General features: G+C 42.4%; 2 protein-coding genes across 6 annotated transcripts; one reads left to right on the top strand and one right to left on the bottom strand.

Annotated features, from left to right (window-relative positions):
* Window positions 1-2336: 2336 nt before the first annotated feature.
* On the bottom strand, window positions 2337-35466 carry ZC3H8 (zinc finger CCCH-type containing 8). Of its 3 annotated transcripts, none has more exons than XM_070429748.1 (11): window positions 35305-35466; window positions 30264-30345; window positions 24510-24747; window positions 23235-23368; window positions 18429-18666; window positions 15822-15955; window positions 13568-13690; window positions 12877-12988; window positions 11012-11121; window positions 8005-8056; window positions 2337-2883 (listed from the first exon to the last, which is right to left on the bottom strand). In XM_070429748.1, the coding sequence occupies exons 1-10, from the start codon at window positions 35394-35396 to the stop codon at window positions 8027-8029; spliced, it is 1293 nt and encodes a 430-aa protein (XP_070285849.1). In that variant the 5' UTR covers window positions 35397-35466; the 3' UTR covers window positions 2337-2883; window positions 8005-8026. The 3 variants fall into 3 exon arrangements, with proteins under 3 accessions (XP_070285849.1, XP_070285852.1, XP_070285851.1); XM_070429751.1 differs by having other exon boundaries at window positions 24516-24747; XM_070429750.1 differs by having other exon boundaries at window positions 18435-18666; window positions 35305-35465.
* Window positions 35467-36894: 1428 nt separating this feature from the next.
* On the top strand, window positions 36895-94135 carry ZC3H6 (zinc finger CCCH-type containing 6). 3 transcript variants are annotated; one of them, XM_070429745.1, is made up of 12 exons: window positions 36895-37010; window positions 57719-57887; window positions 61273-61395; window positions 65537-65813; window positions 69077-69210; window positions 72969-73085; window positions 73691-73804; window positions 81132-81239; window positions 81634-81887; window positions 82447-82937; window positions 83733-83966; window positions 91109-94135. In XM_070429745.1, the coding sequence occupies exons 1-12, from the start codon at window positions 36895-36897 to the stop codon at window positions 92569-92571; spliced, it is 3600 nt and encodes a 1199-aa protein (XP_070285846.1). In that variant the 3' UTR covers window positions 92572-94135. The 3 variants fall into 3 exon arrangements, with proteins under 3 accessions (XP_070285846.1, XP_070285848.1, XP_070285847.1); XM_070429747.1 differs by lacking the exon at window positions 36895-37010 and adding an exon at window positions 37017-37340; XM_070429746.1 differs by lacking the exon at window positions 36895-37010 and adding an exon at window positions 52513-52636.
* The last annotated feature ends 21785 nt before the right edge of the window (window positions 94136-115920 follow it).

Below are 115920 nucleotides of genomic sequence, written 5' to 3'. Positions count from 1 at the left end.
TCCTGAATGCAGCCACATGGCCTCCTCACAGCGACAGTGTTCTTGCAGAGACATCACCGGCACCAGCAGTGTCTTCCTGGCTGAGTATCTCCCAGGTCTCCCCATTCCTCACAGGCTCCCCGTTCCCTGTCTTGCCTTGTGGCCCCCAGATGGAGGGTCCTGCACATCCCACTTTAAAAGTCAAGGTCACTTTTCCCCCCTTTCCTTTTCCTGGTACAAATCTAGCTGTAGGATGTGTCCCAAAGAACACAGGGCCTGCAGAACTGCTGGCAGCCAGAGCCACGAGCCGGGAGGCAGGCCTCGGCCCCATCACCTCCCCAGCTCCTGAGAACACAGAACCCTTCACGGCAGCACAAGGACAGGCATTCAGCCCCCGAGACAATCAGGAATTCACTGGGACCAGGTTTGCCTTCGTCGTGGACTGAAATGGCTGTTTTATGTGTGTTTGGCTGAAATAAGGGGCGCTTCTGTTGACTCGGGCTTACCTAACTAAGTTCAGCTGCAGGGGGAAGTTTAGGTTGGCGCCCAGTCCGCAGGCACATGGAAAGCTGAAAGGAGCTGGTGTGTCAGCAGCCGTGGGGCTGAATCACAAATTTGTTCAGGAAGTCCAAGATTAAAGTCCAGTTTATATCATTATATAACAGAGATGCCCGCCAAGCAACATATCCAGGCAAATAAATTTGAAATATTTTTAAATACAGCTGGCATACAAAACTCATTTAAGACTTATGTGAGTGATAAATAAGGCCACTTCTGTGGAACCTCTTAAGAAGGTAGTTTAAAAGTTTGGAGCTGAGTGAATGTCCCCAAACCCCGGAGCGAGGAGCATCCTGCCAGGAGGATGAGCCCCGCCAGCCAGGCAGGCAGGGGGCTGAGAGAAAGGACCCCAGGATGGCAACCGGCCGTCTCCCTACCAGCCACAAGCAAATGTTTCCAAAGTGCGGATATAAATTTAGAAAAGAAGGTATTGTGGTGTCAAACAATACCTAGAGTGCGCCAGGTTTCCACTTCTGGGCCAGTGCCTGAGGATCTCTGAAAATGCACTTCACAAATCACGGGAGCACTCTGGCAAAACCGGCTACAGCCATTTTTTTAGAACTCTGGGAATTAAGTTCAAACAGATGAATTCAAAGAGAATTTACTCAAGAAAAACAGCTGAGCCGTAGTAAATGCCTGGTGGCCATGACTTGCCCCAATCTCACCCCCCTCCCCAGCTCACAACGACAGTAACTGTCAAAGCCAGCACCCAGGGGTCACCAGTGAGTGGAACAGGTTTGGAGCTCCTCAAAAGCCCCCAAACGATTGCACTTTAAAAATTCCTCACCTGAGAATATTTTTCCTTTGATTTTTTTTTGGGGGGGGGAGGGGGAGAGAGAAACATTCATGTGAGAGTGACACATCCATTCGTTGCCTTGCGCACCCGCCCCAACCAGGGCTGGGATAGAACCTGCAACCCACGTATGTGCCTTTGACCGGGAATCGAACCGCGTGAGCCACTCGGCTAGGGCCCAGTCACTTTTGATCTATGTGACAGCTCACAAGAAGCTATATTCCCAAGGCATCTTCATCTGAACAGACTGTCTCGATTAAAAACCTGCTGGGCTCCTTAGGGAAATGGCTGATTTGAAGACGGAGGTGGGAATGTACAGTGAGCCGGAGCTCCTCAGGCAAGTCCACCCAGCTAGCTGGCAGAACTCGGTAACATGAGCTTCCCAGGGCTCGCACAGCTGGGCAGCTTCCAGGCTGGCAGGCCCTCCCTCTGCTTCTCGTCTTTGATTTCAGGAGGTGCCCAGTCTCTTTTAAAGGTTCATCTGATCAGTTGAGATCCACCCAGGAACATCTCCTTTTTGTTAAACTCAAAACCAACTGACCCAAGACCTTAATTAAATCAAAGGTCTAACTGCTTCATCTTTATCTGTATCATAAACTAGTCCTGGGACTGAAATCCCTCACTCACAGAAACGCCCACTCAGAGGGTTCGAGTCACCAGGCAAGTCTTGGGAGCCATCTGAGAATTCTGCCTTCCACAGCCTGGCTGGGTGGCTCAGCTGGTTGGGGCATCATCCTGCTACCCCAAGGTTATAGGTTTGGTCCCCAGTCAGGGCACATACAAGAATCAACCAATGAATGCATAAATAAGTGGAACAACAAGTCATTGGCTCTCTCTCTCCCCCCGTTTCCTCTAGCTCTCTACAAAAAAAAAACAAACCTACCTGTCAATCAAATAATCAATCAAGAACTCTGCCTACACAAAGGGGGCAGGGGAAGGGACAGAAACCACTCTTTCATAAAAAACCTCTTTGTTTTCATAATTTATTATTCCAAAATAAATTTCATAACAAATTTTATTTCACAGTAAACTTTTGACTATATACATGTACAACTTCAGTTTACAATTACATTCAAATCTAAACATGTCACCAACCTAACAAGAGCCATTATTCATGTACTAATAAAAATAAACTAACAATTAAAATGTGACATACCAACTGAAAAAGACACTCCAACCTTAGAGATGTTAACTACAAACATGTACCTCAGAATTAGTGACATAATAACCAAAAATGTTTACTTCCCCCACATTTTTAAATGATGTAAAGGAGTGCTGCACATTTCACAGGAACCAACACCACTTTGAGGTGAGCTGGGCAGCTTGTCCCTCCCTAGTCAACATGCACATTCTCACCTCTCTGCCCTCTAAATAGGTCCTTTCCTTGCGGATGTCGTGTTTCCTCCTTTCTCACAGCGGCTTCGTACTGTGTGCTGTCAACAGGAGCCCAGGAAGTGAACGCAGCCTTCGGTGGAGAGGGGTGAGCAGAAAGGTGGACTCGGACAATGAATGTAGGTTTGATTCTTGGCTCATATTTATCACCTTGCCTTGGGCTGCAGATAACAGAGAACTCAAATCAAAATGGCTCAAACAGTAAAGAATAAAAAGAAATTGTACATATATAATTTCAAGTGGTATATGTAACATGCAGGCTGAAGGCCGGCTCTCTTCTCGCTAAGGCTGCTGAATTCCATGGCTCAGCTACCAAGGACCAGCTTCTTCCCAGGTTTCTCCTGTCAATCTCAGCTGGTTTGCTAGCTCCCCCTGAAGTCCTGAGACAGCTGCATCCGCTCTGGGTGTCATATTCAGACATGGCAACGTCTAGCCTCTTCCTGTGTATCTCAAGAGATGATCACTTTCCCAGAAGTGTACCAGAGGATCTGTATCCCTATTTCAAGCCTGAACCAACTGCTGGTGAAGAGTGGCACTTCTAATATTTGTTGAGGCCAGTGTTTTTCAACCTTGGCTGTGCTTCAGAATCACCTGGAAGCTACTGAAAATCTCATGTTCGCACCCCAGCCCTCAACCCCAAATCAGAATTTCTGGGAGTGGGCCCCAAGCACCGTATCTTTTACAAAGCTTCCTAGCTGATCCCAATGTGACGCCAAGGTGGAAATCACAACTCTAGACCCTTGTTGCTACACCCTAAGGGTTGGGGCCGGGGCCCGTCATGCACAAAGCACAGATCAGCCATGGACAAGAAGGGACACCTCAGCGAAATTGGAATTCTGTTAGGAAGGGAGGCACACATGTGTGATGTTCACAACTAAGAACAGGAGCTAGGTGGCCTTCTTACAGACACGGTTTCCTCATCTGTGAATAGCAAAGCTGGATTTCCCCCCATAATCCCTGTGATGGAGCTGTGACAGGTATTAGGGAGGACTTCATGTGTATGATCCTAGCATTTCTTCAGCAGGTGCTTACCCTGAGATACTCTGATCCCACTAAACCCCAGTGTGGTGTTGGTGCTTCTAACCGGCAGTCTGAGCACCTATTATTCAGACCAGATCACCCAATCACAGCATTTTGACCTCTACAAGCAATTTTGTAAGAAATCCATAACCATAACCCCCTAATGGTTATGCTTATCAGAAACTAGTCAGTGAACCGAGACAACTGTGCAGGAAGTGAGAGACAAGTCACTTAATATCTCTGGTCGGAATCCCATCAAGTCAAAACACCAAAAAGCTACATACTTGATTTATCTTACAAACTGACAAAAGTTGAGTTTTACTGTTGTGGCATTTAGTAAGTGACCACAAAAATTTATATGAAACCTGTCAGACAGGATCTTAGAAATTAAAATGCTGTCCATTCTCTTCAGTGAATTCCATAATGAAGACCTACATAAGAATTGTTTTTATGAAATTACAATTAGGAGAGGTTTTGCATCTACCTTTCTGATAATAAAAGATAAATAGATAAACTATTTATCCTTTTTGTTTTGGCTCTAAAAAAGAGCAGATATAAATTTAATACAGCCATGATAACCATGCTGGCCACACACGTGTAAATCCATATACAGCTTTTCCCTTTCAGCTTTCTGGTCCTCATTCTTTAACCAACTATGGTTTCATTACACATGGGCTTGTTTAGAGCTGGAGGGGTCCGTGAGATTTAGTTCCCAGGAGGAAACCAAGGGGAGCAGAGTGGAGCAAACGACAGCAAGAACTAAAGCTCAGGAGGCTGAGATGGCGAGACTACAGAGAACATAAAACCAGGCAGACAAGCAGCTCCCGACTTAGGGCACTACACAGAGGAGGCGCAGGTGAAGCAGTGCGCTGGGAAATCTGCCCTCTAAGGAAAACAAAGTGGAAATGGAGGCAGATCGGTTGGAAAGGGCTGCAATAATACAGCTATAAGAAAAGCTAAAAACTATATGATGGTCAAATGAATATTAAAAATATATGCAAGGGGAGAAACCAAGATGGTGGCATAGGTAAACACCAAAAATTGCTGCCTCCCACAACATATTCAAAAAGAAAACTAAAAGCCCTAACCGGTTTGGCTCAGCGGGTAGAGCGTCGGCCTGCGGACTCAAGGGTCCTAGGTTCGATTCCAGTCAAGGGCATGTACCTTGGTTGCAGGCACATCCCCAGTGGGGAGTGTGCAGGAGGCAGCTGATCGATGTTTCTAACTCTCTATCCCTCTCCCTTTCTCTCTGTAAAAAAATAAATAAAATATATTTTTAAAAAAACAAACAAAAATCAAAAAAAACTAAAAGACAAAACGGACATCATCCAGAACCACAGGAAGGCTGGCTGAGTGTAAATTCTACAACTAGAAGGAAAGAGAAAAGCACACTGAGACTCAGAGGAGGTGCGGAAGTGAAGTGCAGAGGTATGGAGGCGCACGTGGCAAGGGCTGGCAACGGAGGACGCGGCTGTCTTTTTGAATCGGGAGGGAGTCACAAGCCCCCGACTGCTCTGAACTCTCTGGGTGAGTCTCTGGGGACCCAGACTCATACCGGGAGAAACTGGACTGTCTAGCAGCAGGCAGAACTCAGAACTCAGGGCGGCTTTCTCTCAAAGGTGCTTGCAGCGATTACAGGGACACTGAGATGCAGGTCCCCTTAGGGCAGGGCTGAGGATCAGCCATAGCTGCTTGCTCCGCAATTCTTTTTTTTTTTAAATATATTTTATTGCTTTTTTACAGAGAGGAAGGGAGAGAGATAGAGAGTTAGAAACATCGATGAGAGAGAAACATCGATCAGCTGCCTCCTGCACATCTCCCACTGGGGATGTGCCCGCAACCCAGGTACATGCCCTTGACCGGAATCGAACCTGGGACCTTTCAGTCCGCAGGCTGACGCTCTATCCACTGAGCCAAACTGGTTTCGGCTAAACATGCAATTCTTTGTCCAAAAAATGAGCACGTTCAAAAAGCAAATGAAGAAATATTGGATATACTCAATGGAGATTTTCACACATATCTGAGTGATGATTCCATTGATTCTACAGATGATGCTGAAAAAGAAAATTTTCCCATCAAATTTCTTAATAGTATTACTCCTTTGGGAATGCCATGTCATAAATTAAAATTGAAAGTGGGTGCAATCATCATGCTATTGAGAAATCTTAATAGTAAATGGGGTCTTTGTAATGGTACCAGATTTATTGTCAAAAGATTGCAACCTAACATTATCGAAGAGGAAGTATTAACAGGATCTGCAGAGGGAGAGGTTGTTCTGATTCCAAGAATTGATTTGTCCCCATCTGACACTGGCCTCCCATTTAAATTGATTCAACCAGTTTCCCGGGATGCCAGCATTTGTGATGACTATTAATAAATCACAAGGACAAACTCTAGACTGAGTAGGCATATTCCTACCTGAACCCATTTTCGCACATGGTCAGCTATATGTTGCTTTCTCTTGAGTTCGAAGAACGTGTGACGTTAAAGTTTAAGTTCTAAATACTTCAGCACAAGGGAAATTAGTCAAGCACTCTGAAAGTGTTTTCACTCTTAATGCGATGTACAGGGAGATATTAGAATAAGTTTAATCACTTTATCAGTCATTGTTTGCATCACTGTTGTTTTATATCATGCTTTTGTTTTTATATGTTTTTGTTGTTTTCATATCATGATTTTGTCATTTTTATATCATGCCTCTGTTGTTATATCCTTTTGTTAACTGTTTATTAATAAATTTATCTATTATTTTCATATACATTTTACTAATTTCCTTTCATCTTTCACACTTCTATTATAGAGAAAGGGCAAATAGCAATATTAAAATATTTCCGCTAATTAATTCCCTTTTAATGTGCACAAATTTCATGCACCGGGCTACCAGTTAAAATATAAAGGTAAAAAGTAAAACTTAAATAAATATATTAAAGTATTTTATAGCTTCATGACTGGGAAGGATTTCTTAAATAAGATATGAAACACAAAACATACCATAAGAAAAACATTGCCAAAATAAGTAATTCTGCTCATTCAGACACCTCAAAAAAAGTGAAAAGACAGCCCACAAAATGGAAAAAAACCTGCCACACATACCTCACAAAGGATTATATGCGGAATATGTAAAACCAATTTATAGAGGACAATCAGCCCAATAAGCAAAGACATTCATGAAAATAAAGCTATGGGCCCTAGCCAGTTTAGCTCAGTGGATAGCGCTGGCCTGCACACTGAAGGGGCCAGGATTCAATTCTGGTCAAGGACACATGCCTGGGTGTCAGGCTCAATCCCCAGAAGGGAGTGTGCAGGAGACAGCCAATCAATGATTCTCTCTCATCATTGATGTTTCTATCTTTCTCTCCCTCTCTGAAATCAATAAAAATATATTAAAAATAAGTACATAAAATAAAGCTATGGACACGATTTTTCCACCTACTAAATTGGTAAAAAAAAAAAAAATTGTTGGCAAGTGGATCAAAAGCTCTTTAACACAATTGGTGAAAGTACAAACTATTACAAGCACTTTACAGAAGATTGGTATCATCTTAAATATTAAGATGCAACAATTCTATTCCTTAGTATACACCCAGGATAACTCACACACTTTTATATCAGGAGACATGAACATGATTATTTGTAGTAACAGTGTGTATTTAAAAAACTGAAAATAACCTCAGTGTTCATCAATAGAAAAACTAAATAAACTATAACACACTCAATTATTAAAATACTATGTAGGAGTAAAAGTGAATGAATGACAGCTGCATGCGTTTACATAAATCTTAGAAGGATAATGTTGAGTGAAAACAGCAAGTCACCAATAATACAGAGGATGATAGTATTTAAATAAAACCCAAACACAAGCACAACTAAATATACTATTTAGTGAACTATGTACCTTTGGTAAATTTACAAAGAAACAGAGGAGGAAAATAAAAATGTAAAAGATAGTGACAAACCCAGGGAAGGAAGCAGGTCCATGGAGACCCATAATATACAGGGTAATACTCTTTAACAGCTGATTTCTATTATATTTTGAAAATAAATGTATTTCAATAACACTGCCTTTATAATTTTTCAAAGTGTGCAAACATTTTTTGGGACACCCTATATATCTATGCATATGTACCAAATATTTTATCATTATTTTAGTGGGGGAGTAAAGAGAAAATTACTTCTATTTAAGAAAATGGAAAAAGTCCTGTTTCCATGCCAACTTCTAGAGATGTTTCAGGAAAAAAAAATGCACTAAATCTTAATTTTACCTTATTTTTATGTTTTTGGTTTTCATGATGACTTCTTTTCAGTGTTTAAAACCTAATATGAAAAAAAAATCATTTTATGCATATCACATATATCATAATACTTGTAATTTTTCTATTGATCCAATAATATTCATCCTAGTAATCATCTAATGTTGACTGTAAGAGAAACTGAAAAACAAATTTTATATGCCATTTTCTCATACATATTTCATACTAATAAACAAATAAATATTTGGTATGACTTCTAATTCTAGAGTAACCTTTCAGATTTTACAACCTAAAAATATCTAGAAACTAGAGGCCTGATGCACAAAATTTGTGCATGGGGGGGGGGGGGGGGAGAGGTCCCTCAGCCTGGCCTGCACCCTCTCCAATCCAGGATTCCTCTCACAATCTGGAAACACTGGCTCCTAACCGCTCCCCTGCCTGCCTGCCTGATGCCCCTAACTGCTCCCCTGCCAGCCTGATCTCCCTAACTGCTCTCCCCTCCTGGCCTGATCCCCCTAACTGCCTATCTGCTCTCCCCTCCTGGCCTGATTCCCCTGCCTATCTACTCTCCCTTCCTCTCCGTGCCCTTTGGATCCCCGGCACAGGAATGCTGAGAGCTCTTTGCTGCGGCCTCATCCCTGCCCCCTGTCCTGATTGGTTGTTATGTTACGGCATCTCAGCGAATTTGCATATTCCTCTATCCTATCTAATAAAAGAGAAACATGGTAATTAGCCATACAACCGCTACCCTTCCCACTGGCTAATCATTGAGATATGCAAATTAATCCCCAGCCAATATGGCGGCTAATTTGCATACGTCGGCTCCAAGCCATGGACTGAGGCTTTAGGCCTGGGCAAGGGAGGAGCTAGCCAGCGATTGTTGATGGTGGCGGAGGCGGGGAACCAGGGCGGAGCCAGCCAGTGATCGTAGATGGTGGCGGCGGGGAGCTGGGGGTGCCCCGGCCCAGGCCTAAAACCTCAGCCTGAGGCTTTAGGCCTGGATCAGGGAGGAACCAGCCAGCGATCATTGATGGCGACAGCAGCGGGAACCAGGGCGGAGCCAGCCAGCAATCGTTGAGCCAGCGATCTTTGGTGGAGGCAGCGGCGGGGAGCTGGGGGTGCCCCGGCCTGGGCCAGGGAGGAGCCAGCCAGCGATCGTTGATGACAGCGGTGGGGAGCTGGGGGTGCCCTGGCCCTGGCCTAAAGCCTTGGCCAGAAGCTTTAGGCTTGCGCCGGGGAGGAGCCAGCCAGTGATCGTTGATGGCAGCGGCAGCGGTGGCAGGGAGCTGGGGGTGCCCCAGCCCAGGCCTAAAACCTCGGCCTGAGGCTTTAGGCCTGGGTCAGGGAGGAGCCAGCCAGGGATCGTTGATGGCTGTGGTGGCGGGGAGCTGGGGGTGCCCCGGCCCAGGCCTTAACACCTCGGCCAGAGGCTTTAGGCTTGGGCCGGGGAGGAGCCAGCCAGTGATCCCTGATGGTGGTGGCGGCCAGAACCAGGGCGCAGCCTGACAGCAATCCTTGATGGCCACAGTGGCTGGGAGCTGGTGGTGCCCTGGCCCAGGGCTAATGACTCCCCAGAGGTGTTAGGCCTGGGCAGGGGCCAAACCAGCAATTGGTGTGAACTACAGAGGAAACACCTTTTCTGACTGCTGATTGGTTAAGCTCCCTGTATGCCACTGGTAATATTCTTAGTAACTTGGGTAATAAGAGTCCAAAAAGTGATCTAGGGTTTTTTTTACCACACTCCTGGAGAAAAAAGGAAGGTCTGCTGCTGGAGGATTAAGAAATGTCATATCCTGTCCTACCCGGTTTGGCTCAGTGGATAATGCCTCGGCCTGCCCAACGCAGATTCTGGGTTCAATTCTGACCAAGGGCATGTACCTAGGTTGCAGGCTCCTCCCTGGCTGGGGCCCAGGTCAGGGCTCATGCAGGAGGCAACCAATCAAAGTGTTTCTCTCACTTTGATGTTTCTCTCTGTCTTTCCCTTTCTCTTCCACATTCTCTAAAAATCAATGGAAACATATCCCCAGGTGAGGATAAAGAAAGAAAGAAATGTCATATCCTATGAAAGACACTTCTTGAAAATGCCTAAAGAAAGTTGTCATTTTTTCATGGTAAAGGGACTGGAGTCCGTGTTGATGAAAACACCTTAGTGGCTGCGGTGACTGGCAGTGGCTGCAACAGTGCAGTGATGGGGCTGGTGCCTTCCCCTGATCAGCCCGGTCGACTTCCACAAAGGGAGGCCAGACTGTGGCTTAGGCCCGCTCCCCAAGGGGAGTAGGGAGCAGGTAGTAGGACATCCCCTAGGGCTCCCAGTATGTGATAGGGGGCAAGCTGGGCTGAGGGAACCCCTCCCCAGTGCACAAATTTTTGTGTACCGGGCCCCTAGTTGTTAGTATAGATAAGCACCTTTGAGTTTCTAACATTTGCATGTGTTCAAAACAACTGTCACAATATGGTATGGCTTAGTTTTAAAATAATCTTTTATTTTCACTTATATGTCAATTTAATTTTTGAGACTTGCTCCAAATAACATATGGGAAATGACAGAATATAAATGACTATTACTTTTCAATGATCCTTTCGCACAGACTGAAAGAATATTTAAAGAAAAGGCTAGAAAGAGCTAGAATATTCTGTAATGTGACTCTAAAATATTTATCAACCAATCAATGATCCTTAATTTTCCTTCCAAGAGTGTAATAGGAATACCTTTCTCCTATTAGTTGTTCCCTTTTTTAGCTTAGCTATTAACATTTCTAACTGCATTCAAAGTTCTAAGAATACTCGAATTTATAACAGCAACAAGTGTAAATTTTCCTTCAAGCTACAAGGAAAAGTATAAAAATGAATAATAATATCCTAAGCTGAAGTAAATTCTTAGATTATCAGTCCTAATATATGCTATTTGTTAAGCTAGGAGGCATGTTCCTTCAAGAACAATAGCTTTTCAAATTCTCACCCTTAATTCAAACAAATTCTTTAAAAAATAACAATAAAAGTTGACTAAAACTGTACTTACTTTAACCAAAAGTTCCTGTGTTTCAGCAGTCAGAGGAGCATGGGAAAACTTGCAGCTCTCACCTTGATAACATTTTGCTCCTGTGTGATAAAACTTGCAAGGATATTCACGTATCCCAAATGTTAAGGAAGAGAACAATCTTAATCCAACTAAAACAAATTGTGATGACTTTGATATAAGTAAGAGGTGTGGCTCTAGCCCGTTAGCTCAACTGGTTAGGGCAGTGGTTCTCAACCTTGGCTGCACATTAGAATCACCTGGGAATCTTTTGAAAATCCTGATTTCTGGGCTTCATCCTCCAGAAATTGTTTCTTTGTTACTAATGTTGTGACCGCACCCCATAACAAAGAAACAGAATTTCTGGAAGATGAGGCCCAGAAATCAGGATTTTTAAAAAGATTCCCAGGTGATTCTAATGTGCAGCCAAGGTTGAGAACCACTGGGTTAGAGCATCATTCTGATGCTCTAGGTTACGGGTTTGATCTCCAATCAAAGCACATACAAGAATCAGCCAGTGAATGCATAAATAAATGGAACAACAAACCGATGTTTCTCTCTCTTCTCACTCTCTTCTTCCCTCTCTCTTTGAAATCCTATATAATAAAGAGGTAATATGCAAACTGACCCTCACATCCTCACAAGATGGCTGCCTACGACCAGGCCGGCAGGGGAGTTACTGAGGGATGACTAAATGACTGAACAAGCAGCCTGCATGGGGTGACCAGGCTTATTGGGGGGGGGGGGGGGGAGGAGGGAGGAGCCATGAGGGGCAACCAGGCCGGCAGGAGGGGGGCAGTTGGGAGCGACCAGGCCGGCGGGGGGGTGGGGGGGGAGTTGGGGGCAACCAGGCCAGCATGGGGGGCAGTAAGGGGTGACCAGGCCAGCAGGTAGGGGGGCAGTTACGAGCGACCAGGGCAGCAGGGAGGTGGCAGTTGGGGGCGACCTGGCTGGCAGCAGGGGCAGTTAGGGGCAAACAGGCAGGTGAGTGATTAGGAGCCAGCAGTCCAGGATTGTGAGAGGGATGTCCGACTGCCGGTTTAGGCCCGAACCTTGAGATCGGGCCTAAACCGGCAGTCGGACATTCCCTGAGGGGTCCCGGATTGGAGAGGGTGCAGGCTGGGCTGAGGGGGGACCTTCCCGCCATGCATGAATTTCACGCACTGGGCCTCAAGTCAATAAAATTTAAAAATAAAAGAGATGTGTATTTTAAATACCCTGAGAAGTGTGATTATTTTTAAAACATTCTTTTGGGATAGAGAAATTTAAGTCAATGACAATGGTATGTCTTAACAAATCTGAATCCTTCATGTATAAGAATCAATTTATACAATGTCAACATTGTTTCCCAGGAAAAGAATCTCAGGTTAGAATTTGTGATTTCCTGTTCTGAATTACTAAAAGTAACCAAAGGTGTTATTACCTTAAAATGTTCATGTTTTTTTACAACATGTCTGTACCCTATGCTCTGAAGTGAGGGTTAGCTTCAAATCTAGGAAAAGTTAACCCCTACAGAATACAAAATATACAGAAAACAAGCATTCCCAAATAATGCAGCCCTGCCTCTGTTAGATTCAATGAGTGAATGTCACAGCAGAAATTCTGACAAAGTCTTTCTGGACTTGAACAGGTCTCACAAACCTACTATACTTCATCTGAGAGACTCTCTAAGGGATCCCTCTTTTCTTACGTGAAATAAAAAATCTATATACAACTGAATCACTTCAATAGTGAGTTGGGTTTGGATAATAAAGTATGGCTTGTCTTTGCCATAGCTAAGACACTGGTTCCATTCAAAACTGTACATATTTTAAATGTTCACATAAGTGTTTATGAAGAGTAAAGTTGTATCTTGTGATAAAGGATATTATGCAAATACAGACAGTTTTCAGCTTTGGTACAATATCCTTGTACATAAAATTTACACATTTCCTTTTTCTTCTCTATCTCTGCATCATGATCAAATTTACATTCGTCTCCCTGGGCCAAAAGAAGGAACAAAGAAAAGAAATTATTTCTCACAGTTAACTCATTACAATTCCTACTAAACTTTAGATAAACAATTCCAGAAAAAAATAGTCTTAGAAGCTATATGGTCCAATTCTTAATGAGTTATCATATTTATCTACTTAAAATTTAAGGCCTAAACATCTGTAATACGAAACATTTTTTTTTTTTTTACAGAGAGGAAGGGAGAGAGATAGAGAGTCAGAAACATCGATGAGAGAGAAACATTGATCAGCTGCCTCCTGCACATCTCCTACTGGGGATGTGCCCGCAACCCAGGTACATGCCCTTGACCGGAATCGAACCTGGGACCTTTCAGTCCGCAGGCTGACGCTCTATCCACTGAGCCAAACCGGTTTCGGCAACAAAACATTTTTTAAAAATTATCTTTCTTAAACTTAAAAAAGGATTTTGGTAAAATTTTCTAAGTGAACATTTTCTAGGAGGAAACAGGTATACTTTTAGAGTGTTTAATGGAAATAGGAGTCAATCTTAGTACATTTTTGCTATGCCTTCCATTTTAGTATATTTTTGCTTACACATTTTTTGTACCTTAATACATTTCCTTTCAAGGAAATATTTACAAACTTGCTTTCCCTTTCGCTCCACTGTATGTTGGTTGATGAACCCCTGATTCATTTGCACGTGCTGCTGATTCTCTTTAGGTTTATCATCCTTTGAAAACAAAAACAAAAAACTAAATGTGAGAAACGGAAAATGAAATATTTTATTTCATTGCACAAATTATTTTAAAACACATACAAAACATTAAAAAGTGATTTTTCTAACCTGACCTTCACATATAAGATCTGGACTTTTGTACAGAGTTGAAAAGTGAATGTTTTGCCAGTTCCAACAGCATTCTATCATTGAACTTTAGTATTTATACAATTTGAATATTTTATTGTACTTTGCCCTTACTTTTTTAAATGAATAAAAAAAATAAAAGTCCTACTACTTGTGATAGAAAGCGAAATGTAAGAGCAAGGCTCTTTATTTTTATTTTTTAAAATATTTTTTATTGATTTCAGAGAGGAAGGGAGAGGGAGAAATAGAAACATCAATGATGAAAAATAATCATTGATCGGCTGCCTCCTGCACACCCCCTACTGGGGATCGAGCCCACAACCTGGGCATGTGCCCTGACCTGGAATCAAACATTGTGCTCCTGGTTCATAGGTCGATGCTCAACCACTGAGCCATACCAGCCAGGCAAGAACAAGGATCTTTAGAACAATGGAGATAAAACTGGAAATCATAAAAACTAAAAGCAGTATAATGTTTCATTTCAATGAGATACTCTCTGGGTGTGAGATAAGTATACTAACCACCTCAAATGAACAAATGTAGCCCAACCTGAGTGGATCATTTGGTTAAGTGTTGGCCTGTGCACCAAAAGGTGTTAGATAAAGGCACATACCTGGGTTGAGAGTCTGATCGCCCGTCAGGGAGCATAAGGAAGGCAACCGATCGTTTGATATTTATCTCTCTCCATTCCTCTCTAAGCATGTCCTCAGGTGAGGATAAAAAACAACAACAAAAAACAAATGTAACCAGAACTAGAACTATCCCCTCAAAGATGGTGATAAAGGTATAAAAACAAAAGGGGATCTCATAACACATTTTAGCTCTCTAGAAGCATAAACCACTGCTAGTGTGTTAACTTGTAATACAGCTTCTAGCTTCTGCACATCAAATTTCTTAATAGTTTGAGAAATACAAAGAAGGGAGCTGGCTGTATGTTTATATTTCTGCTTCATAATAATGTCTAATTTCCACCGAGCACTATCAAATAATTGTCTTATAAATACGTTAATTTAAACCTTTGGTTCTCTTATTAAATTGTAACATATATACTTAGATTTGTTTCTCATATAGAAAAGCTATCAGCTTTGGCTGAATAACCCTTTAAGTCAATATAAACCAAATGAAAGGAAATACTCATGGGGGCGGTCAAAATACAAAGTGCCAGCACTGGCCTGGCCCTGGGTGACCATGACAGTCACCTGAAACCTCAGGGCCTGATTCCTCATTTGTAAAATATGGGGGCAGAGCAAGATGGTATATAAATATACAATTTAGTATTTCTGGTAATTTAGCACATGTCCCTTTGGACAAACCTGATAAAAATGGTTACCACCAGTTTAGAAGCCCTCAGAAAGGTTGAGTCCAGAGTCATTTATTGAACCACCCTGATTACATGTACAGAACTTCTACAAGCAAAATCAAACTAAGAGGAGGGTAGAGGTGGGTGGTAAGGCCAATGCTCGGATATATTCTTTTTTTTTTCCAGAGGGAGTCTAGACCCAGTAGACCAGGGACTGCAACAGCAGAAACTTTGTAAGACTCTGTGCCCTTTGAAATATGCTCATGATTATTGTATTTTCTCCCCGTTATATGTCTGCTTCATATATGGCTGGGATTTAGCATTCTCCCTTTCAAAGTAGTCATGGCCTTTGAGAAGCCTCCTGAACTCCCAGCTCCTCCTGCAAACTCAGTGAGCATTGTACACTGAGTGGCCAAGTATTGAAGGGTATCTCACATCTGGAGTAAAGATCCATATAAAACATGTCAATCCATATACACTGACTGCACAACACTCAAAAATCAAGTCAATGTAAACCAAATGAAGGGAATACTGAGGTGCATATATGCGAGGCAACAGTGCAGCATGACGGCTTAAAGGGGGTGCTGGCAGCTCCTGTGTGAGCAAGAACGTGTAGCCCACTGCCGTCGAAGATTTCACTACTGATAAACCTCATTTTGTGCCTTGTCACTGAGGGTAAGGCAGAAATGGTCCTTTTACCTGTCCCTGTGAGCCACTGTTCCTCAGTGATGCATATGATCCCTTGTCTGCAGTGCCGGGCCATTTCCGCTTCATTTTCTTCTGTTTACCATTCTTATGGGCACCTTTAAAGTTTTTATTTTTTTGATTAACATCTGAAAACAGAAAATTAACTTTAATGATGATATAAAAGCACAATAGCAGCATTGGCTGGTGTGGCTCAGTTGTTTGGAACGCTGCCCAGTACACCAAAGAGTCTCAGGTTTGATTCCTAGTCAGGGCACATACCTACATTGCAGGTTCGGTCCCTGGCCCAGCAACAAGCCAGATCCTTCTGAAGTGTTCAGGGTATGAGGAATCTAATTAGGAACTACCATAACACTATAACAGTAAAACTTCAAATGTTTAAACTGACCGTGTAGATTACTATCAGATTTTCCATTGAAAACATTTCATACATTACCGAAACCGGTTTGGCTCAGTGGATAGAGCGTCGGCCTGCGGACGCAAGGGTCCCGGGTTCGATTCCGGTCAAGGGCATGTACCTGGGTTGCGGGCATATCCCCAGTAGGAGATGTGCAGGAGGCAGCTGATCGATGTTTCTCTCTCATCGATGTTTCTAACTCTCTATCTCTCTCCCTTCCTCTCTGTAAAAAAATCAATAAAATATATTTTTTAAAAAAAGAAAACATTTCATACAGATTAAACTCATCTATGACCCATATTAAACAGAAAAGCATTTTAAGGGGGGAGGCAGTAAATGAGGATCAAGTATTGCATTTATACAATGATACTGTAATAACTATGTATGGGGTCAGATGGGTACTGGACTTATTTATATAACTCACCTTACAGTTATATAACTGACTAATCACTAAGCTGTACACCTGAAACTAAGATATCTAAAAGAATACCTACATGAAATTAGTCTGACACACCACCATCCCCGACATCGAGTCAACTCATCTTCAGCTGATAGCAATACAAACAGGTATATCTTGTCCCTTTTACATACAGAGGCTGGGATTTAGCATTCTCCCTTTCAAAATAGTCATGGCCTTTGAGAACCCTCCTGAATGCTTAGCTCCTCCTGCAAACTCAGTGAGCATTGTATACTGAGTGGCCAGGTGTTGAAGGGTATCTCGTATCTGGAGTAAAGATCCATATAAATCATGATCTTCTCTAGATATAAAAGGCTATTATGCAAAGTGTCCCTTCAGGAGTTCGACCGGGAGTTCGATCACTCACTATGAGGTGTACTGACCACCAAGGAGTGGCATGGAACATGGCAGGTGACCAGCAGGTGGTGGTGATGGGCCGCTGAAGGAGCGAGGGTAGGAGGAGGCTGGGAGGTTGAAGGCGGGGAATCTGATTGGCCCTGATTGCCAGCCAGGCATAGGGAACCTACCCATGCACGAATTTCATGCACTGTGTCTCTAGTCCTATATAATAAAAGGGAAACATGTAAATTGACCATCCCTCTGCTACACTCACCAGCCACTCAGGAGTGAGTATGCAAATTAACCCAACAAAGATGGCAAGTTTATTTCCATACACAGGCGCCGGGCAGAGAGCAGAGCAGGAGAGCTGGCAGCCTGGGGGGATGGTGCTCCCTCTGTTCTCCGCCCAGTGGCTGGGGGGGGGGCGACTGAGTGGGAGAGCCAGCTGAGAGTACAGTGGCTTGGCAAACTTGGCTCCCAAGCTGCCAGACAAAGAGCAGAGAGGGAGAGCTGGCAGCTTGGAGGACTTGACAGAGTGGGAGGCCGTGGTACAAAGACAGAGCAGAAAGGGCAAACCAAGAGCATGGGGAGCACCAGGAATTCTGGGAATAGTAGTTCTGTTGGCAGCCCCAGGACTGGAAGAGGAAGCCCAGAGCACACGGAGCACCAGGAATGCTAGGAATCGTAGTTCTGGTGGCAGACGGATCTCCTAGACCAGTGATGGCAAACCTTCTGAGCTCGGTGTGTCAGCATTTTGAAAAACCCTAACTTAACTCTGGTGCTGTGTCACATACAGAAATTTTTAAATATTTGAAACCATAGTAAAACAAAGATTTATATTTTTGATATTTATTTTATATATTTAAATGCCATTTAACAAAGAAAAATCAACCAAAAAAATGAGTTCGCGTGTCACCTCTGACACGTGTGTCATAGGTTCGCCATCACTGTCCTAGACACTAGAGCAAAGTGAACCTGGAGCAAGTTATTGTTGCAGTGGGGGGTGGAGGGAAAGCAAAGGTGAGAGACATAAGTAAAATCAGAGTGTCTAGGAAAAAATAAAGGGAAGATATCCTAAAATTTCCAGGAAATCTCCACCAATGAAGCAAAGAAAAAAAAATGCCTCTATTATTCTGTGAGCAACAAACCAAACTGGGTTGGGGGTCTCAGACAATTCGCTCATATGATTGCAAAGACAGACAGAAACTCCTAGATTGGCGAAAGCTCCCCTGAGGGCTCCCAGATTGGAGAGGGTGCAGTTTGGGTTGAGGGACCCACTCCCAGTGCACGAATTTTCATGCACCGGGTCTCTAGTCTTATCATAAAATGCAGGAGAACCTCCACCCTCCAAGTCATGAACAAAGTGATTGCTCCTCTAGATAGACTTTAAATGATAAAATAGTTTTACCTTTACCTTCTTGTGCACACTTTGTTTCCTCTTTCTTCATGGATTCTTTATGAGACAATAAGGACTGAGCAGCTTTTGCCATTTCTCTGGCTTGTATATACTGTTGAAGCTCTTTAGCAAAATTATCTTCTGGTTCCTGATTGCAGATATTATCAGTGTATGCATCATAGTCCTTACTTCTTGATTTTCTATGTAGCAAATTCTTTGGTGATGTTGTAGAGTTTCCAAAGTGCCTAAACTAAGTAAAATTAAAATTTCAACTTAAAAAACCTAGCATGATTCAAAACTATGTGATGATAAAGAAGAAACAATGACTGACCATAAACTGATCATCCTGAGGTTAGGTGATGGATACATGGGAGATATACTATTCTTTTCATTTTGAGGTATTTGAAATTTTCCAGAATTAAAAAACAAACAAAAAACAAAACAAAAAACAAAAAGAAAAAAACCAGCATGACACAGCCATCCTTAAAGGTAATTTGAGGGAAGATTCTTAATTTGTATACTCTACGTACTTTGCTGAATTAACAGAGTAAATACCCAAATTTTAACTTTTTGATTAAAAAAAGAAATCGACCAGCTGCTGTGGCTCAGTGGTTTGAGCACTGAACCAGGAGGTCATGGTTCGATTCTCAGTCAGGGCACAGGCCTGGGTTGCAGGCTTGATCCCCAGTAGGTGGCATGCAGGAGGCAGCTGATCAATGATTCTCTTTCATCATTGATATCTCTATCTCTCTCTACCTCTTCCTCTCTGAAATCAATAATAATATACTTTTTTAAAAGAAGCAGAGAATTCTTGTATTAAAAAAATTACAGTATTATAGTTCACATTTCTCCCTTGATATTGACTATATTCCAAATGGTTTAATTCAGTAACTCATGATTTCATAAAAGTAAATTGTAATGGCCCAATTAAAAATGTACTACACTAAGATATATCATAGACACCAAAGCCTATTCTTTATCCAATTTAAAGGTTTGCCTTCCGTAAGCCTAGAAAATGAATTTACTTCTGCTTGAAGAATCCAAAGAAACTAAGAAAGTTTCCTAATCTGACAAGGGCTTCAATGCACATTTTATCTTCATTACACCAGACAAGACTACCAACCAATCCAACAATCTTCAGGCCACCAAGTTCATCTCCACATCATCTCCACATCCTCAAGAAAGAGCACCCTTTTCCAACTAACACCATACAAAAAACTTACAAACAGAACTTCTGGTCAGGAAATTGGCAAACACTGGCCTAGCCTGTTTTTGTAAATTAAGTTCTGCTGGAACACAGGCATACCCATTCATTCATCATTTATAATCTATGGCTGCTTAGTTGTGGCAGAGACAATATGGCTCACAAAGTCAAAAAGACGCACTATCTGGTCTGTTATGAAAAAGTTGGCTGACTCTTGTAATGATTGTGTTTACCTTGGTTCTGTTCTTTAATTTTTATTTAGAGAACCAAAAAATCATTCAATATGCCATAGCTCCCAAGTTTAGCTTAGTCAAACACAAAGAGATAAAATTCCATTCAGTGTATGTGAATTAATATTACAATAATCCAAATGAGTGACTAAATGCCCCCTTTGCACAAAACATACAGGCCTACAGTACTGCATACAGGCCTACACTCCGCCTGCCTGCTTGATCACCCCTAACTGCTTGTCTGCCTGCCTGATTGCCCCTAACTACCTCTGCCTGCCTGCCTAATCCTCCCTAACCACTCGCCTGCCTGACTGATTGCCCCTAACTGCTACCTTCCTGCCTGATTACTAATTAGTAATTAGTAATAACATACTTGTTTTTCTTGTATTAAAGAAAAAGATGAGATGACTTAGCAATATAAATAAAACCAGGACAATGGCAATGGCCCAATTAAAAATGCATACACTGCCCTAACCGGTTTGGCTCAGTGGATAGAGTGTCGGCCTGTGGACTGAAGGGTCCCAGGTTCGATTCTGGTCAGGGCCATGTACCTTGGTTGCCGGCACATACCCAGTAGGGGGCGTGCAGGAGGCAGCAGATCGATGTTTCTCTCTCAAGGATGTTTCTAACTCTCTATCCCTCTCCCTTCCTCTCTGTAAAAAAATCAATAAAATATATATTTTTTAAATTTTACAAAATGCACTACACTAAGATATATCATAGCTACCAAAGTCTATCCTTTTCCCCATAATTCACAGCTTTGGTGACAGAGGAGGTGGCAGTCCTAATGACAAGAAGAAAGACCCTCCTGGTTCTCTTTAATCAGGTTAACTTTACTTTGAGGAATGCTTTTCTAACTGTTGCTGGAGCTGTTCTGAAATGACAGCTGCAATCATAGGTACCCACTGTAGCAGAAGCCCAGGGCTGGCAGCTGCCCTTGGAGAGCCTGTTTTAATAATATTAGAGATGAGTATTATTAGTTGATATGATTCTTTTCAGAGGGCAATGAAATAACCGAAAATACAAATTACTGCCTTAATACTTTTCTTCACACAACTAGCTATAAACTCACTGCTTTGATGTTTGCTGTTCTCTACATAATTTAGAATGCATACAAACATGACAATAAAACTTTGTCTCCCCCCCTCCTTTTTTGTAAAGGAGTCTAAATAAAGCAGTTTTAAGTAAAAAAAATTCCTGCTTTTGATTAAGGATGGCTTACTGAACTAGTATGGCTTCCTGACATTCCACAGAAATAAAGTACAGAAGGAGGGCATGAAGCAATTGAGAGAATTCAACAGGTTCTTGGCAGATTTTTGATAAATGAAAAGCAAGTTTTAAGCTGGAGACTCAGCTTAGGTGGAGTCTGAGAAATGAGACCATAACTGAGGAGAAATTAAAATTCTACATGGAAACAAACAAAGCTATTATAACAAGTTCTCTCTGCCCACCCCTCATCAGAATACAATCAAAGAGAAGTTTACCCTGGGCAAAAGAGAGGGCTGTTCTCCGAAGAAATTGAATACAATGCCTGATAAAAGCCAGGACTCCTTAGGTGGGTAATAAGACCTCAGAGTAAGTCCTCTACATTCTGGTATTTGAGAACACCTCAGTGCACCATACATTTCAGTGACAGTTATAACTTGACTAGAGGCCCGGTTCATGCAATTAGTGTACAGGGGGAGGGTGGGGAGGGGATCCCTCAGTCCAGCCTGCACCCTCTTGCAATCCAGGACCACTGGCTCCTAACCGCTCAACTACCTGCCTGCCTGCTCGCCCCTAACCACTCTGCCTGCCTGCCTGATCGCCCTAGCCACTCCGCCTGCCTGCCTGATCACCCCTAAATGCTTGCCTGCCTGTCTGATTGCCCCTAACCGCCTCTGCCTGCCTGCCTAATCCTCCCTAACCACTCGCCTGCCTGCTTGGTCACCCCTAACTGCTTGCCTACCTGCCTGATTGCCCCTAACTGCTCATCTGCTTGCCTGATCGCCCCTAACCACTCAACTGCCTGATTGCCCCTAACCACCTCTGCCTCCCTGCCTGATTACCCCAAACCCCTCTGCCTGCCTGCCTGATCACCCCTAACCACTTCTGCCTGCCTGCTTGATTGCCCCTAAATGCTCCCCTGCCTGCGTGATCACACCTAAGGGCTTTCTCCTGCCAGCCTGATCATCCCTAACTGCTCTCCCCTGCCAACCTGAAAGCCCCTAACTGCTCTCCCCTGCCGGCCTGATCACCCTTAACCACCACTGCATCTGCCACCATGGCTTTGTCAGGAAGGATGTCCAAAAGATGTCTGGTCTAATTAGCATATCACCCTATTATTAGTATAGACCAGTGGTCAGCAAACTGTGGCTCGCGAGTCACATGCGGCTCTTTGGCCCCTTGAGTGTGGCTCTTCCACAAAATACCAACTTCTGGGCATGGGCCACAAAGTTTCAATCGCACTGTATGTGTGCCCCCACATGTGGTATTTTGTGGAAGAGCCACACTCAAGGGGCCAAAGAGCCGCATGTGGCTACAAGCCGCAGTTTGCCAACCACTGGTATAGACAATTTAGTATTCCTAGTAATTTAGCACATGTCCCTGTGGACAAACCCAATAAAAATAGTTGCCGCCAGTTCAGAAGCCCTCAGAAAGGCCAAGTCCAGAGGAGTCACTTATTGTCCCACCCTAATTACATGTACAGAACTTCTACAAGCAAAATCAAACTAAGAGGAGGGTAGGGATGGGTGGTAAGGCCAATGCTCAGATATATTCATTTTTAACTAGAGGCCTGGTGCAAGAAATTCATGCACGAATAGGGTCCCCAGGCCTGGCCAGCGATCAGGGCCAAGTGGGGTGACAGGCAGGATGATCAGAGGGCCCCCCATTGGCACCTGCCTGGGCTGGTCTGGGGGCTGCAGGCTGGGGGCAGCTCCTTCATTGAACACCTGCCCCCTGGTGGTCAGTGCATGTCATAGCGACCAGTCATTCTGTCGGTCATCACGCCATTCGGTCAACTTGCATATTAGGCTTTTATTACATAGGCTTTCCAGAGGGAGTCTAGACCCAGTAGACCAGGGACTGCAACAGTAGAAACTTTGTAAGACTTTGTGGCCTTTGAAATATGCTCATGATTATTGTATTTTCTCCCCGTTACTCGTCTGTCAATCCATATACAATGACTGCACAACACTCAAAAATCAAGTCAATGTAAACCAAATGAAGGGAATACTGAGGTGCATATATGCGAGGCAACGGTGCAGCATGACGGCTTAAAGGGGGTGCTGGCAGCTCCTGTGTGAGCAAGAACGTGTAGCCCACTGCCGTCGAAGATTTCACTACTGATAAACCTCATTTTGTGCCTTGTCACTGAGGGTAAGGCAGAAATGGTCCTTTTACCTGTCCCTGTGAGCCACTGTTCCTCAGTGATGCATATGATCCCTTGTCTGCAGTGCCGGGCCATTTCCGCTTCATTTTCTTCTGTTTACCATTCTTATGGGCACCTTTAAAGTTTTTATTTTTTTGATTAACATCTGAAAACAGAAAATTAACTTTAATGATGATATAAAAGCACAATAGCAGCATTGGCTGGTGTGGCTCAGTTGTTTGGAACGCTGCCCAGTACACCAAAGAGTCTCAGGTTTGATTCCTAGTCAGGGCACATACCTACATTGCAGGTTCGGTCCCTGGCCCAGCAACAAGCCAGATCCTTCTGAAGTGTTCAGGGTATGAGGAATCTAATTAGGAACTACCATAACACTATAACAGTAAAACTTCAAATGTTTAAACTGACCGTGTAGATTACTATCAGATTTTCCATTGAAAACATTTCATACAGATTAAACTCATCTATGACCCATATTAAACAGAAAAGCATTTTAAGGGGGGAGGCAGTAAATGAGGATCAAGTATTGCATTTATACAATGATACTGTAATAACTATGTATGGGGTCAGATGGGTACTGGACTTATTTATATAACTCACCTTACAGTTATATAACTGACTAATCACTAAGCTGTACACCTGAAACTAAGATATCTAAAAGAATACCTACATGAAATTAGTCTGACACACCACCATCCCTGACATCGAGTCAACTCATCTTCAGCTGATAGCAATACAAACAGGTATATCTTGTCCCTTTTACAGAGGCTGGGATTTAGCATTCTCCCTTTCAAAGTAGTCATGGCCTTTGAGAACCCTCCTGAATGCTTAGCTCCTCCTGCAAACTCAGTGAGCATTGTATACTGAGTGGCCAGGTGTTGAAGGGTATCTCGTATCTGGAGTAAAGATCCATATAAATCATGATCTTCTATATATATAAAAGGCTACTATGCAAAGTGCCCCTCGGGAGTTCAACCAGGAGTTCGTTCACTCGCTATGATGTGTGCTGACCACCAGGGTGTGGCACAGAACATGGCGGGTGACCAGTGGGCAGTGGTGACGGGGCGCTGAGGGAGCAAGGGAAGGAGGAGGCTGGGAGGTTGGAGGCGGTGAGGCGGGGAACCTGATTATCGCTGATGGCCGGCCAGGCATAGGGATCCTACCCATGCACGAATTTCGTGCACTGGGTCTCTAGTCTTATCATAAAATGCAGGTGAACTCCTACCCCCCAAGTCATGAACAAAGTGATTGCTCCTCTAGATAGACTTTAAATGATAAAATAGTTTTACCTTTACCTTCCTGTGTACACTTTGCTTCCTCTTTCTTCATGGATTCTTTATGAGACAATAAGGACTGAGCAGCATTTGCCATTTCTTTGGCTTTTATATGCTGTTGAAGCTCTTTAGCAAAATTATCTTCTGGTTCCTGATTGCAGATATTATCAGTGTATACATCATAGTCCTTACTTCTTGATTTTCTATGTAGCAAATTCTCTGGTGATGTTGTAGAGTTTCCAAAGTGCCTAAACTAAGTAAAATTAAAATTTCAATTTAAAAAACCTAGCACCATTCAAAACTATGTGATTATAAAGAAGAAACAATGACTGATCATAAACTGATCATTCCTGAGATTAGGTGATGGATACATGGGGGATCATATACTATTCTTTTCATTTTGAGGTATTTGAAATTTTCCAGAATTAAAAACAAACAAATACAAAACAATGTAAAAACAAAAACAAAAAACCAGCATGACACAGCCATCCTTAAAGGTAATTTGAGGGAAGATTCTTAATTTGTATACTCTATGTACTTTGCTGAATTAACAGAGTAAATACCCAAATTTTAACTTTTTGATAAAAAAAAAAAATTGCTGGGCTGCTGTGGCTCAGCAGTTGAGCATTGAACCAGGAGGTCATGGTTCGATTCTCAGTCAAGGTACAGGCCTGGGTTGCAGGCTCGATCCCCAGTAGGGGGTGTGCAGGAGGCAGCCGATCAATGATTCTCTCTCATCCTTGACATCTCTATCTCTCTCTCTCTTCCTCTCTGAAATCAATAATAATATATTTTTTAAAAGCAGAGAATTCTTTAAAAAATTACATTATAGTTTACATTTTATTTCTCCCTTGATATTGACTATATTCCAAATGGTTTAATTCAGTAACTCATGATTTCATAAAAGTAAATTGTAATGGCCCAATTAAAAATGTACTACACTAAGATATATCATAGACACCAAAGCCTATTCTTTTTCCAATTTAAAGGTTTGCCTTCCGTAAGCCTAGAAAATGAATTTGCTTCTGCTTGAAGGATCCAAACAAACTAAGAAAGTTTCCTAATCTGACAAGGGCTTCAATGCACATTTTATCTTCATTACACCAGACAAGACTACCAACCAATCCAACAGTCTTCAGGCCACCAAGTTCATCTCCACATCCTCAAGAAAGAGCACCCTTTTCCAACTAACACCATACAAAAAACTTACAAACAGAACTTCTGGTCAGGAATTGGCAAACACTGGCCTGGCCTCCTGTTTTTGCAAATTAAGTTCTGCTGGAACACAGGCACACCCATTCATTCATCATCTATAATCTATGGCTGCTTAGTTGTGGCTAAATTAGCTATCAACTATGAGGATAAATTCAAGATATTCCCAGAAAAGTTAACAAGTACTCAAAGGTTTAATCCCAAACATTCCTACATATGCTAGCCAAACAAGAAACCAATATAAGCCCTAGCTGGTTGTAGTAATTAACAGACTGAGGTCTTAAAGGACGGAATAGACAATAGACAAATAAGCCAGTGGAAGAGAATAGTCCAGAAACAGACCCATCTGAACATGAGCACTTGATTTTTGACAATGGTGACACTGCAGGCCTACAGGAGCAAAGGCAGTCCTTTCTCCTCAGCGAATGATGCCAGAACAATTGCATATGATAACAAAAATAAAAAGTAAAACAAAATTTGTTGTTCTTTGCACCTATTAGTGTTCACAAAAATCAATCCTGGTGATTATAAACTTAAGTGTGAAAGGCAGTGAGGAAGCCCTGGCCGGGTAGCTCAGTTGGTTAGAGCATCGTCCTGATACGTTAAGTGTGAAAGGCAAAACAATAAAGATACTGTAGGAAAATATTTTTACTCAGGATATTTAAATAAAGCAGTAACTATAAAGGGAAAAATTAATAAATTTGAATACATTAAAATTATAAGCTTTTCATCAACAGAGTCATTGAGTGGAAAGAAAATCAGAAAATGTGCAGATATCTGCAATACATAATCCACAATGAAGGGAAAAAAAAACCTTTATATCCAGAATAAAGAACTATAAACAATGATATAAACATTCAGACAAACCAATTTAAAAAAGGACAGAAGGACTTGAATAGGCGCGTGCGCCACACACACACACACACGCACACACACACACACACACACACAAAGGGAAATCCAAATGTACAAACATATGGAAAGATGCCCCATCTCAACAGCAATCAAGAAAATACAAAGTAAATTGCAATGAGATACCTCATCAGATGGCAAAAAATTAGGATAAAAATATCAAGTGTGGAGCAGTAGAAATACAGTCCTTCATACACTGTCTCTGCAAATAAAAGTCAGAACCCCTTTGGAATGCAGGCTGCCATTATGGTAAAGGTAAAGATGCTTGAAGACCCAGCAGTTCCATTCCTATGTACATGCAGAATAGAATTGTTCCCACTTATCCATTCCAAGACCCCCAATGGATGCCCGAAACTGCGGATAGTATCAAACTCCATATATACTGTTTTCCCTATACTAATACTAGTATATACATATACTAATACATACGTGTGATAATCCTAGAATGTGGTACCTGCCTATCTGGTGCTAAAGTTTAATTTATAAATTAGGCACAGTAAAATATGAACAACAATAACTAATAAAATAAACAACTGTACCAATATACTTGCTATACAAAACATTTTATGAATGTGATCTCTCTCTCTAAATATCTTATTGTACTGTACTCATACCTTTTCACTAAAAGGAAGCACCGCCGGCTTTTCTTTGGCACATCCGAATTGCCAGTATCACTACCCTTGCACTTTGGGGCCATTATTAAGTAAAATAAAGATCACTTGAACACAAGCACTGTGATACCACAACAATTGATCTGATAACCAAAATGGCTACCAAGTAATCAACAGGCAAGAAGTGTCTACACACAGTGGGGATAAGCTGGACAAAGAGACCCTTCACATCCTGGGCAGAATGGAGTGGGATGGCCTGAGATCTCATCGTGCTACTCAGAACAGTGTGCAATTTAAAACTTAAGAATTGTTTCTTTCTGAAATTTTCCATTTAATATTTTTGGACCATGGCTGACCATGGGTAACTGAAACCAAGGAAAGCAAAATTATAGGTAAAGGGGACCACTGAACATATGCAGCAGGATACAAGTGAAAATGTAGTAGCAACATTGCCCATAATCTCCAACAATGAGAATCAAACCAAAAGTCTGCCAACAACAGATCTAGTATGTTCAAATAATGGAACACTATGCAGCTAAGACAACAAGCAAACAAGTATACACCATAATATCTATGAATCATATAATGTTGAGAAAAAAAACATCCATGGCACTATCTTATTTCTATAAAGTACAAAAATGGGCAAGAACAAACTGTATTCTTATGGATGACAGCATTAGTGAAACTGTATAGAAGAGCAAGGAAGTGATTAGTACATAAGTTAGGACTGTACCTCTAGGAAGAAACAAGGAGGATGGCTGAGAAGGGAGGCACCAGAGGCTCTGATGGTAATGATCTTTCTTGATTTCCAATGTGCTGACCTGGGTGCTCTCTTTTTAATCAGCTGGGATACATTCACATTCTACACACTTGTGAGTAAAGAGCCTGGGCTAAAGCAAGCCTCCTTAGGAACAATCTAGGTATCCATCTTTTCAAAGTTCTATTTCCTGGAAACCACTTAAAATAATCCTAGAATGTTGTACCTGCCTATCTCCTATATAGTGTTACACATGGATTAGAGGACTTTAAATGGGCACGAAGTATTGGGCCCAAATGACTAAAATAGTAGAAAAAAATTGTAGGCAATCCAAGCTGTAATTTCTCCCTGTCAATCTTGGCCCTCATCTATAGCAAGGCAAAAGAATTCACATCCTTGGGTAGCTGAGAGTCTTCCTGAGGTGCTGAAGATGCTGTTCCTGCTGTATTTCCTGTCCTATATCCTTGTATAAACCTAAGTAAAGAGTATTGCAGGATAGTCTATTTGTGTCTGTGAAGTCTCCTTGCCAATTAAAACCCATTCTTTTGTAATGTGCTAAAATTAATAATTACAAAAAAAAACAGTTCAAAAGAGAAAAAGAGGCAAAAGAAGAGCAGATATTGGCTTTGTTACTGGTTGTGTCCTCCCAAATTCTTACGTTGAAATCCTAACACTCAGTACCTTAGAATGTGACTGTTTGGAAACAGGGCATTGTATGTATAATTAAAATCAGGTATTAGGGTGGGCTATAATCCTTTAAAACCAGTGTCCTTATGAAAAGGAGAAATTATACACAGACATGCACACACAGAGAACACCATTCGAACAGGTAGGTAAAGATCCAGGTGATGCTCTGGAAGCCAGACCAAGTAACACTAAAGATGCCAGCAAACCACCAGAAGTTATGGGAAAGGCCTGAAGAGATTCCCTTTCACAGCTGACACCTTGATCCTGTCAGACTTTTAGCCTCCAGAAGCTTGAGTCAACAAATTTCTACTTTTTAAGTTACCCAGTTTGTGGTACTTTTTAAAAATTCTCACCTGAGAATATGTTTTTCATTTATTATAGAAAGAGAGGAAGGGAGAGGGAGAGAGAGAAACATCGACAGGTTGCCTCACATACAGGCCCAGACCGGGGATTGAACCTGAACCTGAGTATGTGTACTGACTGGGATTTAAACTTGTGACCCTTCGATGCACAGGATGACGCTCTAACCATTGAGAATACCAGCCAGGTATTTTGTTATGGCAGTCCTAGCAAATGAATACAAGCTTTAAGCTTTAAATCACTAAAGTTAGTTACATTAGCAATTCAATATCCTTAAAATTTAGATCTAATATGAGAAGAAAATTTTGAAACACTTTACAACCCATTTCAGAAATAGAAAAAATAAATGCAATGCACTAAAAATAGTTCATGTTAAATGACAAAACCCTCAAAGGATAAATTTTTTAAAAAGTGTAACTGGGTTGATATAAGTAACTGTGTCTCAAATGCTAACTAAAATGAAACAAACAGGATCCCTAAAAAATTTCTCATATCCATTACAGTAAAACCCCAATATAGCAGACTAATTCAGGTGAGGGGTGTCTGTTAAAGCTGAAAGTCCGTTATATAATAAAGTATGTTTTACGAATTCGTATATTAAATAATTGACAAATTAGTTTACCTGTTTTTACTTATATAGACACATCTGTGCAATTAAAATTAAGTATGAAAAGTTAAATTTCACAGAAAAGTATTACTGTAATTTTAAATTTATTAAATGTATGCATTCACCAGTTACCATGAGCATACAAATGCACATGGCTGGGCATGGCTTAGTGCACAGGGGAACATCCCACAGCATGAGTTAATACTATTGCAGAAAGTGACACCACTCAAAAACAGAACCAATTACATGTGTGATAAGGTGTGATCACATTCTAATCATGGCCGAACATTGGCTACAAGCAGTGACTCTTCGATTTAAATATGTAAACTACAGTTGTAGATACGTAATATTTATTTATGTTGGCAAAATTACTGCAGTGTGTTTTCCAACTTATCGCCTATTTGCTAAAATTTGTTTAAAATAACAGTGAATTATTAAAAAAAAACAGTTAATTTAATTATAAGCAAATCTTGGTTAAAACATTTAAAAATTAACAGGATATTAATTCTCACATGACATATGAACCAGAAATTTTGTCCATTAAACCCAAAGACTGTTAAATCAAGGTCTGCAAAATCAAAGGTTTATTGTGCTGTTATTTCAATATGCCAACTTAATCTTACTTTTTTAGAAATATGCTCACACTCCACTTTTACTTTTATTTTCTCTTCTTGTGTTTCTTCAACTTCTGTATCATCATCGATTCTGTAGCAAAAATATGAAATAACACAAGAGGATATTTTTAAACCTGAAAAGGGTTCATCCCACAGCATTAAAACCCATGGCTTTGGCTTATCTTCAACTTGCCCTTGAAATTCCAAATTCAAATCCTACTCCACCTACCCTTCTTTCCAGAGAATTATGTACAAAATTATGAGTAGTAAATGGCAACATGTTTGAGTAAAAAATAAAGCTGGAATTTTAGATTACATAACCCCGAACATTAGCTCAAGTATTAGCAGGTTTTTAATTTATCCATTCATTCTCATTCAATTCATTCAACAAATGCTGAGTATCTACCATACTCAGCATACAGGCTCTGGGCCCTAAAGCCTAGGATACAACAATGAGTAAAACAGATCTTGTCCCTGCATTCTGAGAACTTTCTATCTGTTTGGGAGAAAGAAGGAAAGCAATTTCAATATGGTGTGGTAAGTACAGGTATATATATGAAGAACACAACCTAGATTTAGGTGCCAGAGGCTTTCTGAACCTAAAAGACATGCAAGAGTTAGCAAACAAAGAGGAATGAGTGCAAGGGGGATGTATTTCAGGTAGAATTCAGGGTGCCTTCTCAGGTCAGGAGAGCCCAAACTTATATTCAAGTGAAGATGAAAAAGAGAAGTTGTTTTCATACTCACAAGGACTGAGAAGTTGGCATGCATGCACATCATCAAGTAAAGTTATTTAAGGATATTTCAGCAAAACTAAAAGTGAACCCAAGAAAGATAAAGATAGGAAATACAAAAAACTGGTGAACAAAGAAGCCAATAAAATCTACACTAATAAAAGAGAAACATGCAAATTGGTGTCATTTTGCTACGCCCACCAGCCAATCAGGATGGTATGCAAATTAACCCAACAACGATGGCGGTTAATTTGCATATGCAGGCATGGAGCAAAGACTAAAGACTGAAGATGACTGAAGACTGAAGAGGCTTGGCTTCTCCGCTGCAGCCGAAGCAAAGGCCTGGGTCCTGGGTGCCAGAGGAAAACCGATGCCGGCAGCCAGGGGAAGGAAGGCCTATTGCACAAATCTCTTCATGCAACAGGCCTCTAGTTCATAAATAAACCTAAATAAATAATCGTTGATGGTATAGATACGGGGCATTAAATACAATTTTGTCTCAGAAAGTAGTGACTACTGAATAAAGCTTCAAATATGTGTTACATGCCAGATAAAGGCGAGGACTAAGCAAACATACATACTCAAAGCAACATCTTACAAGACTGTGAATAGTGGCTTTGTGCTTCTTTCCAAGTTACAGGAGTTCAGGCTTCACAGCTATACCCAATCCAACAGTTTACCACTGATCTCTCTCCATTCAGAGCTTCAGAGTTACACCCATCAGATAAGCTACCATGTTTTGAGCCTTTTACATAAACAAGAGCCAATAAACCAAATCCTGTGGATCTTTATTGCTCTACTTTTCAGTAATGAATCACGGGGAGCAGGAAGTAATCTATCCTTGGGCAGAATAATGATGACAACAGTAACTACAGCAGCAGCGAACACTTGCATTGATTATTCTGTGCCCGGACACTGTCCCATACACATCATCGCAACAACCCTATAACATACATACTATTGCTTAAAAAGCTATTTTACAGATGAGAGAACTGAATTACAGAAAGCTTATACAACTTGTCACAAACCTAGTAAATGGTGGAGCTGAGATTGGAATGCTGGCAGGCAGAGCCAACTAACTCCCTATTCACCATATCTACCTGGTGTCTACTAGAGATAACCTTACGGTAACATATCCAAAACTGAACTCCTGCTATCTTAAACTGCAACTCCAGCCTTCTAATGATACCTCCCAAAAACCTTGATGTTGTCCTTGACTCCTCTCATGTCCCTCATCCAAACCATGAAGACATCCAGTTTATCTTCAACATTTTATCTATATTTGACTTCTTACCACTAATACTATGATGCAAGCTCTTGCCCCCCACATTCTACTCTCAACACAAGCAGAATGACCCTACTAAACTGTCACTCTCTGCTGAAAAACCTCTTACCTTATTTAGGGTAGAAGCCAAAGTCCTTATTATGACCCCTGCAAGTCCCTACATGATCTGCTTCCCCCACCCTACCCAATACCACTCAAGCCTGACTACTCTTACTCCACTCTAATCGTCATTCTGGCCACTTTGTTCCCACCACCCAATCACACCAAGTTCCTGCACTTCAGGATCTTTATATGGAACACTCTCCAGCTCCATATCAACCTCCCTCATCTCCTTCAGGTCCCTACTCAAATATTACTCATTAATGTTAATATATAAGGCTTCCCTTAACCACCTTCTTTAAAATATCTACATCCTTTCCATCATACATTCTCCCTTCTCATCCACCTAACCCTCTTTCATTTTTCTCTATGTCATTTATCATCACCTACAATACCATCTATACCCGTAGTCAGCAAACTGCGGCTCGCGAGCCACATGCGGCTCTTTGGCCCCTTGAGTGTGGCTCTTCCACAAAATACCACGTGCGGGCACGCATACAGGGCGATTGAAACTTCGTGGCCCATGCGCAGAAGTCGGTTTTTGGCCTGGGTGAGTCTATTTTGAAGAAGTACTGTTGATATTTGGCTCTGTTGACTAATGAGTTTGCCAACCACTGATCTATACTAATAAAAGGGTAATATGCTAATTAGACCGGATATCTTCCGGACAACCTTCCAGACATCCTTCCGGACAAAGCCATGGTGGTGGGGCTGAGGCAGAGGTGGTTAGGGGTGATCAGGCCAGCAGGGGAGGACAGTTAGGGGAATCAGCCTGGCAGGGGAGAGCAGTTAGGGGGATCAGGCCGGCAGGCAGGTGAGCGGTTAGAAGCCAGTGGTCCTGGATTGCGAGACCGGATTGTAGGAATCGGGCCTAAACCGGCAGTCAGACATCTCCTAAGGGGTCCCAGATTGGAAAGGGTGCAGGCCAGGTTGAGGGAATCCCCCCCCACCCCTGCATGAATTTCGTGCACCGGGCCTCTAGTACAGTATATCCATAGGCTCTTGGAACTGCGGTGAAGCATATAATGAAATCAATTTTACCATAGGCTAACTGATATACATAGGAGTTAGGTTCCTACAGCATCTCATGGACCTTAGAATGAAACAACGTTGAATGAAGTAACATTACTTGAGGACTGTATATTTACATATTGCCTGTGCCCTAAGAATATAAATCTCATGAGTGAGAGACTTTTAAAAATATATTTTATTTATTACTATATCCCCAGGGCCTAGAATAATGTCTTGTACATAGCTGGTGCTCAATAAATGAGTAATTCCATAATAAAGTTACTAGTTAAAAAAAAAAAAACAAAAAAAACCTCCAGAAACCATAAAAGATTGATTCATTTGACTGCTTTTAAAACAGACAAAAACCTTTATGCATAGAAAATAATGTCCTAGGCAAAGTCAAAAGACAAATAACAAATTGGGGTAAAATATCTGCTCACTAGAGATCCTAAATTTTTAAAGAGAAGGATGGGCAAAGGATTTGAATGAGTAATAGTTCACAGACACTCACCATAACCATACTGCAATACCATCTTCACCTGACATTTTGGCAAAAGTCCGTGTCATAAAAGGATGACATAAAAGTAATTAAGTAAAATTTTCAAACTGATGGCTGCTATTGGATTTTTACATGTTGCTACTGTCTTTTTTTGTGATTATCTTGCTGATTTCTCTTATTTATTTTAAGTTTATTGATTGATTCCTTTTCTTTTTCTTTGCAGATGATCCTATTATCTGCAAGTAATTAGTATCTTTTTCTCCTTTCAATATTTATAGGTCTTACTTTAGCCAATTGTGTCTTAGAAACATGGGGATGAGATCATGGGTCCTAGAGGAAGACTTATCTAAGTAACTTAATCCTAGTTTTGCCTCTTACACTGTGTAATCTTGGCAAGTTATTTATCCTCTCTGTGCCTCAACTTTCTCATCTACAAAAACAAGGATATCTTAAAGGCTGTGAAGGTTAAATGACATTTTATGTAAAGCACCATAGTAAAGCTCTTGATGGTAGCCTGAATTAAACCAATACAGCAGTTCCAATTAAGTTATGTGAGACAGAGAGAAGTGAAGAGATTTTAGTGATATGGAGGTAAAGTCAACATTGATATGATTTATAGTTGACACGAGAAATAAAGGGATAAAGGCTGTGTTGTGGTTTTGGCCTAGGGAAACTGAGGCAAAGACGCAGGTTTAGAAGAAAAGTTCGGTTTTTAAAGCATTTCAAAGTCACAAGAAAAGGAGTAATTGAATATCTGGGTGTAAAAAAACTACACTAACCACGTCTCCAAGAATGAAGAGTTAGAGCCATTTGGCCAGCGATCTCATTTCCCATTTCAACATAAAGGAAATACAGTGGGGCCTTGACTTACAAGTTTAATTAGAGTTCATTAAGGAGCTCGTTAACTCAAATTACTCTATCAACTCAATGCAAAAAATAGGCCGAGAGACAGCTGGTATCTCAAAAAACTCGTTAGTCGGGACACTCGTAAGTCAAGGCCCCACTGTATATCCAAAAGGTCTTTGCTGCTTTATGATAGTCTTTCGGGTCTTTCGATGCTGATCAGTGGAATAAGAACAGACTATTCACTCATACTCCACCGCTTGGCGAACTGACGGTTTCATATTTTCTACAAAAAAAAGAGCCTAACACGTGTCGGTGAGAAATGACAGATGACCTCTGTCTTCTAGGAGCTCACACGTGCTCTAATCCCTCTGGGAGAAAGGGGGAGCTTCCCGGCGCACCCTCGCCCCGCTCCGGCCCCGCACCTCCGCCTTCCACCAGCCCGCCCGCCCCGCACCATCGCTCCACGTCCGAGCTTCCCGGGCGCTCCACGCCCCCCGCGACCTAGCGTCCAGGACGCGCGAGGGGGCGGAACCCGCTAGGACCCCGGCGCTCGGGGCAGCAAAACACGGGCGTCACCTGTCGTCGGAATCCATGACGTCGGAGTCCGTGTCCGGTTTCCTGCCTAGGGCCGGGTTGGGGGGTTTGGAGAAAAGATTCTCGAAATCCATCCTCCCGTCCAGAGTCCCGCAGCGAACGAGTGACGACCGCGAGCGGGAGCGGAGAGAGGAGAGGAAGGAGGGGCTCCCGGGGCCCCCGCAGGCCGCCTACGCATGCGCCACCCGCCCCCTCTGCGCACGCGCTCCTTGCCCCAGTGCGCAGGCGCGCTCTTAACTACCTAGCTCCGCGTAGGCACCGCCCTAAATCTATGCTTCTTTTTGCACCTGGCGACCCGTTATCTCAAATATTTGCTATAGTGTTTAGGCTCGGTCCTTAGGGTTCTTCTATGAATCGAAACCCCAGTGTTTCTAAAAAGAAACATTGATTTAATGCTCGTTTAGTATCAGGCATGTGTCACATTCAGCCCACTTAATGCTCACTGGAACCCAGGACGCGTCCATACTACAGGTGCTAGTCCACATTTTCTAGATGAGGAAACAAGTGTGGGCAGTTCACGTGCCTTGTAGAGTGCTGTCATCCAATGGGATTAACACAACTTTCAGGCAGGAAGTTCATTTAAAAGTACCAAGAACTAAGAGGATTCAGAAGAGAAGACAACCTGTGGTTGGAAAGGCTTCTTGAAAGGAGCATATTTGAGCTCGGTATTGATGTAACGTCCACAGGAAAAGATAAAGCTAGGAGTATAAATGGACTCTGGAAAAAAAGCAGTTTTCCAGTCCCTTTTATGCATTAGAATCAAAGGAGCGATTATAAGAAAGGTGTATGAAATCCATTGGTGGTAGAGTAGGGCGGTGAGGGAAAGCCCTGACCTTTCAAAGGTGGGTCACCCTCCTAGATGCATGAGAATAGGCTGAGCTCATTCAAGGCCAAGAGTGGCCAGAGTGGCGTTGCTAAGGAAGCTACCAGGCCTGGAACTTGACACCTGCCATGGCCTGCCCAGTTAGCAAGTTGTGATCAGGCCACCCTGGGTGGTTACTCTTGGTCACCCAGCCCGCCAGGACTGCAGTGGCCCCCGAGCTGGCCTGGCCTACTTGTGGACCTTTTTTGTTACCACTAAGCAATGGCAAAAGTCAGATATTTGGGAGGGTCAAGTCCCTAAGTCCATCATTTTAATAAAAAGCAAGGACCTTTCCTCTAGAACTAAGCCACGCTATTTTCCTCAAAACGTGATTCTGAGCACTAAACGTTATAAAAAGAGAGCTCGCTACAACCTTGAAGGAGGAAGCAAATTTCTCCATTATGTAAGCAACAAAGATTTTATTTTTAAAATATATACATTAAAAATAACTCCCAATATATATTTTAAAAACACACCCCACGAGTGGTCTTTATTACACAGCCCCCACCGAAGGACTGCTTCAGAAGCCACTCGTTAGGGCCCCTCCCCAACGCCCCCCAACCCCCCGGTTGGCGGCGTCCAGCGGCGCTACTGAGCCCCAGCCGCACGGGAAACTCGAGCGGAGGCCGCCTCCAGGCCCTGAGCCGCCTCCGCCGCCAGGCAAGGGCTGAAGCCCCGCCCCTGCAGGTGACTGACGGCCGCGTCCTGCAATGGCCGACGCGCGATGGGCGGGGCGAGGCGGGCGCGCGGAGGGATATTGCGCCTCGAGTCCCGCGCTGGTGAGCGACGCCATCTTGTCGAACGCCGCCCCGGGGCCGCCATGTCGGTGAGGAGCAGTCACCGCCACGGCCACTGTCCAAACCCCTGCGTCGCGGCGCGCTCGCCCGCCCGCTCCCGAGCCTCGGCCGCCGGCGGCGAGTAGAGACTAGCGTGGCGGCGCCGGCCGCGGCCGCGCCCGTGTTTGCAGAGAGCCCATCTCTCTGGCGTGGTTGTTAACAGACTGGAAAGTCTGTGTCTGTGTCGCTCACTAGTAACCGTGAGTTTTTACCGCCTCGTTACGGCGGGCGGCCGGGGTCCCGCGCCCCGCAGACCGGCCCGCAGCCCCGCCCCGCTCCTGACCAAACATGACAGACTGTGAACACGCAGGGCGCGGCAGGTCGGAACCTTGTCTGTCTGTGTGTCGGAGGAGAGGGCTGGGCGGGGGCGGGCGGGCCCTGCATGACCGAGGCAGCTCCGGGCCGCCGCGCTGGACGGCGCCCCGGGAGGCCGGCGGGCGGCCGCGGGGAGGCCGGCCCCTCCCGTCCGGTCCCGTCCAGCCCGCCGCGCGGGTCCTTCCGGCCTCCCGCCCCGCCCGCCGCACGCGCGACCCCCGCCCACGGCTGGCGCTGCGGACCTGGCCGGGCAGGGCCGGCCTCGGATTGGTAATGACTGGTGTTTGAGCGGTACCCTAGCACACTCCGAAAAATAAACATGTTTGGGTTTTTTTTGTTTTGTTTTGTTTTGTTTGTTTTTTTCTTTTATGAAATAGTTAAGCAAACCCAAAAAGGCCATGTGTCTGCAATGGCCAGTTTCAAGTTTAAAATCGTAACACAAATACTTAGGCTTGGCCACCCTTAGTGTAGCTCTTCGTGGAAACGCCATGGGTTATCCCATCTAGTCCAGTTTTTCTAAAGATGATAGATCACCGGAACATTTAGCCGAGATGTTGATTTTTTTTTTTTTTTTTTTTTTTAGTTTTGCTTTACCTTTAGATGCATACTCTCAGTTCCATTTCAAGGTTTGTGTTATTTACCGATTTTAAACAGGTTGAAGAGCATATTGAACTTTTGACTAGGTTTCTGACTTAGAGTCTAAATGGTGAAATGGCATTTGGGTCGACAATGGACCAAGTATGCCCCGGGGGTCCGGTAGGATTACTGCAGTCATTGGAGCAGAGAGATGCCTGCCGCCCGGTGCCGCGTGGCTGCTCTGCTCTAACATCTTAGCACCAGGGATTATCCCCGTGTTGATGGTGATGCCAAGTCTGGCACCTGTAATGACGGCCGCAGTGCCCCCTGTGAGGTTGGCACAGTGAGGAAACCTAACCGAGCCGGGAGGCATTCCCTTTGCGAAGCAGCACATGCCTGTGCGTTGACATCTCAATGGTTAGGAAAAAGAAGAGCTTTCCTTCTCTAAAAGTACTAGAATCCATTGAATGTGATTGCAAACCTCATTGCATCTGATTCTTCTTATGTGTGGTATATTTAAAAATCTAGAATCTGGCAGTTCTTCAGGAATAGAAGTAGTCAAAAGTACACATTTGTACATACAAATCGCTGAAGTTGTACCTATGGACTAATGTGGCCTACTTTCGCAGCATTCCAAACACTTCAACACACACACACACACACCCCAGGAGCAGACATCACAAACATCACAGAAATTTGAAAGTTTAAAATATCTGAGTATCTGGCAGTTTTGAGAGGGATAAAAATGATATTTTGATAACTTTGATACTGTAATGATAAAAGATTGCCAGAAAGCATTAAATAGTAATTTTTAGAAAGTAAACATTTAAAAGTTATCTGTATGTAAGCTTGCACTTGACATTTTTCATGATTTATTTTTACATTATCTTATTAAAATAAGAAAATTCTAGGAATGGGTTGAGACGTTTCCCACTCAATATCTGTAGACAAGCCAAAGATGAGGTTTTGCCTACGAGCCTAAAATCATTTTTGTGTGTGTGTGGAAGAAGAAAATCTGTTCTGTTTGTTCAAAATATGTAGAATTATGTATTCTATGTATTGAAGAAACCATGTCACCAAATTCAGGTGTCAAAATAATTTTGCTAGTAAGGAACTTAAAAAATAATGAAAATTTGAAACACTGAATCAGAAGTTAAAAATAATTTTAAAGAATTTTCCGTAAGATCTATTAACAGCTTAGTAGGAACCAAAGATTAAGTAGTAAGCTTATTTTCTATTAGGACTAGAAAATGTTTTCTAGTAATTTCTGAAACAAGGTTAGCTTATTAAGGGCAGCATTAATCTGAGGCAAAAAGATGTGTTTTCCACACTTTTTTTTTTTTGTCAACCTACATGAGAAAACAACTACATTAAAAAAACAAAGTGAACTAGGAGTTGGGAGAAATGGTTCTAGCTCCAGCTTTGGTACAGTTAGCTTTGTGAACTTGAGCAAGCCTCCTTTCTTAATTGATAAGAGGGTTCTGCAAGAATGGTTCAAGTTCTCCAAGATGTGGTTCTCAGTCATCCATGGAGAGCTTTTTCAAAGGTGTTGATGTCATTGCCATGTCTAAACCTCAGCCTGTGTTTAAGGTTTTTAAAAGCTCAAGTTATGCTAATACCTGGTAATTTGAGAACTACTCTACTAGATCAGTGTTTTCCAAACTTAGCTAATCATCCAGTCGCTTTGAGGAATAAAAATTTTTGTCCTGCTCAGAGCAATTGAATCAGAATTTCTGGGGAGAAATGTGGTAGTCTGTATTTTTAATAGGCTCACCCTAAGTGATTCTTAAGAAATTTGGGGGAAAATGGATATTACAGTTATTTTGTACTGTAATAAAAGTTTCTGTTAATTAGGTGGTGAAGATACATGAATTCTGGTATTTGTAGCTATTCATTGTCTCAAAGATATTCTATTTCTGACATAGTGTAGGAAAAACTTAAATCTATGATTTTTATTCACAACTACTTTGATTATAAAGTTAAAATATTATGATTATACTATATATGCAAATGAGATTCTAAACTGAAATTCACATAATGCACATTTTTTTCTCTTTAAATGTTTTTTTGCACATGTTTTATATGGTGAATATTTTGCACAAGATTTGTTTGCCAAATGAGTTAACTTTAAAAAAAAAATAGCCATTTGGTATACTTTCCTCTCAATATAAGATGGGACGAAAGTAGGTTTATTGTTCATATGGAAAATTTTATAACTAATAAATAATAATATAAGAATAAACCCTTGCATACTCACCACTGTAAACCTACTTTTGCCCCACTCTATTTTCATGCCTGGGGTGAAAACACTGGATTTTTATAAAGTGTTAACAATATAAAAATACTTATAAGTAAACATGTGGACATATAGAATATTAATTAGTAAGTAGAGGGTTTCTATCTAGGTCTTTAGAAATAAATGATAGAGGTTGGGAGAAGTCAAAGGGAGATGAAATTCTTGTTTATTTTTTCATTCATGTCTTCCTTTCAACCAGTTCTCTTATGCACAACTCCAGCCACCTAGCTTTATATTGTAGCTGAATATTGACTCAATTAAGACAATCCATAAACAACTCCAAAAGGTTAAATACTGAGTCCTTACTTTAGACATATCTGCAGTAGAGTAGGAAAGGTAAATATACATCCAAGTAACTATTGTATAATTTCCTGAAATATGCTAAAGGTCAAAAGTTTTACAGGGCCGTCACTGGGGGAAAAGTTTAACATGAGCAGTTTATATAGAGCTTATGATTCTGTCTTTCATTGATAAGGAGGTATGGTTAATCCTTTGTTTTGGGAAGGAGTTATTTGCTCGTTATGAACAACTTTCCTACAATTTTTCCTCTTCTCCCGCCTCTTCCTCATGTAAAACAAGAACAACAGAACTCCACCTAGTCCCTCACTCCCACAGAATGATGGGAACCTTGCTGAGAGACTTGGAGAATCTGGAGAAGTGAGGTTGGAGAAGATGATTACACATTCCATTTGTAATAAGGCTTTCGTTTCATTCTCACATTAATCCCAGTAGGTAGTATAGCATTATAGTGTGTCATATTTGTTTGATATCTCACAGGTAGAGCCTAGATAACCCAGGTATGCAAACTCCTACCTGAAGTATTAATGCATTACACGCTAATCTTCACTTCTTGAATTGTTTGGGATTGTAATGTGCTAGTATTGTGTGTGTGTGTGTGTGTGTGTGTGTATGCGTGTATGCATGCGCGCGCCCACTACTATTTTAAGAGAGCCCTTTCATTCTTAATAAAACCTGGGTTCTGTTCTTAGTTTTTTTTCCTCTAACTTGGTTAATGCTTTTTTCTTTTCCATGATTTTTCTTATTTCTAAAATCATCTAGTTTTAATAAGTCACTAATTTTAATTAAATTACAGATGCAACTTCGTACATCAGAGTTCACTCAATGCTCCATACAATATCTGGTTTATAAATTAGTATAAATTAGTACTGAAGTAAACGTCTCCCCTCCTTAGGCCATTAGTCAGTTAATTGTATTCTTAAGTGTACAATTCAGTGCTATTAAGTGCATTCATATTATTGTGCATCCCATCCCCAGAACTCTTCATCTTGCAAAAGTGAAACTATCATTAATTTATTTTTTATTCCTGAATCTGCTAATTCAACTATTATTTAAACTATCAGAGTGAGTTTTTCTTTAGCCAAAAAACCACAGACATCATGTACAGGTTTGATGTAGGAAAGCACTTTGACTGTTAGAAAGACATTTTTCTTTTCCTAGCCCCTTATAAACAAGTTATTGCATTTATTAAATTTTTTTATTTTTATTTATTTTACTTTGAAATATATTTTTATTGATTCAGAGAGGAAGGGAAAGGAGAAAGAGATAGAACATCAATAATGAGAGAGAATCATTGATCAGCTGCTTCCTGCATGTCCCCTACGAGGGATCCAGCCTGCAGCCCAGGCATTTGCCCTGGCCAGGAATTGAACCGTGACTGGGAATGTAACCATGACCTCCTGGCGCATAGATTGAAGCTTAACCACTGAGCCACGGCAGCTGGCCTAAATTTTTATTTACCAGAAATTTCTGTGCCAAGTATAGTGATAAGCACTGGGGAAACAATCTGAATACAACATCACTGAACTTGCTCTCCAGGATCTTACGATCCAGTAGGTGAGAAACAGATTGGTAAATACATAGTGATAGCACCGTGTATAATGGAGGTATGAACTGAATGCAGTGGAGGCACAGATGGGGCATCCGGGAGGCATCACCGAATAGCCAGGTCTGGAGGGTGAGTAAGTTTTGGCCAAGCAGAGGCAGAAGTATATGAAAAGCATGAAGAAATGAAATGGTAGATTCAGGGATGGAAAGAGTGTTAGTATGTGGAGGGTGTACAACATATTTTGGGCAATGAGGGAAAGCTTAAATGAATAAAGATCTTGTCAAAAGTTTTTTCAGCAGGAGAGTGATCAGATACACTTTTGGGTATATCTTGGGGGCTAGGAGACAGTAGACTACTGAAAGAGAGAAGACAAGTTAGGGAGCTTTCAATCACTTTCATTAAATGTTAAGCACCTAATATTTAGTATATACTGTTCTATGCTGAGGGAAGATAGCAGTGAAGAAAAGAATCCTTTACCTAATGGATCTTACATTTTCTTTGGAAACAAGAAACGTGAAAAACAAATGTGTTAGGTGATAAAGTAGGTAAAGGAAAGTAAAAGTATACTAAATTAGAACATTTAAAAACTTGAATGAAAGAGTGTTGCAGGATTTGCAAACAGGTGGGTTTCAGGCCTAAAATCTGCCCACACCCTTTGTAATACTTTTAGCGAAAAATAAAAATTAAAAAAATAATAATAATAAAATAAAATCTGCCCACAATGTGGTTTTCCCGACATGAATGCTTCAAAATATTTGTGTTTGAATGCCATCAGGCTTGACTTGTGTTCTCCAACCTCCACAGTACTGTCACTCACACTTTCTCTGCAAACTCAGCACCTGAGCAAGGTCGGCTTCACTCATTAGGTGACCTTACTGACCACTTGTTACACAGTGAAGTTTTCACCTGGACAGACTGGCAATCTAGCTACCAGAAAACCTCACAGAGATGGTGACTTTGAATTCACCAGGTCAAGCCTCCACTCTAAGGCTTCCAGCATATTCTTTTGTTCATAGGTGTCCCCTGGATTTGTACAACATAGTGGTCTTGCGTTAGTTTTTCAGATTCAGAAATTGATCAGTCTCATAGCTTATCAGACTTGGGGATGTTAATTCATCCTCAAAAATAACAACAATGACTAACATTTATTTGGTGCTAAAGTGTATGACAGGTTCTAGGTGCTTTACATGAATTATTTAATCTTCACAACAACCCAAGGAAGTAGTCTCCATCTTTGCAAATGAAGAAACAGAGACTAAGAGGTTGCTAAATTTTCCAGGGTCACAGAGTAAATCAGTGGGAACGCAAATTATCTAACTCCAGAGCTCAAACTTGTATAAGGGAGTATATTCTCTTCATGTAGAATGATATTTGAAAAACTAAATTATTAAAAGTTGCCTAATAAACAAGAGCATGGGATTAGAACAAGGCAGTTGGTTATAAATGACTGATTTTAAATGGCATTAGGCTCAGATAAAGTGATATTTCCATCTCATGTCTGCCAAATAGATTCTTTCTCCCACCTGCCTTATAGGATATCTCACTCCTAGGCAGTGCTTCCCTGGGCACTGGCCACATTTGTCTTCCCATGTTTCCTTTTCATCACTTTCTTTACTAACCAGTCCTCATTTCTGACATAAATTTCTTTTCATTGCATGTTAATACCTTACATTTTAGTTAGTCATCTTTTTACTTGGTCCTGTGTGTCTGACTTCCTAATCTCCATTCTGGTTCATCTTGTTTTGGTTTATGGTTGAACTTTCTGAGGGCATTTTAAAAAATACTTTTATTGATTTTTAGAGAAAGGGGAAGGAATGGGGAGAGGGGAACATTGATGTGAGAGCATTGATCGGCTGCCTTCTGCACAACCCCTACTGGGGATGGAGCCCACAACCCAGGTATGTGCTCTGACTGGGAATTGAATCAGCAGTCTTGAGCTGCACATTGGCCAGAGCCTTATTTCCAATCTTTTTGCAGTGTTTGTGTCCTGGAAGATATGCTTGACTGCTAATGTCCAGACAGTAGTCATATTGGATGACATTAGCAAAAGCAATTTCAGTAGATTATTATTACTCTTGCACAGAGCAACCTTACTCTGTTATAAAATTATATATGTTACTTTTCTTTGTTTATAATGTAAATTCATGGCTTAACACTTTAAATGAACTGTTTTAATACTTAAACTTTCACAAGTCATAGCCACATTCTTAAGTGGCAAATAAATGACAAAAACAAATTCCATGGAGCTTTTAAAAGGAGTCCTAAGTTAATTATCATTTAAATTATATATAAAACCATTATGGAAATCAATAATCTATTATAAAAGTGATAGAAAAATTTAAAACCTAGGTTTAGAACTCTCAATACTCAGTATTTTACATATATTGTTTATAACTCACATACTTTAATTCCTTTGGTCCATATGACAAAATAAATATTAATGTCTTCATTTTATAGTTTAGGAAACAGATTCAGAGGGTAAGTAACTTGTCCAAGTTGACTAAACAGCTGAGTGAGAAATACAGTCTGTGTCTGTGGCATTCGGTTTCAGTCCTCTCTCTTGCTTCCATTGCCTCCTAATGATAGTAAATCTGCTATCAGATGCTGGGTTGGGTTTTGGACACTTAAGTGGTTTGGGGTGTTTTTTGGGTGGTTTTTTTTTTGAGGTATTATTTGATCACAGATAATTTCATCCTGGTCATTAAAATTCATCTTATATGACAGCATTTTTCTGAATCTAAAGCATTAAAAATTGAATTTATAAAGAATATGGATTTTTCATATAATACAAGAGAATATGGAATAAATTTAACTTAAGTCTGCAAATTTTTAGCTATTAAAAACACAAGTTTCAGTCTGTTAAGGGAATTCATTGAAAATGCATAGAGATCAGAATAACTGACAATAAAATATTGTTAGCTCACTGGTACATGTGTGGGGTTGAGTTCTTTATAACCTCTATACTAGTCCATAAAGAAGGGTGTGGGTTGATTTCTACCCTTGGAGAACATAGGAGTCTGTTTAAAAATTATAGTTTGGGTAAGCAAATAAAAATGAAAATGAGCCCTAACTGGTTTGGCTCAGTGGATAAAGTGTCGGCCTGCGAACTGAAAAATGAAAATGAATAAGTAAGAAATACCTACATCTTTTGACAGTATAAATATATTGCACCAAATATACATTTTTTAAAAAATATATTTTATTAATTTTTTACAGAGAGGAACGGAGAGAGAGATAGAGAGTTAGAAACATCGATGAGAGAGAAACATCGATCAGTTGCCTCCTGCACATCTCCTACTGGGGATGTGCCCGCAACCCAGGTACATGCCCTTGACCAGAATCGAACCTGGGACCCTTCAGTCCACAGGCCGACGCTCTATCCACTGAGCCAAACCGGTTTCGGCCAAATATACATTTTTAAATGCCTAATGTCCAAGTGTGAACGCCAGTATTTGACCAAAGCTAGGGCTGAAGCTATCATCATATATTAAATTTCTGGAATATGTTAATAAACCTTAAATATTCTTTAAATTATAATTTATTATTATAAAAGTTGTGGTCTAATTTTAAAAATAGGGCATGACCATAGAGTAATAATAATTTTCAACACTGCCTATTGTTAGGTTGCTTCTGTGATTGCTGTAAGTGCACACAATAGGTCCTAAATAGATTCTTATCATTAATGTTTCTATTTCTCTCTCCCTCACCCTCTCTGAGAGCAATAAAATATATTTTTAAAAAAACTATGGCAAGTGAGTTCACAGTTTTGAGTCATGTAATTGTCTCTGCTTATGGCATAAAGGCTGTTTGAGGAATGGAATGCTTTTCCTTCATAATGTCAAATATACAAGTTTAAGGCTATATTTTAAAATTCTTAATTTTTCTTCTGGCATTGAGTAGGGGTTGGGAATTAACATTTTATCAGCAGCCAATTTTATTGTAAGTATTTTCAAAGGAACTCTTTGTAAATAAAATACTTGGTGTGCTTTCCTATCTTACTAAATAGTTACTGATTTATCATTTTCTAAGTTACTTTGGGTCATCATGAATATCTCCTGTCACCATAGCCACTCTGAACACTAGGTGCTACATTCCGTCTTGTATTTTGTTACATTAAGGAGACTGGAAATATGGGAGCTTTGACACACGCTGTAGGAAAAGCAGAAATGCCCTCATGAACAGACTTCAAACTTGGTGCACTCCAGCTTCCTTTCTGCTTTTCCTTGTTTTGGTAATTTATTCTCTGGGCAATTTCTCCTTAAAATCCATGCCTCTTGGATTTATAACTTTCCCCAATTTCAGTGAAAGTAACTGTAGTCTAGCATGCCCATTTTATTCAAATGTTCTATTTCAAGTAAATCAAAAGAGGAAAGGAAATTTTAGTTGAGGATTGTCTGCCAGGTATAGTGATAAGTGGTTTATCCTAACTATCTTTATCCTTAACTCTGCAATGGTAAATTGGTTAATCCCATTTTATAGATGAGGAACCTGAGTATTTGAGTGTGAGATAATTTGTTCAAGTTCATATAAGAACTTGTGAGATAATTTGTTCAAGTTCAAGGTAGTATAAGACTTGGGAAACAAGACTTGAACCCAGATCTTTCCAGCTCTAGAGCTTCTGTTCTACCCTACCATGAATGTCTTAAGTATTCAGTTTTAACATGCCATGAATTTAAAACATTAGTCCTTTTAAGAAATCTATTGTTGGTTATTGTTCTTGTTTAACATTCCTACTCTAATTTCCAGTTACAGGTGACTTCACTTGCCACAACCTTGAGCCCTCATTAAAAGGTTTATTTTGGGGTGGTTTTTGGTGGTGGTGGTGGTGGTGGTGATGATTGTGTATGTGTGTTATTTTTTTGGTTTGAGTCTTTAACTGCAGGTGAAAATTGCTATTCTGGCAGTCTCATTAGTATTCCATTCTTATCTGGATATTGGTGCTGAGTCTGGTTTTGTTTTAATTAAATAGCAAATCTTAGTAAAAACAGCATTTTTATTTCTTCCAGCATTCCCCTCTTTTCTTTCCCTCTTCTGACTTGGATGTGGAGGCTTTCACCTAATAGGCTGTTACCTACCCTGCACCACTCTCTGTCAACTTGTCTGAGATCTGAAATGAAGTAGGGAGACCCATTTTCCATCTCTGCATCATTTAAGTATTTTTACCTCTTTTTTAAAAATCTGTATAATAAAAATTTTGACAGTCTAACAGGCCTAGTCTGGTAGCTACTATTTCCTGACAGTCATTAAAATAACTCCTGTGGAATTGAAGTAATTCACATTTACTTTTGCATGTTAGAAATGCAGCTTTCAGATTTTTTTTTTTGCAGCTTTCAGATTTTAACAGTTCTTTGTATCATCTCTTAAAATACCACCTAAATGTTGCATCAATGAAATTTCCTTTTCCCGATATTTTATTATGAAAAATTTTAACATAAAAATGTGGAAAAAATTTTACAGTAAACAACCCCATAGTCTGCCTACCAGTTGGTGAGGTTCTTAAATCTTTATATCAGCTGAGAAGTGTTTGGGCTATTTGCAAGTTCTTCCTAAGAACAAACATGTGTGTAGCTGTTATAGCAACATGGTTAAGATGATGGGTCTGGAAATCGAGTGCCTGGGTTTTGTTTCTAGCTTTGCCATCTGCTAGCAATTAGTTCAGCTCTTTGTCTCCTTTCTGTGCCTCATTAATTGAGATAATAGTATTTCATAGATTTCACATGACGATGAAATAAACTGATCCAACATACCTGGCAGCATAGTAAGTGCTCAATAATTGTTAATTATCACACTAGTTTGGTTTTTTTACTGCAAATTTTGAATCAAGATGTAACTTTAGAATTATTTTATTATGAACACATTAGCTGGAATCAAAGATAGTGAATAGACAAAATTACTGAACATTGTTTTTAAATTATTTGTTAAAGGTATGGATCAATAATCCTCCAACAACCCAAGTTTTTTAAAGGTTCTGTTCCCAGCAATATTTGGCCTTTGTGGGGAAAACAGCAAAGTTAACTTGTCCTCTTTTAAGACAGCTAAAATGGCATCACTTACATTTCTTTTGTTCATGTCTATATTAGAGTGACCGCAGGACTATTGAGACCGACTGGTACGCAATAGTGAGTGGTGGATGGTTCTGCCTCTAAAAAATATCCTGAAGCTTTATTTACATCCACTATTTTTTTAATCTTTATTTTGTTGATTTCTGCCCTTGTATTTATTATTTTTATTCTTATTCTTTTGGTTTTGCCCATTTTCAAGGTCTTCATTTGAATGTATATATAGCTCATTCATTCTTAATCATTTTTATTTTCTGAAAATGTGTTTAAATAAAAGCATAAATCTCCCTCTGAGGACTCCTTTTCTTTGTTCAGAGGTCTTTTATGACTTCATGGTGTACTCTGTACCAAATTTATACTTGGAAGTTAGTTCATTAGGGGGTTACATTGCTTGAATTTAGATGTCTCATTAGTACATTACTGATATATTCATTACCTCCAGCAGGTGATATATATATATATGTATGTATGTGTGTATATATATATATATATATATATACACACATACATACACACACACACACACACACACACACACATACTTTGACATTTCTGAGGCTGAAATGATTGGGATTATGTACTGCTAAGATATAGAAAACAAATTCACTGTTCATTCATAGCCTATTTTTAAGGAAAATCTTGACCCTACTAAAAGGAATGGCCTCAGTAGAAATAATGAAGTAACATTTTAAAAGTATAAATTATGGGAATGTTTGAAATATTCATGGAGGATTGTCTGAATGATAATAGCCTATTGATTTCTCAGTATTAGTTGTTTTCAGCTAATTTTTTTCTGCCTCAACACTGTTGGGGAAAAAGCGTTCTCATTGACAGTGGGTGTGGCTGGCATCAGAATCTCCATGTACATTCCATTGTGGGCTCTCACTGGATTGCTGTAGTGTGTCCAAACTGCTTCCCTCCACATCTAGAGAATGAAAGCCTAATTACATCACCTTCTTTCCTGAAAACTCTTCAGTGCTTCCTCCTTTTTCTCAGGATGCTCAAAGCTCTGTGTGGTCTAGTGCCACGTGTCACTCCAGCATACTTTTGAACCAGCCTCCCCCCCTTTTCTTTATGAGCCAGGGATACTGGCCTTGTCTCAGTTCCTGTCTCAGTTCTACATAGAAATTTTGCTCATCCTATTTCCTGTTTGCCTGCAGCCCACCCTAATCTCTCAGGCTAACTTCATCTCAGTTCATTCATGACTTCCTCAGGGAGAGCCTTCCAGACTTTCCCCGACTGCTTTTTCATATACTTGTATGGTTGTTACTTTATTTTTGTGATTCTTTGATGTTTATCTGTCACCTCCACCACTAGATTAAAAACTTTATAAGAGAAAACCATGTCTCTTTCTTGTTTGCCATTGTATCCCTACTGAGAAGGTGATGAATAAATATTTTCTAAATGAATTCATGACCTTTTTTTTTCTGACAGAAAATTCTTATATACATAGTTTTTGAGAATAACTTCTCTAGATGTGGATTTCATCCCTGGATTAAATCAGAACATGGGGCACTGTGTACTTGAACAATATTTGTTTGTTTAATTAATTGCTTTTTCTCAATTGAACTGTGGCAGCATGTTCTTCACATTGGAGTATGCTGTAAGTCATAAGCTGTTAAATTGATTATATGGACACTATCGATAGTATCCATTGTGCCAGATAATAGTGTCTTCATGAGGACTCAGAACAAATATCTCTCTGATCTCACTCCCACAAAAATATGTGATTCTCTTGAATAAGCGGTCTGTTTTTTTTTGTCCTGGAAGCACTTTTGTCTTACACCTAGTCCTTGTTTCTTGAAATGCAGAGCCAAGTTTGCAGCTCACATCTAAGAATTAGTCCAAGGTTTCTAGCATGTTCCTCTGAAAACTAATCTTAATCTTAGCATCATCTTAATCTTTAGAATTTTAACTGTGATATTTACATATTTCATAGTTTGTTCAATAAAAGGCTCTATAATTAGCTTTCAAGAAAGAATGAAACTCTACCAGAGCTTGCTTTTTTTTCTTTTTTATCTGTTAGCTGAGTAAGAAATGAGTTCAGTGTGTTTCTATGTGCTGAAAGGGGAGAGAATAACATAATGAAGCGTATTACATATTGGGAGGAATTCTAGATGTTAAGTTATTACTGGTTCATTTAGGAACTAGAAATTCTTCCCTTTTTTTCTGCTTATGTCACAAAAACATAGGCTTTATAGAGATAGTTGAGGTATATGAGAGTTGTCTGTTAGGCTCAGGGATTTATAGTTAACACTTTTGTGTGCACATGCTGGGGAACTAGGCAGAGTTTTATTTTAACTGCCCTCTCCCCCACCCCTTAGTCCTACCCACACAGAGCAGCAGTTAAAGGTTCACTGCTGTGTGGGTTATGAGCTCTGTGGAAGTTCTGATCAGAGACCTTGCTTGGTATTTAGCTTGACTAAATATCAGAATCCCTTTTTTTCCTTGTGTTGCAAGATAAAATTTTGTGCCATTTGATGAAATGGCAGTTGTGCAGTAGCGGATCTGACTCTGGAGACCAGGCATTGGAGAAGTAAGAGCAGCCACAACTATTATAAGGAGAAGCTGGAAGGCATTTTAGAGTGATAACTGAAGAATCCCTCACTTTGACCAGATCTTAAGACTCCTTCAGAGTCCACTTTTGATGGCCCTTTCTCTTTTCATTTAGCTTGAGTATAGATTGGTCAGCTTTCCCTGTGGCATTCATTACTCTATGGGCAGCAGGATCTAGGGCTATGCTGTTACCTACAACTACTTGGAGCAATGACTTTAGTTCTGCTGCTAGGCTTTACAGTATTATTTACCTTTACAGTCAGTGTTAGTAACATTTTTTTGGACTACGTAAACCAGTAACATAGTCATTTATTATCATTAGCCATTTATTATCTCTATCTGTACAGAATTATATGTTCCATGCTTTTTATTTTATTTTTTAATTTTTTATTGTTGAAAGTATTACATCTGTCCCCTTTCCCCCTATTGACTTGTCCCAGCCTGTCCCCACCCCCCAGCCCAGACCTTCAATGTTAGTAACACATTTTTATAAATTTCCAAGTTATATGACTCCCATAGTTGAAAATAGAGCCCTCATGATTCTAGCATAAAGGGAATAACAGTTTTTTCTCCAGAGAAATCACTATCTTTTTAGATACTCCCAGAGAAGCATGGCTTCCTGAAGGACATGGGAAAGAAATATCTATAAATGTCTAATTATTACATGTTACATATAAGTATTATTTGTATATGCAAGTTAGATTTTGATGACGCAAGTATGAGTATGCATGTCGATTCAGGAAATGAAGACTAGAAGAGCCACATTCAGTTATAAAAACAAAAAAGAATTACTTGTACCAAGTCCCATTCCTGAAAGAGTTTGTATTTAGGTTGAGGCTTTGACAAATTCTAAGATTGGCTCAAGGAGTAAAACAAGCCAAGTAAAAATTGCCAATGCTGTAGATTGTAAAAAAGGGATAAGCGGAGTTTCAGCCAACCAGATACATTCCAGGTGTCAAAATGTGTTCGATAAATGATAAAGGCAAAAATGCTTTGGAGGCTGTAGATATCCAGATTTTACCACTGGTGGTTTGTAAAGGAAAACGTTTTCTGAAACAAATACAATAAGCCATCTAGGACATAAATGTTCAAGGGCCAGTTGAGGACAAACGTAAAATCATAAAGACATCTCAGGTAGCTCTTTCATGGCCCCAGTATGATCAGCCATTACTTGCCTTAAGGGGAAGTACCTAGTTTGGTAGAAAGTTGAGTCAGAGCTTAATCAAGAGGGTCCCATGTAAGCTATACAGGTTGAGGGAGAAGATCGGGGAAGGTACAGACAAAGCCTGGGAAACTCAAGCGAGTTTTCTTTGAAGCCTGCTGACAGGTTCAGCCAGTTCATTACTTACATAGGCATTCTCAATCAGCATCTTTAGCTCCGCATGTCCCTCAACTAGCAGAACACTGACCCCTAAGAGGCCAGATGGTCATAGGTAATACGAGGAACAGTTTCCATACTGTAGCTAAGCAGTTTTTTAGCTTGAGGGGTGGCGTAAGGAGCTGGCAAGGTGGGTGAGAACCTGCCTCACAGCAGCTTCCATGAAGCAGGGAGGAGGGTACGAGTCTTATAGAGGCACCTCCAGGACCTTCTATCTTCCATACCTGGAAGATCACAGGTGCTCTGCCAAGGCTCAGGTCACCTGTGGTTGGGCCTGTCTGTATAGCAATGTGGAGACATGAAGATTGTGGGGAGCCGGTCAAGAGCAGTTCACCTACCTATCATGTGGGAAGAGAGAGAGGACGTTGTACCAGGGCATAGTTTCAAGCATTTAGGAAATTTGTGTTCTATTGGTCTTAGATTAAGCAGTCTATTCTAATGTCTGCTCCCGGACTGTGAAGAAGTCCTGGATATCATCTCACAGTCTCTCGGGACATGCTGGAAGATGTCCTTCTTAGGATGATACAGCTTATCCCAGTGATTCCCAAAGTGGGCGCTGCAGCGATCCAGGGGGGCAGTGATGGCCACAGGTGCATTTGTTTTAACTTTTTTTGTATTACCTTTCTATTCTGAGTTCAATAAATAGTTTCATAATTTCAAACTTCAATGTTTCTAATTTACACCTTTACTATATTTTACAAAAAAGGTAGAAACATTAATACATATATCTTTCTGTTTAATTGCTATTAAAATTTTAAAAAAATTTAATTTCTAGGGGGCGCTGAGTAATATTTTTTCTGGAAAGGGGGTGGTAGGCCAAATAAGTTTGGGAACCACTGGCTTATCCCAAGAAGCTCATATTCATGAGTAGTGTCTGTGTAGTATCGCCTGTCAGGAGTACTGGTATCGCCTTTCAGTGAGAATTTTGTATTTCTTCCAAATACGCAGCTTCTGACCTGTAGTTTGTAACAGGAGCCTTTAGGCAGCATGAAGAAGCAGAAACTGCCTGTGGAGGCAACACCGAATGGTTCTAGTTCATTTATTTTACTAGCCAACAAAACCAGAGTGGAAAAAGGTAGAGTCCTCTATTGAGGCAGATCAGTTTATGAGGATTTAGTGAATAATGACCTCAAAATAGGAACATATCAGGGGCAGTAAGGACATTGACCAATTCCAGTCTTTAATTTACTAGTATACCACAGTGTGTTATGATTTTTTCCAGTTGTCTCCAATCTACATATTTAAATCAAGAGATAAAACCGTTTTTACTTTATTATAATTTGTTTAAATGACAGCTTTATTGAGACAAAAATTCACCCATTTAAAGTATGCAGTTCACTGGTTTTTACAATATTCACAGAGTTGTATAACCATTATCACTGTCTTAATTTTAGAACATTTTTATCACTCAAAAAACAAATGCAATCCTCTGAATTCTTCCCTCTAATCTACCCGGCAGCCCCTAATCTAATTTCTGTCTATGGATTTGTCTAAAAGATAAATTCTTTTAAACATAGTTTTGTGCCCAGCTGGCATGACTCAGTGGTTGAGCATCGACCTATGAGCCAGGAGATCATGGTTCGGTTCCTGGTCAGGACACATGCCCAGTTGTGGGCTCGATCCCCAGAGGGGAGTGTGCAGGAGGCAGCTGATGGATGATGTTTCTCTCTCATTGATGTTTCTATCTCTCTATCCCTCTTCCTCTCTCTCTCTAAAAAATCAATAAAAACTTTTTTTATATTTTTAAAATACATTTTTATTGATTTCAGAGAGGAAGGGAGAGAGGGAAAGAGAGAGAAACATGAATGATTAGAGAGAATCATTGATCGGCTGCCTCTTTCATCCCCCCCACTGGAGATCGAGTCTGCACCCGGGCATGTGTCCTGACTGTGAATTTAACTGTGACCTCCTGGTTCATAGGTCGATGCTCAACCACGGAGCTATGTTAGCCAGACTAAAAACATTTTTTTAAAAAGTAATTTTGTTTAATAACTGGACAGTTATTTGCATGTCTGTAAATGGAATATGACTCTTAAAAGGACATAATCACTGTTTTACATTCATAAAAGTCATCCAAATATAATTGACTTAGGAGCTCCTCTTTTTGATTTATTAAAGTTTAAAAATTATCTTGGGTTTAGTAAACAAAACAGCTTTCATGATAGTGTTGAGATAACTCAAACTAGAGAATGCTAGCACCCTTGGTTATTTTGTTATGTCTTCTATTAATTTTTTGCAGAGCTGGATTAATGTCTAGTACATCAGTAGGTGTCAATTAAGGAAGCTTTATTTTACTCTGGTGACAGAGCTAGAATTAGAATCCAGCTTCCTTCCCATTAAGTCTCCTCTTTCCGTTATGCCACACATGTTTTCCAGATGTGCCCAAAGCTGTTGGAAAACATTTGGAAGCATTCCATAGAAGTGTGGATCATTGCTCTTTATTTCCTTGTTCTATCCTATTTTTTGTTACTAAGCACAAAATCACAAGTTTAAACTTGTTATTGTTTGAATGCTGAAATGATAAGTAGGCTAAGGGAGAAGAAAGAAAAAAATTTTCCATGTTTTGCCCTGGCAGGCTGCTCAGTGGTTAGAGTGTTGGCCCACTGACTTAAGGGGCATGGGTTTGATTCTGGTCAAGAGCACATACCTCAGTTACAGGCTCAATCCGAGGCGTCAGTTGGGGTGGGTGTGGGAGGCAACCAATTGACATTTCTCTCTGTATGTCTCTCCCCCTCCCTTCCACTATCTCTAAAAATCAATGGAAAAAAATATCCTCAGGTGAGAATTAACAACAGTGAAAATTTCAGTGTTTTATGTCTAATAAGTATAAATGTCCCATATTTCACAGTAAAAGAATTTATGTAAAGCAGGAGGACTTACTAGTAAATTCTGTGCAGCATTTTCAGCTTGAATACTTTATGTATTTAAATAGTTCTAGTCAAAATGCTAAATATGAACCAGTGGTTTTATGAATATGAATCAAGTAGGAGGAGACAATGACCACCTATAAGACTTTTTGTTGTTTGTATTTTAAATGTTATGGTGTAAATACAGACGGCAAAGCTCAGGATTCTTTTAATTTTTATTTATTGATTTGGGAGAAAGGGGGAGAGAGAGAAACATGGGTTTGTTGTTCCACCCATCTGTGCATCCATTGGTTGCTTCTTATATGTGCTCTGACTGGGGATCAAACCCACAACTTTGGCATATCATTACACTGCTCTAACCAACTGAACTATCTAGGATAAGCACACGGTTCTTAAATGTACAACTTGAAGTTTTACACATGTATATGTGTATATAATATCATCACACAGATAGTATAAATAATATCTCAACACCCAGAAGGCTCCTTAAGTACCTGGTATTTGTCAGTTACAATCTTCCTCGAGGTTATCACTATTCTGACCTATAAGCATGGATTCATGATGCATGTTAATAGCATCAAATGAATCTCTTGTGTCTGGCTTCTCATAATTACAAGATTGATTCATATTGTGTATAGACGTAGTTAAATTTTTTCTTAGTAGTATTATATAAGTATGTCACAATTTATGTATGTATTCACATGTTCATGGATATTTAGGTTGTTTATATTTTTTTTTTCATTATTATGCCCGAAGCTGCTAACAGCATCCTAATACTTGTCTTTTTGTGAATATATGCACTCATTTTTCTGGGGCCATATGGTTTTAGTGTATTATAAACGTTCAGAATTTTTAAATTAAAACAGCCAAAATGTCAGGTCTTCTTCACAAGAAATTTTGAAGTTCACCTGACTGGATATATACCTCTTTGCTTCTATCATAGAAACTGTGGGCTAATACCATTGATTTCACAGTCATTTTGGGGTAATATCATGGGCCTATTCTACAATAGCAAGGGTTAGGGATGTTATATATTTGGTTATTCTGTAAATAGCATGCACCATGCTAGGAGTTAGAGATACAGCTTTGGAAGGCACTCATATACCCTGCTTCCACCAACCGGTGAACAACTCATTCAAACATAATGTGTAGAGTGCAGTGATTCAGAAATGAGAGTTATTGGGGGAATACTTAGGATGGAGCATCTCACTTAAACCTGTGTAGTCAGTGGAGACATCTTGGAGGAAGTGATATCTAAACTGGGTCCTAAAGATTGAATTGGAATTGGCCAGGTGAAGGAGTGAGGGGGTGGGTGTTGAGAGGAGCAGGGCAATGAGAGACTCTAAAGCAGTGGTTCCCAAATTTCCTAGTGCTGCGACCCTTTAATACAGTTCCTCATGTTGTGGTGACCCCCAATTTCATTGTTACAAATGGAACATAATTAAAGCATAGTGATTAATCACAAAACAGTATATAATTATATATGTGTTTCCCGATGGTCTTAGGCGACCCCCTGTGAAAGGGTCGTTCGACCCCCAAAGGGGTCGCGACGCACAGGTTGAGAACCGCTGCTCTAAAGCAATGTTTCAGGCTTGGAATAAATTGAAAGTAGCCAAGTAAGCAGAGACTCGGTGATAAAGAGCCTTTGGGCAATATCGAGTTTTGACATCCTCAGATCATTGATAACACTTTTTTATCATGGAAAACGTCAATCCTAACGTGATAATAGAAGAATGAACCCTCATATACAAATACCACTGTCCAGCAACTCCAGCTAATGGCCAATCTTGTTGAGAATCCCTCTTCTATTCCCAGTGGATTGTTTTGAAGCATTGTGAGCTATCACGTCATCACTGAGGATTTTTAGCAATACTGTGACATGATCAGTTTTGTATTTTAGAAATCACACATTTCTAGGGATTTTAAAGTATCTTTTAAATGCATACACCATGGTTTGGGTGCTTCTCATTTGCTTTCAGTAACACAAAGACATCTGTCTTTATGCACTAGCATCTACTATTGGTAGTAGTTCGCATTTTTTTTCAAACTATGGAAGCAGGATTAAATGTTAAAATTATGTATTTATCTTCCTATGTCAGTTGGTTAATTTGCACTTAAAATACTATTAATGAACATTTTGGCTTCTATAACTAGGAAAATGTCATAATCGATATAAAAGTTTGTTTCTAGGATTCAGCCTCCACAATAGCAAAGATAACTAGTATTTGGAAAGTAGAATTAGATTTATAGTATTACTCTGAATATTTTCTATAGATTCAAGTTGAGGAATTTACTATTCTGCTTTTATGGCAAAGGTTTTGTTACTTATATACCTGTTGCAATTTGCTTGTTGATTCTATGGCAAGAATTAATGTAGATTAATTCTCACTTTTATTTTAAAACTATTTTTAGCTGTCTAAGGTCCCTAAGTTAAAAACCCCTTCCTGGAGTTATTTTAGGTATTTTTGTGGATTTGGTAACTATTGTAATACTTTGGGATGGTACTGCATTTATTTTGTGAGAATAATCTTAATCTAAATCAGAGGTTGGCAAACTTTGGCTGCTGAGACTGGTTCTTACATTTTTGAAGAGTTATTAAAATACAAGGAAAAATTTGCAACAGAAACTATATGTTACCTGCAATTTTAAAATATTTACTATCTGGTCATTTACAGAAAAAGTTTGCCAACCCTGATCTAAGTTAATATAACTTAAATTCTGTTCACCTGCTTGTTTTCTTTGGGAAATGTTCCTGTAAGATTTGTTTTAGAATGGACATTTGAAAATTTTCATTGTCTTCTACAGAGAAGATGGTGAATTAGAAGACGGTGAAATTGATGATGCAGGATTTGAAGAAACACAAGAACAGGAAGAGAAGCAGAAAAATGAGAAAGCCTACAGAAAATCAAGAAAAAAACACAAGAAAGAAAGAGAAAAGAAAAAATCCAAAAGGAGAAAACGTGAGAAACATAAGGTTAGTTAGAATCTACTTTTTATTTTCAGTAAATTTTTATGAAATATAAAATACTGAAAATTAGAAAGTGTAAATCATTGCTTATTTTCTTATAAAACATGGATTATATCTTTTATTTATGTGATTAATATATTTTTAACATGAATATTATATGAATTAAAGATTTAAAAAATAAGGTAGCTTTTAATGCAAATTAAAATAAATCTTTTTAGTTGATGGAAGTTTGTAGAATGCTGAAGCTTAGGGAATGAAAGTTTCATTCTCTGCAGATACAGATTAGCCGCATTGGCATTGTCCATCCATTTATTGATTTATTTACAGGCATCACGTGCTTGCTGTGGAAGTCTCCGTGTTGTGTGCTAGGGGTTATAGTAACAAGTGAAGAGGCCTCTGTTCTCATAGAGATTACCTTGAAAAGGGAAGGAGAGAGGCAGTAAACCCATGATAAACAAATGCTATCAAGAAAACAGTAGAGTGCTGAATAGATAATGTGAGTTGGGGTGGAGTAGAAAGGAAAACTATGCTGACAGAGAACCCAGGTAGTTTTTGAAACTCTGAATTTTCCCCATAAAAACAAAGCAATTAGGGTATTGTCAAAACCAAAAAGTTACAATATCTACAAAAAATGAAGTAACAAGCTATCCCCACAAATGTCAAAAATACAAATGGATAAGACTAAACCACAAATAGTAACTGTATAATGAAGCAGAAGGAAGGTAAAAGGAACTTCCAGAAAACAGACAGGCAACAGGTGTTTTTTTCAAATGGCAGAGTCCCGAGTGAACCTGGTTGAGGGCACCAATTCTATTCCCAGTCAGGGCCGATAGAGTTTATCATCAGTGTTTCTGTCTCTCTCTCCCTCTGCCTTCCTCTCTCTTAAGTCAGTAAGAACATTTTTTTTAATTTAAGTCTTTTTTCCCAAGGTAAAAGTTTTTTACTCCAAGAAGACACTCAAAAATATAAAAGGAAAAAGAAACCACCTAAAATTAAACTAACGAGAGTAACCACTGTTAACATTTTTATATATTTCCTTCAAATCTTTTTTCTTCTGTGATTTTTCCCCTTAACATTGGAGACATACTGTTTAATTGATTTTATATTTGGTATATTTACTAAAATATTACAGATAAACATTTTTATGTTACTCTAAAATCTTCCAAAATACCATTTTAATTGATTATTATATCCTTTAGTAAATCATTCTCTTCGTATTGGACATGGAGGTCATTTGTGGTAAATCTTGAAGTATAGGTGGGAATTAGATAGTTGGCCAAAGAAATCCATAGAATACAAAAGCAAAAATTGTGAAAAGAATTGCATGTTTGGGGAAATCACTGAAGTTCCTAAATTCTTTCTGTCACTATTTGAATATTTAAGGAGGTCACCAAGTGGCTTACTGTTAATTTGTTCTTGAATTGTATGTCTTGCCCTTTTCACTCACCATGATGTGATGTGATGTTTTTTGGTAAAGAGTTCTATAAAAAACATAATAATTTAGACTTGAACTTTAGTACTTACTAATCAAGTTCAGCATATTGAAGGAAATAAACTACCAGTGTATAATAAATAAAATAACAAAAAATAAAGGAACACTTTCAAACACTTTGAACAGATACCAACAATACCCAGAAAAAGAAGAAAAAGTATAACATCCTTTTCACTTAAAATTTTAATAACTTTTAAATAGCATTTCCAGCTATTTTAATGTAGACCACTTGGTAATTCCAGGTTAAAGATTACTTCTTAGTATATATGTGAGCCCGTAAGGTTCTCCCTTAAGCAGAACTTCTATTCTCTGATAGTTCTTCCTGAAGCAGTCTTCATTTGAGCTACTTCTTTCTTAAGCAAGTTATCTTGTTTAAGTGAAAAGTTTTCCTTTGAGCTGGAGCTGACTTCTGTTAGCGACTGAACAAATTTGGCTTTTAAATGGACAATATTTATTTCAAACCCTTACCAACAAAGATTAGGTAGTTAAGCATGAAGCATTTCATAGCATAATTGTAAAAAGGTTTCTTCATATCACTTATCAAGTCAATAAAAACAGAACTAACAGCACCATAAAACTAAACCCCAGAACATTTGAAGAACAAAGTAGAGGAAAACAGATTGTGTTCCTTAAAAAGCATTTAAGAATGTAGTAGAGGAGCCCGGCCAGTATGGCTCAGTGGTTGAGCATTGACCCATGAACCAGGAGGTCACGGTTCATTCCCAGTCAGGGCACATGCCCAGGGTGCTGGCTTGACTTCCAGAAGGGGGCGTGCAGGAGGCAGCTGATCCATGATATTCTCTCATCATTGATGTTTCTCTCTCTCTCCCATTCCCTTCCTCTCTCTGAAATCAATAAAAACATTTTTTTAAAAAAAGAATGTAGTAGAGGAAAACAGATCTACTCTAAAAGCATCGGAGTTCAATTAACTCAGCCAAGTTTTAACTGAGTTTGCTCTAGGTCTAGATACTGGGAATGCAATAAGGATAAAATACAGAGGCAGTTCTTAACTGATAAGACCTTTAGGAATTCTTTAAAGAATGCTCAACGTGGGAACGTAATTATTTTGACTAGATGGAGGAGATTTGATGACTTTTTTTTTTTTAGAAATTGTACTTATACTTGAAAAATGATATTTGTCACTATCAGTTACTGGTGGTTTCTGTTTCACTTTTGTTCAGCTTTATGGGTTGGATTTATTTTATAATTTAGAATGTTTTAATATCTTTTAGCTTTAGGGTACTCATATAATAGAATAAGAACTTTAAAGCCATTTTAGGTAAAAGTAAATTAATTCATACTCTACGCATGTTCTAGAACCCTTTTTGGTGATGAGGAACCAACTTTATTTCCTTTAAAATTAACTAATATCTAAGGTTTCTTTAGAGCATAGAGATTTATTATTTCCTGTTTGAAGTCCTTGAGCCAAAAGTATCATGAGGAAAATGCTGTCACAAAGTCCCTGAGATGAAGGGAAGATATGCTTTCCCTCAGAAAATTTTAGAGAATTTTTTGGGGGGGTGGCCTTTGGAGCAAGAAATTTTTTAAAATATATTTTATACAGAGAGGAAGGGAGAGGGACAGAGAGTTAGAAACATCGATGAGAGAAAAACATTGATGAGCTGCCCCCTGCACACCCCCACTGGGGATGTGCCCGCAACCAAGGTACATGCCCTTGACCAGAATCGAACCCGGGACCCTTCAGTGCGCAGGCCGACGCTCTGTCCACTGAGCCAAACCGGTCAGGGCTGGAACAAGAAATTTTTAATAAACACTTTAGCACCTACTAGGCTAATGTAATCTATTGATTAGCCCCTCTGGCTGAAATAAGCTTATCTAGTTACTAGTTAAATATTCTTTTCTTTGCAAAGTAACGTATTTGTTTTTTCCTTCTTTTAGCATAATTCTCCATCTAGTGATGACAGTTCAGACTACAGCCTTGATTCAGATGTCGGACATACAGAAAGTTCCCACAAAAAAAGAACTGGTTTCTACAGGGATTATGACATTCCATTTCCTCAGGTATTGTCTTTTTTTTTATTGTAATAAAATACACATAACATGAAATTTACAGTTTTAACCATTTAAAAATACAGTTCAGTAGTGTTAAGCGTATTCACAAGAATCCATTTTGAGAACTTTTTCATCATCCCAAACAGAAACTGTGTTTCTATCTACATATATATAAAAGCCTAAGCGACCATTCCACTGTTTGACCATTTGACTGGTAGCTGTGACTCACACTGACCACCGGGGGGCAGATGCTCTGACCAATAGGTTGCTGCTGGGGTCCAGCCAATGGGGAATGGGTGAGACGGACCACACACGCCCTGGAGCCCTCCTGTGGTCTCTCCCCAGCCCTGATCGTGCACTGGTGGGGTCCCTCGACCTGGCCTGTACCCTCTCGCAATCCGAAACCCCTTGGGGCATGTCAGCTGCAGGCTAGGCCGAGGGACCCCACCCGTTAAGCAATAAAACTTCATTAGTTCCCCCCTAACTCCTGGTAACCACTGTTCTGTCTCTATGAATTTGCCCACTCTAGGTACCCTATATAGGTGGACTCACACAATATTTGTTTTTTTGTTATTAACTTACAAATTTTTCAAGATTCATCCATGATGCAGCACATGTGTCAGCATTTCATTCCTTTCTAAGGCTGAATAATATTCCATTGCATGCATATACCACACTTTGTGTATTAATTCCTCTGTTGATGGCCACTTGGATTGTTTCGACTTTTTGTTGTAAATAATATTGCTATGAACATGAGTGCTACTCATAGGAATGGAGTTTCTGATTGTATGATAATTCTGTGTTTAATTTTCTGAGGAACCACCATCCTGTCTCCCACAAAGGCTGCATCGTGTTACATTCCCACGAACAATGCATGAGGTTTTCTGATTTCTGCACATCCTTGTCAAACTTGTTATTTTCTGTTGGTTTTTTTTTTATACTAGCCTTCCTAATGGGTACGAAATGGAATTCATTGTGGTTTTGAGGTATTGCTTCTTAAAAAGGGAAAAACTAAACTTTCAATTTTTTTCCTTGCTTTCTGATCTTTTGCAAAGATATTTTACAAGATACATGCTTTAAAATACACCATGAATTGCTGTGTTTAGGCTGCCGTAAGAAAATACTACAGACCAGGTGGATTAAACAACAGAAGTTTATTTTCTCTCAGACTGGGGGCTGGAAGTCTAAGATCCAGGTGCTGGCAGGGTGGTTTCCTCTGAGGAAGAGAGAAGGCTCTGTTTAGGCCTTTCTCCTTGGCTTGTCAATGGCCACCTTCTTGCTACTCTGTCCTCACATGGTCATCCCTCTGTGCATCACGCAACCTTGGTGTCTCTCTGTGTCTCCAAATTTCTTCTCATAAGGGCACCAGTCTTAGTGGATCAGGGCCCATCCTAACTGCCTAATCACCACTTTAAAGACCTGATCTCCAAATACAGTCACGTTGTGAGGTACTGGGGTTAGAACTTCAACATACAAATTTTGTGACATCTACCTCTTTAGGTGGAAAAATTATTTGAAGTGTTTTAAAGAAAATATTTTAAGACATCATAATAAACTATATATATATATATATCTTAAATATGTTGCACTGTCTCAACAAAGTCTTCAGTATAAAAACTATTTTGTGCTAGAAAGATCAGGGCTATCAGGAGCATTGGAGAGTGTCCACATCAGTGTGCTCCTATCTGAAAAGCCCCAGACTTTCTGAGGCCCAGTTTCTGCCAGTCTGGCTTGTCTGCAAGTGCTATAATCTTTGACCTAATTTAGTTTTTCTCAGAGCATTTGAACAACTAACTATTCATTAGAATTATTTTTACTACTAATGACAGAATTTCTAAATTAGTTCTATTTCAGCAGACATTGATGTAGTACCTGAATTTCACCATTTGCAGTTAGATTTATTTTTTAGAAATAGTCAAAAGTCATTTGGATACTCTTCCAGTGAATGAAGAAATGCTCAAGATGGGCATTGCTATTTCAGAAAATATCAAGGATTGAGATTTATAAACTGTTAATTCATAGGCTGTCACTAAAAGTAATTCCAAAAGAAGAGATGCAGAATATTTTAAATAGTGGCAGAAGTACTATAATAAGTTTATAAATATCTTAAATATATATAAACTTATTTGGGGGCCACTGTGAAGGACAGGATCAGTTTGTATGTACAAACAATAGCACATTTGTTTTAAACGACTCATTTTCTTAAACAATATAGTTATTGTCATTATATCAACTATTGTATATCCCTAGAGATGCAAGAATTTTTGTTTCAAGAACTCAAAGAAATGAAGAAAAACGAAATAACATCTACAAAATTACAGGCCAAAAGTAGAATATATATGAACACCAGAGGACTTAATATATGTTCCCTTTTCCTCACCTTTGTCCAGGGCCTCCTGGTCCCTTATTTCATGTTGACAGAGATTGCCGGGGGGCCAGCTCTCGTTTGGCAGAAACAAGATGTTCTAGCAGTGTAGATGGCCTACTAACCAGCCAGCATAGTGGTCAGAGAAACTGTATCCTGTGGTAGAATTGATAGTTTTTCTCATTTCTTTTATCTTTTTTCAGTTGGGCTTTGAAAAACACTTGCTAGATCCTTGCTCATGTGTTTTGTTCATTCAGATGATGAACATGTGCAGCCTAAGGAGACTTTTTCCTAGAGCACGAAAGGGGCTGCTTGTGGCCAGCCTGGGCTCTGACCCTCCGGAAGCCGCGAGACTTCCACTGGCAAAGGAGCCCTGAGACAGGATGTTTGCCGCTGTGAAAACTAGGGAGAAGATAAAGTGAAAGCTAGGGATAATTCTTTTAAAAACTAGGAATATGAAGATTATTTTTGTGAAGGCCATGACAAATCAGAGAATTTAATTAGATTAAGACTTAAAAGCTTTTATGATAAACATCTAATCTCTAGAGAAAAATTCCTGCTCACCTATTAAAAGTAGTTTTTAGTCATAAAACATTGGATATATTATTGAGGCAGTGTTATTACATTTTTATTTTAAAAAGTAGATACCATTCAACTAATTAACTTAATTTAAACATTTTCTGTTTTATTTCATTGGCTTAAAAAATCAGAAACCATGCCTTTTGAGTACTGTTTTGATTTCTGAATTTCTGAAGTGCTAGACTTGAGAATATTTTATAAATTTTAAAAATACTGCTTAAAACAAATGAAAAAATCTAATACAATGTCTTCAGTATTTGAAATTTATGAGCTAATTGACTTTCTTGATTGTGTTAATTACATATTTTCTCTAATTTCTAATTACTGAAAAGAACTTAATATTTCGCTGCATTTCATTAAAAACTCATAGTCGCATGTTGGTATTCTGGCAGGGGCAGTATTTTTATATCACAGTTAAAATGTATAAACTGGGTTTATCTGGATTCCCAAGTTGTAATTACAATCTTTTTTGCTTTCTTATAATAAAAAAAAATTGACAGAAGATATGATAGACCTAATAAAGTGAATAGAAATAGTCTTGAATACTGTCATTAAGTAAACTTCTATGACTAAAAAGTATGCTGTTTTCACCTGCTTTAGTAAAGAAGCAATAAAGTTAATAAGGTATATTGTCATAAATAATTCTTAATGAATAGTTTATTTATTAGATATCTTTTATTTCTAGAGAAATAATCTATTTTTCAATATTAGACCTCAGATACAAATATTTTCTTAGAAAAATGTCTAAACATATCATTTTTTATTAAATATAATATGCTTAAACATGTAATTTTGGAACTTTTCAATGTTAGAACAATATATATATTTTTTTTTCTACCCCTCCCCCAAGCTATTTTACTGTCTTTTCCTTATTTTCAAAAAGACTTTTTCTGTTTAAGGAATTCATGTATGACAGGAATTCACCTAAGTATCCTGTATGTACAAATGTTGAGACATGGGACATGGAAAACAAAAAGTGAATAAAACATCCCAGCAAGGATCTTTGAACATTATGAAATTTAATGATATCAGAGTAGTATTTACTTTTTAACTTTTTTTAAATGGTGTCCTAGATCAGTACTAATCAAGAACTAATAACTGTCTCCTTTCTTCCAACTTTCGGTGGGGAGAAAAGAGGCCTTATGTTACTACAATTCCCGTATGTAACTGAAAAATCCTAACAGTGGATTGTCCGTTTCCACTTAGCATGGGCACATATCAGGAAGCTACATGACATCAAGGAGGAGTCAATATAACAAAAAATTTAAAAGTAAAGAATATGGTGAGTACAGTACCTACAGTGATGACAACTTCGGTAACTACAGTGATGACAACTTCGGTAACTACAGTCAGGAAACAGAAGAAGATTTTGACAGTCAGCTCAAACATTACAGACAAGCTAAAGAACCCTCCAGTATTGCTTTAGGATCATCATTTTTTAAAGAACCAGGGAAAAAACAAAGAATGAAAGGAATTCAGCAAGGTAAGTTTTAAATTGTCAATCTGTTTTTGAATATAAGAACCTTATTAAAATAGGTAGTGATGGAGTAAAAACTTAGTTCTTAGCCCCTTTTCAAGATCAGTTTATTCATTTTTGTTTATTTTGTTGTCCTTGAGGACAAAAATCTATAAATATTTCAATCTGTATGAAATCTTAATATTTGAATTATAAAGATACCCTAATATTTTAAAAGTATGTAAAAGTATAAAATAATTTTCCTCTTATAGTTTTCCCTGAAATATACTACTGTACTTATAAAAAATAACCTACCTTTTTCCATCGTCTCTGATGCTCTAAGTACTTATATACTTTAGACCAGTAAAGACAGTGTTTTGGGAAGCTATTCTTTCTTTCTTTATCCTCACCTGAGGATATTTTTTCCATTGATTTTTTTAGAGAGAGTGTAAGGGAGTGTGGGGGGCGGGCGGAGAGAAACATCAATGTGAGAGAGACACATTGATTGCTTGCCTCTGGAGTGCGCCCCAACCAGGCCAGGAATTGAACCTGCAAATGAGGTATGTGCCCTTGACTGGAATTGAACCCACGATCCTACCCCTTAACCACAGAGCCAAACAGGCGAGGGCTGGGAAGCTATTCTTTTGTTAGGCTTTAAAATGTGGTTACCTTTGCTATGCATGTGCACTTAGGACTATGTACATATATCAAGATTGGAAATAAGAACCTAATCTAAAGAAATTTCTACAGTCATCACCTATTCATCTGCTATATTGAGACACATGGTCCCTGGGAAGGTCAGGGCAAGTTACCATAGAAAGACATGGTGGGCCCCATAAAGGTCAAAGCAAGCTTAAGAAATGTTCAGTCAATGTGTTCGACTCAAGAAAACTGGAGCAAGATGAGGCTGAGGTTAAACAGTGGGCACCCAAACTGTGTGAATTTATCCTTTAATTGTTGAGAAAAGCAGTTAGTTATAAGTAAATTTGGTTATTTCTATGGCTTTTTTTTATTTCTTAGCAAAATCTAATTGAAAAATATGAAACTAGGCTTTGCTGAACTAAGGAAAAGAAATTTGACCATGCATCTGCTACTATAATTATAGTCAAACAGTGGTGTGGAGATGACTCCACATGGGAATACCCGAACGTGGAGGCCTCTTCATCCCTTCCTGCTGAGGTTTTCCATCAGGCTCTTTCTGTTTGTGCTGTTAATGAACTGAGTGATACATTTATTTTTGACATTTGTTTTCTCCTGGATTATGGAAGGAATATATGGCCAAATGCAGAAAACTTTTCCTATGTGTAGACAAGATAATCCAACAAAGATCAAATATAAAATAATTTTAATCCCTACTTCCAGAGGTAATTACTTGAACATTTTTGGTGTACTGTACATTCTTTTTAGAATTTTTCTGACAATTATTTTTAACAAAAACTATTTATACTGTGGTAATTTTATTCCCCACCCCCCTTAACTTCTTATGTTAATGAGTAGCTTTTAATGCCTGCATTCTAGTCAAAGTAAATATACCATAATTTGTCTAACAAATTGTTAGGTTTGTTTGATGTAATTGTTTGAGATTTAAGTTGTACCCAGTTTTTTAAAATTCTGTGATTAATCTTGCATATTTATACATATATCAGAAAACATCTTGGCAAACGTATTTCTTAGGAATAAATTCTGAAATGTAGAATTGAGTCAAAAGACATAGCCACACATTTGAAGATTTTTGATGCATATAGCAAGGTGATATCCAAAAAAGTGATGTGCCTGTTTAAAAAAGTGATGATCCCTGCTAGTGTGTGAAAATGCAAAACTCTCTAGGTCCCTACACACAATATTCTTTGAGGTGAAAATTGGTATGTTATTTTTTTAATTTTAATTTCTTTTAATGAGATAAAACTTTTTATTCGAATATTTATTGCCTATTTTGTGGTTTAAGGTCATTAGAAAATGTATTAGTTCAATATGACTTTGGTAAAATAAGAAATCATTTTGTATTTTAACTTCCTACCCTAATAAATACTTTTTGCTATTTGGCTATCTTTTTAGATGCTTTTAAATGGCAAGTTTTTCAAAAGTAAAAGACAAGTCACCCAGCTGGCGTGGCTCAGTGGTTGAGTGTCAACCTATGAACCAGAAGGTCACAATTTGAATCCAGGTCAGGGCATATGCCCAGGTTGTGGGCTCAATCCCTAGTGTGGGGTGTATAGGAGGTCATCACTCAGTGATTCTCTCTCATCATTGATGTTTCTATCTCTCTCTCCCTCTCCCTTCCTCTCTGAAATCAATAAAAAAATATATTTTTTTAAAAAAGTAAAAGACAGATATAAGTTTTACTTGGAAATATATGTGCTATGTACTCAAAATTATCAATAGAAACTCAATTCACTATAAATTAACCACAAATACCTACAGTGTCTTCCATAGAGATGAATATAATATTTAATTCTCTGAAAAACTGAAAGCCTTCTTTTTCTAAAGAAAATTGAAAAGAATGAAGCTGGATTTGACTTCTCCATCCATGTACATCCTTGTTCCTTGTCTTCCTTAATGTTAACATCCCTTAAGAAACAAGAGCCCTGGCGTGGTGGTTCAGTTTGTTGGAGCGTCATCCTGTATACAAAAAAGGTTGGGGTTCAAATCCCATACAGGTCAGGGCCTGGTATGGGAGGCAACTGACCAATGTTTCTCACATCGAAGTTTCTCTCTCTTCCTTTCTCTGTCTAAAAAATCAATGAAAACATATTCTTGGGTGAGGATTAAAAAACAAAATAAAAGTATAAGAAGCAATGCCCAGAAAGTTTTAAAATGTAAAGATTGAAATAATTTTTTTCATTGAATTTAGAGGAGAAAAATGCACTGTACATTATAGACTGTTAAAAAATAAGGTGTTGCCCTGGCCGGTGTGCTTAGTGGTTAGAGCATCAGCGACACACTGAAGGGTCTTGTGTTTGATTCCCGGTCAAGGGCAGGTATCTGGGTTGCAGGTTCGATCCCGTGCCCTGGCCAGGGTACGTGCTGGAGGCAACCAAGGGATGTGTCTCTTTCACGTCAGTTGATATCTCTCTCTCTCTCTCTCTCTTTCTCTCTCTCCCTCTCTCCCTCCTCCCTCCCTCCTTTCCTCCTTTCCTACCACTCTCTCTAAAAGCACTGGAAAAAAAATATCCTCAGATGAGAATTAACCAAAAAAAAACAAAAAACAAAACAGCTGTTTCCAATAAACTAATATATTGACAAGTGTACTGTTTTTCTATAGTATTTGAAGTACATTTTAACTTTTTTAGGTACTGAACAGAGGCTTAAAAGTTTTAATGTTGGTCGTGGACGAGGTTTGCTGAAGAAAATCAAACGCAAAGACCGTGGGGGAAGAGTCAGTAAAGGGCCCAGTATGTTTTCAGGAATGGATGACTTTCAAGAGGTACTGAGTTTATACATAATGAGGAGATTAGCTTCTCCATCATTTAACCTATTTGGCTACAAATGAAGCATTTGATTTTAATGCTACTTTTCTAGTAAAATGAATCATTCTTAGTTCAGATCAAATTAATATAAATAAATTCCAAAAAAGTAATTGTTTTTGAATTAGTCATGATTATAATATGGAGATGCAAATTTAGGTGACTTTGAAATAATACTGATATGTTTGAAAGCAGTTCAAAATAACAGTGATATATTTGGAAAGCAAAAACATGTTCTGTTCTCTGTTGGGCTTTCCTTTCCTAGGAGTTTTCTTCGCCAGATGCAGATGGCAATAAAATGGTAATAGTTCAATATGTAGCAAGCCAAGAAGAGAGACAGTAGTAAATTAGCTAACTGAAGTTGAAAGCATTAAAAGAGAAGAAAAGGAAATATAAATGGTTGGAAAGATGAATTAATGAACTACCCATATGGTAGATAGCAAATAAATATATGTTAACTTGAACTCAGATGTGTACATTTCAACTGTATAGCTACTGTATTCTGCCCAAAGATCCAGTGAGGTCTGACTGAATTCACAGATAAGGGTGGGTTATAAAGCTGCAACCTTAGTTGAGAGCAAGGGGATAGCAATATATTGTAATTTAAAATGCTTGGTTTTCTGATATCTGGACTTAAAGATAATGGGTAAAGATTTCTTAATATGTACTCCTTAAGATACTACTTAGGGAAATGTTAGTAAGTGTGGCCTAAAAAAGGAAGTTGAGGCCCAGATAAATTTGTGAAACTCTGCACATACCACTCTTCCCTTAGGATTTTCAGTCATCATTGACATATTAAGGGCTCTGCTCAGATTAGGCACAAGTAAGCCTGTTCATGTTCTGTGGAATAGTAACTTTGAACATTATAGACTGTTAAAAATCTTTTTGGGTGATTCTAACCTGCCTGTCCATCTTCTATACCAGTTGACCTCCAGAATGTGCTGCACTCCCTAGACCAAATTAGTATGAATACTTTCTAAGTAAGCCCTCTTTTACATGCATTACCTACTCTATACCTGGGGAAAAATAGCTTCCAGGAAAGCATGGCTTCAAGCAAGTTTCTGCCTGTCTCTGTGAGCTTCAGTTTGCTAAAATGAGAATACATAACAGTATTAAATTAACTGTAAGGGCCCCTTCAAGCTAACATTTTAGATGTTTACAGATCTGGCCTACAACTAAAAGATTCTTTGTCATGTAATAGAAAATCAGAATATATTCTTTTTCAGTCATCAGATTTAGACTATTTTTTATTTATTGAGATTAAAATATGTCATCGACTATCCATTTATTGGTTGTCATGAGAGATTTCTTTTTGTGATCTTGGAAACAAGGGTGAGAGTGCTCATGGTCAGACCCATCCAGGGTTGGGTGGACATGTTGAGTGGCTGGCATAGATCCACTTCCATCCTAGTCTTTTGAGGAAGTATAAGAGCCCCAGAGGCCAGATAAGTTCAGGAATACCTGCACATCTACACTAATTTCTTGAAAACTCAAGGGTACAGAACAAGCAAACTTTTCCTGGATTTTAAAGACTTACTATTTATTCTGTTGGCCATAAAATTCTTAAAATTGTTTAGTCTTTATGGTAGCTATTAAATTTTCCATAAATATGTGTTCTTTTCCTGGTAGATCCTTCCATTTTCTCTTCCTTATATACTTTTAAAAATCTTTTATGCTTTTGTTCGTTGTACCAATATAATACATGCTTTAGAGTAAATTTAGAAGACCCAGTAGTGGGTTGCGTTTTCTTCTCTCCCTTCACCTTTCCCTTCTCTCCTTCTTTCTTGAGTCTGTGTTTTCTTAAGAGATGTATGAGTTACTGCAGAGCTGCTAATGTGCCAGGTGACTTTTGGTAAATCACTAACTTCTCTAATCTGCAGTTGTCATTATCTGTGAGGATGATAAACCGGTGACTTCTGCCGTCCTTTCAGCTTTTACTTAATAAGAGGACATTTGTGGTCCTTCTGTAGGCTCAAACTTGAAAGATCAGATCTTCTGGGCACTTTATTTTGTGCTAAAATTGTATTTGTTAGAGTTGCTTAGGTTTTCTAGATTACCTTGATTATAGTTAGAGTTCTCATAGTTATGTATACTGAGATATATTCTACTCATTTAAGCAGAACTAAACTGGAAAACAAAACAAAAACTACAATCCTCTATTAAAACACCGAGGCATATCATTCGAAAGTAACATAGACTGACAGAAAGAGACAAAGTGAGAGTACATACAGCATTAAATTAATAAAGCCTACGTACTGCTTGGTGCATTTTTAGGGGGTTCTTTGATGATAATCACTAGATATTTTTACTGTTTAATTTCAGAGTATATTTCTCAGGTTGGCTCACTGGCTTTGCATAATGAACTCTCTTCAGCTGTCTATTTCCTTATAACCACGATTCTTTATACAGATGGCACATGTGAGCTGGTCATTTATATCTACTTTTTCTAAGTGAGCCAGAAATAGAAAATGTTTGTAAATCAAATTTACATAGATTTAAGATATTTTCAGTGGTACATAAGAGTAAAGTATAGACACTTTTATCCTCTCCTGGGGCAATTTAGGTATACTTATATTTTTAAAAAGAACCTCAAGGATTATGTTTTCTTGGTATTGTGTTTTTTAAAAGAATTCTTACAGTAAAATGGATATTTCTGCTCTGAGCATTGAGGATCAGGTGTAAATCTGGCCATCTGTTGCTCAAAGTGTTTGCTTTGAGGCAATTTCCTATTTCAGTAGATTGTGCAATATTGTTCTCTGTCTTCTAGTAAATTGAGGGAAAAGGGAAACTGTAATCAAATCAGGAGAGCAAATAGTCACTGCACTTCTACAGTGTGCCAGGCACACACATGAGGGGCGCTCAGTGGACAGTGCTGCTTCATGGCCACATGAATGGCAGTCTTAGCACGGCCAAGCCCCATCCCCTGTCGTGACTCAGTCTTCCTATACTCACAGAAATCAAGTTGGCACCTGAGGAGAACAAAGGAAAACATAGGGCTGTGAGATTTGCCATCATACACTTTTTTCCTTAATTTTTTTTAAATTTATAAATTAAAGGTAATACATCTTCACTGAGGATTTTTTTCTCTAAAGAAAGTACAAAATAATCTAATTTTTAAGAGATTCATCTAGAGACATACACTATTAAAGTGGGGTATATTTTTTTGTCTTTTATTTTTATTATAAAATTGGGATTCATTTTGGATGTGTAGAATGTTTCTAGGGTTTTTGTTTGTTTGGTGTGGTGGTTTTTATATATATTTTTTTACTATGTAAGTAATTCTGCCGTTGTTATATTTATGAATAAATCTTTGTGTGCCTTCCTGATAATTCCTTTAGAATAATTCTATAAAGCACAAATTCTGTGTCAAACAATATGGAAATTTTAAGTCTTTTATAACATACTTATCAACACTATATTTTATTGTTTCTTTGCCAAAATGGAGTATTATTGTTAATTTTCAAGATTTTCATAATTTTATGCTTTAAAATGTAGTTATACATTCTCCTTAAAATAGAAATAGGGTTCTTTGCAACCACTATTAGCATACGCTGTTCACTAGAAGGCATATTTATCTCCAAATAAATGAGTAACCTCAGAATGTCCCATCTTGCCCACTTTTAATAATGAATTTGAACTGCTTTCCAGATTCATTTGACTGTATATTTTAGTACCTATTTAATGTATGTTGCATTTAAATAAAAAATTTTTCTTGCAGTATAATAAACCAGGGAAAAAATGGAAGGTGATGACTCAGGAATTTATTAATCAGCACACAGTGGAACACAAAGGAAAACAAATCTGTAAATACTTTCTGGAAGGGAGATGTATTAAGGTAAATTCACAGGGGTATCATAAATCATTTCACTTCCAAAATGCTCTTTAAAATTTAAACCTTTTTTGGGTGTTTTTTTTTTTCATTTCTCATTTAGTTGTAATAAAACTGGTTCTTCACAATGCATCTAATGGAAATACTGTTCATCAGAACTCATTTAATTATATTTTGGGATATTGATGTAATTTGTTGAAATTAGATTTTATTTAATAAACACAGTGCTGGCTGTGTGGCAAGTCCTGTTCAAAGTGAATTACTAATATTAAATGTTTGAATCTTTATAGCAACCCTAGAAAGTGGTTACTATTACTGACCCATGGTAAACACGGCCACACCAGATGGTTAAATTAATCCCCATAGTAGCTCAGCTAGACATGGTGAGTGGGCAGATGCCCCTGAGCCTGCACTGTGCTGCCTTTGCACATACTAGTAGCTACACCCACCATCTTGGGCAAAAACTCTTAAGGAATTGTTTGGATTATTAGCTCATTATTTAAAGACTGAAGATAGAACCATAGTTCCGCTATGAAATGCCATGGAGAAAATTCAATTCAGTTGTTTATTTTTTTCTCTTTGTTTCCTCCTTTCTTTTCTTTTTGGAACAGGGAGATCAATGTAAATTTGATCATGATGCAGAGTTGGAGAAGAGGAAAGAGATCTGCAGATTTTATTTACAAGGATATTGTACGAAAGGGGAGAACTGCATTTACATGCATAATATCCTTTACTGAAAATATGTTAACCAAAATATTGAGGTTTGAAAAATCATTGAGGGTTTGAAAAATTCTGAGTACAACCTAGAAAGCCTAGTTTGATTTTAAATTTAAAACAACACATTACACAAACTAAGTCTAGTCAGCCTTTGTACTTTAGAAGGGCAAGCTGAGTTTTTTTCTTTAGGGAAATGAAATAAATAACATCCCTGTGGAGAAAAATCTGTGAAATAAAGGTACTTTGTATTTAATATACACTTATATATATTTCAATAGCATGGGTTCCTGAAAGAGTTGGCAAAATACAGGGTGTCCCTAAAAAATGTATACATGCTTTAACAGCTGATAGCTCAATTTTGAAAATGAAATGTATTTTAATAAATACTGTCTTTATAATTATTCAAAGTGTGTGTGTACATTTTTGGGGATATACTGTATTTATGTTATGACTTTATTATTTTTACTTAGGTTCATAAGTAATAAATTATCATTGTTAAACATTATAAAATCAGAGTCTTATCAAATCTTACCCCTAATTATCACTGTATATTCTTCCTCAGTTCTTTCTTTAGAAATCTATACATCTAAATTCAAATTGGTATTTACTATATGTTTATAGTTCATATATATATATATATATATAGAGAGAGAGAGAGAGAGAGAGAGAGAGAAAAGCTGGTTTTTCACTGCCTTTGATGACTAATGGAGCCTTTCTCCCTCAAACTGAAACTCCATCTTTATTATGATGAAATGTTATGTGTATGGTTTTGTTCTAGAGTTTCTGTTTGGCCCCATGGTCTGTTCGTCTTCCTATCTCTGCTGCTTTGATGAGATTATTTCTGCCTCACCAGTACACTTGACTTTGGTAGATTCTCATGTTTATTTTTCCAGATATAATTTAAAATAGTCTTGTCGAGTTCAAAAATAATGTAAAAGAAGAAAGTAAAATATTCCTGATATCATTGATCTAAATGTAAAGTTAAAGCCATACAAATACCAGAGGAGTGTGTGGGTGGGTTCCTTTATACTCCAGAACAGAAGTATGTCTTAAAATCCAGAAGCAATGAGAGGAAAGACTGAAAAATTGACAGCATAGAAAATTTTAATTTTACATACAAATATCTGACATAAGCCAAGTAAAAGATAAATAATAAAATGGGAAAAGTTGTTTGCAACTTATATCACAAAAAGTTTGATATATGAGCTTCTAAAAATTGAGAAGAAAAATGGGGCAAGACATACAGATTATTCATAGAGAGAAATGCAAATGATCCAAAACATGAAAAGATGCTCAATCCTATCTATATAAAAGGCTAATATGCAAAGTGCCCCCTCAGGAGTTCGACTGGGAAACTGGGAGTTTGGATCACTCGCTGTGACATGTGCTGACCACCAGGGGGCGGTGCAGAAAGAAGGGAGGCCCCAGCCGGCAGCCACTAAGGACCCTACCTGTGCACAGATTTCATGCACTGGACCTCTAGTTCATAATAAGAGAAGTACAATTTATCTATGCCCAAGATACCATTTGCAGTATTTGTACCATTTACGGGATTTGCAAAAATTCTCCCTCCTCCCCACCAAAAAAAGGGACAGCAAAGATTGTTAGCAAGGCTGTGATAAAATAGACACACTCAGACTTTGTTGACAGGAATTCGAAATGGGGTCACCCTTGTGGAGAAGAGCAGAGCTGTGTTGGCACAATTACACACGACTTCACCCTCTGACATAGATCCTACCATTTTGCATATTTTGGTGAATTAATCGATTTGGGCAGTGATTACTGATGGCTATTAAAACCATTAGATGAAAAGTTGATGAGAAATTTTGTAATTGATGAATGGGACTGACAACACCTACTCCAACCCATCAGCCTTAACACTAAAAAGAAACAACTGGGCATCAAATGCCTCTTGATGCAATCGGGAGTATTTATTTTGACATCAATGACAAATATTAAAATTAACAAATAAATGATCCTATCTAATAAAGAGGGATTATACTAATTGACCCTCACAGCATCACATAGATGGCAGTACCCGCAGCCAATAAGGTGGGATTATGTTAATTGACTGCCCCGCCCTCAAAGATGGTGGCACCCACAGCCAATAAGGAGGGAATATGCTAATTGACTGCCACACCCTCAAAGATGACGGCACCCAGTTCCCTCAACCCCACCACCCAGGGCCGGCCTGAGGTACAAGCAAGCCTCAGATGGTGGCTGCCCAGCTGCCCAGGGCCAGCCCGAGGCACAGGTAACCAGGGCCGGCTGAGGCTTGCACTGCCAGCAGTGGCAACAGCAGAGGTGTGATGGGGGTGTAGCCTTCCCCTGATCGCTGGGTTGCCTCCCATCCCTGAGGGCTCCCGGACTGTGAAAGGCGGCAGGCTGGACTGAGGAAACCCCCCCCCCCCCCCCAGTGCATGAATTTCATGCACTGGGCCTCTAGTATAAAAATAAAAGGGGAGGGGAACTGCTATAGATCAACTAAAGAACTTAAGATATATGTTAACACTTGGAGTGCGGGTGAATTTCCCGCCAAAATATAAGATGGCTCTGTCTTTTGGTTTTGTTCCATCCACCAAAAGGGTGGATTACAAACAAATATTTGGTAATACGCAGTTACAATCGGCCCGAGTTTACACGTTTCCCGCACTCCACCGCAAATCTATATGAACCGAGTTAAAGACGGCTCCCTCGGAGTATGCGCAATTCACGCGAGCCAACTTAACTCGTTTCCCGCACTCCAAGTGTTAACCAGATGCAATTTGTGGACCATGTTTGGATCTTAATCTAAACAAAGCAATTATAAAAAGCTTTTTTTGAAACAGTCTAAAATACTTGTATATTGACAGGGTAGTAGATAAAGTATTAATTTTTCATATTGATGATAGGTTGTGATTATTAAGAAAAATATTCCTTATCTGTTTGAAATAAACATGGAAATATCCACAGATTAAATGTGTTTGGATTATGCTTTGAATACTCCAGTGTTTTTTGATGGAGAGATCTGAGGAGAGTATGGGGGTGGCATAGATCTCACAAAATTGCCAGGTGATGTAATTGAACTTACACAGGCAGTCTAAGGGAGATAATTGTATTATTTGCTTTCCTTTGGCATATGTTTGATAATTTTCAAGTTAACCTTTTTTTAAATTAAATCTTTATTGTTCAGATTATTATAGTTTTTCCTCTTCTCTCCCACCCCCTCCCCGCCATAGCTCTCCTCCACCCACTTCCCACCCTACCCTCTGCCCTTACCCCTCCCACTGTCCTCATCCATAGGTGTATGATTTTTGTCCAGTCTCTTTCTGCACCCCCACACCCCTTCCCCCCCAAGAATTGTCAGTCCACTCCCTTTCCATGCCCCTGGTTCTATTATATTAGCCAGTTTACTCTGTTCATCAGATTTTTTATTCACTTGATTTTTAGATTCACTCGTTGATAGATATGTATTTGCTGTTCATAATTTTTATCTTTACCTTTTTCTTCTTCCTCTTCTTAAAGAATACCTTTCAGCATTTCATATAATGCTGGTTTGGTGGTGATGAACTCCTTTAGCTTTTTCTTATCTGTGAAGCTCTTTATCTGACCTTCAATTCTGAATGATAGCTTTGCTGGGTAAAGTAATCTTGGTTGTAGGTTCTTGCTATTCATCACTTTGAATATTTCTTGCCACTCTCTTCTGGCCTGCTTAATTTCTGTTGAGAAATCAGCTGACAGTCGTATGGGTACTCCCTTGTAGGTAACTGACTGTTTTTCTCTTGCTGCTTTTAAGATTCTCTCTTTGTCTTTTGCTCTTGGCATTTTAATTATGATGTGTCTTGGTGTGGTCCTCTTTGGATTCCTTTTGTTTGGGGTTCTCTGTGCTTCCTGGACTTGTAAGTCTATTTCTTTCACCAGGTAGGGGAAGTTTTCTGTCATTATTTCTTCAATTAGGTTTTCAATATCTTGTCCTCTCTTTTCTTCTGGCACCCCTATAATTCGGATATTGGTACGCTTGAAGTTGTCCCAGAGGCTCCTTACACTATCTTCATATTTTTGGATTCTTTTTTTTTTTTTGCTTTTCCAGTTGGGTATTTTTTGTTTCTTCGTATTTCAAATCTTTGACTTGATTCTTGGGATTATTTTGTCTGCCATTGGGTCTCTGTATATTATTCTTTATTTCAGTCAATGTATGCTTAATTTCTAGTTGGTCTTTTTTCATATCCTCCAGGGTCTCACTAAATTTATCGGCAGTTTCCAGAAAATTCTTGAAAAACCTTATAACCATGGTTTTGAACTCCACATCCAGTAGTTTGCTTTCCTCCTTTTCTGTCATTTGTGACCTGTTTCTTTGGCTCCGCATTTTTTATACTTCTCTATGTTCGTAGAATGGCTTTGTGTTCTAGGTGTCCTATAGGGCCCAGTGGCTCAGCCTCCCCAATTACCTGAGGTGGACACTCTTGGTGCACCCCTTGTGGGCTTTGTGCACAGTCTTGTTGTAGTCTTGTTGTAGTTAAGCCTTGATTGTTGTAGGTATCACTGGGAGGAATTGACCTCCAGGCCAATTGGCTGTGAAAATCAGCTGTGTCTGCAGTGGGAGAACTTCTGTGCTAAAGACACCCTTCTGGAGCAAGACTTGCTTCAGTGGAGCTTTGGTGCTCATTGAGTCTGCCCCCTGAGTGTGTCCCTTATGGATCTGAGGAGTTGTAATCTGGATGCTCCCACTCTGACCACTGGGTACACTGGCTCTTGGATCTAAGGAAGTGCTAATTTAGCCACTGCCTGAGGCTACCCAGCAGGAGCTACGAAGAGATCTGCATGTTCCCCTTCCTTTTTGGGGGTTTGGAGGTGCCCAGATGAGGCCCAGCTGTGAAGCAATGCAAGCTGCTGTGGGACCTTGGGCCTTCTCTTGTAAGTTCTGGGTCTGTCTGGCCCAGCTGCAATTTGTTAGGTAATTTTCAGATTGCAAAGGGCCAGGGCAGGGGTCCTCAAACTACAGCCCGCGGGCCACATGCAAATACAAATATTGTATTTGTTCCCATTTTGTTTTTTTACCTCAAAATAAGATATGTGCGGTGTGCATAGGAATTTGTTCATAGTTTTGTTTTTTTAAACTATAGTCTGGCTCTCCAACAGTCTGAGGGACAGTGAACTGGCCCCCTGTTTACAAAGTTTGAGGACCCCTGGGCCAGGGCATTCATATGCAAAAGCCTCTGCTGCAGCCTGGGTGGGGTGGGGTCTCAGGGAATCAACAGGGCGGAGCAAGCAGCTATGGCTGATCCTCAGCCCTGCCCTAAGGGGCCCCATGTCTCAGTGTGCCGGTAATTGCTGCAAGCACCTCTGAGGGAAAGCCACCCTCAAGTTCCAAGTTCTGCCTGCTGCCAGACAGTCCAGTTTCTCCCCATATGAGTCCTGGGTCCCCAGAGACTTCCCAGAAATGGAGTTCAGAGCAGTCGGGAGCTTGTGACTCCCTCCCGATTCAAAAAGACAGCCGCGTCCTCAGGTGCCAGCCCCTTTTTGCGCATGCTCGAGCCTCTGTACCTCTGCACTTTACTTCCACACCTCCTCTGAGTCTCGGTATGCTTTTCTCTTTCCTTCTAGTTGTAGAATTTCCAATCAGCCAGGCTTCCTATAGTTCTGGATGATGTCTGTTTTGTCTTTTCGTTGTATTTTTGAATTTGTTGTGGGAAGCAGCAATTTCCGGTGTTTACCTATGCCGCCATCATGGTTTCTTCAGCTCAAGTTAACTTTTTAAAAAATTCCAAGTAATCTCATTCTTCAGGAATAATTATTCTAACAATATGGCATAAAATCTTTTGGATTTTTTCCTACGACTGGATGTATGCATTTGTGAATGGATGGATGTATACATTTAAACATAATTTTTCTAAAAATTTGATCGAGCTATGATTGTGAAGGTTGTATCTTTAACATTTACTTCATACGGATTCTATTTTGATATATGATGTGCATTAAGGATCTAATTTTTTCCAAATGGTTAACTCATTGTCTCATCTTCAGTGAATTAAAATGGCACCTTTACCAGAGCCTAAATTTCCCTGTATGCACAGTTCAGCTTCTATACTACTATTTGACCAGTCCCCTCTATAAGAGTATGGTTAATAATTAGTAGGGCAAACAATCTTCCTTTCCTGATTAAAATGTTCTAATAAATATGTCTTATTCAAGAAAAAGAAAACAGCCTGGCCAGGTAGCTCAATGGTTGAGCATCAACCCAGGAACCAAGAGGCTGCTGGTTCGATTCCCCGTCAGGGCACATGCCTGAGTTGCAAGCTCAATCCTCAGTACAAGGTGTGCAGGAGCAGTCAGTCAGTGATTCTCTCTCATCATTGATGTTTCTCTCTCTCTCTCTCTCTACCTCTCCCTTCAATAAAAAAAGAAAACATTTTTTCAGATCTGACATATTTCTTTAGAAACCAGACACCTTATTACTCTGTTTCTAAATGCTTTCAGTCTATCCTTACAGTTTTCCCCACAGTCATACCATCTGTAAATATGATAATTTATACCTCCTCTTTTAATTGTATTGGCTACATGTCCAGAATAATATTAAATAGTGATGATTATGGCAGACATAGTACACAATATTAATGATAATGGCCTTTTGCTTTAGCTTCTGGCTATGGTTTTAAGATAGATTTTTTAAAAAATCAAGTTAAGTATGTTCTTACTTTACTAAGAGTTTTTTAAATCAAATGAGGACTTTGAATTGATTTAGTTGCCATTTGCACTTGCTAAGATAATCGTGTAATTTTTTCTTTTGAACTTATCAGTGTGATAATTATAGTAATAAATTTTCTAAAACCATCCAGGAATTCTCTCTGAACATGTGCCATGTGAAAATGATATACTTTTCACCATACTTCTAGAGTTAATATTTTTTTTAGAATTTTGTCTCCAGAACCTTAGGTGACTACCCTTTAAGTCAGACTAGCCTGTAGCTCTCATTGTTGAGTTAACTTTAACATGACATATCAAGCCCGTTATTCTTCATAGGTATAAGTTCTTTCTATAAAATGTATTTGTTCTGCATAATATTTTATTTTATTGTGGAAAGTAACAGGGCTTGCATAAACATTATAAATACTATAACCATTATATTTCTTTTAAAATTGTTTTCTAGTTTTAATAGAGTAAGAGAGATTTTAAATTTTTTGAATATTTTGCAGCATAACTAAAATATTTCCTCTTAAATTATCTGATGTGATTATAGAAAATTCAGTACAATATATAATTATGGAGTCTTACTGATTCAGCACAGTTATGTTTTTTGGCTTAAAAATATTAGAATTTTATTTTATTTGGTCTGTTCCTTAATATTTTTATTTACATGAATTTCCATGCAAGTTCTATCATAGTGGAGCAAAATGTTACCAAGGAGACAAGTGTAAATTTTCACATGATGATTTGACAAAAGAAACGAAGAAACTTTTGGACAAAGTAAGTAAGGAACAAAGTTTTTGTTCCTTGATTATTAAGTCTCTCTACAGATTCATTTGACTTGAATTGTGTTTTATAAAACTGCTCATAAGTCAGGGATTTGTTATTTTCATTTTTCATTAATACAGTGTTTTAGAAAAGCAGAATATTGGGCTATGAATTAAGAATCTTTCATTCTCATCATTGTTTTGCTGTTAAAAAGCTAGTTTACTTTGAGAAATATCCTTTACCTCTTTGAACTTCATTCTCTTTATGAAAATGAGTTTGTGTGTGACCCATCCAGCTTAATGTTACATTTTCCTATTAATAGAACTAATTTACTGAACTCTTCACAATGTTAAATGTGAGGAAGATAGTTTGTTTTTATGTGGTAATCTTTGCCAATTTTTTTCAGGTGTTGAACACTGAAGAGGACCCCACAAATGAGGATGAAAGAGAGTTAGAGGAACTTAGGAAGCGTGGCATAACCCCTCTTCCCAAACCACCTCCAGGAGTGGGCCTCCTGCCAACCCCAGCAGAGCACTTTCCCTTTTCTGATCCTGAAGATGACTTTCAGACAGATCTCTCTGATGATTTCAAGAAAATCCCATCTCTTTTTGAAATAGTTGTAAAACCTACTGTGGACTTAGCACATAAGATTGGGAAGAAGTAAGTTAACATTTTCAAAAAACGGTGGCATTTTCTCCCTAGAAATACTAAGAAACTAACTTGTGTCCATGTTAATCGTGTGCGTAAGCTCAGGTAGAGATAGCAGCTGTCTAGCACACACCTGATTGCTTCTTTCCACATCCTCCTGCCCGTCCTCTGCTGCCTCCTCTTGGCTTTCTCTATAGAATCCTGAGCTAGCTCTAGAACCTCCTCACAGTGATGAGGACTAGAAGAGAACCAGTCAAAACATTTATCTCTGGGTGATGGGTTAGGGGTGTTTCTTATTTGTCTTTGTACTTTCTGCATTTTTCAAAAGCAGTAATGAATATGATTTTAGAACAACAGTTAATAAGCAGCAACTTAGAAAACTATGGGCTAAAACACAGGCAGAATGCATATGTTGGTCCTTCCAGTTACTATAGGTGATATGAAATAAATGCCTTCTTAGAAGCAGACTATTCTCTTCTGATATGGAAAACACATGTAACCATTTAAAAATGTGACATTCTTTTTTGCCTCTTTTCTTTGAACTAAGAAATATTATTCTTTCTGTCTACAGACCACCAGCATTTTATAGCAGTGACTCGCCACCAGGACCACAATATCAGGAAAGCAGCCCACATCCTCAACATATCTACAGTTCTGGGTCAAGTCCAGGTCCCGAACCTAATATGTCTCAGGGACACAGTATTCCTGTGATGCACTCAGGCTCCCCTAGACATCATCCATGTGCAGGACCTCCTGGCCTACCAGTGCCACAGAGCCCACCTTTGCCACCCGGTCCACATGGAGCTGGAGTAATTGTTCAACCAGATGGACCTTTGTCAGTACCAAGTATGAGTGGTGCTTACCATTGTCCGGGCTTTCCAGAACACATGATGAAAGTACCCAGAGAGAATCACGGTTCTCCAGGCTCATCACACGTGCAAGGTTCTGGTGAAATGCAGCTCAGCACCAGTTATGAGTCCCTACAAAACCCCGCTGAGTTTTATGAGAATTACTATTCTCAGCATGGTGCACCTAATTTTCAGCCACCCAGTAACTCTAGTGGTAAGTGTACCTTTCAGAATACCTCAAGCTAAATATTTAGAGTCCTGTCTTTTTATAAAAATATATTTTATTGATGTTTTACAGAGAAGAAGGAAGAGGGACAGAGAGTTAGAAACATCGATGAGAGAGATCGATCAGCTGCCTCCTGCACGTCCCCTACTGGGGATGTGCTCACAACCAAGGTACATGCCCTTGACCAGAATCGAACCTGGGACCCTTGAGTCCGTAGGCCGACACTCTATCCACTGAGCTAAACCGGTTCGGCTAGAGTCCTGTCTTTCATTAAAAGGATAATAAGTATGTTTTAAATAAAGCTACGTGAAAACAAATAAATCGAAGTAAAATGTGATGAAATTGAGACCTTAAATATGTTTTAACTTTCTTTTGTTAATTCCCATCCGAAGATATGTTTTCCACTGATTTTTAGAGAGTGGAAAAGAGAAAGGGAGGTAGAAAGAGAAAAACATCAATGTGAGAGAGACACATTGTCTTCCAACCAGGGTCAGGATCAAACCTGCAACCCATTCACATGCCCTTGACCAATAATGAAACCCGAGACCCTTCAGAGCATGGACCCATGCTCTAACCACCGAGCAACACCAGGAAAGTCTTCAAATTTAACCAAACATTTTTAACAATAGAACTTTAGATAACTTCTAAAAATATTTACAATCACATAATAATTTTCTAATCAAATGTGATTATTAGTAGGGCTACAATTTCTTATAACTCACAGTGGTACTCTCTCGTGGAATACTGTGCTTGAATCAATGTCTGTTTCTTTATTATGTGCAGATGGGATGTGGCATGATGAGTTTGCTCAGCATCAGCCTCCCATTGTTCAAGACTCACCTAACCGTGGGAGTGGGTGTGATGGCAGTGGCAACATGACAGGCCATGACCCCCTGCCTGCACCAGGCCTCCTCCCTGCAGTGCAGAGAGCTCTTTTTGTCAGACTTACTCAGAAATACCAAGAAGACGAAGAACCAAGCAGCACCCACCCTCAGAGGGCACCCAGCAAAGAAGAAGGTATGTCATGTTATTTTTTCATAATGCTGCAAAGAATATTGTCATACAAGCGTCTGCGTCCATGTTTTTGTTTTGTTTTTTTTAATATGTTTTTATTGATTTTCTACAGAGAGGAAAGGAGAGGGATAGAGAGTTAGAAATATCGATGAGAGAGAAACATAAAATTTATTAATAACTATCTAAAACTATAACAGGTAACTACAAGCTATTACATAAATATTCATTATATTTTCAAATACAGTAACATTAATTCTTCATTTACTTAACATCACAGGGAAGTGAGGGATACCTAATAACTTAATTTCCTGTACAATTTATATTTATTCCTTTAAGTGCTAAAACTTTCATTTAAAAAAACAACAACCATTTATCAGTCAACTTTTTAGTCTCACAGAGCTTTATGTTTTCATAAGCAAGAAAATAACTTTTCTAGATGATAAAAGATCCTATATAATAAAGAGATAATATGCAAATTGACCATTATGCCCTCACACAAGATGGCTGTCCCCACGTGGTCAAAGATGGCCGGCAGGGGAGAGCAATGAGGGTGACCAGGCCTGCAGGGGAAAGCAGTGAGGGCGACCAGGCTTGCAGTGGAGGGCAGTTGGGGGTGGGGGGGCCCAGGCCTGTAGGGAAGGGCAGTTAGGGGGGACCAGGCCAGCAGGGCAGGGCAGTTACCAGGCCAACAGGGGAGGGCAGTTGGGGGGGCAGGCCTGCAGGGGAGAGTAGTTGGGTGGGGACCAGGCCGGCAGGGGTGGGCAGTTAGGGGTGACCAGGCTGACAGGGGAGGGCAGTTATGGGGGGACCAGGCCTGCAGGGGAGGGCAGTTGAGGGCAACCAAGCTGGCAGGGGAGGGCAGTTAGGGGCAATCAGGCCAGCAGGGGAGCAGTTAGGCGTCGATCAGGCTGGCAGGGGAGTGGTTAGGGGGTGATCAGGCTATCAGGCAGAGTGGTTAGGGGCAATCAGGTAGGCAGGTGAGCGGTTGGAAGCCAATAGTCCCGGATTGTGAGAGGGATGTGCAACTGCCAGATGTCCGACTAAACCGGCAGTCAGACATCCCCCAAGGGGTCCCAGATTGGAGAGGGTACAGGCTGGGCTGAGGGACAAACCCCCCCCCCCCCCAGTGCACTAATTTCTTGCACCAGGCCTCTAGTTTTATAATATTACTAGAGGCCCGGTGCACGAAATTCGTGCACTGGGGGGAGGGGGCCCCTCATCCTGGCCTGCACCCTCTCCAATCTTGGACTCCTTGGGGGATGTCAGACTGCCCGTTTAGGCCCGATCCTTTACCAGCAGTTGGACATCCCTCTCGCAATTCAGGACCTCTGGCTCTTAACCACTCACCTGCCTGCGTGCCTGCCTGATTGCCCCTAACCACTCTGTTTGCCAGCCTGATCACCCCCAACTGCTGGCCTTATCACCCCCAACTGCCTCCCCTGCCAGCCTGTTTGCTCCCAACTACCCCCTGCCACCGGCCTGATTGCTCCCAACTGCCCCCCCCCTCACCAGCCTGATTGGGGTTGGGGGGCCGATTAGGGGTGGGGCTGGCCATGGGGAGGGGCTGTGGTTGGTGGGCTGGGCAACCACCCCCCCCAAATGGGTTGGGGGTGACGATCAGGGCCAGTGGCCTGGGGGAAGAGCCATGGGTGGTTAGCCAGCCAGCCCTGCCCCAGATTGCAGTGGGGGGGGGGGGGGGGGGCAATCTGGGGTGGGGCTGGGCAAGGGGAGAGGCTGCAGGAGATTGGCTGGCCAGCCCTGCCCCCTTTTGGAGTGGGGGGATCAAGGGTGGGGCCAACCTGGGGAGGGGCTGCAGGACATTGGCAGCCCAGCCCTGCCCCCTCTTGGGGTGGGGGGATGCAATCAGGGGCAGATAGCCACGGGGAGGGGCTATGGGCCTATTGTGGTGGGGCAGGTTGGTCAAGGATGTGGCTGGCGGGGGGGGGGGGGGGGGAAGAGAGGGGGTATTTGGCCAGCCAGCCTGCTCTTTTTTTTTTTTTTTTTTTTTTTTGGCAACTCCACAATTTTAATTTGTGGTGCCTATGCTATGTCTGAAAAAGATCTTCTCCCCCTGCCCAGGAGAGCGATGGGGAGGGGGCAGCAAAAAATAGAAGACATCCCTCCCTATTGCACACAGACCCTATTTACAGGCTCACCTGGCCCAGGCCGGCGGGATGCTTGGCACATTCTCGGATCCCTGCTCAGGGCCTGGAGGGGTGACTGGTGGCAGCACACGTGAGAGGGGACCTCTGGGTGACCACTCTGGTCCTGGCTACTGGTCTTGGCACTTCCTGGTCCCTAGTTCCTTTCTGTTCCTGCCTGCAGCCTTGGTCCCCCTACCTGGCCTCAGATGGCCCCCTTGGCTCCTGGGGGCTCTGTCCTCCCCTCCTAACCTGGAGATCTCAAGGAAGGTTATGGCTTCTCAGAGACTCCTCGACAGCCCTATCACTCATGTTCACACAGGGAAGGGGTGCATGTGGCAAAAGCAGCTGTATAAATGCGGGTGCAGGAGCAAGTCCTCCGGGGTCACTTGGACAGTTTGCTGATGACGCAGATCAGGGCCACGTTCTCATCCTTGAGGCGCTGGTTGTCAGCTCGGAGATTGGACAGGCCCTTCAGCTCCTCTTCCAGCTCAGCGGCCTTGCACTCCAGGGCCCTGCACTCAAATCTCGCCAGCTCCAGGATGGCCGGCCTCTCTGCAAAGTGCTCTTGCCTCTGCATGGCGTGCTCCAGCTCCACCTTGAGCTGCTCCAGCCGCAGCATGGTCTGGGTCAGGGCCTCACGAAATCTCTCATTCTCAATGTGCAGCTTTTCGTAGAGTTTCCTGAAGCTCCCTCAGGCTCTTCCAATTTTGGCTGGGGTTTGGGGTTTAGGTCCTGCTGCCTCTGGAGGGGAAGGGCTGGATTCTGGGCTGATGTCCACTGGCTTCACCTTCTCCCCCTTCACAGGCCCTCTCCTCTCATTGCCAACTCTGCGGTGCTCCCTGGAGGCCTGTGGTCCCTGTCCCTGCCCCTCAGGCACCTCTACTCTCTGGGCAGGGCCATCAGAATTCTTAACCCCAGAGACTCGGGGCTGCCAGGAAGGGTCCAGGCTCTGAGCACCCTGCTCTCGATGTGGATGGGAGAGTCTGATCAGGGGAAGGCCTGCAGGGAGGAGGGGCTGCGAGGTTGGCTGCTGGCCCCCTGATCAGGTGGTGTGCTGGCTACAGTGGGCATCATAGCGACTGGCCCAATCAGGGCCATGTTCTGCCTGCTCACCACTCCCCAGTCCCAACACAGCCTCCACTGCCGGGCTATCAGGCCTTTGGGATCACCAGCTCAGGGCGCCTGCTTTCCCACAGGCCTGAGGGGCTCAGGCCTGTGGGAAAGCAGGCGCTGGTGATTTCACCTGCATGCGTGTGCGCCAACCGTGGACTGATGGAAAGCACTGCAGCTTGGGGCTGCTCAAACCTGGGCGGGCAGGTCGGGGGCACTGCCGCCACTGCTATTGCCACTGCCGCTGCTGCTCCTGCCGCTGCTGCTATTGCCACTGCCGCTGCTGCTCCACGGGAGGCCCGGATGAGGGTGGAGCGGGTGCCCGATTGCCAGGGTCCCACCCGCCAGCCCCGGGTTCCCTGTGGGAGGCCCGGATGAGGGCAGAGCGGGTGCCCAGTACCGGGGGTCCCACCCGCCAGCCCCAGGTTCCCTGTGGGAGGCCCGGATGAGGGTGGAGCGGGTGCCCGATTGCCAGGGTCCCACCCGCCATGCCCGTGACCTGCCCGCCCGAGTTGGGTAGCACATGGGATGCACCAGCCGGCGGATCACTGCTGCCGCCCGGCCGGTAGCACAGGGAATACCCCGGCGGGTACCTGATAGCTGCTGCCCCACCGCCAACCCCAGGACCCGGCGGGAGGCCCGGATGAGGGTGGAGTGGGTGCTGAACACCGCGGTCCCACCCGCCAGCCCCGGGTTCCCTGCGGGAGGCCCGGATGAGGGTGGAGCGGGTGCCCAGCACCGGGGTCCCACCCGCCAGCCCCGGGTCCCCCGGGGAGGCCCGGATGAGGGCGGAGCGGGTACCCAGCACCGGGGTCCCACCCGCCAGCCCCGGGTCCCCCGCGGGAGGCCCGGATGAGGGTGGAGCGGGTGCCCAGCACTGGGGTCCCACCCGCCAGCCCTGGGTCCCCCGCGGGAGGCCCGGATGAGGGTGGAGCAGGTGCGGAGCACTGGGGTCCCACCCGCCAGCCCCTGGTTAAACGCGGGAGGCCCGGATGAGGGTGGAGCGGGTGCGGAGCACCAGGGTCCCACCCGCCAGCCCCGGGTTCCCTGCGGGAGGCCCGGATGAGGGTGGAGCGGGTGCCCGATTGCCAGGGACCCACCCGCCAGCCCCGGGTCCCCCGCGGGAGGCCCAGATGAGGGTGGAGCGGGTGCGGAGCACCGGGGTCCCACCCGCCAGCCCCGGGTCCCCCGCGGGAGGCCCGGATGAGGGCAGAGCGGGTGCCCAGTACCGGGGTCCCACCCGCCAGCCCCAAGTTCCCTGCGGGAGGCCCGGATGAGGGTGGAGCGGGTGCCTGATTGCCAGGGTCCCACCCGCCAGCCCCGGGTCCCCCGCGGGAGGCCCGGATGAGGGCAGAGCGGGTGCCCGATTGCCAGGGTCCCACCCGCCAGCCCCGGGTCCCCCACGGGAGGCCCGGATGAGGGTGGAGCGGGTGCCCGATTGCCAGGGTCCCACCCGCCAGCCCCGGGTTCCCTGTGGGAGGCCCGGATGAGGGCAGAGCGGGTGCCCAGTACCGGGGTCCCACCCGCCAGCCCCAGGTTCCCTGCGGGAGGCCCGGATGAGGGTGGAGCGGGTGCCCGATTGCCAGGGTCCCACCCGCCAGCCCCGGGTCCCCCGCGGGAGGCCCGGATGAGGGTGGAGCGGGTGCCCGATTTCCAGGGTCCCACCCGGCAGCCCTGGGTTCCCCGCGGGAGGCCCAGATGAGGGTGGAGCGGGTGCGGAGCACCGGGGTCCCACCCGCCAGCCCCGGGTTCCCCGCGGGAGGCCCGGATGATGGTGGAGCGGGTGCCCGATTGCCAGGGTCCCACCCGCCAGCCCCGGGTCCCCCGGGAGGCCCGGATGAGGGTGGAGCGGGTGCGGAGCACCGGGGTCCCACCAGCCATCCCCGTGTCCCCCGCGGGAGGCCAGCCCCAGGTTCCCTGCGGGAGGCCCGGATGAGGGCCGAGTGGGTGCTGAACACCTCGGTCTCACCCGCCAGCCCCAGGTCTCCACGCGAGGCCCGGATGAGGGCAGGGACCTCTGCCGCCAGCCCTGGATGGAGGCAAGCTGGCGGTTGGCACTGTCGGGCCCTGCCTGCAGTATGCAAATTAGCCGCCATCTTGGCTGGTGGTTAATTTGCATATCTCGCTAATTAGCCAATGGGAAGGGTAGCGGTTGTACGCCAATTACCATGTTTCTCTTTTATTAGTGTAGATACAACTGAGGATGTTTTATAAAGGTTGTTTTCTCTATATACAGAAAATGTCTTGACCAGCTAGGATTTTTGTGTATTTGTTGGTATATTCATAAAATTTTAATGCCTTTAAATTGTATCTGTCCCTTGATAAAAAGTTGTTACTCATCATTTCCTGTCTAATATTTGCTGCCTGTTGGCCTCTGCTATTCTACTTTCCTTCTGTTCTATATTCATTCTCATTCCAAAAGGGATTTGACTGCTTATTAAATATGTTCATATGAAAGTGAGAATAAAATAGCATCTTCGCTCTTTGGGTCAGGTAACAACTTTTGTGAGGAGCAAAGTTACTCTACAGAAATATTGAAAATGAATTGCAAGCCCAGCTCTAGGCCTCCTGGAGGTCCAAGAGAAGAAGGAAAGAGACCTAGAATCTAAACTTTGTTTTCCATACCCTGAGACCCAAAAAAACCTTTTGCTATTGTGACATAGTGTATTCTATATTAAGACACATCCCCACCCTAAACACCATTGCTTACTTTGTGAGCACTGCTCTGTTCAAACTAAGAGGGTAACACTAAAGTTCCATGAGGTAGAAACACATTAGTAAGCAGTGCAAGGAGGTAAAAGAAGAATATCTGCAATGGTCTATTGATCTGGGATATTCTAGGGCAGTGGTTCTCAACCTTCTCGCCCTTTAAATACGGTTCCTCATGTTGTGACCCAACCATAAAATTATTTTCGTTGCTACTTCATAACTGTAATGTTGCTACTGTTATGAATCATAATGTAAATATCTGATATGCAGGATGGTCTTAGGTGACCCCTGTGAAAGGGTCATTTGACCGCTAAAGGGGTCTCGACCCACAGGTTGAAAACCACTGTTCTAGGGTGTGTGTGTGTGTTTCCAACTTAGTGTCGACCTGTATGTGTCTGAATGGAGAAGAAGGAGACTCACCCTATCATACCTTCTACTCATTGTGCGCAAGATATGAGGGATAAAAAAACTTTAGGAGTAAGGCCCAAAGTGTTCTCATAAAGGTCAAGTATATAAACTTTAGGGCGTTAGTTTTGTTTGATAATTTTAATTTAGTGCTGGAATAGCTAATATAGTCACATAGGTCAAATATCTAAAAATGTAAAATACAAATTAAGGCTCTGCACCTCACCCCTCATTTGCTCAGTTCCCATGGCTTCCTTAACTGTCATTATTAGTGCTATGTTGTCTTTCCAAACATATTTTTATATCTCTCCCTTGCTATCAAAATAAATGCAGAGCTTAAGGATTACTTGAATTAAGGAGATCCAAAACCTTTTCATCTTCTGTCCCCAGAGTATTTTGCCTTCTCCCTGAAGCCTGTTACACCACACACACTCTGAGTTCCCTTGGCCAATTGGCGGGAAAGGCCCTGGCTTTCTCTGGCTGGAAGGACTTACACATGTCCCAGTATCCCAGCTCTCTCTTTCCAGAGTGTGATAACCAAATTGATGGTCATCATACCACATGCTGCCTTGTTCCGGTGTTGAAACCCTAGCATTTCTATGATGGCATTGTCTTTCTGGCACATGGGGCAATGCCCAACCAACTGAGCCACACTGGCCAGGGACTATGATGCATTGTCTTGAAGTTAGACTTCAGAAATAGCATGTGCTTTTTTATCTTAATTCAGACCGAATCTGCATGCTTCATTCTTTATAATAAGTCTTTGTCTGCATTTAGATGATCCTGTTAACTGGTATTCCAGTAGTGAAGAGGAAGAAGGGAGCAGTGTCAAGGCAATCCTGAAAACGTTACAGAAACAAACAGAAACTTTAAGGAGCCAGCAGCAGTCTTCCTTGGAACTCGGCACTCCTACTGATCCAAGACTTGCTAAAGAGAAGAGTAAAGGGAACCAGGTGTCTGACCCTCGACTTAGGACCATCCCAAGACAAGACATTAGAAAGTCTTCTGAGTCTCCCGCACAGGGTCTCAGACTCGTGTGGGATCCCAGGAAACCAAGAGGAAACGGAAGTGGGCAGGTGAGCTCCTCTGCTGGTGCAGCAAAGTGCGATTTACATCATGCACATTCCGGCGCTAACATCAAACACAAGAGAGGAGATGATGAGGAAGAGGACACAGAACGAGAACTGAGAGAAAAGGCTTCCTTAATACCCCTGGACTCTCCCCCCGGGGCAGTGCTCCAGGACCCACGGTCACAGCTGAGGCAGTTCAGTCACATTAAAATGGATATCACACTCACCAAGCCCAACTTCGCAAAACACATCGTGTGGGCTCCAGAGGACTTACTTCCAGTCCCTTTACCAAAACCCGACCCTGTCTCTTCAATCAGCTTACCTCTGCCCCCTCTTATAGCTGACCAGAGGCTATGGAATTCGAAAAGCGATCTCCATCAAAGCACAGTACCCCTAGATTCAAAATTGGCAGTCAAAGCCAAAATTAACACAACAAGCAGAGAAGGCTACCTGGAACCATTTGGGGACTTGCACAGTTCAGCAAGTAAATTGGGAGACCCCAGGCTACAAAAAAAATGTGATCCTAGACTTCACAGACTGCACAGCACAGTATCTCAGCAAGCAGTTACGAAGGAGTCACATACACCAAAGTGTGCCCCTCACTTGGCCAGGTTAAGCCCTGGTGCATCGCAGCCCTCAGCGGCAGTAACCAGCGATTCTGGGCCTGGGGTTTTGCCTCCCTACACTCCTAAACTGTCGCCTTCAGCTGGTGTTCCACTGGGGACTCCAAGTTCAGTTCTCAGTGGTATTAGTTTGTATGACCCTAGGGAGCCTGGCTCATCATCTGCTCCAGAGCCAGCAACGGAAAATGCAGAGAACCAGAAAAAAAGTGGTGGTTTAAAAGGCAGTGACAAAAATGAGCGCGCTCCTGGAGAAGCAGCCCTGCCACAGAAAATCACTGCCGACGCGGAGGCCACTGTCCATGGGCCAGCCGACGCACCGGCCCATGTCCCCAGCAGCTCCTGTGCAGGCCAGGTCCCCGCAGTGCACAGCCTTCCTGTGCAGGCGTTAACAGGCTTAATGAGACCCCAGTACAGCGATCCCAGGCAGTCTAGGCAGCTGGGACAGCTGAGCCCCACCCCAGAGGATGACCCCAGTGGGGAAACAGATGACAAATCTCTGAAAGAGGTTTTTAAAACTTTTGATCCAACTGCTTCACCATTTTGCTAGCTACTGTGTAATTAAGCAGTTCTTTTCAGTCTCGTGACCATCGCAGTCCTCGCTGTTTTGTAACTGGTTTACCTCTATAGTTTATTTATTTTTAAATTATGAACACTTTTCAGCTGCTAGTATCAGAACCACATGAAGTTATATCCTCTAAAGGCTGTGGTATTTTATATAATATTTTTATAAATTTAAGAGACAGTAGCAAATGACATAGAAACCTATATATCATGTTAGCTTCAGTAAAAATACTTTTTTTGTAAATAAACCATCATGAACTGGACACTCTGCCTGAATATATGCCAGTTGTCTTTCTTAATCAATGTTTAGATAAATGATTACCACTTTTATATGGTTGTTCATTTCAAGCAATATGATGTATATTACTTTTGGGAAACAGTATTTTGACTAGGATCCTCTCTGTCAACAGATAACTGCTAACAAAAATGTAAAATGAAATAAAACATTTTAAATCATAGTTAGCAGAACAGTTCATATTTAAGGGCATCACTTTTATTAATGTGGGCAATATTACTTGTGTAAATGAAGCATTTGAATGTCATATCTTTTAAAAAATATTTTATTGTATCATAGAAGTTAGAGATATATAAGTAGATTGTTTTGCTGAAGTGAAAATTCCCAAGTTCTCTGACATACCTTTTTACAATTAATTTTCATATTAAATAGTTATGAGTTACTGCTGTCACCTGGTGATGTTTATGTGTGCTCATGTGTTTTGTCTTTAGCAGCATAATTTATATTACTTCTTCAAATGATATAGCTACAATAATTGTATTCATCATGACCTTGGCAATTTTTACACACTTTTAAAAGATTCAGTGAAAGTCTATCGTGATTATTGCATTGATAATGTTTTAAGTGTCCAGGTTCCATATTTTTTTAAATAGCAAGAAAACACAGAGATATTGTAGTCAACTGTGTGGCTACCAATAAAAAAACTTTCAGATCTCACATGACTGGCGTTCTATAGCAGAGTTTGGAAATCCCCTAAATTGGTTAGAAATTGCATTTTTATAAAAAATAACATATTCATTCTTGTGTATTTATTGTAGTCTAAAATAATAGCAGCCTTACCTGCTTTATGCATTTATTATTTATAATGGAAGCAGTTTATACTGATACTGATGTCTTGAACTGAAAGATTATGACAGTGTTTGCTGGTAACAATTTCAGCAACTTGAAAAGGAACATTTCCTCACAAGAGATAATGAAAGTGATGGATATCAGTCCTTGAGTGAACAGCTGTCCTTGAGAAGTGATGTAAAAATATACAGCAAAATATTTCTCTAGGAACCTATGGTTTAATGTTAAAACCTGCCCTGTATGTTCACTTCCTAACCCTTTACCTTTTGCTTGGATCCTGTGCTCCCAAAGGGTTAAGTGAACAGGACTCTGCCAACCTAAGAAGCTCACTTTGTTCAAGGAAACGTGAATTTCTGCTATTTATACTTCATCTACATTGTTGTCTAAAATGGCTCTGGATAATATTTTTAGGTTAAAAATGCAGTTTAAAGCCACCATAGAAAGTATTTTCTGATTTGCTGTTCAAACAAACTTTATTATTAATTGAAAAGTCACTGAAATGAATAAAACTGACAGAAAACAAGATTTTATATATATATATATATATATATATATAATCATATATATTAGTAGTTATATATTATACATATATATGATTATATATCTTCGCCATTATGTATAGATTATATATATATATATCTTTGTTAAAGACTAAAATGTAATCCAAATCCTTAACAGAAGATATTTTTTACTACTAAAATAGATGTTAAAAAGTTAATTAAAAAGTAAAGTTTAAAAATCATTAATGCAAATAATAATGTTCATTTACTCAGTATCCTTGAATCCATATTACATCAGCTAATGTCCTAGAACAGCGGTTCTCAACCTGTGGGTCGTGACTCCTTTGGGGGTCGAACGACCCTTTCACAGGGGTCACCTAAGACCATTGGAAAACACATATGTAATTACATACTGTTTTTGTGATTAATCACTATGCTTTAATTATGTTCAATTTATAACAATGAAAATACATCCTGCATATCAGATACTTACATTACGATTCATAACAGTAGCAAAATTACAATTATGAAGTAGCAATGAAAATAATTTTATGGTTGTGGGTCACCACAACATGAACTGTATTAAAGGGTCGTGGCATTAGGAAGGTTGAGAACCACTGTCCTAGAAGCTATTTTACAAGAAAGTTTGGACTTACTTTCAAAATTAACAATATATTTTATATGACAATATGCTTTCTGTGTTTAAAATAATGATTTCTATCTGTGATGCTTTTTAAATTGTAATAACATTAGCTTAGGAGATACTGTTACATCCTGTCAACCGGTTATTTTTTAAAAGATTTTTTATTGATTTTTAGAGAGAGAGGAAGGGAGAGGGAGAAAAGAGAAACATTGATGTGAGAGAGAAACATTGATCAGCTGCCTTTTGCACGCCTCCTAGTGGGGATTGTGCCCACAACCCAGGCAGGTACCCTGACCAGGAATCAAACCAGCCACCTTTCGTTCCATGGGACGACGCCGAAGCTGAGCCACACCAGCCAGGGCCAAACTGGATTATTTTAATATTTCTTTTTTCCTATTTTCTCACCAAGTTAATAGTAGCCATTTTCCCCAAAGAATAAGCTCCTCTTTAAGGTGAATTGTGATTTTAAAATCCATGGAATTTGATTTATACTGTAGTATGCTGAGAAGTATGTTATGTCCCTATTCTTAGAAGCCAAACATTTATAGATAACAGAAGTAACCTGCATCTTAAAAGAGTCTGGATTGGATTCATTGGTTGGGATGTGACTTAACCATTCGTACTGGTTTGTGACAGAAGAAGTGTTATGCCTGTTCAATTTTGATGTTGAATAGAGTAGGATATTCAGAATGTTGATTTTTAATTCCCAGAGCAAATGTTTTCCCATTACTTCTTTAGTTTTGCTCCAAACTCCTGTCTCTGGAGCTTTCCCAGTTAGGACCTCATTCTGAACCTTGAAGGTGAGCCAAGTGTTAGATTTCAAACTGTTTCCATCGGACCACTGTGACCCCGCCCTTGAGCCACACCCCAGCGTTAGGCTGCAACCGAAACAGTCTACGTTTGAAATGATGTTGGGTTAGGTTTCTGTCTGTCTGTAGACTTGTATAGGACTTCAAATGGTAGTTTTTATTCCTAGTCCCCCTTATTGTAAGACTGGAAGAATGGTTGTTTAGTAAATAAATCCTGGATGAGCATTCATATAAGGCTTATATGAGCTTATTGTAAGCCACTTGGCTGAATTAATTAGAAGGGAGAGGGAGGAAAGGAGAACTTATGAGGGCCGGAGGTTCAAAGCCCATGAATTCATATTCTTGTTCTGATATAAGCATTTCATCTCATGTCTAGTTTCTTCTCTGTGAAATGGGGATAATTTTTACTGCTCACAAGTTAGTCTTAAGGAGGAAATGAATTATTAAGTATTTATAAATATAAAATTGCTTCATAACTTTCACAAATAATAATTACACTCCTATTAGAGTAGCAAAGCCCTGATTAACCTGCCTCTTTTGGAAAGAATATGGGTCTAAGAAAGGACATCAGGTTAACATCAATATAATATTTAGAATATATAATTTTTAAATGAAAACCACATTTTAAGCTGTAACTTACCCTTTTGAAAACAGAACCCATATGTGTCTCCTTACTTTTCTGTTTTCCCATAGCAACAAACCTAGCTCTAGGCACACAGTGGGTGCTTTGTTAAGTGCTTCTTGAATGCTTCTCACAATCCAACCAGACTTAGATTTTCCAGGTGCTATCAACAATTAGGGCAGATACGGCAAAGCCATTCTGCGATTTCATTAGAAATACAGTTCATAACTTATACCTCTTTAGGTAGACACTGGGCACATAGCTTCTTCCCTCTCCCCATCAACTGAACAATGCAGCAGCTCTGCTTGGCGTTAAATGTTTCTAGAATAATTCATAACTCAAGAATCCTCCAGACTTTACTTAATGTAACTTTACGTAATGGTGGAGGTTTGAATAGATCAATAATTTATTCCTATATATCTACAAAGGATTCTTTCTGTAACCAGAAGGAATTGCATAACTAGAGTCTTATGTTTTTATTTTAAATGTCTTTCTCTAGTTTCTCCCTTTCAGTTATCTTCAAAATATCAACCAAAATTATGAAGATATGCCTAACCTAATGAATTTCCAATAGCACTGAAACGTGTTTCTCCTAACACCATGAACAGTAATTCACCTTTTCAGTCATGAATTGCACTCTAGTGTGGGCCTTGTGTCTGGTCCTTAAACACCCTCGTCACCCTTTGGAACAGAACAGTCATGCTACAGTTGACAAAACCGTGTGTGCACAGTGAAATTCTTCAAACGAGATTGTGAGTCCTTGCAATAGTATCTTAGTTTTGTTCAACCTTGAATCTCTTGTTTTTTTAAACTTAGAATTTATTTTTTATTAATATGCAGATAATTATAGCATCTTAGAAGAAAATCAGCTCTGTGAATTATCGGGCCCATGCTTCTTGCCTCACTACTCTGCGTGTCACATACTGTTGTCTCCAGCGACCCCACGAATGAGTGATGTCCTCTGTGTCCTGGCCTCAGCAGCCCCGCCCAGCAGCTGAAGACTCAGCCTGTGGCTTGGCTAACGGATTCTATCCTAGTATTTGGCCTTCCCCTTCTGCTGCTGCCTTCTGTTTTCCTCAGCATTATTGTCTTTTCCAAAGAGCCTGCCTTCTCTTGATGTGCCTGAAGTAGGACAGCTTCAGTTTTGTCATACTTGCCTCCAGCAATGTTTTAGGCTTAATTTGCTCTAGGACCCACTTGTCTGTCCGGTGGCCTGAGTTATTCGTAAAGCAATCCTCCAACACCATGTTTCAAATGAATCAATTGTTTTCTATCAGCCTTCTTCCCTGTCCAGCTTTTGCATACAAGGGTGTGGGTAGCCTCCCCCCTGGTCTCTAACGACACATCTTTGCTTTTGGTGTTCTTTTCTAATTGTCTCATTGCTGTCCTTCCTAGTCTAAGCCTTCTCTTGATTTCGTGGCTGCAGTCTCCATTTGAATTGATGCCTGATTGCATCAGCTAATATTATTTTATCAGGGGTCTGATGTATAGTTTACTTAAAGGAATTAAATAAAGGACCAACTTTTAAAAAAAAAAATTGTTCCAGACCTCCATTATGAGCAATAGCTCAGGATTAGTTGTCAGTGACAGGCTATATATTTTATATGCTTTTTAAAATAGAGAAGGTGAAAAATAATAACCATTACTGCAGGCAAGAGGTTTTAGTCCACTTCTGTGTTATAGGAGTTTGCCCTCCAAATGTCTGAGAGGCAAGTTGAATAAGGAGATTCTGTCTCCAAGGAGTAGGGTGACATTTCCTTATAAAAGTGACAATCAAGACAGTTGTTTGTATACGTAACTTGCCAAAGTTTTAAAAAACCGTCAATCTTTGCCCTAAACCCATGCTCCCCCACCCATGACTAGAAAGAGCATAGCTCTCGGGTGCCAGGGCCCAGGTCACTTTGCTTTTAGTCCAGGGCTTCTGTGCCTGCCCGTGGCAAGGGTGCTGGTGGCAATGTGTCCTAAGATGCAGTGTGTGTGTGTGTGTGTGTGTGTGTGTGTGTGTGTGTGTAGGGGGGAGCTGTGTCCAGACTTAGCATGGCCTGTTTTCTATCAGATCCTCAAGCATCATCTATGGGCTGAAATCCAGGTGAAACCTATTCAGTATGAAGCGGGTGTTTGTTTTTCACTTCCTAGCATTATTTCAGTTCCCCAAGTTCTATCTTTCCCCAAGTTTTAAATGTCGGGGAAATGCTGCCGCAATTGTTTCACTCTGGAAGGTTTTCATAAATACCAGTTTATTGGCTTCACTAAATTTTTAATCTCCTTTTTGTTCAAAAGATACCAGCAATGAGAGGATTTTGCTGAATTGATAAATTATTCTGCTTAAGGACGAGCAAATCACTTGGTAAAATCAGGAATATCTATTATTCTCACAACTGTTGCAAGGTTATATTCTGCTGTTGCAAGTTCCTGTAATTTTTTTCTGTGGCACCTTTCTATTGTCTGACTTTAAATAAAATGTTTCTAATAGTATCTGTCTAACAGTGCATTGCTTTGCTTTAATACATTCATTGTTAAAGACAGTGTAGTGGTGCCGTGTACTCATATAAGAGCTAGTAAATGGAGCCCCTCCTGCCTTTCTGAAAGGAGAAGGGGTGGGCTGGTCCTCCAGTGTATCCAGCAGGAGGCTGCGCGCACCACACCAGCTAGCAGCACTGCAGGCCGTGTCCCAGTGCTGCATATGTTCTGGGAAGTCTCTCACATCAGCAGAAACTAGTTTTCTATTGGAGGATCTGAATGAGAGGTTGCTGACAAATGGGCTGCTTAGAGCAGAGCGGGAACTCCAGGGTCAAAGTCAGATCTCCTGGTGGGAAAGGCTCTCAGAGAGCCTGGTCACTCTCCCCACCATGATCGGAGCAACAACGAGGTGACGATGCTTCCCTCAGAGGTCGGAAACCTGTTAGGAAATGTCCCGTGGCTTCTCCTCTATGTTCAGTCAGAACGAGGGAGCCCTGGATTAACTGCCAAGCAGCTCTGACTGTGGCCACTTCTCCCTGGAGCGGAGCGAGCACAGTCTACCCTGCATGAGGCCGCAGCGGACCAGTCAGGACTCCGCATCGCTTCCTCATGGACGAAACGAGGACTCATCCCTGATTTCAGAGCCGGTGTTTGAGTGCTCATCTGTGCCAGTGGGTGCTGAGTACTGAGATGGGAAAGACGGGCTGCTTCCCAATGACACTGCAAAGTGAGTCTGAAGTCTCCCTGCTTTGTGGTGAATGTCAAATGATGAAGCACACAGGCTACATTTTAGAAGCCATAAGGAACAAATGGTGCATAGTGTGACTTAAGCATTCCTCTCTCACCGTGTGCCTCGCCAACACCCTCACATGGAGGTGGTTCTGCCCTGGACCACCCTCTGCAATGGCACGTCCCTGCCCCAGCATCCTAACTAATAATAGACAAACATGGTAATTAACCATACCTCCGCTACGCTTCCCATTGGCTAATCAGGGCGATATGCAAATTAACTGCCAACCAAGATGGCGGCCAGCAGCCATGCAGCTGAAGCGAACAGGAGGCTTGGTTGCCCTGGCGATGGAGGAAGCCATGGTTCCCCGCCTGAGCTGCACTCTAAGCAACGATGTTGCAATTATAGAAGCAAAACAAACCCAGAAACCTGCTTTCAGCAAGCTGGCCTTGGAGCTGGAGCTGCAATAAAGTTTCAATTACAGAAGGTAAATAAATCCAAGAATAAAAAAAGAAAAAAGAAAAAAAGGAGAGGCTGGGAGCTTCAGTTGTAGGCTTGGCCCGCCTGAAAACAGCCCTCAGCCCCTCATGCAGGCTGGCCAGGCACTCCAGTGGGGACCCCCACCCTGAAGGGGGTGCGGACAGCCTGAAAACAGCCCTCAGCCCCTCACCCAGGCTGGCCAGGCACCCAAGCAGGACCCCCAACCTGATCCGAGACACCATTCAGGGCAAACCAGCCGGCCCCCACCCGTGCACCAGGCCTCTATCCTATATAGTAAAAGGGTAATATGCAAACTGACCCTAACAGCAGAAAGACTGGGAATGACTGGTCACTATGACACACACTGACCACCAGGGGACAGACGCTCAATGCAGGAGCTACCCTCTCGTGGTCAGTGCACCCCCACATGGGGGAGCTCTGCTCAGCCACAAGCCAGGCTGATGGCTGCCAGTACAGCGGTGGTGGTGGGAGCCTCTCCTGCCTCCTCAGCAGCACTAAGTATGTCCAACTGCAGCTTAGGTCTGCTCCCTGCTGGCAAGTGGACATCCCCCAAGGGCTGCCGGGCTACTGGGCTGCCAGAGGAATGTCTGATTGCCAGCTTCGGCCCAATCCCCTGGGGAGCAGGCCTCAGCCAGCAGATGGTCATCCCCCGAGGGGTCCCAGACTGTGAGAGGGCACAGGCTGGGCTGAGGGACGCCCCCCCCCCCCGCCCCCCCCCCCCCCCCCCCGCCAAGTGCACAAATTTTTGTGCACTGGGCTTCTAGTTTATGATAATGACAGTAATCCTCCACACTGGTCGGGTGATGGCGGTGAGCTGGGGAGCTACATGCATCACCTCACAGCCCACTAGTGAGCACGTGAGTTCATTGACCTTATAGGCGTGCAGCACGGCAGGTCTCTGAGGGCCCCTGAGTGTCCTTAATTATCCCTGGAACCACTTCTTCCAAAAGTGAGGGAAGGAAGCCGCTTGACCTCCCTGAGGCTCATCCCCTTCCTCAAAGTAGCATCAGAAAGAGGCATTAAAGGGGTGCTATTTTGAAGGTTACTAATGGACTTTCTCTTTTGTCTTTCCAAGTTTGCAAACCATTGCCTCGTTGGCTGTGACATCCATCTACCTGGGACATTACAGAGGAGAGAAAGAGACTCTTGCAGTTTGTTACAGGGACACTAAGAGAATGAAGGTAATATTCAGCTTTGACGCTCAAAGAAGAGACTTTGCAGCAGTGCCATAACCTCATTTGAAATGATGTCTGAGTCTCTCTATTCTTCCTCCAACGTATCAGTGAGCAGTGCCCAAAGGAGGGCCAAGCAGAAGACAGCCGGGGTGAGGGGTGGAGGGGGGAAGGAGGCCCTTTTCTCTCCTCCCTGGGAATCCCAAACAGAAGGCGGAGAGCAGGTGGATCAGATGTGTGTGGACTGTTTCCGTGCGCGCAGTGGACGATGAGCTCGCTGGTGCCTTGGCTGAGGTTCTGGGAGGAGACCGGTGCAGCGGTCCTGTCACTGGTGAGTGTATTTCCTGTGTCCTGATTGTCCTGGGCTCTCAGTGTCTGTGCGGCATGAATGCCCTCTGACAACATGAGGTGCCCACCCATCAGAAGCCAGAAAGGGCCCCCACGGTCTTGAGCCATAAGAACTGAGGAGGGCAAAGTCCTGAGGGAGGTTGGTTGGTGCTCCCTGGGAGCATTTCTCAACCAAAAGCCCCCGGGGCACCCAGGTACACCCAGCGGGAGAGGCCAGAGGGTTATTGTCCGTGATTGGAATGACGGATATCAGCCAGTGGTCACCCCAGGGCCAGCACAGTGCTACAGAGCTCCCTGCCCTCCCCCAGTGCATAGAGGTAAGAACTCAATCCTTTCCACGTCTGCGGTGTGGGAGCTAACCTCTGCAGCCCTGCGGATACTTGCCGAAGAGTAGCCTCCGTCCCATCTAGCAGTGGGGTTTTCGGAGCCCAGCGCTCACTGCAGCCCACTGGGCAGTTTGCTCCAAGGCCTTGGCTACTGTTTCATTTGATCACTGGCTCAGAGAGTCCCCAGATCCCCACGGGCGTGCAGCCCACACCCAGAGCCAGGGTGCATTGAGGAGATACCTCGTGAGATGTTCCAGGAGGCGGGCATGGCTATCCACTTGCAGGAGGCAGACACTGACAATGTGGTGACGCATCGCTCAAAGGTCTCCAATACTTAGAGAGGAATCTGGGCACCAGCGAGGCTGAGCAAATGTGGCTGTGAGACAGGTTAGACAGAAAATTAATTCCATCCAGCACCCACCCAACGCACTGTCACCGCCTGTCCCCACAGGCTGGTTCCCATGGCGACCAGAGCCTCAGGGCCAGAGTCAGCACCACCAGAGCCTGGGAGACGTTTCTCAGCTTTCGTAATGCTCCGGCGCCAGGGCTGCGAGCGTCGGGGGAGCTCTCGTGCTGGCTTTCCGCAGGCCCAGCTCATCGCAGTCCCGGTCGCAGGTCTCCTGAAGCCGGTGCTGCAGCAGTTTCTGTCTCCACTGCATGCAGAAGGCAGCAACTTCCAACTCCTCCGCATCTGAGGACAGGGGTCTCAAACCCTGGCGGAGAGAGAGACAGGTGAGCCCCGGGGACACTCTGCACACTCTCCCAGTGTCTGCTGACTCGAGCTCTCGGGGATTCCTGAGAGGCTGGGCTGGCTTCCTGATGGTCTAGCTTTGCTTTCACAGAGACCAAGGAACAGTGTTCGGAGAGTTCCTCTGGGTGGGCACCCACTCATTCTGAAATGAGAAGCGCAACAGCGCAAAGGGACTTACATTCGTCAACATAAGATGTTCTGAGAATGTAATTTTTAAAACTCTCTCTTTCCCCTAAATTCTGCCTGCTTTGGATTGCGCCTTATTCATTTTACTTTATGCAGACGCTCCAAGGGTCTGGCCATCGGCCTGAGCAGAGCCAGGACACAGGTGTATGCTCGGCTTCACTGTCAGGTTCACTTACACTCAGATTGGGCCATGTGGCCTGGCTGGCCTAGGCTGGTGCAGGACCAGCAGGAGGCTGTGGGCGTGCCTGCAGGACCAGCGGGAGGCCATGGGCGTGGTTGTGCTGAAGGGAGGGACACTATTCCTTAATGGCCAGGCCTGAGCTTCTCTCTCAACCTCCTTTATATTCAAAAGACTCTGAAACTTGTAGCTAAAATATGCACATTTTTCAAATGCTTTTCACTGAATGCATCTCAAAATGAAAATTCTCCCTCTACATACTTAGCACCTCCAGGCACTAGCCCACTAGTCCCAGTCTGTGACTTCATGGAGTTTACATCCTAATAAAAGAGCCAGACAAATACATAAATACAAGGGGGGGGGGGGGTGCAAACAAACATGTAACTACAAATTGGGATAAGTGCTACAAGGAATTATATAAGGTATTAAAACAGAGGCAACTGGGTGTGATATAGTTTGAGTATGGGAGGGTGTTTCATCTCCCGAGGGGGTGGAATTTAAGCTTGGGCCTAAAGGATAGGAGCCAGACATGGGAAATTTGGCAGAAGTTAAGGGGTAGGGGCACATCTCCCAGAATAATTCCTGTGAAAGCATGTGTCAAGGCCCTGGACAGGTGTTCTGCTAGGCATTCAAGTATTTCCCATTTCCAGCCTCCACTTGGACACAGAAAGCTGGAGAGAGGGTTGCTTCCCCTCCCCTCCCCCCCAGCCCAACAATAAGAAAGTCAGATGATTCATAAAATCATAACCTTTCTTCAATATCATTTTTTTAATCCTCACCCAAGGGTATTGTCCATTGATTTTTAGAGAGAGGGAAAGACAGAGAGAAATATCGATGTGAGAGAAACATTGATTGGTTGCCTCCTATACTTGCCCTGGAGCCTGCAACTGAGGTACATGCCCTTGACCAGAATCGAACCCAGGACCCTTCGGTCTGCAGGCTGACGCTCTATCCACTGAGCCAGCAGCCATGGGCAAACTACGGCCTGTTTGAAATGAATAAAACTTTAAAAAAAAGACCGTACCCTTTTATGTAATGATGTTTACTTTGAATTTATATTAGTTCACACAAACACTCCATCCATGCTTTTGTTCCGGCCCTCTGGTCCAGTTTAAGAACCCATTGTGGCCCTCGAGTCAAAAAGTTTGCCCACCCCTGGACTAGGGCCATAACCTTTCTTGAACCCATTAGGGAGCAGAGGTTGAAGGACATCAACTAGCCTGAAATCTAAGAAAAGACTGTCACTTTCACACAGTGACAGGCACATCACTGGCTTCTTTAGGACAGAGCTGGTAGTGCGTCAGGGTGACTATCACTATAGCAGCCACACTCAGCTCAAATCCTGACTCACCCCCCACACGGAGGGCTAGGGGAAGCGGGGTGCCATTTTCAAGCACACATACTACTCAGTTCATCTATGTCTACACATGGAGTCAAGTTTTCAGTGGGAAATTATGAGACATGCAAAAAAGAAAAGAAAACTATTCACTTTCAAGAGATAAGGAATCAAACAACCCATACTCAGATATAAGCCACTTGTTGAAACTATCCAATAGGAAGTTAAAAATTACTATGGGTAATGTATTAATTACTTTAGTGGAAAAAAGTAGATTAAATGCATGAACAGATGGAGAATTTTTTAGCAGGGAACAAAAAATTATTAGAAATAATTGAATGAAAATGCTAAAAATAAAAAAATAAATAAAAACATGGTAAATGATGAAAGATGCTTTGACAGACTCAGCTGCAGACTGAACACAGCTGAAGAAAGAATCAGTGAAACTGAAGGTCGGTTCATAGAAATTAACCAAAGTGAAACACACAGGAACCCAAGTGGCAGGTTTGGGATACAATCAAGTTGAATTTTTTTTTTTTTAAGAGAGAGAAGCATTGATCTGTTGTTCCACTTATTTATGCATTCATTGGTTGATGTTTGCATGTGCCCTGACTGGGGATCGAACCTGCAACCTTGGGGTACTGGGATGACACTCTAACCAAATGATCTACCTGGCCAGGTTGAATTTAACAACTAAGAAGAAGGTAGCGTTTCCTCATGCATGTATGCAGTACATCATGTCCCTGTCGGGCTGTGACCCAACTCACAGCCCCGCACACTGTGCTTCACTGTGCCAGCACCTGCTCTGGGATTAGCACTTACCCTGAGACTCGCAGCCTCTGCGGCCCTCACGGTCTTGGAGACAGCCCGGAGGAGCTGCTGTGCATTTCCCAGCAGGAGCTCCTCAGAGGACTTGCTTCTGGCTAGGGAGGCCTTGACACTGGGGGTTACAGGAGGAAAGCAGCTGACGTCACACTGGGTGGGAGGCGAATCTCAGCTAGCCCGATGCCAGAACATTCGCAATGTGAGCCTTTGTGGGCATGGCTCAGAGAAAGAATGTCCTAATGATCTAATTTGTTATTTTAAAATAAAAATGTACATTTGGATACGAAGAAAGTATGACTCATATAGTATCTATAAATTAACAAGAAGTGTTTTTAATGAAAATAACTGAAGAGATGTACTTAAGTAATGAACTTTGGTAAAATCTCAGACCTGAGAGCTTGACAAATCCACCTTATGAATCAGGCCTTATCTTTGTGGTCTGAGCACTGACATCTTAGGGCCCTGCTCACCTTGGAAAGGCTGCCCCTCCCAAGGGTAGCCAATTCCTGGAGGTAGTGAATGATAACCTGCAAGTGCATCTTCCGTATGCAAACTAACCAACCCAAACCCCGCCCACCTCCTCCCCGTGGAGCTCTCCACTCCAGGCCACTGTTCGCTGCACAGATCACACTAGGGCCGGGCACCAGACAAGGAGGGGCAGCCTCTGTACTGCAGAGCCCAAGGAAATTAGTCAAACCAGCCGATCCTAAACCCCTGTAACTCCCTCACCCGCTCTTGCCTATTCCTTCCCATGACAACCATAGTAAGTCTCTGGCCTGTTTCCCCCTCTCACTCCTGCTTCTGACGGACCCTGGCTGGCCCCGCGTGGCCCCATGTAGCTCTGCTCCTAGGCTCTGTGAGGGTCTTCTTCCTCTCTGACAGTCATTTCCCTGTGAGTGCGTCCTGCCATACTTGATTTAAACAAACCCCGAGCACCCTTACAATACCTGGATTTGAAGTGCTAATTCATTGCAGTTCCTGTAGTTTAAGTAGAGAAATTTGAGTAGCTAATCTTGAGATGATTATGTGTCTGAAATATTTCCTAGACTGGTGATTTTCCACCTTTTTCATGCCATAGCACACAGAAACTAAAATTCTGCTGCACACCAAGAAAAACCCAAAAAATTTGTTTTTGTTGATCTAACAAAAAAAAAATGGGTATAATTTTGATTCATTCACACTGGATGGCTAATGTTGTATTGGCTGTTGTCATTATTTTATTTGACAATCTAAGGGAAAAGAGTCAGTGCCCCTGACTCTTGTAACACAACTAGTTGAAAATCACTGTCCTAGATAAAAGTAACCAGGTTTTATTTTTATACAATTTATATACCCTGATTTTGGCAATATTTTTTTTGTAACTCACAATAATTGATACCAGTTTTAACTAGCAGCTTTCCATGACTTCAGAATATTACAAACTAGAGGCCTGGTGCACAAATTCGTGCACAGGTGGGATTCCCTCAGCCTGGCCAGCAATTGGGCCAATTGGGACCGCAGGAGGTTGGCCGGGGGGAGGAGCCCAGGGAGGTAGGCTGTGGGAGTGCACTGACCACCAGGGGGCAGCTCCTGCATTAAGCATCTGCTCCCTGGTGGTCAGTGAGCATCATAGCCAGTCATTCGGTCGTTCGGTCATTTGGTTGCTAAGGCTTTTATATGTACAGACATGTATCTGTTACTGATGAATGTGCAGTGCAGCTTTAAGGCACTTGGGTTGAAATGAAACTGGTCCATACTTATGACATTGTATATTATCAACACGAAAGCTGTGGTAAGGAACAGCATGGCTCAGTGGTTGAGTTCAACCTGTGAACCAGGAGGTCACTGTTTGATTCCCAGTCAGGGCACATGCCTGGGTTGCAGGCTCGATCCACAGTGTGAGGCATGCAGGAGACAGCCAATCAATGATTCTCTTTCATCATTGATTTTACTATCTCTCTTTCCCTCTCCCTTCCTCTCTGAAATCAATAAAAATATATTTTAAAAACAAAAAATCAAAAAAATCCTGCTCACCTCCAGAGTTCAGGCACATTAAATTAATTCATCTTAACATAAGTTATGTGCTAGCATAGTCTTTCCTGTGCAGGTAACTCTAAAAATACTTCCACTTTGCAATTATTTTTAGAAATAACTGGCTTTTTTGGTTATATTATTAGTATAAAAACAAAGAGATAACTAATGGTAAAATGTTAAACATAATTATAAAGCACAGACTTGTTTTGCAGATGGAGCCAGATGTGCAAACACCAGCATGCGTGTGTGATGTTGCAAAGGGAGGTGGGAAGCGTCAATGCCTGTGTATTTGATTCCTGAAAATGCTTATGGTTACTCTATGTTCACACCTACTCAGGAACAGGTTCTTTATGTTAAGTCTTATTTTTCTTTCTTACGTATATCATCCGATATATTTGTGATAAAATGAGAAACAAGAGTGGCTTAAATGCATTTCTGGTCCTCTATATTAATTTGAAATTCCCGGAATTAATGTGGGCTCTTGGAGGATGAAACGTTAGAAGGAGTATAAAAAAAAAAAGGAGTTTCCTCCCCACCCAGCCCTCCGGAGCCTGAGACAGCAGAGCACACTGACCCCCCACCCCCACCCCCACCCCCGAGCCAGTCCCACCACACGCTTCTACCTGGAGATGATGCGGAGCTGGTTGCTCATGGTCTGGATCTGCTCCACGACACACAGGAGCTCCTGCGAACACCTGGGGTCTATGCAGTTCTTAGCAATGATGCGGATAAGCCTGGCGAAGTTTTGTCCAGAAGTCGAAACTTTCCTGGCAGAGGCAATGAGCTGCTCTTTGGTCTATATCCAAAGAAATGACAAAGAAGTGGGTGAGCAATGCTGTCGCCGTTGCCTCTAAGAAATCAGTGGCAAAGTGCCTGGCACAACCTATCAGCCCCAGAGTGAACACAGTTGAACGTGGTCTCCAGTTTGAAGGAGAGGGGCTCAACTGAGGAGGTCAAGCTGAATATCCATAACCTTCGAGTTATGGAAGGTCATAACCCAGGACTCGAAGGTGCCAGAGAAAACTGAGACCACAAGAGAGTAGTCTGGTGTAGATCTCTGCCAAGAAAAGAGGTTTTGCCCTGGCCAGGTGGCTCGGTTGGAGCGACATCCTGTACACCAAAAGGTTGCGGGTTCTATTCCTGGTCAGGGCACTTACCTAGGTTGTGGGTTTGATCCTCAGTCAAAGAGAGTGAGGGAGGCAACCAGTGTCTCTGTCTCTGTCTCTCTCTCTCTCTCTCTCTCTCTCGCTCCCTTCCCCTCCTCCCTTCTGCTCTCCCTAAAAATCAATGAACATATCCTCAGGTGAGGACTAAAATAAAAAAAGGAGACCCTTCAATCTCCTGCCGTCCTCCAGCTGCACCCAGCCTCAGCGCTGGAGAAGTCTAATGCCCTTCCCCAGGGTCACAGACTCTCCCAGCTCCTGTCAGGACCCTGGGTCCCCCACCCTGTGTGGCCTGTGGCCCTCTCACCACCATTTCAAACTCTTCCTTTTTACTCCAGAGCACCAAGCACTTCGGTGCTTGAAATCGGGTTGGTAAGAAGATGGGAATTGGAGAATTGGAGGAGAATTCTTCATGTTCATCCATCTTACCAGGCATGAGCCTCACTATTAAAATTATCCTCTGAGCCCAGCCCGTGTGGACCAGTTGGTGAGCATCGTCCCATGCACCAGGAGGTCGCTGGTTCAATTCCCAGTCGGCAGGCTCGAGCCCCGCTTGGGGGGGGGGGGGGGCCATACAGGAGGCAGGCAGTCTATGTTTCTCTCTCATGAATGTTTCTATTTCTCTTTCCCTCTCCCTTCCTCTCTCTAAAACCAATAAAAACATTTTTTTCTTTTTTTAATATATTTTTTTTATTGATCTCAGAGAGGAAAGGAAAGGGAGAGAGAGAAACATCAATGATAAGAGAGAATCATTGATCGGCTGCCCCCTGCACGCCCCCCACTGGGTATCGAGCCCGCAACCTGGACATATGCCCTTGACCAGAGTCAAACCCGGGACCCTTCAGTCCGAAGGCCGACACTCTATCCACCGAGCCAAACCAGCTAGGGCAAAACATAGTTTTAAACAATGTATCCTTTGGTTTTTCTTTAGGTGCCATTTCCCAGGGAACCCCATGGGGCGCAGGATTTGCATATTCCTGGCTCCCTGGACCACACACCACGGCCACTACCCAAGTCTATATGAATTAGGATATCAGAGATGTTTGGAAAGGGAATGGGCGTCAGCATAAAGAGGTAACCACTGCCAGGTCTGACCTAATGACCTTGGGGCCACAGTCCAATGAGAAACTGGCTGTTTGAAGTGGGCAGGGTTGGGAGGAGGGATGGAACAATGGCAGGTCCTACTGGAAGTGGCAGGGGGCTGCTCGGTTTGGCTTGTAGTCACCTGGTCGGGGGCACCCTGACATCCAACCTTATTACCTGGACTCCCTTTCTACCCAGAATGAGGAATGGGGCCCCACGCAGCCTGGCCATGGTTTGGGGAGCCATTTGTCTCCGGCAGACCAACACGGAAGGAGTTTTCCAAACGGCTTTGGAGCCATTCTAGCTCTCCGTTCTGGCCCCCACTCAGTAAATGAACCCTTTTACTTTCTCAGTGTTGGTAAACGTTGCTCAACTAAACTGAATCCAGAGGAGGGCTGGAGAGAGTGAGGACAGGGCCAGGGTGGGAGCGAGCAGCAGCCCCCCCTCCAGGCCGTGCTGGCCCTGAACCGGGCCCTGTTACCTCCATTTGGGGCAAATTTAGAGGATGTAAATGGCCCCTTAGCCATCCTTCTGGGATACAAATGAGTCCTTGAGTTCACTAAACTGTAGCTTCTGACAATTTATCTTTCTGGTGACTAAGACGAAACTGTGGTCATTGAGCCCAAAAGAGGAGGGGAAAGAGAGGTGACGTGACATTTATGATACAGTAGACAGAGACAGAAGGGAGCGTGCAAAAATGCTAAGTGCTGAGCAGCAGAATAGGAGTGTGGCCCAACTGTGCAGGGAGCCCCAGGCCTGGAGGGCAGCACCCGGCACCCGTTTCCTTCCCTCCACGCCCCCTGCCCAGTCCTTCCACCACCGAAGTCCCCAAAGGCCACATACCAGGAGGCGTCCTCTGCTCCGTAGACTCTGAGCCATCAGGAGCACCTCCTCGGCCATGTCCTGGGTCAGCTGGGTGATTCTGTTCCCACCGTCTGTGCTGCGGTCCTGCGGGGGCTGCTCCAGCTCTGCCCTCTGCCAGGCCAGGCCGCCAGGGGCGCAGGGGGTGCCGCTGCGGGGCTGCTGCTGTAGGAGGAAGACAAAGCCGGTGAGACACCTGCCGCTCGGACCTTCCAACCGCCAGGGGAGGTTCACGGCCGTGTCATCATGTAACCGAGGGAACCGGGAGGGCTTCTGACTGTCCACGTGCCAGCTGCCCTTAGCATCTCTCCAAACCCACAGGAAAACAGCGAGAAGAGGAAACAGCGGGTCCCTGTCCCTCGGGGCCATTCTCCAGAATTGCATAAACTGGAATCTGGCTTTGTCCAATCCCAGGATCGTTACAATATCAGTGTCTTTCCCTCAGGGACTTTTCAGGCCTCACCTGGGAGAAGGGGGAATCTACAGATTCTTGAAGAAATTCAGGAACCCCTGAATGTTCCAACTTTGGGAACCCAAATACTGGCACATAAGGAGATGGTTCACAAAATCATAACCTTTCTTGAACCCACTAGGGAGCTGAGGTTGAAGGACATCAACTAGCCTGAAATCTAAGACAGACCTTCACAGCTCTGCTGTGAGTGGCAATGCTCCCCCCGCCCACTGCCTTGTTGTTTCCTAGTGAGGAAGCAGCGGGACACTCCTAGCTGGGCCCTGAGCGGAGCCTCCCGGGCCCTGAGCCATACAAGTTGCTCTGCACTTAGCAGTGAATCCAGTGACCTCGTTCAAGAGTGGCTCTGCCTCGCCAGCCAGGCTCAAGCTCCTCAGGGCAGGGCCTGGACCCCAGTTCGAGTGGGCAGGAGGGCAGGAGGGGAGCCATCTCCAGGCCTGCCTGCCCCCACGTCTCCCCCGAAACCCCTCCTATCACACTAAGGCCTCAGAAGGGATATGACTGAGCTGTTGGAAAAGCCTGAGGCCACAGACATGATGGTAAATTCCATCTAAACTGGGAGCTTTAAGTCCATGGTCCTATTTGGTCTGCGGCTATGAATGTAGCAGATTCTCCACCAAGAGAGGAATGGGATCACAGGGGCGCACAGGGCTGTGGACAGGCTGCGTGTGACCACCGCATGTGGCCTGTGGTCTTCCAACCCTGTCCGGCTGGTGGGCTGTGTCCAGTGTTTGTCACGCTCCACTCACATGGGAAGGCTCTGCCGCTACCATGTGACGTCAGGAGACCAGTCACCAAGGAGGGGTGGGTGGACCGTACCCTAGAGCTGTGGGTGCAGGCGGTGTTTAAGTGAGCAGCATGTGAGTGTGGGGCCAGGAGACGGCGGAGGCTGGGATCCAGGTGAGCCACGCTGCGGTGTGGGCTCATGAGTGTGCTTGGCCCTGAACTGGCCCAGGAGCAAGCAGGCATGTGGGAAGAGCCCTGACAGCTGAGTTCAATTCAGAAGCTGTCCAGATGTCAGGGCAGCAGCCAACACGTGGGGGTGGGACAGGATGTGCATGACCTGGCCTGACTGCAGCTGTTCTTCCCTCCCACCCAGAACACCTACTCCACCCTCCACCCACCCCCCAATCATTCTGAACCTCTCCTACACTTCTCGGCTGTCTTTTGTATCCTAGCAAGCAATCAAAGCCACTTACTGTGCACCTGCGATGCCCAGACACTGAGCTTGGCATGAAGGATCTAAAGACGAGGAAGACGGGGTCCCTGAACTTCACCACTGACAGTGCAGTGTTTCTAAACTAGTGCACAGGGGAAGTCACGGGCTTTGCTATCATCTTTCTGTGTTGGTGTCTTCAATTAAATCACCCCCCCACCTCCTGGAGCCTGTTTTCTGGCCTTGCTCCCGACAGGCCAAGGGGAAGCCTTGGAGAGGGGCCCAATGACACCGAGGACCCGCGGGACCCCGATGGGCCCGAGGACTCATCTGGGACTACGACTCAACTGCAGTGACCGAAAACAGGGAGAAAATGGCAAACACATGATTTGATGGCCCTTGAGCTAAGGGTTAGGAAAGTCGGGAATATTCTTTTCAGTTTGTGTCTCACATGCAACTGTCAGGGACCCTCCACTTCCAAAGCTAGAAAGGTTCCTCCTCTGAGATGAGGGGGGCCACGTTGGAGGCCCCGTAGCTGCTCTGCTGCGCGTTCAAAATAGAGAATGTCCAGGCTGTGACGTACGAGTGCCCAGACGCTGACCAACGCTTTCCCAAACCATGTTGGCCTCAGCAGGCTCTGGCAGGTACTCACGGTTGGGGGTGCTGTTCTGGGCTGTGTGGAGGGGTGTCTCTGCCCTCAGGAGCCCCAGTTAGTGGGAGAGTGGGGCAGACGCAGCATGAGGCTGGTTCCCCTCTCCCTGGCCTGGTGCCCTCACACAAGGGGCCCTGGGCAAAGCCCTGGTCCCTGTGGTTGTGGAACAGGCACCATTGTGGAGGAGGAGTGCCTGGAACAGAAACCCTGAGGTGGGACCTGTCCACTCAGAGGCCTTCAGCTGCGCAGCAGAGAGGACACCCTTTGTGAGGCGCTCCTGTCTGCAGGTTCTGGTGAGAAGGGGGATGTGTCAGGTGAGCTGAGAGACACGGAATGTGCCAGTCAGTGAAGTCAGTGGCATTAAGTGTCGGGAAAACAGAAAAGGGGGAACCCACAGGCTATCTGAACTGAGGGACCAGGAGCCATGGAGGCTGGAGAGCCTGGAAGGCGGCTGGGAGAGGGACCTGCCTGCCCGCCCAGCTACTTTGGGAACAGGGCCCCTTCTCAAGGTAATTACCTTTTATTTTAATCCTCACCCGAGGAGTGAGGATATTTTTTCCATTGATTTTTAGAGAGAGTGGAAGGAAAGGGGGATGGAAGAGAGACAGGAGAGAGAAGTATGGATGTGAGACACACTGATTGGTTGCCTCCCCCATAGGCCTTGTAGGCCCTGGCAGGGATCAAACCTACAACCCAGGTATGTGCCCTTGACCAGGAATCGAACCCGTGACCCTCTGGTGCACCTGCCGACGCTCTAACCACTGAGACACGGGCCAGGGCTCAAGGTAATTACGAGAAAAGGGAAGTACAGAGATATAGAGCAATGGGGTGAAGAAACAGGTGATCTGGTCAACTTCATCTCGTGCCAGGACGCGGGGCAGGGTTTGGAGGCTCTGGGCTTCCTAGAACAAGGTCGCAAAGGGGACAGAGCAGATTTGCTAAAATGCTGGCTGCGCCCTCTGCTAGGAGCTTCCTGGGCCCCGCCAACCCCCTGTGTACCCCACCGGCTTTGGTCACAGTTGGTCTAAGAAAATCAACTCGGCAAACGTCCTGGAGGCCAGTAATTATGGCCACTCCGCACAACACCCTCACTATGTGCAAGTGTTTCATGTGGATGCTTCATGAACCCTCTGCCCAGAAGTTATCAATGCTCCCATTCTCCAGATGAGAATCTTGAGCCCAAAATAGCTCAAAGCTTCTCTGTGGACTCAGGGCTAGGAAATGGCAGAGGCAGGCGCAGCCCAGGCCAGCTGCTTCCCGACCCTGGGCTCTCAGAGGCTGCCTGTGCTGCCTTCCAGGGGGGAGTTATCCACGTGGGCACCGGGACAGCTTTTTCTGGAACTCGGCAGCAGCTTTGGTTCCTAGAAAGTGGGCTGAGGAGGGGGAGGAGGAAAGGTGCTGCTGTCCTACCGTGTCCAGGTCCGCTGCCATGGTCCCGGTGATGGCTGGGCCGGCCGTGCAGGTCCCTGCTGAGCTCCCTGGGGTCTCTCTGGGGGCAGCACCCGGAGGATCCACACCCCCCGCTGCAGCAGCCCCTGAGGCAACCTCCTGGAGGTGGAGCTGGGGCTGGGCAGGGTCCTGTTCATCACTGGGCTTCAAGCACCTCTCCAGGAGTCTGCAGGCCTTGCTGTGACCACCTTTCCAGGCCTGGAGCTGGGCCACGGCGTGGTGGGCCTTGGCCGCCCACTCCCACTGAAGCCAGTCCAGGCTGTGCACTCCACCCGCCTCTGGGTGTTCTTGGAGCACAGGGACCCTCTGGGCCACCTCCTTGGTGAGGGCGAGAATGCTCTCCAGAGCCACTAGAAGGCCTTCCTGACAGGGCCCGGCCTCCTGGCCTCCCGCCACGATCGTCTGCACAGCTTGGATGCCAGACACCATCCTTTCCAGGGAGCTGTCTGGCCTGCACGGTCTGAGGCCCGGGGTCTGGGGGTCTTCACAGACAGACAGCCTTGGGCAGAAGGCATCTTGGAGGGCCTGTGCATAGTCCGCATTGATGCTGCTGAGATGGCCAGTCAGGGCCTTGGCTCTGAGGGTGAGCTCCAGGCAGAGAAGTTCAAAGCGTGTGGACAGGCTGGGAGACGGTCTGGGGGAGGAGGCCAAGATCTGCGCCACGTCCAGCAGAGCGTCTGTGAGCACATGAACTTCCCTGCACAGAAAGGCGACCTCGCCCTTTACCTGCTCATCCCCACACAGGAGCCTGGACAGCCTGGCAGCCTCCTGTAGCCTCTGAGAAACATCGGCTGCCTGAGCCAACCCTTCCTGCAGCCCCTGCTGGTCCCTCACCGCCTGTCGCAGGGGCAGGAGGAACAGTCCTTGTCTCCCGCTGAGCCTCTCCATGCACTGGAGCAGGTCTTGGACAGCCACTGACCACAGCAGGCACCTGTCCTCAAGGCCCTCCTCCCACAATATGGCGGCTTGGCGACCATCAGAGGCCAGAACCTTGTCCAGCAGCTGTTGAGCCTGGGCCTCCGCCTCCTCCAATCGGTCCTGCATTTGTAAAAGTGCTTCTGGATGCCCCACTGCGTCAGGGTCCTTCTTACCCAAACCCATGGGCCCGCCTTTGGCCGCTAGTTGAGCCATGGAAGCTAAATTCTGCTGAAGTTCCGTGAACACTGCCGTGCTCCCTGGAAGATCAGCTGCTGGGTTGTGACGAAACAGCTGTTGACACAGAGGGTACCAGTCACCGGCCATAGCTACCAAGTCCTGCCTGCTGTCCCAGGCTCTCCGAGAGAGCTGGGGAGACGCTTCCAGAAGCCGGCTGGTTCCAGCAGCTGTGCCACGTGCTCTTTTCCCAGCCGGGTCAGTAGCCGAAGGTGCCAGCGCTGGGGTCTCTTGGAGTCCCTTCATCCTCCCTGACCCCAGTGGTCCCTCCCCAGCCAGGGGCTCTTGAGCTGCAGCCACAGCTACACCCGGCTGCTGAGGGGTGGTGCCGGCTGAGGACACGGGCTGGTGGCTACAGCTCTCGGCAGCAAGAGGGAGTTTGTTGACGGTGGGGAGTGGAGGGCCCCTACTCTGTGTACAGGTGTTGGGACTCAAAGGACTAGAAAGATGGTCCCTGGGTGGGTAGGAGGTGCCTGGGTCACTTTTCCCAAACCCTGGCCCCAGCTGGTGCCTCAGAGATGGAGCTGGGGAGTCCCAGAGGCTGGGGAGAACATGAGGCTGTCTCTTTGCCACGTCAACCCTCTGGACTTGGCCCCGAAGGGGGCTGAGGATATCGGGGTGGTTCGTGCCATCCAGCCCCTCCCAGAGGCTCTGAGCGGCACAGATGAGACGTTTTGCCAAGATCAGAAACGCATCTGTGTCCTGAGCGCTGTGCCCACCTGAACAGTGCTCAGCAGCCGCACCCAGGACCAGGGAGGATTGCTCCAGCTGCCGGATCAAGACTCTCAGGCCATTCCGGAAGATGGGGTCTCGATCTTGGTCCACGTATCTGTTCATCACCTGCACGATGTGTGTGGCGCGGCCCT

The sequence above is a fragment of the Myotis yumanensis genome, unplaced genomic scaffold, assembly GCF_028538775.1.
Source record: "Myotis yumanensis isolate MYYU_CA2020_CCGP unplaced genomic scaffold, mMyoYum1.0.hap1 SCAF_11, whole genome shotgun sequence".
Taxonomy (NCBI): Eukaryota; Metazoa; Chordata; class Mammalia; order Chiroptera; family Vespertilionidae; genus Myotis; species Myotis yumanensis.
Note: the sequence above shows the minus strand (reverse complement) of the source record. Positions and strands in the feature narration are given on the sequence as shown.

Coding starts and splice junctions, on each gene's coding strand:
- ZC3H8 (XM_070429748.1), bottom strand. CDS start 35,396: ATGGATTTCGAGAATCTTTTCTCCAAACCCCCCAACCCGGCCCTAGGC. Junction 24,748..30,263: donor GTGAGCATATTTCTAAAAAA/GTAAGATTAAGT, acceptor AATTTTACTTAG/TTTAGGCACTTTGGAAACTC. Junction 23,369..24,509: donor GTGTACACAGGAAGGTAAAG/GTAAAACTATTT, acceptor TTCTGTTTTCAG/ATGTTAATCAAAAAAATAAA.
- ZC3H6 (XM_070429745.1), top strand. CDS start 36,895: ATGGCCGACGCGCGATGGGCGGGGCGAGGCGGGCGCGCGGAGGGATAT. Junction 82,938..83,732: donor GCCACCCAGTAACTCTAGTG/GTAAGTGTACCT, acceptor TATTATGTGCAG/ATGGGATGTGGCATGATGAG. Junction 83,967..91,108: donor GGCACCCAGCAAAGAAGAAG/GTATGTCATGTT, acceptor GTCTGCATTTAG/ATGATCCTGTTAACTGGTAT.